The 142,451-nt window shown below is 49.8% G+C and overlaps 4 protein-coding genes and 1 long non-coding RNA gene across 6 annotated transcripts in view; 2 read left to right on the forward strand and 3 right to left on the reverse strand.

The window, feature by feature from the left end:
- The first annotated feature begins 28,047 nt into the window (after positions 1–28,047).
- On the forward strand, positions 28,048–80,505 carry col4a6 (collagen, type IV, alpha 6). The gene is made up of 45 exons (XM_042340839.1): positions 28,048–28,059; positions 29,104–29,187; positions 45,948–46,082; positions 46,202–46,246; positions 47,262–47,375; positions 47,734–47,802; positions 48,300–48,335; positions 48,670–48,732; positions 48,870–48,905; positions 49,357–49,398; positions 49,674–49,775; positions 50,284–50,337; positions 51,084–51,146; positions 51,694–51,738; positions 51,898–51,951; positions 52,421–52,490; positions 53,292–53,402; positions 53,960–54,109; positions 54,215–54,316; positions 55,064–55,224; positions 56,786–56,858; positions 58,399–58,505; positions 58,825–59,008; positions 59,379–59,450; positions 60,201–60,308; positions 60,773–60,994; positions 61,515–61,676; positions 67,447–67,617; positions 68,002–68,145; positions 68,523–68,645; positions 69,152–69,333; positions 69,522–69,585; positions 70,098–70,172; positions 70,592–70,699; positions 71,749–71,856; positions 71,971–72,042; positions 72,674–72,799; positions 73,503–73,619; positions 73,917–74,078; positions 74,475–74,573; positions 75,602–75,748; positions 76,285–76,401; positions 76,621–76,812; positions 78,016–78,302; positions 78,593–80,505. The coding sequence occupies exons 1-45, from the start codon at positions 28,048–28,050 to the stop codon at positions 78,851–78,853; spliced, it is 5,031 nt and encodes a 1,676-aa protein (XP_042196773.1). The 3' UTR covers positions 78,854–80,505.
- An 8,206-nt stretch (positions 80,506–88,711) lies between these two features.
- eda (ectodysplasin A) lies at positions 88,712–120,731 on the reverse strand. Of its 2 annotated transcripts, none has more exons than XM_042340629.1 (9): positions 120,693–120,731; positions 103,510–103,678; positions 95,985–96,008; positions 95,098–95,121; positions 94,487–94,663; positions 93,871–93,905; positions 92,647–92,698; positions 91,588–91,718; positions 88,712–89,004 (listed from the first exon to the last, which is right to left on the reverse strand). In XM_042340629.1, the coding sequence occupies exons 2-9, from the start codon at positions 103,598–103,600 to the stop codon at positions 88,759–88,761; spliced, it is 780 nt and encodes a 259-aa protein (XP_042196563.1). In that variant the 5' UTR covers positions 103,601–103,678; positions 120,693–120,731; the 3' UTR covers positions 88,712–88,758. The 2 variants fall into 2 exon arrangements, with proteins under 2 accessions (XP_042196563.1, XP_042196564.1); XM_042340630.1 differs by having other exon boundaries at positions 91,588–91,709; positions 92,647–92,701.
- A 3,094-nt stretch (positions 120,732–123,825) lies between these two features.
- On the reverse strand, positions 123,826–133,495 carry LOC103179108 (arrestin 3). The gene is made up of 17 exons (XM_007894212.2): positions 133,475–133,495; positions 131,986–132,023; positions 131,514–131,544; positions 130,997–131,057; positions 130,454–130,498; positions 130,104–130,300; positions 129,583–129,642; positions 128,991–129,058; positions 128,514–128,649; positions 127,480–127,564; positions 127,182–127,254; positions 126,627–126,764; positions 125,565–125,648; positions 125,252–125,275; positions 125,075–125,127; positions 124,357–124,363; positions 123,826–124,106 (listed from the first exon to the last, which is right to left on the reverse strand). The coding sequence occupies exons 2-17, from the start codon at positions 132,003–132,005 to the stop codon at positions 124,007–124,009; spliced, it is 1,182 nt and encodes a 393-aa protein (XP_007892403.1). The 5' UTR covers positions 132,006–132,023; positions 133,475–133,495; the 3' UTR covers positions 123,826–124,006.
- A 2,043-nt stretch (positions 133,496–135,538) lies between these two features.
- Positions 135,539–142,451, forward strand: part of inppl1a (inositol polyphosphate phosphatase-like 1a) — a 20,343-nt gene continuing 13,430 nt past the window's right edge. The window contains exons 1-4 of the mRNA XM_007894199.2: positions 135,539–135,618; positions 137,437–137,625; positions 140,554–140,617; positions 142,378–142,451. The exon at positions 142,378–142,451 is cut by the window's right edge and continues 71 nt beyond it. Of these exons, the coding sequence (XP_007892390.1) occupies positions 137,483–137,625; positions 140,554–140,617; positions 142,378–142,451 (281 nt within the window). The 5' untranslated portion in view covers positions 135,539–135,618; positions 137,437–137,482. The remainder of the gene's footprint in view (positions 135,619–137,436; positions 137,626–140,553; positions 140,618–142,377) is intronic.
- On the reverse strand, positions 139,585–140,641 carry LOC121850200. The gene is made up of 2 exons (XR_006085498.1): positions 140,579–140,641; positions 139,585–139,625 (listed from the first exon to the last, which is right to left on the reverse strand). It is a non-coding gene; the product is annotated as an uncharacterized LOC121850200 (long non-coding RNA).

The following is a 142,451-nucleotide window of genomic DNA, read 5'->3' on the forward strand; positions in this document are numbered from 1 at the left end:
GCTGTTGCAGACTGGGGTCATGTAGTTTATATAGTCTTCCATGGGTTTATTCCTCACTACCAACCCCCCCAACCCCCCAAAAAAAGAGCCTCCACAACACCTTTCCTCTCCCCCTTCTCAGACCCCCCCCCCACCCCCAGTCCAACAAAACAAAACTTTGGGACAACTTTTAAAAAGTTTCCCACAACGTTTGAAACTTCCAGGTGAGGTTCTCAAGGTCTGGGAGAATGGGTGGGGGGGAGAGGGGGGGAGTGCCTGGACTGGACACCAGTCAAATAACCCCCTCACCCACCCACTCCTCACCCCCTCCCAAATCCAAATGGCTTGTCGGCTTTGCTTGACACCACTCAACACACACACACACATCTGCCCTTCTCCAGTCAGGAGCCACAGATTCATTGAGAATAAGAGGGTGGGGGGGGGGGGGGGTGAGGCTAAGGTGGGGGGGTGAGGGTGGTGGGGTGGGGGTGAGGGGTGTGAGGGTGAGGTGGGGGTGAGGGTGGGGGTGAGGGTGAGGTGAGGTGGGGGTGAGGGTGGGGGTGAGGTGAGGGGGGAGGTGATGGTGGGTTGGGGGTGTGGTGAGGGTGGGGGTGAGGGTGAGGTGGGGGTGAGGGTGGGGTGAGGTGAGGGTGAGGTGGGGGTGAGGTGAGGGTGAGGGTGGGATGGGGTGAGGGTGGGGGTGAGGTGGGGTGAGGGTGGGGTGGGGTGAGGTGGGGGTGAGGTGGGGTGGGGGTGGGGGTGAGGGTGGGATGGGGTGAGGGTGAGGGTGGGGTGGGGTGAGGGTGGGATGGGTGAGGTGGGGGTGAAGGTGGGGTGAGGGGGGGTGAGGGTGGGATGGGGTGAGGGTGAGGGTGGGGTGAGTGGGTGAGGGTGAGGTGAGGGTGGGGTGGGACGGGGTGGGGTGAGGGTGGGGTGGGGTGGGGTGAGGTGGAGGTGAGGGTGGGGTGAGAGTGGGGGTGAGGGTGGGGTGAGGGTGGGATGAGGGTGAGGGTGAGGTGAGGGTGAGGTGAGGGTGGGGGTGAGGGGGGGTGGGGTGGGGTGGGATGGGTGGGGGTGAGGGTGGGGTGAGGTGAGGTGGGGGTGAGAGTGGGGTGGGGGTGAGAGTGGGGTGGGGGTGAGAGTGGGTGGGGGTGAGGGTGGGGTGGGTGAGGTGAGGGGGGGGGTGGGGTGAGGTGGGGTGAGGGTGGGTGGGGGTGAGGTGAGGGTGGGGTGAGGGTGGGGTGAGAGTGGGTGGGGGTGAGGGGGGTGGGGTGAGGGTGGGGTGGGGGTGAGGGTGGGTGGGGTGAGGTGGGGGTGAGGTGAGGGTGGGGGTGAGAGTGGGGTGGGGTGAGGGTGGGGGGTGAGAGTGGGGTGGGGGTGAGAGTGGGGTGGGGGTGAGAGTGGGGTGGGGGTGAGGGGGGGGTGGGGGTGAGAGTGGGGTGAGGGTGGGGTGAGGATGAGTGAGGGTGGGATGGGGTGAGAGTGGGTGGGGGTGGGAGGGGGTGGGGTGAGGTGGGGTGGTGGTAGGGTGGGGGTAAGGGTGGGGTGAGGGTGGGGTGAGGGTGGGGTGGGGATGAGGTGAGGGTGGGGGTGAGGTGGGATGGTGGGGTGAGGGGTGGGTGGGTGAGGTGGGACCCCCCCAACCCAACACCCCCCCACCCAACACCACCACCAGCCAACACCCCCCCACCAGCCCAACACCCCCAACCCAACACCCCCCCAACACCCCCCCCACACACCCCACACCCCCCCATCAGCCCAACCCCCCCAACCCAACACCACCCCCCAACCCACACCCCCCCCCCACCAGCCAACACCCCCACCAGCCAACACCCCCACCAGCCAACACCCCCACCAGCCAACACCCCCCCAACCCCCAACACCCCCCCCACCAGCCCAACCCCCCCAACACCCCCCACCAGCCCAACACCCCCCCACCCCAGCCCAACACCCCCACCCCCAGCCCAACACCCCACACCCCCCCCAACACCCCCCACCAGCCCAACACCCCCCAACCCCCCACCCCAGCCCAACACCCCCACCCCCAGCCCAACACCCAAAGCCCCCCTCCCTCACCCCGGGATGGTTCAGGTTAAAGTCACAGCCAATACGTTTGATGTGAAGTTTTGGTTCGGTGAGAGATGAGCAGTGGCTGTGAGACACACACACAGAGTTGGATCTGATTACAATCGATAATAGATCTGAGATAGACAGTAAGTGCAGACTGGTTGGAGCTGATAAGGGGAACACTGGGGAGGAGGTGGGTGTTTAGAACCACTTCAGAATTGGCACCTGCAGGGATCAGTGAGAGGCAGTCATGATAAAGTGTGTTTTTTATACATAAACCCTAATATAAACTTCTTATATTGAACTGGGAGATGGAGCCGTGTGTTGAGAGGGATCTTATTTATTATTATTTTTATTTATTAGTATTATTTAATATTATCTTTTATTATTTCAATTTTAAATGTTAATTTATATTATTTATGTAATGATTATTATTTATTATTATTATTTTCATATCATTATTGTTATTATCGTGTGTCAGTGCTGACCCCTTATGGCAACAGGCCACGTCCAGAAACAGAGATTGTATTGAAATATATTTATTTGCTTTGATGGTCCTAATTATTGGGCAAGAGAGGCCAAAAGTTCACAACTAGCCTAGAGCAAGCCAAGCACGATTGGGTGAAATGTTCTGAGCTCGTATATGTGGATATATACAGCAGATATACACATATACATATAATAATAATCCTTGCATTTGATATAGCGCCTTATCACGTCATTGAGACGTCTCAAAGTGCTTCACAGATAATATATGTATTATATGTCTCATATAACTATAACCTCCACTCCCCCCCCCTCCCAAGACCAGTGGTCTGTGCTTCCTGTGAGTGACCACTGCATCTCTCTTTACCACAGGTTCTCATGACAAAACTTACACCCTTCCTGTAGAATATGATCTGCCAGTGCTTCACAGCGACAGGGATGGACATGGGGGTGTGGGGGGGGGGGGTGACCATAGGCCATAGGTCATAGTGAAGAGGTTGTCATTCGGGCGGGATTTGAGCGATGATAAGAGATGGTGGGTTGGAGACCTGAGAGATAATGAGGCGCAGGCGTTAATGAGGGGCAATGTCACCGGCAGTGAGCGTGTGTGTCTGTGTGAGGGGGGGGGGGGGGAAATACACATTGAGCTGTGTAAAACCTGGAACAAGATCTGTCAGATCCAAGTTATCCCTGCTGGTGGGAGTGACTGTAAGTGATGGGTTCAAGTGTGGCACTAAACTGAGCCATATTATACTTTGCCCAGAACACACGGCCTTAAAATGCTATTTCTAACTCAATGTATTGATAACAATTGTAATCTTTGCACTTGATTCCACGCCTTATTATGTTGTCGAGACGTCTCAAAGCGCTTCACAGAATAGACTTTGAAGTGAATTGACTGTATATTTTGGTGGCAGAAATGCTGGTCTCTTAATTTCTTTTGAACTTATTCCTTGATCTCCACAGGGTTATATGGTGAGCTTGTGGAACTGTGTGTGTTTGTATGTGGGGCTGAAGGGGAAGGCTTACCCTGTCTCTATCATTTTATCCATTTCCAGTCACCTGTTGTGTTGTGTAAAGAAGATGATATACCAACCTGTGGGCTGCCAACCTTTCTTGCGAGACCTCCGAGCTCTTCATATATCACAAGGATTATCTCGCTATTTCAGTAATGTGACTTACACCAACCATGGATAAACAGACTGTTTTCTGAGATAATCAAGATAGAAGGAAGGTGTTTACTTAATTATAGATTGCAAACAGATACAGTATTGTCCTGCTATACCTTGTACAGTGCTTTGTAATCACTGTACTCCAACTGCAAACATGACGGTCACAGGTTTGTAGTGTAATTGTAATGTGTATATGCGTGTGTGTGTGTATGCGTGTGTGTGTATGCATGTGTATATGTGTGCGCATTATGTGTGTGTGCACTTGTGTTGTGTGTGTGTGTGTGAAAGAAGGGAATGTTTTCGTTTGGTGTCAGTAACTAAAGTAGCTTTGCCTTATCGTATTCAAGTCTAGTTTTCAATGAAGGCTTGATGACTGGATTTCTGATGCTTTTCTGGTCTGAGTGAGAGCCCCCACATGTGTAGCCGCCCAGCGGAGAGGGTCCCGGGAGCCCTGAGCTGAGCTCTCCTCCCATCTGGGGAATTTCCCAATCTGTATTTTTTTTGTTTAAAAAAAGAAACGTGGAATGATTTTTTTCAGGGCAGTAATTTGATCTACAAAGCTCAGATGACAGTCCCAACTCATTCTTGTCAAATGAACCCTTTGATTGGATTCCAGCCTGTAACTCACTCCGGAAACCATAACTCTATATATAAATCCCCTCCCACCAGCCCCCCCCTGGCTCCCTTCACCCTCCCACACACACTTCAAATAGATAGATTAGCAGCCTATATCTCCCTCCTGAGGATGCACCATTCTGTATACCGAGACCTTAATAATAATAATAATAAAATCCTTGCATTTGATCTGGTGCTTTTCACATCTTTGAGACGTCTCAAAGCGCTTTACAGAATATACTGTAAAGTGAATTGACTGTATTTTGTTTGTGGGCGAAACTTGGCAGTCAATTGCACACAGCACTATGTGTATTGAGGTGACCAAACTATTATAGTTTTTTTTTCTTGACGGATTACTAACAGGTGTGTGTGTGGAATAAGGAAACCTGCCCAAGGTTTCGCCCTGCCGGGAATCGAACCCGGGTCTCTCACTTGCGAGGCGAGTGCTCTAACCACTGTATTTCGTACCAGTAGGCACAACATGCAGGAAGTGATGTCACGACACTGTGAGCAAGGCAGCGTTATACCACGGGCATTGTAATGGGGTTCCCTTGTATATGGGCTTTCAAATCCCCCACCCACCCCTTTAGATTGTAGCTTGTAACTCACTCACTCCCTGTGGTGCGTTATTCTGCATATAAGGAGTCCTGTAGCTCAGTGGTTAGAGCACTCGCTTTGCAAGTGAGAGACCTGAGTTCAATTCCAGGCAGAGGGCGAAACCTTGGGCAAGTTTCCTTACTCCACACAGAGCCTAATAATAATCCCTCCAAAACCAAAAACAATAATAAATTGGTCATTTTCAATCCACGACTGTTTGTGGGACATTGCTGTGCGCAATTGGCTGCCGCGTTCGCCCACAAATATACAGTCAATTCACTTTACAGTGTGTTCTGTGAAGCGCTTTGGGACGTCCTCCCGACGTGAAAAGCGCTATATCAAATGCAAGGATTATTATTATTATTATATAAACCCCGGGATTAAATTCCACCCTGTGATAACAACAATAATCCTTACATTTGGTACCACACCTTTTGTGTCGGCAATAATGTCTCAAAGCGATTCACAGGATATACAATACTCTCCAGTAGACTGGAGAGAATGTGTGTTTATGGGCAAACACGGCAGCCAGTTTGCACACAGCAACATCCCACAAATAACCCTGATGTGAGTGACCAATTTTATTTGGGGGATTGTCGACCAGGACACTGGGAGAGAGAAACTCCCTTCTCTTTTTGAACAGTGCTGTGGGATCTTTGTCATCACCTCTACAGGCAGACGGGGCCTCGGTTTAACATCTCATCCAAAGGACCTCCAATAATGTAGCACACCCCCAGCACTGCACTGGAGGGTCATCCTAGACTATGGTTTTCTCTGACTGGTTAACCCTACCCTACTCTGTCTCTCCCTCCATCCGAGTCGTTCAACCTAATACCTCACAAAGTTCCTCCTGAGTTTATAGTCCATCTGCCTCTGAGTATGGAGAATGGTGGTCTATTGAGCACATGCTCTCTATGCCACATCGATTCATCCTGATTGTCATCTCACCATCCCCCGCCTGAGCTCGAGCCCCCTCCCTCATGGTTAGAGCTTGTGTCTGTGTTATAAGGGTCCAGTTTAGAATCTTGAAGACCTCAGTAAGATCTCCCCCAAGCCGGGTCCTCCTCTCTAGTGTGACCTTCCCATCTCCGCAGCCTCTCCTCAAGATTCAGTCAGTGCCTGATTCCAGCCATCAATCTGGGTATTCTTCACTGACCCCTCCTTCCCACCCTTCCCCCTCCCCCCTTTCCACCCCGCCCACCCCCCCCCCCCCCATTCAAATACGTCCTCACTGTAACACACCGACACCAGCACTGCGGGCAGTTCTTTAGGTGGGCCAGTCTGATGCCTTATGCAAGCTCAGTGTTGGTCATGTCAATACAAGAATAAATAATCCTTGACCTCGCTGCGGCCTATAAAATGCCTCAAAATCTCTCGAAGGTAAAATTGCTGCCAAATGCAGTGATGGCGTATTTGTAGGCACTGGTGGCAGCGACATCTCACCCAATATCTGTGTGTCTGTGTGGGTGTGTGGATCTGTGTGGGCGTGTGTCTGTGGGGGTGTGGGTATGTGCCTGTGTGGGTGTGTGAGGGGGGGTTGTTAGCCAGGACACCAAAGAAATTCTGTTCTCTTTACTAATAGTCACGGAAATTTTTAATATGCACCTGAACAAGTAGACAGGATCTCGCTTTCAGGCATTTCATCCTCAAGATGGTTTCTCGGTTAATGAGTGCTAGAGAAGCAATCTGGATAGTGAGCTCAAAGGTCCCAATACAGGGCTTAAACCCTAACTTTCTAACCATTGCAGAAGAGACCCAGTCCTGACAGCTACCCACTGACTCACTCCCAGGTCTTTCTGCTCCCACCTGAGCCAGATGACAACAACAGCTCAGGACCTCTCCACAATGCAACCTGATGCTTTAGGGAAGGGGAGAGGAGGGGAAGGGGAGTGAGGGAGAGAGAATAGGAAAACAAATCTGGATATTAATTAGAAGATGAAAACGTTGCCAGAACATATCCGGACAAGTGAGGAGATGATTTCACCACCGGCGTGTGGTAGCCTGCAGTCTCTCTCGCTCCCTCTCCCTTCCTCTCTCTCTCTCTCTCTCTCTCTCTCCCTCCCTCCCTCTCCCTTCCACCCTCTCTCTCTCACCACCCCAGTTCAGTTGCTGCCATGAGACAATCCCACGCAATGTGTCCTCAGTGTCTGGTCCAGGTTACGTTGACACAAGTGTTGTTCAGCATTGTCAGGATATCAACACCGCATGGGGATACAGGGACTCCGACCCTCGCGACTTGCATGTAATGGACAGCTGTTGAGTCGGGCTGAGTGTAACTGTACACAGCTCTCAGGGTCAGGGAGTGAGGAGTGGGAGAGGAGGAGTGAGGGGAGAGTGGGGGGATGGGTGCGGGAGGTGCTGGAATGCCCAGAGCCTAGGGAGAAATTGAAAAACTATGTGTCACGCAAACTGATCTGCTGACATGAGGACATGTGGCCTTTGGACTTGGTGTTTGAGAAGGTTTAATTAGAAAGCAGCGACTTACACACTTGCCCGGCCAGGGCTCAGTGTTCCTGTGAAGCTATGGCTGGGAGGCAGAGGGCTGTGGTTTTAGGGGAGAAGCCAACACACACAGTGTTGTTTCAAGTGTGGCAGGTGCTGTGGCCGGGCTGTGACTGGGCTGTGCTGGGCTGCGCTTGAGAAGCAATGTGTGAAAGGAACGCAGCTTGTCTCTATGCACCTCTCCATCACCGTGAAATATCTTGATGCGCCTCACAGTAATTTCTGTAAGGTGTAGTGATTGTGGATTGTCTAGGCTCGCTTGATGCCATGTTTGCACATGGTATCATCAAACAAACGATATGAAGCGAACAAGCAATTTTATCTGGGAGATTTGTTGGCCAGAACCTTGTGGAGAAACTCCCTTCTCTTTTTGAATCGTGGGAATCTTTAACGTCCATCTGAACAGAGCACAGACGGCACTTTGCTTCAATGTCTCACCAGCACCGCTCCCCCCAGGGGAGACTAGACAGTGAGCTCAAGGCCTGACAGGAAGTGAGAACGTGTGTGACTGAGCCAGGTCGATACGGAAGAGTAATGAATAATAATAATAATCCTTGTGTTTGCCTTATCACGTTTTCTGGACGTCTCAAAGCGCTTCACAGCATACACTGTAAAGTGAATTGACTGTATATTTTGTGGGCGAAACGCGGCAGCCAATTGCGCACAGCAGCGTCCCCACAAACAGCCGTGGATTGAGTGACAAATTTGGGGTCAATCACAAAAAAAATATTTTTGATTGATTTTTGGGGGGGATTGATTGAAGTGAAGAGATACGGTGTCAAGTCAGTTCCACTGCTTGAGCCTGTCTGCCTCCAACATCTCAGGGCTCTTACTAGGGTCAAATTCACAAAACAGTAGCTCTCTGGTATCCTTCATAGTCCATGTAAGCTGTTTTATCAGCTGCTGTATCTCTTCTCATGGGCTTCTGCTTTCTCATGTTTTCTCTTGTCTCTGTCTATGACTCTATGTCTCCCCTCCCATCTTCCTCTCTAGCCTGTGCTGGTCCTCTCTGTTCCAGGTCTCCTTTGATCGCTCACCTGACTCTCTGTCCCGTCTGTTCTTGTTCCTTGACGTGTGGATCCAAGACTCCAGGGTGTTGCCTTGATTCCCTCCCTGATAGAACGTTCACTAAACTGAGGGATTGAGGAGGATAGATGTTTGTTAGGTTAGGGCGTCAAGGGATATGGAGCAAATGTGGGTAAATGGAGTTAAAGCGGACGTTAAATATCCGTGAAGTTATTCTCAAAGGGAAGGGAGATGCTCCTGTCCACTCACCGCCTGCCTCCCTGTGTCAGCCCGGCTCAGTCGGCAGCATTATTGCCTCCTGATCAGAAGGTTGTGGGTTCGAACCCCCCACCCCCCATCTCAGCTCAGCACTTGGGAAGCACTATGTTGTCTTTCAGACAGGGTTTATTCATTTTAAAAACTCCTCACCTTCCATACAGCGCATTAGCATCTCCTCGAAATGTCTCAAAGCGCTTCACAGGATTTACTGTAACGTGTAGTGACTTGTGTGAATTTTGTAGGTGAATGTGGCAGCCATTGTGCGCAGCGATGTTCCACAAGCAGCTACAAAGCATTTAAATCTGAGGCCTCAGCTAGCTGCCAGGCGGACGTTAAATATCCCGTGAAGTTATTCTCAAAGGAAAGGGAGTTTCTCCCGGTGTCCTGACCAACAATTGTCCAGATGGATTGGTCATTCACTCTGTGGCTGTGCGTGTGTGTGTGTGTGACCCTCACTGAGAGCAAAACTCACTGCTTTCAAATACTATCCTTGACAGCAATATCCTGTGAAGAGCTTTGAGGTGTTTTGATGTTGCAAGCGCTGGATTAAATGCAGGCGACATTACTATAGATGTTGCTATAATTATAATTGTTATTAGTATTGTTATTATACAACTTTTTTTCATGTATGAATGAATGGCCCACAAATCACAAAGGATAAAGCGTTGGAGAAATTGCTGGTGACGTGATCGAAACTGGGTGTTTCCTCTGAGAATCTGGGAACATTTCTCTTAAGGATACATCCAGACATTGACCAACAGAAAGGAATCCAGCTATAAAAAATTCTCATTGTTTCAGCCTTAACACCCTTCCCCTAAGATGCAAGAATGTGCAGAGGTATTGGAAAATACTTAAACCCACTCTATATTTGGGGGTTAATTAAGCATGTTCTGAAAAATTACGAATTTTCTGGTTTCCACAGGGCTGTCTTCAGAAATAAGACTGAACGTTTACGCCCACAAAATATACACAGTCACGACACTTTACAGCATATCCTGTGAAGCGCTTCGAGAAGTCTCGAAGATGTGATAAGGCACTGCATCAATTGCGAGGATTATTGTTATTATTTATTATGTAAGAGTTTCAGAACATTCTGCCAAACTCTGCACAATGGCCCCCGAGGCTAAGAGGGTGAGGAATTTTGAGCCTTAGGTCTGGACAATGAAAGGGGATGATTCAATCTGCTGGATGAGATGGGCGTGTGAGATAGTCACTGTTGGAGCAGTTTTGGGGCTATGACTAACCTTGGGCGCCCACATCAAAGTGATGGGGCTCGGAGTACAAAGCTAGTGATGGGGACGAATGCTTTAATAATAATAATATAATAATAATTTTATGAACCAGTGTGGTGAAGTAGATCAGTTGGTCCATTGGGTTAATGGAGTAAAGTTTGCGACATTCCTTAACTCGTTTCCACGTGTTAAATAGCACAGGGAATGCTGTTAGTATGTGCCTCGGTTTACATTAGAATTCACCCGTGTGATCAGCTGCGGGAGATCCTGTGCCTAGCGCTCGTGTACAACAACAACTACTTGCATTTACACAGCACCTTTCAGGTGGGGCAGGGTCTCGGAGCGCTTAACGGTGGCGGAGGCTGACACCGAGCCGGGGGAGGGAGAAGGTGATCGTAAGCGCTGTCTGCAGGAACATCAGCAATGCTTCTGGCGAAGGGCAGGAAGTGACGGAGGCGGATGGTGGAGTTTTTTTAAACCAAGTTTATGGCCACAGACAGTGTTAGAATGGTGATCAATGAATGCCCTGTATTCCTGCCTGAGCCATCATTCCCTGAGTGCATGTCCTGTCAGTGATTTTTGTCTCTACGCCTAATTGCTGCCAGAAACTTGTACAGACAGAGAAGGAGTGAGAGTAAGTGAAAGTTTATTGCCCTTAAAAAGATCTTGTGGTTGCAAGGCACACGCTCGACACTCACAATCTTGGCTTACCTGCCCGTCCAGGGCTCACTGTATGTCCAGGTGCTCTGGCTTCTCACCTCTCATAGTAAACTGGGCTTGAGTCTGGCTTGGCTCCTGTACTCCAGGAGTAGTCGTCAACTGGCTGTTAATCTATAAGCATGTGTCTTTGTGGAGTCCTGTAGGGTAGTGGTTAGCAAGAGGACCCAGGGTGGGGTGAAACCTTAAGCATGTTTCCTTATTCCCCACACCTCTGTTTACCTCGCAGTAAGTAGGGACCCGGTGGTTAATCGATTGGTCATTGGATGTTAAGGATCCCATGGCGCTATTCGAAAAGAGAAGGGAGTTTCTCTCTCTCCTGATGTCCTGGCCAACAATCCCCCACATAAAATTGGTCACTCAATCCATTGCTGTTTGTGGGGCACGGCGCAAATTGGCAGCTGCATTTTGCTCTCCAAATTATCCGGTCATTACACTTTACAGTATATCATGTGAAGCACTTTGAGACGTCTCAATGACGTGAAAGGCGCTCTATCAAATCAAGGATTATTGTTATTGTCGAGATCCTGTGGGATGTTTTCCCATCTGATCAATGTGCCGGTTCTGAGCCCGACAGGAAACCTCAAATTAGCCATGTCCTGTGGCTTCCTGTTGTCCTCAGGGAACCAGGAATGGGAGCCAGTGTCTTGTTTAGGAAGTGCTCATGTACAGCAGGCTAGGGGGCCGCTGAGCGAGCTGTGTTCCCCTGAGTGTGGGTGGGCCGAGTGACGAGATGAGGCGGGGGCTCGCCACATCAGGACCATTGGTCAGTTCTGTCAGAGGAGGGAAAGTCGGGGCGATCCAGTTGAACTCAGTGCCCTGGACTAGGGAGATGTAATGTCAGGCAGTTCCCGGTAGCTATGGAGTAACCCCGCCCCCTTCCTCCCATTTAAAATGTTCATGTTCTTCAAAGAATTCTTCACAAATAATTGAATCTTTCTGTCTTCTTTCTCTCGCGCTCTCTCTCTCTCTTTCTCTTTCTCCCTTTCTCTGTTTGTGTCTCTTGGAGGTGAATAGCCAGAGGGAAAGGGACTGAGGGCATAAAACACCGAAGCTTTCCCTGGTCCATTCTCCCCCCCCCCCCCCCCCCCCACCCCACTCCCGAGAGCTAATTGAGTGAAAGCTATAACATGTCATCAATCAAGCCAAGCTTGGCCCTTCACGTGAGCCAACGACAGGTTGCATTCCACACATGACATTTGAGCCATGTTGACAGGATGGTGGGTTAGCTCTGAGAGTTTAATCAGCTCTGTCCTTGCCTCCCCCCACACCCCCAGTGGAGGCCCGAAACTCCCACCGCAACTTGAGGATGTGAAAACAGCCCCCGCCTCGTGCCCCTCACACAGTAAACTGTACAGAAGGTTGGACTTGATCCCCGTGTTATACAGGAGTCTGCGTTATAAACGATCAGCTGCTTTAGCAAGAAGCTGTATGACAGGTCGCCCTGTGGCACAGACAGGGAGTGTCGGGGTGGGAGATGGGGGCTCCTTCTTGGGCTGAAAGTTGCTCTTTGTTGAAAGTCCGCGTCAGGTCAGCGACGAAAGTGTCTGCGAGAGCGAGGTGGACGGTGATCTCTGGGTTCCTAACATGTTCCCAGCATTGCCTAATAGCCAGGAACGCCTTCCCACACGTGGTGCTGCGGTTAGCACACACACGCACGCTTGCCTCGAACGAGACTGTGATCTCAGTCAGGGAGAGTCCCTGGGACACAGATAGACAGACAGACAGACAGACAGACAGAGGGGCAGGCGGGCAGGTAGACAGGCAGACATCTGTTTTCTTTTCTTCACTGACTGGGGAGTGGCACTCTCTGTGGTTAGCCCACACACCCCCACCCTCCCCACGAGACGGTGCCATGTCCAGACAAGGATGGAAGGTCGGCCCACTTCTGGCTGGTGGCACACTGCGAGGCGGGGAGCGTATGCACGCTCAGGGATCTCGCTGGCTGCCTTTGATATTCCTTCCGGAACCAAACCTGTCGGGAAGTGAGCACCTGGGGCTGACACACTTGGCTCCTGTCCTCAGTCACCACATTAACACTCCACATGATACCTGTTCTGCAAGCGAGTCGGTGCCCAAAGGACGGAGACTGTAGCAATAGACGCACTATTACAGTGAGCGAGTGGTAAATAATAACAATAATAATAATCCTTACATTTGATATAGCGTCTTATCACGTCCTCGAGACGTCTCAAAGAGCGAAGGGAGAGCTTTGGACAATTTATTTTGCGCCCAGAGAGTGAATGTCCTGCCAAGTGAGGTGATAGAATGAGAGTCTGTTGTGAGTTTCTCAGAGGGAAGGAGACCGGGTAATGAAGGATAGAGCAACAAGGAGACGAAGTGAAACTTCTGTTCGTACAGTTGGCTGCTTCAGGGCTGCTGCGTTCGCGGGGGCTTTGTGGTGATGTTGGAGCGGGCAGGGCTGGGCCGGGTCTTTTATCTGCTGCCTTCACACGAACCAGTCAAGGTTTGCACGGGTTTGGCAGGAGGGTCGGGCTGTGGGCCTGAAGCCAGGAACCTCTCATTGTCGAGCATTGTCGAGAGAGAGAGAGAGAGAGGAGAGAAGAGAGAGAGAGTGGTTAGAGAGAACTTCCATTTCTATAGTGCCTCTCACATCTAAAATAACTTCCCCCGTCACTGTTGGTAGCGTGGTGGACGGCTGTGTTTAGAGGCAAACCCAGCAGCTATTTTTTGTGCCATGAGTTTCCCTACTCCTGGTCTCACCAGTCCACACACACACCTCTGTTTACCCAGCTGTTAGTGGGAACCTGGTTACTGCTCATTTGGCTTTCTGGGGAAAAAAATTTTGGTCACTCAATCCACGACTGTCTGTGGAGAAGCTGCTGTGCGCAATTGGCTGCTGTGTTTCACCCACAAATATACAGTCACTACACCTTACAGTATATCCTGTGAAGCGCTTTGAGCCGGCTTGGGGACGCTGTGTAAAATATACGGCTGATGATTATCACCGTCACTGAGCTCACTCGGGACTGGCGACACCAATCACTTGTTTCCCGTCACCGCACGGGAAGGTTTCTGCTGCGACTGTGATCTCCGCTGGTGAAGGTTAGAGGCTTAGCTGAAGCCATCAAAGCCACTTGGAGCATCAACAGTGAGTGTCTTGGAGCCAGATTAAGTATTAAGATTAAGCAGCGGAGGGGACAAGCTAATAGCAACATTCCCTCGCTTGTGGATGAGATTAACAGGAGGCCCATTAGGCTCACCCTCCAGCTCCACTGAGAGTGGTTTGGGGTTGGGTGTCACCTTCCTCGTCTTGTCATATTTGACCTTATTTGTGGCTGAATCCAATGTGCATGTGCGAGTGTGTATGTGCATGTGCGGCACCTCCCTCCACAAGCTGCAGGTCATTCAGAACTCTGCAGCTCGTGTACTGTCCCGCACCAGGCTTCGCGCCCACATCACTCCCACCTTCGCCCTCGGCCTCACCCTCGCCCTCCACTGGCTCCCCATCCCCCAGAGGATCGATTTCAAGATCCTCATCCTCACCTACAAGGCCATTCACGGCCTCGCTCCCTCCTACCTTTCCGACCTACTATCCCCCTACCTACCTGCCCGTACCCTCCGTTCCTCTGGCTCCGGTCTGCTCCACGTCCCCCGCCCCAACCGCCCGACCATCGGTGGCCTTCAGCCTCTCAGCCCCTCGGCTCTGGAACTCTATCCCCCAGTGCCTTCGCCGCTTCCTCCCTTTCCTCCTTCAAGGCCGGTCTCATGGCCTTTCTCTTTGACCTTCAGCCTTCAGCTCCCCTCTCGACTCTCTACCTCTCCTCGCTCCTTCCCTTCCCTCACCCTGACCATTTCCCCCCAAGGCTTGGGTCCTGACCCAACTGTACAGCGCCTTGGGACGTCCTCCCGACGTGAAAGGCGCTCTACAAATGGAATCTTGTTGTTGTTGTTGTGTGTATGCATACGTATGTGTGCGTGCGTGCGTGCGCGTGTGTGTATGTGTTTTTCAGCAAGTCGCCTTCTGTAAGGAATTCACTTTTGCCGCTGGTCACTGCCTGCCCAGGTGAGTGGCTGGCTGGACGAGGCGGGCATTTGCACACACCTGCTGGGGAAGGGAAGAATCCTGGCCCCGAAGGGTTAAGCATCTGGCAACAATAACTCACGGCGCAGGTTTAAATCACTGGGCTGGACGACCTCGGCAAGTGGATGTGTCAAAACTTGCTCATTGAGTAGGAGATTTCGAGTTGGACATGTATTTTGTTACATCCATACCTGGTGCCTAACCACTGACTGAGAGAATGTGCTGCCCTCTGTGCCCACACCGGCTGCCCTCTGTGCCCACAATGGCTGCCCTCTGTGCCCACACCGGCTGCCCTCTGTGCCCACACCGGCTGCCCATCTGTGCCCACACCGGCTGGTCTCTGTGCCCACACCGGCTGGTCTCTGTGCCCACACCGGCTGGTCTCTGTGCCCACACCGGCTGGTCTCTGTGCCCACACCGGCTGCCCTCTGTGCCCACACCGGCTGGTCTCTGTGCCCACACCGGCTGCCCCTCTGTGCCCACACCGGCTGCCCTCTGTGCCCACACCGGCTGCCCTCTGTGCCCACACCGGCTGCCCTCTGTGCCCACTGTCTGGCCTGGGCACAGGGGCCAACCGCTCGCCTCTCAACAAAATCCATCTTCTTTCTTTTCGGCAGTGAGCTGATGCATTGAGCCTCAGCGTTCCATTCCTCTCCTCCCAGTGACCTGACCCATTGGTTTAAATCCAATCAGCAGACATACCCGTTTAACCCTTTCCCCGTCTGAATAATCACTCCAAATAAATAATAATAATTTGGTCACTCAATCCGCGGCTGTTTGTGGGACACTGCCGTGCACAATTGGCTGCCGTGTTTCACCCACAAATATACAGTCAATTCACTTTACATCCCAGTGTATCCTGTGAAGCGCTTTGAGACGTCTCAATGACATGATAAGGCACTGTATCAAATGCAGGGATTATTATTCTTATTATAAACACACTATACACACCCAGCCTCGTTGCACTTTCACTGTGCTGTGTGCTGTGTGATCTGTCCGCTGCTTCCCCACCCCCATCCCCATTCCAACCCTCACCCCCACCGCTCCACACCCACCGTGGTTCTGCTGGGACCCGGCAATGTTGGTAACGAGTCAAAAAGTCAGCACAGAGCGAGCCCCGCCAGCGGCAATGGGGCGTTTGTGTGGGGAGGGCTCGGTGACCTGAGAGTAAAGGAAGATCAGACATTCTGTACATTATTTAGCCACTTAAACTCATTACTTCTGGCTGGTGAGAAATTCCACACTGGGGGAATGTGCGAGGCTTTGAACCAGGAGCCTGATTAACAGGGACCGTGTTTGTAGCCACTTATTCATCCTGTGTGTAAGCGTTTACTAGTTTTCTTTGGTGGGGGGAGAGGGGATTACAATGGTCCCCTTCATTGTAATGCCCATAACAGAGTATCCAAATCAGACTGACAGTTCCATAGAAGTGTGTCACCTACACATGGAAATTTCCGTATCTGGAATGGAATGCACACTCTCGCTTTCTCCCTGGATGAACCCAGCCCGCTTGCCTAATTCCAGGGAGTATTAGGCGCAGGTTGACAGGAGACAAGCTTTTAGGGGGGGGTTTAAGTGCTTTGGGAGTAACTGCTGAAGTTTAACCAGCTGAAAGCTTGCCAGTGAGAGCATAGTTGGGTAAGGTTTCCCGATGCTTGTCCAGCTAGGACCATCCTACCTGCTAGGCCTTTGGCTTGCAGGGTTAATGGGAGCCGAGTGGGAAGAATCTCTGCTCCCGGGTGAATTCCTGGATGGTTGTAATTGTTTCAGTGTAAAGAAAGCCCGTTGTCTTGTGTTTGGTGGCCTACTGGTCAAGTGGTACCCACAGAGTACTGCTGATGTGACTCGGATGGAATCTAGCCTGGAGCTGGCTGTGTTTGCTGGATATCCACCTCTGGTTTACATTGTCCATATGTTCAGCCGCAGACAGAGAGCGAGAGAGACATCCCTTTAAAGAATGCTTGTTGCGTGAGTTTTAAACAAGAGTTAATGTCATCTGGCGTAATGTATATAGTGTGAGCAACCCAATGGGGCCCACCTGCACATCTCTGTTTGTTTTCTGGGTGGTCCGTCTCGTACACACACTCAGGAATCACTAACATCCTCTCGAAGCAGCTGGGTCACTGAGCCCCGTCTCCGTGCATTTCATGTCTTCCTGCGTTTCTCTTTTTATTTACAGCTGACTCCAGCGTAACGCAGGGCGGGGCGGGGGGGTGTGTGTGTGGGGTGGGCACCGTCCTTCCGATATAATAATAATAATCCTTGGATGCAGCGCCTTATCACGTCGTTGAGACGTCCCAAAGCACTTCACAGACTATACTATAAAGTGTAATGACTGTGTAGTTTGTGGGCGAAACACGGCAGTCGATTGCGCACAGCAGCGTCCCCACAAACAGTGGTGAAGTGAGTGATCAAGTTTAATCTGGGGGATTATCAGCCAGGACACCAGGAGAGAGAGAGAGAGAGACTCCCTTCTCTTCACCAATAGCGCCGCGGGATCTTTAACGTCTCTCTAAAGAGGGCACAGTTGGGACCTCAGTTTATTGGCTCATCCGAAGGACGGCACCTCCGACAATGCAGTGCTCCACCTCCACCCCCAGCGATGTATTGGAACGTCAGCCTGGACTGTGATCTTAAAGCTTCAACCCACAACCGTTTAGAATAAGAGGCAGGAGCACTACCACCGAGCCAGGCTGATACCTTGTTTTCACTCTTTCTCCCTCTGTCTCTCTCTCACACACCGTCTTACTCTCTTTCACATTCCCTCCCCCCCTCTCTCTCTCTCTCTCTCGTTTTGATTCACTCTCTCTTTCGCTCTCTGTATCTCCTGCTCTCTCTTTCATCTCAAACACCATCTCTCTTTCTCTCTGTGCCTCTCTTTCTCTTTTTGTGTGTCTATCTCTGACACACACACTCTCTCTCTCTCTCTCTCTTACTCCCTGTTTCTCTCTCTGTCTCTCTTGCTCTCGTACACACTCTCCCTCTCTTTCACGAACGCCCTTTTTTTAATAAAAAAACTGAACCAGAGAAATGATCGTTTCCCAGTGAGTACCCCCACTGTAAAGTGACCTTTGATGCTGTGATGGGGGTACTCTCACCTGAACAGGTCCTGCAGTAATGGGCGAGTTTGCAGGGAGCTGGATTAGTACTGAGATCCAGCCATTAACCACAGTCTCTTCCCCGTCAAGGTGGGGGGGGCGGGCAAGTGGGGTGCGGGGATAGTGGAGAGAGAGGAGGGGGATGGAGAGGGGGGTATGTGGGGAGAAAGAAGGGGAGGGTGGAGAGAGAGGGTGAGGGGGCGGAGAGAGAGAGTGGTGGGGGAGTGGAAAGAGAGGGTGGGGTGGTGGAGGGAGAGGGTGGGGGGGCGGTGGAGGGAGCGGGTGCTGAATTCAGCTCCAGCGCTCCGATCGGCTCACAACTGCTCTTGCCCGAAGCTCAATGATATCATCACTGAGGAGTTTGAGTATAAAGAGTGTAGCTGAAGCCAGCAATTAGAAACGGAGCCATTTCACATTCACAGCTCGTGGAGTCTGCTCACTGCTCCCTGCATTACCAACTGCATTATTAACCCCCAAATCCGTGCGCAATTTTGGAAGCTGGTTTTCCCAGCTTCTTTGTAGGATTTCTGGAAAACCAGCTTCTAAACCCGAGAACGAGTTTAAAACCTATTTTGCTTCTTGAGATCCTGAAGCTTTAAGAAAATGGTCTCAAGGCTAAGCACCTGAGGACAGAGAGGAATTTTTTGGGCTTCGGGAGATTGGCACCAAATCTGGGAATAATGTGGGAATTTCATACCTGTTGTCGGCAATTAACCGGCTTTAAGTTTATTTCCTGTGGAATTCAGTCAATCTTTTACTACGCACATCTCTTTCTATTCCCTCCTCCTTCCTCTCCTGACTCTCTGAAGTAATAGCTGTATAACTAATGGCTGTTAGTTGATTGGCAGTTCACTTTCCGGGGGTAATAATCCCTCCAAAAAAAATAAAAACTTGTCACTCAACCCACGACTCTTTGTGGGACGCTGGTGTGCACAATTGTCTGCTGCGTTTCGCCCACAAAATATACAGTCAATTCACTTTATTGTATATTCTGTGAAGCGCTTTGAGACATCTTGAAGACGCGATAAATTGCTGCGTGAAATGCGAGGATTATTATTAATATTATTGAGAGGGAGGGTGGGGGTTTGGAGAATACCGAGGCTGGGACTCATTATTATGAGAAGGAATCTCTTATTATTAATAATAAGAGACGTCTGTGTGAGGACTTTACAGAGGTGTATGAGATGCTCGACGAGCCAGAGAAAGTAAAGCCAAGGACAATACTTTCTGATACCAGCCCTCAGGGCAGAGGGAAGGGTTCAAGGCTGGAATTTGGCAGCAGTTTAGGAGCCGAGCTGACAAGGGGACCTGTGCTGTCTAACTGGGTGGAAATCCAGCTGGTGTGTGCTCCGGATCCAAACATCCTCGGGACTCGATTAAAGTAAGATCCCGATCGATTCCTGGATCCTGGGAATCTTCCAACGCACTCCCATCCCATCAGTCTGAGCTGGATCTGATCCCACAGCTCTGTAGGGCAAAATATGGTACACTGGGCCAATAACTCCCCCTCCCCCCACCCCCACCCCCCTCCACACACCCACCACACTCAAAATAATTTCTGCCCACAAGGCCAGGTAAATTGTAGGGCATTTGTTGAGCAGGTCATAGTTCACCCATGACTCCATCCCGGCAGATGTTCAAATTCCTGCAAATTCCTGTCATTTTTGCTTTTGGCTTAAGTCAAGGGGGGTGTGTGGGGGGTGGGGGAGTGAGAGAAAGGGGGATTGAGAGAGGGGTGGGAGGAGAGAGGGAGCGGGCGAGAGGGATGGGGGCAGAGTGAGGGAGTGAGAGAGAGTGGGGTGGGGAGAGAGAGGGAGTGGGGTGGAAGGCGGGAAGATAAGAAGGGATGAGACTGAAAATGAAAGAGCGTCTTCTTATTTTTGGCTGGAGGAGAGGCCAAGAGAATGATAAGGCAACACAGCTGGGGAGCTGCTGTATGGTGGTTCTGAGGGCAATAACATGAAGATCATGTCTAGGGACACGGTACTGTGTATAGTCTGGGACACAACATGACAAGCAACTGCCAGGATGGTGGAAGGCGAACTGGATGGACCTTGGTCTTCTTTCGTCCAGCAAATTCTTATGTTCTTATGAAACTTTGTGTTGTGCTGGCTGGATTTGGAGAGAGGGGGAGAGAGAGGGGGAAGGTGGGGGGGAAGCAGGGACGGGGAAATAACCACGGCTTTCAGATCATCTGAAAGGAGTGGGCCGAGTTTGGGACAGCTGTAAAAGGCTCAATAATTCAGAGACGGAGACTGTTGGCAGCTGTCTGTGTGCTCCTGGCTTGGGGTTACCAGGTGTGCACTGACTGCCCGGCATGGTGGGAGCCAGGAAGCCGCTCCTGCCTGTTGCCGCCGATGCCTTTCATCTGCCCCCTTTGTCATCTTGCTTCCTGGCGAATGCGGGCAGCAGGAATTTGGAAAATAACTACTTTGCAAAGGGCAGGTCTCTGCTCTCTCTGTGCTACCTGTCGGCTCGGGGGCTGATTTGTGGCCCCGAAACACATGGTGTGTGATTTAATGGTGCGGTTTGATGAGCAGTGAAAAATGTCAGTGTTAGAACCATAGGCAACACGCGTTGGGCTGGGCTGGGGGGAAGGTGTCTGGTGGATAATAATAATAATCCTTGATATCGCGCCTTATCACGTCGTTGAGACGTCTCAAATCTCTTCACAGGATGTACTGTAAAGTGAAGTGATTGTGTATTTTGTGGGCGAAACACGGCAGCTAATTGCCCACAGCAGCGTCCCCACAAACAGTCGCGGATTGAGTGAGCAAATTGTTTTTTTAGGGGTGGTGGTGGGGTAGGGAAGAAGGAGAGTTGTACTGAAGCAGGAGGAAAGTTTAAGTTTAATTTAAGAGATAAATCTTGATAAATTTATTTACAGTCTGCATTTTCCGTGGTTATAGACCGATAAACATTTACAGCCCTGAATGAGTTTTTGGCGATGGCTGAGATTCTGTGCAGGTCTTTTTATCCCCTTTCATTGTGTGCTTCCTTCGCCCCCCCCCCCCACTCACACACACATACATGCAACACTTATTCACACACATACCTATATTAGCTGTAAGATTCTGCACAACAGATACAAATATCCCAATTGTCAAGCTAAACAATTGTATCTTATATTGATTATCATTAATTTCCTGCTGCAAAATGGAGATCTGTAAAATATCTCTACGTTCCCGACGTGTGGAGGGCGGGGGGGGGGGGGCACTCAAACCCAGAGCCTTGTGACTTAGAGGCGAGAGCTATGGGCTTGAGATCTAAGATGAAGGAGAGCAAGAGATTGTGTACAGAGATGTGATTACAACTTTCAAAGCCTGAGTTTTCTGAGGCATGTTTCTCAGGGGCGAGGCTCTGATCCAATCACCAAACGTGACCTGTATTGTTTAGTGGAGAGGTCTCAGCCAAAACCACGATATTATATCCACAGTTTAACAATTGGAACTGATTTGGTTGCAAAGAGTTGAAGTACATTGATTTAGGAGTCCTGTAGGTAGTGGTTAGAGCACTTGCCTCGCGAGCACGGGGACTTGTGTTTGATTCCTGGGCGGGGCGAAACCTTAGGCAAGTTTCCTTACTCCGCCCGCCTCTGTTTACTTTGCAGTGAATGGGAACCCAGTTGTTAGTCGACTGGGGGATCGCTTTCTAGGGGTAATAAATCCCTTAAAAAAAATGTGGTAACCCAATCCACGACTGTGTGTGGGACGCTGCTGTGTGCAATTGGCTGCCGCGTTTCGCCCACAAAATACACAGTCACTACAATTGACAGTATATCCTGTGAAGCGCTTAGAGTCGTCTCGATGACGTGATGAGGTGCTGTATCGAATGCAAGGATTATTATTATTTTATTATTTCCTCTCTGGCGCTGTGTTGAAGCCGGTAACTATAGTGACTGGCTGCCAGTGAGTCTGTAATGCCACAGTGACCTTGGCATAGGGACAGGCGAGGCCAAGAGGCTGTGCCGGGAGCTAAAGGGGGAAAACTCTTCAAAGCCCCCGGCTTCACGTTCTGTTTTTTTTTTAAAAAAGGAGCCATTGTCCCAGCGCGGGGCTTGTTAAATAAAATATGGGACATCGTCACGGAAACGCGGATGCTTCTCCTACGGATTGCGCCGCTCGCTAGTTTGATAAAAGTTTCTCGGGAGAATCTGGCCTCAGCACTGGAGGAGGGGTTAGCAGCAGTACCACTACCCTACCCCCCACCCCACACACACACAAAGTCGCCCGTCAGCAAAAACAAACCTGTACTGGCTCGGGAAAGGGAGCCGGGGGTTGGGGGAGGTGGTGGTGGTGGGGGGAGGGAGGGTGCGGTGGGGGTGGGGGCCGGGGGTGGGGTATAGTGATATCAATTTGGACGTGTGTCTGGGAAACCAGAACACAAGCCTTGACCCCCTCCCCGTGACCGTTGCAATGACCTGACCTCCTGCCCTGCAGCCCAGCCACTGGGCCCTTCCGCTCTCACCCCAATTCCCCGCTGCGTCTCTATAGCTTATTCGCAGCCTGGAGGCTGAGCGGTGTACAAACAGCCAGCCAGCTCGCTCCGCTGCTGAGATAACGGTGCCCTTTACAGATAGGGTGGGGAGGGGGTGAGTGAGGTGGGGGAGGGAGATGGGGGAGGTGTATAGACTTTCCCAAAACAACAGTGGATGTAATGAGATTGTGCTAACTTTCCCACGCTGTGTGCTCAGGGCTGGGCACGCTGTCCTCGTCCTGCTGAGTACCGAGCCTCCACCTTTCAATCACTTCCGCCCAGTCTCCATGTTGCTTGTCTATCCTCTCTACCCCTCTCCCTCCCTCCCTCCCTCCCTCGGCTCGCTCAGAAATATGCTGCGTATCTATTGACCTTGACCAGATGCTTTTCTTTCTCGAAAGAATTTATTGCGGTGTCAGCTTGTGGCTCAGTCGCTCACGCTCTTGCTTCTGAGGGTTGTGCGTTCAATTCTCCCCCCACCCCCCCCCATGTCAGGGACTTTGAGCTCACTGTCCAGGCTGATGCTCTGGCTCAGTGATGGGGAGAGCACTGCATTAGCCCAAGGTGCCATCCCTCATATACCACGGTCCAGTCTATGTGTGCGTGTGTGTGTGTGTGTGTTGGGTGTATGTTATATAAAGCTCTGGGGCACTATCCTGTGCGAGAAGTGCTACACAAATTCATGTTGTTGTTGTGTGCGTGGGTGGGGGGGGAGTGTGTGTGAGGGGAGAAACATCACTGAATCCAAATTGACTGTTACATTGACAAGTACACAGTCATTACATTTGATGGTAACTTGGGATTTTTAGCATTACCGGCGCTCTATCTAAAGCGAAGATTATTATTTCACACAACAGCCCGGAGTCGATATCTGTAGAAAAATATGTTGGGCGTGGTGGGGGGACTGTGGGGTGGGGGGCTGGTGAGGAGCTGGGAAATGAGTGTGAGATCTTAAGGAGATTATCATACCTTCAAAAGAGCGAATTAGTGAAAGAAGCTTTCAAGGAATGAAAGGTACAGCAGAGGCCTCCAGGGGTGGAAAACAGCCTCTGATCTAACCAGTGCAAGCATGTTGTGTGTTCAATGGAGGATTTGATGAACCACTCCCTCAATAAAGCATATTTACCGAAAACTGTGAACAGAGGGATCAGAGGGAAAGGTCAGCGCGGAGTTGGGTAAGAGGCGGGGGGTGGGGGTGGGGAGTGGAGAGGAAATTAAAAGGAAATCAAATTTTAAAAAAAACACCACATACGGTTCAGAGGTTTTAATCTCTTAGTCTAAAAGCAGAAAGGTACGGTTTAACCTGCTTCTGGCTTCTGACAGGTATTGGTTTGCAACTCGACACAAGAGATGTCCGTCCGGCTGAGCTAAGCGCTCTGGGACACTGCCCTGCGTGAGGGGCGCTATATAAATGCAAGTTGTTGTTGTTAATCGCTTCAGGAGAGGCACAGGTTGGGAATGAGCAGGGAGTGAAGAGAGAGAGAGAGAGAGGGGTGGGGGTGGCATAATGTAGGCTGATCTAGTGACCCCCACTCTCCTCCCACCTCCTCCCCCCTCCCCGAAAATGCTGCATGTTCCTAAATCCACTCCTGCGCCCCCCCCACCCCCCCCCCCCCCCACATTGGTGGCCGTAGTTTCAGTCACTAAGGTTCTGCAGTTCCTGTCTCTAGCCCTCTGCCTCACCCACCCCACCGCTCCCCACCCGCCCACCCATCTATCTTTAAATTACACTTTAAAACCACACTACCCACCCTGTGTGAAGGCCACTGTATAAATGCAAGTTGTTGTTGTATGTGAGAACTTTACAAAGTCCTATGTAATGTGTGTGTGTTTGACGCACGTGTGTGTGTGTGTGTGTGTGTGTGTGATGTGTGTTTGACGCACGTGTGTGTGTGTGTGTGTGTGTGTGTGTGTGTGTGATGTGTGCTTGACGTGTGTGCACACATGTGTGAATCTTCAGTAATTAGCGCTCGGTGCGATGTGAAACGCAATGTCAATCAGCAAAGCTCCCCCCCGTCAATCAGGTCTCACATTCCACCCTCTCCCATACCCGCCCCGTGCCCCCACCCAGTGGGCCCAGGAGTGGGTGGGTGAGCGGAGGGGGTGGGTGGAGAGTGGGGGGGGGGTGCCGGTCGATGGGGGTGAGGTCGGTGGGTGGGGGCGAGGTCGGTGGGTGGGGGGAGGTCGGTGGGGGGGGTCTCCCTAACCGTGCAGCAAACAAGAGAGGAGAATGTTGAGTATTGAGTAAGTAACAGGTAGGAGCAGCAGCAGTGAGGGTAGCCTGGGGCCCTGGATTCCTCACCCAACACTAAAAAGCAGCTCTCAATTGGTGACGTGCGCCTTCACCCGCTGCGAACATTCCTTTGCTCTTGTCTCCTGACGCCTGACACCACAAGGGTTACACCGGGCGGGGAATTCACGCTTTGCATGCCTCTGTCTCTCGTAGGAACAGGAGGAGGCCATTCAGCCCCTCGAGCCTGTTCTGCTATTCTATCAGATCGTGGCTGATCTGTACCTCGACTCCCAATTGCCTGCCCTTGCCCGGTAACCCTGGCTTCCTCGATCGAGAGGCGGGAGAGGACACGGGGAGCGGAGGCGATCTCCATACCTGCTAAGAGTCCTGAGCTCCCCCAACTCACACCCTCTCCCACACACACACACACACTCCCACACACACGCTCCCACATACCCTCCCACACACACACACTCACCCTCCAACATGCACTCCCACACACCCTCCCACATACACACCCTCCCACATACGCTCCCACACCCACACACACAGCACCCAGGAACTTGCCTTTTCATAACGCCTGTAATGCCAAGTGTCTCGGAGTATTTCCCAGTAATCGCTGTCACACTCACTGTACGGGTGCAAGGAGGGGGGGGAGAAGGTGTGGAACAGGGATTGTGGATACCTGTAATGTGGTTAGAGAGCTCGCCTCGCTAGCGAGAGGACCCGGGTTCAATCCCTGGCAGGACAGGACACAACCTTAGGCAAGTTTCCTTACTGCACACACACACGCCTCTGTTTCCCGAGCAGTAAGTGGGAACTCAGACTTGTATCCCTATGGATAGTATGCGGTGAGCTCTGTGTGGGTTTCCTGTCATTTTCACCTCTCTAATTGGTTGCCAAGTGCCAGACTCAGTCAGGCGCGGCCGGTTATTACAGCCGGGTCTCAGAGGAAACGCTGGGCAATGCTGTGTGTGGCCGGCAGCCGAACAGATGCCTTGTCGCAACCAGCAGGATTCTTAGCAACATGAGCCCTGAGCGCTGGCTGCTTCTAACTAAAGCTCACGGCCAGTCTCAGCCTCAGTCCCAGCCTCAGCTCACACTCACTGTACCATGGAGCTCACTTTGTGCATCTCACAATCAGTGGTCACCATGGCTCTGTAATGTCAACGGGCCTCCAAGCCGCTTGCTCTCAAGTGGAGTGACTGTGCATTTGTTGGTGCTTGTTTTAAGCGCTACAAGACAGAGTCCTGTAGCTCAGTGGTTAGAGCACTCGCCTCACAAGCGAGAGACCTGGGTTCCATTCCCGGCAGGGGGCGAAACCTTGGGCAAGTTTCCCTACTCCACACACAGCCTGATAATAATCCCTCAAGAAAAAACCCAACAATAATAATTTGGGGAGGATTGTCAGCCAGAGCCCCGGGAGAAATGTTACAATAACATCTTGATAGTTAGGAGGGGAGAACAACAACAACAATGATTTATATTTGTGCAGCGTCTTTCATGTCGGGAGGGCGTCCTGAGGCCCTGCACCAACAACTTGCATTTATATCGCGGGAGATACTGTCTCGGAGCCTTCATCAGAAATAATTAGCAGATAGTATGAAAGAGTCCCATTAGCTTTAACTAAAAAGGTTTAAACAGCAGCTTGGGACGCCCTCCCAATGTGAAAGATGCTTTACAAATGTAATTATGCTGTTGTTGTTGTTGTTGTTAATTATCGCTATGTGTTTGTGTGGTTTGACTCTCAGAGGGCCAGAGGCCTGTGATTTCAGCCCTGCCTTCCTCCCTCTCTCTCTCCCTCTCCTGCCCACCTGAACTCAATCACTCACTCTCACAATCTCACAGTCTCTCTCGTGCTCTCTCCGCCATAATAATTCCACGGGGAGGGATAAGGGGAGAGTGAGGGAGCCAAGAAGGAATGGAAGATAAAAAGCTTGGTTTGTTCCAAGCTTTGGTGGAACATGCACCCGGTTGGACCTGGTACTAAATGTTGGGCACTTTTATCTCTACCAAACTCTGGCCATCCGCCCACCCACTCCTCTCTTATCATTATCATCACATTCCTCAGCAAATGGCTTCTCTCCCAAAACCCTCCCAGCTAATGTGTGTGTGTGTGTGTGTGTATATGTGTGTGTTTGTGTGTGTGTGTATGTATGTGTGTTTGTGTGTGCACGTTGGTTTGGAATCTCACCTGCCAGTGTTGTGTGGTAGACCTGAAGGCCTGTAGCTATGTCTGACCACCAAACTCATTCTCTAGCCCGGCTACAGTGATGTCCAGTGGAGTGAGCTGCCTCCCAATACTGGGGTTCACCCTCCACCACTTTTTTTTCTTTCTCAGTTTGACCAGTCCAGGCAAGAGGACATGGGTTTAGAGTTGTAAACGGGGCAATTTCTGGACAGATACCTGGAAAGTCTTCTTTACCCAGAGGGTAATTAACAACTGTAATAGGGGGTGGTTGAGGCCAGGTCACTGGGTCTGATTTAAAAACCACAGCTCAACGATGTGATAGTCGGACGGTTGTATGTTCTGGAGGTGATGAGATCAGAAGGGACTTCTTCATCCGATATGATCTTGTGAACGTTCCTGACATTCCACCTGTTCCCAACCCATGAGGGCGTTTTGTCTTAATATTGAGAATTGTAGGATATGAGGAAATCCAGCCTCAATTTTGGGGGCTGTTTTCCTGCAGCTCTTTAAAAAAAACACTTCCAAATCAGGAGGGAACTGTGACAGGGAGGAGGGCTTCCCTGCCAACCAAGGTCTCTGCTGGTCATGAGCGCAAGGAGACTGTGTGACCAAGTCCCTGTGCTATGTGTGTCTGTGTGTTTTTCTCTCTCTCTCTCTCGCTTATTTGTTAGGTATGGATAATATTTGTTAGGTCAGGGTATCAAGGGATATGGGGCAAGGGCGGGTAATTAAGTTGAGGTACAGCTCAGCCATAATCTTATAGAATGGGAGAACAGGCTCGAGGGGCTGATTGGCCTCCTCCTGCTTCTGTTCCCCTATCTACACCAAGTGGGTGTAAATAGTCACATTCTGCTTTTGGATGCCAGTGTCACAGCCAGTTGGAATGGAAGAACTTCCTCAGCTTCTGGGAATCGAGCAGTCAGGCAACCCTCGGCCTTTATTTTTAGGCCACATGTCTCACTAACCTCCTCCCCCCACTCCTCTCCACCACCCCCCCCCNACCCGCCACCCTCATCACCCTTAAACCCTAATTATAGATCGTTCCACGGCAATGAAATAAATGTCTGAAAGGAGAGCTGCTTGTTGTAAAAATATAAAGTTGATGGGAGGGGGCTTTGTTTATATCTGTTGAGAACTGAGCTGCTCATCAGTCACGTGTCCTGGCAGTGAGTCGTTCACATACAGTCTAACAATACAGCACCACATTTACATTGACCCAGAGCCTTGCACATTGGGAGGATGCCTCAAAGCCCTTGACATCTCTAGCTGAGCACCTGAGCTCGGGGGTGGGCTGGGGGTGAGGGTGGAGCCTTAGTGGGGAGGGGGCTTGGGAGGGGAGAGATAACTGTAAGGATGGTCAGAGAGGTATGTGGGGTAACTTGCCCACAGACTCCTCCAAAACTCTGTCCCAGGATTTATAATGAAGTGTATTGTAAAGTGAATGATTTTATCTGGAGGGATTGTTGATCCGGACACCAGGAGAGAGAGAGAGAGAAACTCCCATCTCTTTTCAAATAGATCTCGTGGCGGGATCTGTGTCCAACCTTTAGATAGAGCACAGGCACACGGAATAGGAGGGGGTCTGAAAGGGTTAAAAATGATGGCAGCTTTAGCTCAGACCGCGTCCCCACCAGGGCCGAGAAGTCTTGTCTCGCCATCTCTGTTGTGACTGAAGCAGACGATGGCCGCGCTCTGAGTTGGATGTGTTAAACACAACACTGCCGACAAATGGGCTGTATCCTCTTCCTCCGGATCACATTTCCTCAGCATAACCAGCCGGCAGCTAGGAATAGGCCGAGGGGCTCCGAGCTGGGGTCTGGGAGCCGGCATTGATTAATCAGCCTGAGTTCACCCAGTAACATCCCAGATCAATAATATTGTTATTAATAATAATTATTGATAATAATTGTAACAACAACAATATGGACCTTCGTTACCTGACTGTGATTTGGACTCGATCCCTCCTCCTCGCCTCCTCTCAATCCCCATCGTCAAATCACTCATGTGAAAGCTTTCCTCTTCGATCAGGTCTTCCCTCACCTCCCTGTTCTGTCCACTTGGCTTCGCACTCCGCCATTGTCCAGCGCTCTGACACGTGTAAATGCAGGCTGCTGTTGCTGTTGTTGTTGTTTTGAGACCCTGCCCCCACTCTCTGGAACTCCCCCAATCCCTCCGCCTCACCCCCTTCTTCAGCTCCTTCAAGGCCCGACTCAAGAACCGCATCTTCAGTCGCCCTCCTATTCCCCCCCCCAACCCCCCCCTTTGCCCTGTAGCTCGGGTGCAAACCCTTCACTGTCCAGTGCCTTGGGATGACCTCCCGAGGTGAAAGGGTCAATATCGATGTCATTGGGTGTTGTTGTTGTTGTTGGGAGCGCGGCCTTGACCTTGTCTGTTGGTTTGTTTTTGCAGGGCTTTAAGAAGAGTTACGATGGCTTGTGTGACGGTCGGGACTGCAGCCGCGGGTGCCAGTGTTTCCCGGAGAAAGGCTCGCGGGTGAGTGAGCGACGCTTGGCTGCCTCATCACCTCTTGTTCCTCTCGAGTGGGTGAGGGGCTGGGTGGGGGCCGGGGTGGGGGCCAGGGTGGGGGTCGGGGGTGGGTGAGGGGTGCGGAGTGGATGTGATTCCAGTTTGTGTCTTGATTTCAGCTGAGAAACAGTTGAAATTGTGTGATAATCGGGTGGGGGGGGGGAGCCTGGCTCTGACCCATTCCATGTGATAATATCTCACCCAATGCATGTGCTTCACACTCACTCACACACATACTCACGCACGCACACACATACTCACGCACGCACACACATACTCACGCACGGACACACATACTCACACACGCACACACATATTCACGCATGCACACACATACGCACGCACACACATGCACGCACACACGTACTCACACTCATGCACGCACACCATACTCACATGCATGCACCCACACATACATGCATGTACGCACACATACTCACACTCACACACACACATATTCACACTCACGCATGCGCACACATACTCACACGCATGCATGCGCACACCTACTCGCATGCACACACACACACATATTCACGCACACACACACACCTCACACATACACTCACACACACACACACACACTCACTCACATGCACACTCAGACTCACGCACGCACACACTCACACACACACACTTGGTCTTGTGGTTTGGAGACTCTCGACGTGTAGTGACAGGTTTCCACGGCCGGTCACACTGATGGGTGTCTGAGTTGCCCTCCTCCAGACCCGATGAGCAAAGCTGAGCTAACAGAGAGAACAAGAGAGAGAGCGACAGTGAATGACGAAGGAGCCTGAGATGGTCCCAGAGTGTAGCTCTGAGAGATGCAGTGGTTTTGCTCACACAGAGGCTTTGAGTGAGGCGGGTGGTGAGGTTCACAGTTGCTGAGCGCTGGAGCTAACTGAGCAGCTGAAATCACAGGCCTCGACAGTGCCCCAGCTATCGCTCCCGTCAGAGAGAGAGGGGGGGACAGATACACCAGGTGGGATAAATAGCCTCGCCAACATAGGAATTGGGAGAGACGGACTTCCTGAGGGAATATGGATATACACAGGGCATTGCCCAGTTTCCGACTGTAGCAAGCGGGCAGGCAGACAGGCGGGCAGGCAGACAGGCGGGCAGGCAGACAGGCGGGCAGGCAGGGTAAGGGTGAGGGGGCTGTGGGTGGGGTGAAGCTACGTGCTGAGGTTGTGTCCTGGCTTTTGTTTTGGCCGAGGGCCTTGTGTTCTCTCCCAGTCAGTGGCTCCGCTCACAGGCCCTTGTTGTTGTTGTTGTTGTTGTTGTTGTTGTTGTTGTTGCTGTTGCTGTTGTCACGCTGCAGGATTTGTATTATTATTATTGTTATTATTATTATCAGTCCTTGCTTTAGCGTTTGCTGCAGACAGATTGGGACGGGGGTGGGTTGGGTGCGTGTGTGCCTGACGGTGCCTCTGAGCACAGGAATGTCGCTGTTAGTCACGGACCAGGGATTAATAATGGAAGAGAAGTCACCACCTGGTCTCAGCCCTCCCGGCTCCCCTCACAGTTACCGGGGATAAAGAGGGGAACTCTGTCCGTGTATTAATTTAATCGATCGGTAATATACATCACCACTCCCCCCCACCGCCATTAATTCTAGGATGGAGTTAGACCTGGCCAGAGAGAGAGAGAGAGAGAGAGAGAGAGACGTCCTGAATGGAGGGAGTGGTGAGCTAAACACAGGATTCAACACATCCTCTCAGACAATGGCTGTAGCTGTGTGCAGGCCAGTGCTGCTGTTGCATTGTGTTTGGTCAAATTCAGCCCCGCCAGCTCAATGTTACCTTTGCTCCCGTTGTCCCCGAGACCATTGATCGATTGACCGGTCGGTGGGAATGGGGGCGATGGAGGTGCGGTGTGGGGGTGGGGAGAGAGAGAGAGAGAGAGACTTCTGATGACAGCACCACTGCCTTTCATTTCCATCCTAACCTCCTCCAGCTCCACAATATCCACAATAATGATCCTTGCGTTCGACTTTGCGCCTATAAGTGGAGTCCTGTAGCTCAGTGGTTAGAGCACTCGCTTTGCAAGTGAGAGACCTGCGTTCAATTCCAGGCAGAGGGCGAAACCTTGGGCAAGTTTCCTTACTCCACACAGAGCCTAATAACAATCCCTCCAAAACCAAAAACAATAATAAATTGGTCATTTTCAATCTACGACTGTTTGTGGGACATTGCTGTGCGCAATTGGCTGCCGCGTTCGCCCACAAATATACAGTCAATTCACTTTACAGTGTGTTCTGTGAAGCGCTTTGGGACGTCCTCCCGACGTGAAAAGCGCTATATCAAATGCAAGGATTATTAATATTATTATTATTATAATGTTCGGGACGTTCTGCATCACGTTTTCTCTGCAGTGGAGCCACTTTGTACCTCGTAGGCGATCACGGCAGCCGACAGAGCGATGTCCCACAAACAACTATGAAGTGAGCGACTGATTTTAACCTGGGAGATTGTTGGCCAGGACACTGGGAGAGAGAGAGAGAGAGAGCGAATGAGAGAAATTCCCTTCTGTTTTCCAATAGGGCCACAAGGCCACTTTACATCCACCTGAACAGGGCACAGACGCACAGCTCACTTTAACACTGTGGGACATCACCTCCGACAATGCAGCCGATTCTCATTAGCTCAGTCTGCGCACTTACAGTAAAGTCCTGCGAAGCACTTGGAAATGTCCTCCTGACGTGATGAGGGGCTGCGTAAAATATGAATACAGTGGTTGTGTTATTAGCCACGAATGGCAAGCAGTGGGAGGCCAGCGAGACAACAGCAACAACAACAACAAAAACAAGTTGAATTTATACAGCGCCCTTCACACGGGGCAGTGTCAAAAGGTTTGTTGTGTAGCAGGAGGTGTGTGTGTGTGTGTGGGGGGGGGGTGCGGGGGTTGTGAGACTGGGGGCAGGGCAGAGCGCTAACCTGCTGGGGCACAGGCAGAGCTGTGAGCAGGTACATTCCTGGCTTAACACATCCAGCTGCCGTGCTTGACATTGCCTGCGGCTGTTTGCGAGATGAAAAGCATCTCATAAAAAGCCCAGTCTGAAGCCGAACATAACAAATTGTGGAACCGGCATTGTAAATATTTGCGCAAAAGAATTATGAAGGGAAATGGCCTTAGACAGCTATTTAACCCCATTCAGGGCCTCAACCACTTTCACCTCGGGGGTCAGAAAGTTGTGGCTTAGTGTCAGGACATTTTAGGGTCTAACGCTTGTGGTATTCCCTGAGGGGATTTTTATAGATTCCCTTCTCGCAAACTAAAGACCTTCATGTGCCTGTGTGGTAGAGGAACGTGATAATAATAATAATAATCCCTACACTTGACACAGTGCCTTTCATGTTGGGAGGACGACTCAAAGTGCTTTGCAGGATTTACTGTAAAGTGTAGTGACTGTGTGTTTTCACGTCGGGAGGACGTCTCAAAGCACTTCACAGGGTTTATTATAAAATGTAGTGACTGTGTGTTTTGAAGGCGAACCTGGCAGCCAATTTTGCACACAGCAACTTACCGCAAACGACCACGAACACAAAGTGAGCGAGAGATTTTATCTGGGAGATTATCGTACAGGACACGGGAAGAGTGCTTTGACCCCCTCCTTACCTGCCACCCACCCACCCCCCCAGCACTGTACTGGAGCGTCAGCCTAGACTACGAGCGTAAAGTCCCCAATGTGGGGCTTCAACCCACAATGTTCTGACTCACGGGGTGTGAGTGTTACTGACTGAGCCGGGCTGACATCCCTATGCTTCGCCAGTGTACTCGTGATACCAAATCTCAGGTTTATTGTTTGACAATGTGGAGCGCCCTTATGTTGGCACAGATAGTCACAGTCTAGGTGCTGGGCATAAACACTGGCTCAGTCCTCGCTGGGCTCCCTGATGTGCAATGGAACACGTCATGCAAGCCTCTGCAGCACCAGAGGGCTGAGGGATTTGAAAGATGTACTTAACCTTTACACACCTTGAGTTGATATCTATGTTATCAAGCTTATGCATGTTTAATTCCTTTCCCGGAGGAGATTCTATTCACGTCTTGTGACAGCGTTTTCCTAACCGTACACGATGTACCTTTACCTTTGTGCCAATTAGCTGAAGGCAACTTCTCTCAAAAGGGCTGCAATCCAACATAAGTCTGGACTTGTGTAGGGAGACGCGGAGACTGTGTTCATACCAGAGGGAGGCCAAGGGTTTGGCAACGTACACTGGGGGTGTGGGTGAGACAAAAGCCATGTTTGATATCACAAAACCCACCCTTTTGTTGCAATACAGGAATGGGGATAGGTGGTGGAGCCAGGCTCATAATAATATATAATAATCCTTGCATTTGATACAGCACCTTATCACGTCATTGAGACATCTCAAAGCGCTTCACAGACTATATTGTAGAGTGGAGTGACTATGTATTTCGTGGGTGAAACGCGGCAGTGAGTTGCGCACAGCAGCGTCCCGCAAGCAGTCGTGGATTGAGTGACCACAAGCGTGTGTGTGGAGTAAAGAAACCTGACTAAGAGCCAAGGTCAGCACGAATTTGTGATTCACCAGCGAGGGTTGGTCTTCTAACCTCGCACTGATCGGCAAGTTTGCAAGACATATTTGTTTGGTTTATAAAGTGTTCATGTGCTATGGTTCCTCCAGCCCCACCTCACCCCCGCCCCCTCCCCGCCTGTCGCTGCATCACACAGTGAATTCCACGCTTAAGAATATAAGGTGCAATAGAAATGCATAACCCTCGCATTCTCCCATTTGATACAATGCCTTATCACCCTGGGAGGACGTCTCAAAGCAGCAGGATTTTTACTGTAAGGTGTAGTGACTGTGTTTTGTAGACGAACACGACAGCCAATTTGGCACAGTGACATCCCGGCAAACAGCAGTGCAGTGAGCGAGCGATTTTCTTGGGTGGGGAGGGGGTGATTATCAGCCATGACATCGGGGGAGACAGAAACTTGCTTCTCTTTTCCAGTCACAACCTCCGATCTTTAATGTCCACCTGATCAGGGAAGGTAGGCCCTCGGGTTAACGTTTCCTATGAACATTCACTTTGCCAGTAACTCGGGGGAAGTTGAGAGGGAAGGGGAGGCAGGGAGGAATCCTTCACTAAGTTCACGGTCAAGGTCGGCAGTTTGTACTCCAGTGGCTTTCAGTAAGAAAATCCTTCCTTTTGTGTCGATCAGGAGTTTGTTTTTGCTCCGAGCATGAGAAATCAATCAGTTTTATTTGAGGGAATGCAACTGTGAGTGAGTGTGTGTTCTCTTTGTTGATGTGTGAGTGTGTATGTGAGAGTGCGAGTGTGTACGTGTGAGTGTGTATGTGAGAGTGTGCGTGTGAGTGTGTATGTGAGAGTGTGCGTGTGAGTGTGTATGTGAGAGTGTGCGTGTGAGTGTGTATGTGAGAGTGTGCGTGTGAGTGTGTATGTGAGAGTGTGCGTGTGAGTGTGTATGTGAGAGTGTGCGTGTGAGTGTGTATGTGAGAGTGTGCGTGTGAATGTGTGAGTGTGTATGTGAGAGTGTGCGTGTGAGTGTGTATGTGAGAGTGTGAGTGTGTATGTGAGCGTGTGCGTGTGAATGTGTGAGTGTGTATGTGAGAGTGTGCGTGTGAGTGTGTATGTGAGAGTGTGAGTGTGTATGTGAGAGTGTGCGTGTGAGTGTGTATGTGAGAGTGTGCGTGTGAGTGTGTATGTGAGAGTGTGCGTGTGAGTGTGTATGTGAGAGTGTGCGTGTGAGTGTGTATGTGAGAGTGTGCGTGTGAGTGTGTATGTGAGCGTGTGCGTGTGAATGTGTGAGTGTGTATGTGAGAGTGTGCGTGTGAGTGTGTATGTGAGAGTGTGAGTGTGTGCGTGTGAGTGTGTGTGCGTGTGTGTAGCTGGCTTGACAAACACAGTGGTAAGCACTTGGCTCAGTGTTGGCAGGACAGTGAGGTGCGGAATGAAACAGTGATGGTGGTGTCTCAGTCCAGGCTTGCTACAACAAGTGTTAATTGCTCAACACTAGAGGGTCCTTTAAAATTGCTGAACTATTTTTTGGACAAAATATCTTCATAGCAAACTTCTTTCGACTCAGAGAAAACAAGTGAGAAAAGTGCAGAACACTCGAGAGGGGTGTGGGGGACGGGGTGTATTAACCATTCAATCATTTTACACTTACAAAGCACCTTTCACGTCAGGAGGACGTCTCAAAGTGCTTCACGGGATTTTACTGCGTGTTATGTAGAAGGCCGAATTTGCACACAGTGACATCCCCGCAAACAGCAATTACTTTTACTTGAAGATAAATTATTTTAACTGGTTCCTAATTGTAAATGAGGGTTCAGGAAATTGCTCAGTTGTGCCAACTTACATTTGTAGACAATATTGTTAACTAAAACTCGGCGCAATGTGTCAGTGCTGGTTGATGCCCCCATTAAATGCATCAAGTAATTTACTGCCAATTTGTGCCAACGTACAACAAACAACATTACATTTACACAGCGCTTTTCAGGTTCGGAGGATGTAAGGGGTTGTTTTAGGGGTCCTGTACCCGGAACGCTGAGCTGGATCGGGAATGCCATGTCTCCTCTTGCTCCCTGTTTGGTGATTCCTGAGGTTATTTCAGGTTTTTTTTTTGTCTTGGTTTAGAATCTATTCTCAGAACCAATTGCTGTTGGCAACTTTCACCTGGCACTGCCTGGCTGGCTGGCTGGCTGGCTGGCTGGCCCATTGCCAGCTGCTTCTCGGGGCGAGGGTTAGGCCAACTTGGTTTTACCACAGATAATATAACAATAATAATCCTTGCATTTGATACAGAGCCTGATCATGTCTTCGATACATCTCAAAAGCGCTTCACAGGATATACTGTAAAGTGAATTGACTGTATATTTTGTGGGCAAACACGGAAGCCAATTGCGCACAGCAGCGTCCCCACAAACAGTTGTGGATTGAAATGATCAGATTATTATTATTATTTTTTGAAGGGATTGTTACCCCCGGAAAAGCGACCCACCGATCGACTAACATCGGGACCTTTAACCTCCACCTGAACAGGGTACAGCTCGACAATTAGTTCCTACTTACTACTGGTAAACAGAGTGGGGGGAGTAAGGAAACTTGCCCAAGATCTCTCCCTGCCCTGGAATTGAACCCGGAACCTCTGACTTGCGAGGCGAGCGCTCTAACCACTGAGCTACAGGAGATGTGGGGTGTCAGCCTGGCTCAGGGGCAGCACCTCGCCTCAGGGTCCGACAGTTGGATGTTCGAGCCCCAAGTCGGGCACACTGAGCTCACAGTCTAGACCGACCGAGCGCGGTGCTGGGCGGAGGCAAGTGCTGTTTTGTCGAAGGCGTCATTGTCGGAAATGATGTTCTTCAGACCAGACGCTGAAAGCGAGATCCCATCTGTGCCACTTCAGCTGTTATAGATGTTAAAGATCACATGGTGATGTTGGAAAAGAGAAGGGAGTTTCTTCTTGTGACCTGGCCAACAATCCTCTGGGATTAATCACCGCTCACTCCCCGGCTGCTCGTGGGACCTTACAAGCTCGGTGCAAATTGGCTACAGCCTTGTGGAGTTGGGAACGCCGGGAGAAACTCACTTCTCTTTCCCGAGACATTGAGGGGGTGTACGGCATCCCATTCTCCCCCCCCACCCCCACCCCCACTGGCCTACCCCCGCCCCCGCGCTCCCCCTCCCCTCCCGAGCAGGCATGGATTGACGGGGGATTTTAGTTTGACATCTCACTTGAAGTTCAGGAAGGCTTTAGAATTCCAAGAGAGCCAGACACCTGGTGAAGTTATTTCCTCCCCAGCCACCAGTGGCACTGCCGCATCCAAACCCCCACTGCCCACCCCCACCTCCCCCCCACCCACACCCACACCCACACAGCACAGGACTGGCCCAGCCCTGTCACGACTGGAATGCGATCCCACTGATAGAGAATAGAGCCAGGAAGGAGCGAGCGGAGGGACAGGCAGGTAATGAGCAGCGAACATTCCTACCCAATGAAGTCATGTTTGGAACGTACAACTTCTAAGAATCTGCATTTCTGTGCTAAAGGTTAGCTGTCCGTCACAACCTGAGGAGATTTCCATTGAGCCACACCTCGCTCTAAGTTTTCACACGCTTGGGATGTTTTGGGCCCCTCTGCTTTTCAGTGGAGGTGGGGGTGTACGTTGTGTGTGCGTATTGGCTTCAGACCCACCAAACGCTTTGCTCTTTGAGACGTGCTCCTGGCACGAAAGGCGCTGTGTCTGTTAAACCTTTACCAACGTGTCTGCTCCCTCTGCTCGGTGTGCACCGGTCTGCTCCATATCCCCCGCTCTGCTCACTTCCCCATCGACGATCAGGCCCTCCTCAGTCTCTTGGCCCCACCCTCTGGAACTCCTTCCCAGAGCCCCTCCACCTCCACCCCTCCCTTGCCTCCTTCAAGACCCGTCTCAAGACCCTCTTTTTCGACCGTGTCTTCCTCCCCTACATACCCTCCACCCCTCCTGATCCCAACCCCCAGCTTAGGGGAAAAACCTTCATTGCCCAGTGCCTTGGCATGTTCCCCCTGACGTGAAAGGCGCTGTGTAAATGCAATTTGTTGCTGTTGTTGTTGTCGTATTAAGCACAAGGATGACCTTATACTGTCAGATTGACGGGAGGTTAAGGAGAGTAAGCACCTCTCGGGCTGGTTTCTCGTGCCTCCAGCTCACTGGGGAGGAGGTTGAGCTGTCAGCTCGGCTCAGCCTGAATCCCAAGGAGAGACAGTGAGGGAGCAGAAGAGACAAATACAGAGATGGTTAGACAGACACACACATGCACACACATCCCCTATTAATGTGGCTGTGTGCTGTGTTGTGCTCTCTGTCTCAGTGAGGTGGGGGTGATTGGTGGGAGGTCCGCTGCCATCAACCCTGACCTGCCCTGCCCTGACCTGACCTGACCTTGTGCTGGAGTGAGGAGGGAGTGTGCGGGGGGATTGTAGAGCTGTCAGCAGAACATTTAGGGGTAAGAGACGCAAAGCAGGCATGTCTAAGGTCCAGGGAAAACCTGGCACTATGTTAAATTACAGGAAACCATCAGGCAGATAATTGTTATGCAGTGAGAGACGAGGAGATGTGAAGGGAAACTGATGTTAAGTGTCGGAGAAGATGGATTGGGTGTCAGAATTCAGCATACACTGAGTCCTCTGAGCTCGGAATAAACACAGCCACTTAACTTACACTCTACCTTGCCCCATGGGCACAATCCAGGGGGATAATAATAGCCAAACAATTAATCCTTCAATTTGGCATAGCGCCTTATAATAATAATAATAATTCTTGCATTTGATATAGCACCTTATCATGTCATTGAGACATCTCAAAGCACTTCACAGGATATACTCTGTCCGTCCAGCGCCTTGGGACGTCCTCCCGATGTGAAAGGCGCTATACAAATGTAATTTTGTTGTTGTTGTTGTTGTATACTGTAAAGTGCAGTGACTGTGTTTTATGAATGAAATATGGCAACCAAATGGGCCCACAGCGTCCCACAAACAGTCGTGGATTGACTGACCGCATTTTTTTAAAGGGATTATTACCTCTGGAAAGCGATCCACCAATTGACTAACAACCGGGTTCCTACTTACTGCTGTGTAAACAGAGGCGTGTGCGTGGAGTAATTAAACTTGCCTAAGGATTCCCTGCCTGGGAATCCAGGTCTTCTCACTTGCGAGACGAGGGCTCTGACCACTAAGATACAGGATTCCACATGTAAAAGGTGTGATTGTATTGCAAACATCACTTGAACACAAAGCAACGTATTACTGCAGTTTACGGGCAGCAAGTGTTCCTCGTGTACGCTGGGACCTGGGGAGGGTCAGACAGTGAGCAGTGTGCGTTACAGCGACTGCACAGAGGCAGGAGAAACACTCTCATCAGTTCAGATCAGAAACCCAAATCGGAGAACTTCTTTAAAAAAGTCGGAAGCCTCTGGACACAGCGATCTATATCCAGGAGCTTTGAAATCCGGCATTGCATAATGTCACCCGGAATACCAGATGGGAATCGCACTCCAGTCGGTTTGACCAAAATGACCAAGGAACACTCGCCAGGATGTTTTCTGTCACAAAATTCCAGTCCTGGCGTGTTGTGGCCTGAGAAATTCTTCTACAATCTTCTGTTAGTCTGTCTGTCTGTCCATGAAAGCTCAGGTACAGCCGGGCTCTCTCTCTCTCTCTCACTCACCTCTGGGTCAGGAGCTTGTGGGGGGGTGAGATGGTATGAGGCAGCGGAAAGGAACCGGGTGAGATAGAGGCAGTTGTCCAATTTGAGTTTTGGATCTCAGTTTGTGGGAAGGAGAATTCAGGTCCGTTCCCCTCCCCTCGCCCCCCACTTGCTCCCCACCTCGCCTCCGCTATCTGATCCTTTTATGTAGCAAGATAAACAAACCCAGAGGTCATTAAGGAACGATTGAGAGAGCCACCCACTTAGGCATGAGTGTGTTTGTGTCTGTGTTTGTGTCTGGGTGGGTGTGTGGGTGTGTATACACACTGTCCAGGAACATTTAGTTGGTGCCTGTGGATTCCCCACAACGTCTCCCAGTGTGACTGACCACTGAGTGTTATGTGGCACACTGGGTGACGCTGGCAGTCGTAGGAATGACCAGCACAAAGCCCAACTGTTCAACAAAGGCTGAGAGAGACAGCGAGAGACAGACTCACACACATACACTGACTTTTGGCACTTTGGGTATTGATTTTGTGCTTTTGTGCATGTTTACAATAAGATTAGAACTCAGGGTGAGAGATCTCTTATCGTGCGTTAACTGTTCAGTCGCTGTGCATGCCAGCCCAGTGCCATGTTTACGATGCGATGCCAAAGAGCTGAGGGGATGCCAGCAGGAGGTTTATTTATTGGGTGTTGGGTGGTGGGGGGGTGGGGGTGGCGGGCGAGACTGAACGCTGGAAGTTGGCATCTGAAACCATCGCCTGCCATGTGTATAAAGTCTCCATCTGACCAACACAGAGATGCCAACAGAGAGAGTGTTTGGATGCCGTAACCTTGCTGGCACAGGTCATGCAGTTGGTCCGTGTTGCGGTGAACATGGCAGCCATTTGGCACACAGCCACATCCCCATAAACCACCATGAAGTGAGCGATCAAATTTATCAGCCAGGACCCTGGGAGAGAGAGAGAGAGAGAAACTCCTTGTGCCTCATCATTGCCTACAGATGTCCAAGGGCTCTGGGATGCTAACCTCTGGGAGGGGCGCTATGTAACTGCAAGTTGTTGTTGTTGTTGTTACAGATAAGCAGGTCCCTTGCTCTGCAACACTTTTTTTTGCGTTTGGGGGACGGAGACTGGGGCAAGGTGAAGTGAGGGCGGGGAGGGGAAGGAGGTGAGGACACTGCTGTGTGCAATTTGCTGCCGTGTTTCGCCCACCAAATATTCAGTCAATTCGCTTTACAGTGTATCCTGTGAAGCGCTTTGAGACGTCTTGACGACGTGATCAGACTCTATATCAAATGTCAGGATTATTACTATTATTAAAAGTGAAAGAGAGAGAGAGAGGCTGGAGACACACGGAAACTGCCCCTGGGTGTGGGAGAACGTCATTGGTTTGGGAAAGGACTCAGTGGCTTGATCCTTGCCCCGTGAGGAACTCCCCATGAACACGACAGGACTTGTGTCAGATTCAATTCAATTGAAGTCAAACCCAGCTGGTTTCCGAGTGCAGCCTAAACAGTGAGTAACCTCAAATAAATATTGTCTGAAAGGAAACATTTTATTACATGTCGTGTACGTTAACAAGGAGAAATGAATCACTTTGGGCATGTTCCTTTCTCTGCCCCCACCGCTTGGACCTGTAGGGTAGGGTTGCAGAGGGGAGGGGGGTGGGTGGGGTTGTTGAGGCTTTTTGGCGAGTGGAACCACAACTTGATCGTCTGCAAAAGAAAGGAATCGCTTACAACACAACAGGCCAGAGGGATGTGATACACTTCTTGGCTTTGTTTATTTGTGGCGGGGAGGGCGAATTATTAATTATTATTAATAATTTTCACCTGCCGCACAGGATGCCCTCACCCGGACTGATCTTGTGATCTCTCGGGGGGCAACGGAACCTTCGCTTGTTTCCCTGAGGTTTGACGAGCTGTCGTAACCCTTCCCCCACCTGCCCCCCCACCCCCCTCTCCCCCCCCACCCCTCTCTCCCCCCCTCCACCCCCTTGACTTGCCTCTTGACTCAATTCAGTGGATCTCAACATGTCTCCAAGCACTTTGTGGGGAATCAATGTGAAGTGTAGTGACTGTGTGTGTTGTTGGTGAACGCAAGGCTGACTTGGCTTTCAAAACCCATCAAAAAAGGGGCCATAGCAACAACTGGAGCCACCCATATCTATGTGACTGCTGTGTTAGCTGATTGTCTGTAAGCAGACCAGACTGGAAGAGTATTGGGCAACTGAGCACCCCCCACCCACCCCACTCCCCACCATCGCCCCCCCTCACCCCGCCCTCGGCCTCTGGCATGTTGTTGTTACCGGCTGGCAGAGTCGGCAGATATAAAGGGAAAGGCTTTAGCTCGTTGTGTCCGCACGGCTGAGCCTCAGAACCTGTCCGTCTCCCGATCACCATCAGCCCCGCGATGAGCACCGCGTGTGACAGGCACAGTCTCCCCCTCGGAGCCCAGTCGCACGCGGACAAAGGACTGCAGGAAATGGCCGGCCCGAGGCTAATCTGGAATGTGCGGGCTCAGGACATTCTGCGCTCGGCAGCCAGGAAGCTGAGCGGCGTTCCGGGGAAAACACGGGCCTTCTGAAGCCCGATGACCTCCTCCCCATTGTACAGGGGATTTAGGTGACAAAAGGAGTTTGTCTGCGAGCAAGCAGACTGGAAGAGGATTGCAGACGGAGAATTAAATACATCGGGCCTTGTTAACATTAATCCAATAGTTCAATGCATCCACTCAACACAACTCAACGCAACACAACTCAACACAACACAGCTCAACACAACACAACTCAACACAACGTAGCTCAACACAACGCAACACAACTCAACACAACACAGCTCAACACAACTCAACACAGCTCAACACAACACAACTCAGCACAACACAACTCAATACAACTTAACACAACTCAACACAACTCAATAGAACACAACTCAATTATAACACAACTCAATACAACTCAACACAACACAACTCAACACAACACAGCTCAACACAACTCAACACAACTCAACACAACACAACTCAGCACAACACAACTCAATACAACACAACACAACTCAATACAACTTAACACAACTCAACACAACTCAATAGAACACAACTCAATTATAACACAACTCAATACAACTCAACACAACACAACTCAATACAACACAACTCAATACAGCTCAACACAACTCAACACAACACAACTCAATACAACACAATACAACTCAATACAACTTAACTCAACACAACACAACACAACTCAATTCAACACAACTCAACACAACACAGCTCAACACAACTCAATACAACAAACAACACAGTTCAACACAAGACAACTCAACACAACACAACTCAACTCAGCTCAACATAACTCAATGCAACACAACTCAAACAACATAGCTCAACGCAACATAACACAATACAACATAACACAACTCAATACAACACAACACAGCTCAACACAACACAGCTCAACACAACTCAACACAATTCAAACAACACAGCTCAACACAACACAGCTCAACATAACACAACGCAACATAACACAACTCAATACAACACAACACAGCTCAACACAACACAAGTCAGCACAACTCAATACAATACAACACAACACTGCTGGCTAGAGACCAGCTGAGCTATTTTCCCACTTGCAAACAAAACAACAACTTGCATTTATATAGCGTTCCTCACTCAGGGAACCATCCCAGAGTGCTTAAGGCAGGAAAATAAGACACAAGTGCCACATATGTACATGTGGAACAGGCTCCCTCGGGAGAGAGACGGTGGAAGCAGAAAGTGTTGATTCTTTCAAGAACAAATGAAATAGATTTCTGTTGGGAAATAATATCTGGGGCTAATACAGAGTATAGTCTGGGACCCGACATGTCAAGCGACTGCCAGGATAGTGGCAGGTGAACTGGATGACCTTGGTCTTCTTTTGTCTAGCAAATTCTCATATTCTTACGCTGATGGGGGTGGGGGTGGTTTGGGGGGAGGCAGATTGTGCCTAGAAACTCCCAAGGGAATGGGAACAGGAATTGAGAGGAAATCCATGGGACTGGGAGGGAGAGACGGCGGGACTGCCAGGACATGGTTTATTTATTATTTACACATCTATGTTCCTCTCCATCACATTCCTGCATTCCTCGCTGCTGTCTCACCTCTGGCCCAGAGTCAGGGCAGCCTTTGGGTTGTTGGGAGGGTTGGGGTATATGTTGAGCACCTTCCTCCGCTCTTGTCCTGTGAGGTTGGTGGGGAAGGGGCTCTGCTAACAACCATCTCCAACTTGAAGCCCAAATGGTCTTCATTGTCAGACGAGGTGGTATCTCAAGTGCCACAGAGGGAATGTTTGCTCCAAGCAGCACCACCACCCCCACCCCAGTGCCCCCTCCCTCGCTCGCCTAACTTTACTGCACCTTCCAATTGGGCTCTTCACAATCTGGGGGGGGTGGGTGGTGGAAATGAGGGGGCCAGGGGTAGAGGACAATCCACTGTATTTTGGATTCAAGGTTCCCAAACCTTTCCACGGAGTTGTAACCTAATCCGGACAGAATTAATTGCTATCAACATCTCCATTCTTGTAGTGTGTGACAACCAGGATGGTAGAAGGCTAATTAGTTGAACTTTAGTCTTTTTTGGTCTAGCAATGTTCCTGTGTGTCTGGGCTGGGCCGGGCCGGGCTGTGGCCTTGCTCCAGCTGCTTTACTGTAAAGCTGGTTGGCCTCACTTTAGTTGCGGTTGGTGGGTTTATACAGGAACAAACAGCGGTGAAGGTAAACAGCTCACACACACTGCCTAGACATGTAATTCTGTCCATCTCTCTCCATCATTCCTGCCTGGGAGATCGCTCCCAATATCCTCATAAGGCAACGCAGGAGATGGTGGGAAAGCAAAATGCCAGAGAGTGAGGTAAACTCTCCCAACCAATATTTACATTTCTCCTTTTGTCGCTTGCCAATAATTTCTCTCTCTCTCTTTCTCTCCCTCATTACCTCCTCCCCCGATGGTGGGGAGGAGGAGGGGTGGGGGGGGGGGGGGTTGTGGTCACTGGAGGCAATTACCCCCTATGCCAGAGTGATCAGGTGACTGGCCCAGAGTTGGATTGAGTATCTCTGACCTGCCTGGCTCTGAGTGGCTCAGATCCACTCTGGATTCAGTGCGGACACTATTCCCCTGAGCAGTGGAGCAGACTGGTTTATTTCAGGAGTGAATCTCTCTATATTTACACCGTTATCCGGAGTAAACTGAGCTGGGAGTCTGGCTCTGGGCTCCATTGAGTCATTGCAGCTATAAAGATGTCCTCTATTTATAATGAATTGACACAAGAGATGTGTGTGGGGTGGGGGGGGTTTCTTTGCCGAGGGATTTTGTGGTACAAATTGCACATGGTCACATGTTCACTAATAATAATAATAATGAATAGACAGGGAGACAGCCCCCCCGCTATAACAAGCTCCTGTGGGTACCATATCTCAGAGGAGGCTCGAAAAATGGCTGACTTGCGGGTTCTCTGACATCTGTTCCTGTGCGCTGCCTATTCTTGAACCAGGTCTTGATTTTGAAGTAGTTTTTCCGGTGGTTTGAGAGGAATTTGAGGGCAATGTGTCATAGTTTTCCTGCGTGTGACAGTGTGACCCACATCTTGTCACACAGTTGTGTTGAAGATAAACGTTGATTACATCCTCGTCAGAGGCTTTCAAGTTCAGAGACATCTTATCTTACTCTCTCCCCCATCCCCCACCACCCCCATTGAAGACAGGAACAAGAGAAGGCCAGTCAGTCCATCCAGCCTGTTCCACCAATTTATTAGATCTTGTCAGATATTTTAAACTGGTGCAGAATGTGTGGAAAATTAAATCCAGATTAATTCTGAAGACGGTGTTCCACGTTTCTTCTGGTTTCCGAATAAAACCTGGACATTAAGGATTTTACACAACTTGTCTCCATGTTACACCTGAAGATGGAGATTGTCCGACAGCCTGAGACTGAACCTGTGGCAGCTGTTCCCAGTGATGTTAGTGTTCGTGTGGATGTTAGTGTGGGTGTGTGTTAGTGTGTGGGTGTGTGTTAGTGTGTGGGTGTATGTGTGGGTGTCAGTGTAGGTATGTGTGTGTGTGTTGATGTGTGTGGGTGTGGGTGTGCACTGCCCCCTCGTGGCTCTCTTTGAGATATTCTTCACAAGTTGCTGATTCACAAGATTGGTTTGGATGAAAATCCTTTACACAACACGATACAGTTTAGATTTACACACCGCCTTCTACATCGGGAGCACAAGGGTGGGATTTTTTGGTACTTGGGGAATTTGACACACGTGGAAACCCTTAAAAGCCTCCAAACCAGACCGAGAATTCCATGTAAATCACCAACACATTCAAATTCCCGAGTCTGGGTTGAGCTGTCTGTCTTTTGGGGATTGATATTCTTGATTTTGGGGTATTTGTTGGGTTCACGTTATCACGGTCATGTGTGTGTGACTATGTGTGTGTATATGTGTATGTATAGTGCCGTGTCTCTGCTGTCCTCACTCCTTGTGTATGTTCTCTGTGTGCAGGGACAGCCCGGAGCGGTTGGGAAGCAGGGAAGGAGTGGATCCCCCGGCTTTCCCGGGCCCCAGGGGCCCCTGGGCTCCAAGGGTGAGAAAGGCAGCCCCGGGATGGCAGGTACCTCCGGTATCAAAGGGGAGAAGGTGAGGCGCAGCCCACATGGGAACACTCATACCTGCGCTGCTTACACACTCAGTGTTACACACTCACACAGTTGTATTCTGTGACTTTCCCGCTTTGACCAATGTGTCCGTTGTTTCAGGGCCCAATCGGTGTGCCAGGATTTGTTGGTCTGAATGGCATTCCAGTAAGTAAACTGCTACATTCACACTCTCGCACACTCACAGCCTCATACTCCTGCACACTTACACACACTCACAGCCTCATACTCCTGCACACTTACACACACTCACAGCCTCATACTCCTGCACACTTACACACACTCACAGCCTCATACTCCTGCACACTTACACACACTCACAGCCTCATACTCCTGCACACTTACACACACTCACAGCCTCATACTCCTGCACACTTACACACACTCACAGTCTTCTGCACACTCACACATTCCCACTGTGAATTTCTGATCACATTGGATCGAGGTCTGGGGCTGAGTGCAGTGGCAGGTAATGAGCAGAAGGTGGCGCTGCAGTACTGAGTAAAGCAGACGAATGCGGTGCATTGGGCGCCCTCCGGTGGCTATAACAGGTATTGCAGTCACCAATGTAACCTTTGCTTTCATCACATGGGATAATAATAATAATTCCTGACATTTGATAAAGTGCTTCACAGAATATACTGTAAAGTGTAAAGTGTAGTGACTGTATATTTTGTGGGTAAAACATGGCAGCCAAATGCGCACAGCAATGTCCCACAAACAGCCGTGGATTCAGTGACAAATTATTATTTAAAGGATTATAATAACAATCCTGACATTTGATTTGGGTAAAACATGGCAGCCAAATGCGCACAGCAATGTCCCACAAACAGCCGTGGATTCAGGGACAAATTATTATTTAAAGGATTATAATAACAATCCTGACATTTGATTTGGTGCCTTTCACATCGGGATGGCGGGAGGTGCGGGGGTGCGGGGGGGGCGGGGGGGGGGGGGGAGGTGGGGGAGGGGAACGGGTGGGAAGGAAACGGGGGGAGGGGAACGGGGGGGGAATGTCTCAAATCACTTCACAGGATTTTTTATTGTAAAGTGGAGTAACCAGTGGTCAATGCGGAGATGAACCCCATCGTAACCACATACCCTCCGAGCTACACAAGCGAGTCAGTCCGGGCTCCGCTGACCCGCATCTCTTTTATTTCAGGGGCACCCGGGTGGTCAGGGCCCTCGAGGTCGCCCAGGTCTGGACGGCTGTAATGGCACGAGGGGAGAGCCTGGTTTCCCCTCCACGGGACGACCCGGGAACCCCGGATTCCAAGTACGGAGAGTGGATTTTGTTTGTTCGGGGATTTAGTGTTAATGGGAGGATGTCGGGCTATTGTAATTCTTGCAATTGATAATAATAATCCTGGCATTTGATACAGCGCCTTATCATGTCTTCGAGACGTCTCAAAGCGCTTCACAGAATATACTGTAAAGTGTAGTGACTGTGTATTTTGGGGAGCGAAACGCGGCAGCCAATTGGGCACATTATGGGGTATTGTGAGGGTGTTCTGGATGTTAGGGGTTTTGTTTGGGGGGAAGTTATTCAGAGCTCTCAGTGTTAATGATCTTCCTCGTTCTCTGTCCCCCTCCCACCCCCCAACCCCCCACCCCCACCCCCCACATACATGCAGGGGCTTCCCGGCCTGAAAGGTGCTAAAGGAGAACCCTCCTTGGTGTCTGGAGGGCAAGGGGGCTACAGGGTGAGAATCCAGGATGTCTGAGCTGTGTCTGGGGTGGGTGGGTGTCTGTCTGTCTGTGTGTGTCTGTCTGTCTGTGTGTGTGTGTGTCTGTCTGTGTGTGTGTGTCTGTGTGTCTGTCTGTGTGTGTCTGTGTGTGTGTGTCTGTGTGTGTGTGTGTCTGTGTGTGTGTGTGTCTGTGTGTCTGTGTGTTGTCTGTCTGTGTGTGTGTGTCTGTGTGTGTGTGGTCTGTGTGTGTGTGTGTCTGTGTGTGTGTGTGTGTGTCTGTGTGTGTGTGTGTGTCTGTCTGTGTGTGTGTGTGTGTCTGTGTGTGTGTGTGTGTCTGTCTGTGTGTGTGTGTCTGTGTGTGTGTGTGTGTCTGTGTGTGTGTGTGTGTCTGTGTGTGTGTGTGTGTCTGTGTGTGTGTGTGTGTGTGTCTGTGTGTCTGTGTGTGTGTGTGTGTCTGTGTGTGTGTGTGTCTGTGTGTGTGTTCCTGTCTGATGTGAGTTGTTGTTTTGCAGGGTGAGCCCGGCTTGCCCGGCCTGGATGGAATTCCTGTGAGTATTATGATGATGATGATGATGATGATGATGATTCTTGGTTTTGATATAGCGCCTTATCGCGGTTTTCATAATGTCTCAAAGTATCTCAGCCAATCAGAGACCCCCGGACCCCAGACTCGGAGAGAGTTTTGTGAATGTTTAAACAGTGTTTGACACTTAGTGTAAACCCTCGTTTTTATACCCAGTTTACACGGAGTGTAGACCCGGTTTATACCTATTTTTGCTTACGACCCAGTTTGTAACCGGTTAATACTCGGTTTCCCTGGTGTTTAATACCCTGTTTATACCCGGTTTTGCGGTGTTTATATCTGGTGTTGTTACTCTCCAGGGTTCCAGAGGTTATGGCGGTTCCCGAGGGCCGATGGGCCCCAGAGGTTTGCCCGGGTTCAGTGTGAGTTTCTATCCCATTGTTGCCATTTCCCTTTCGGTGCCGTAGACAACCAGCGGCGGTGGTGGGGGGTGGGGGGGGGACACGGGTGACACATTACTAGCAAGGCCGGATCCTAACCTGCTCGTTTCCCTCTCCAGGGCCCGCCCGGACCTCCCGGACCCCCAGGGCTGAAGGTAAGTCACGTCCCTCTGGTCAGTGGGTCAGTCAGGAGCAGAGGGATGAGCCCAGGGGCCACTCTGGCTGTTCAGCTCTGCGCGTGGGATTAAGCAGTCAGGAGAGCCTCAGCCTGACTCAGCCACTCGCGCTCTCCCCTCTGCATCACAAGATTGTGGGCTTGAGCCCCACGGTGGGGGTTTTGAGCTCGCAGTCTAGGCTGGCACTCTAGCACAGCGCTGGGGGAGGGGGGAGCGTGGCATTGTGGTGCTGCCAATGTTCAGGTGATACATGACTGGTGTACATCAACAGTCACTACACTTTGAAGTCAGTAACTCATCGTAGGAAGTTCTTTGAGAGACTTTGAGGTGACAGACACAAGGGGTGTTAGTGAGTGTTGGATGCCCAGTGAGAGACTGGGTCGTGGTGTTTGGTTTCGCTGTAACTGAATGTTCCTTAAACTGTTTGTAGGGCAACAGGGGATTGGGCTTCCAAGGAGAGAAAGGAGAAAAGGTAAGAATGAGAGCGAGTGAGTGAGCGAGTGAGTGAGCGAGTGACCACCCAGCACCTCGTCAATAACTTTAGTCTCACGGGATAGACCGATACGGAGGCAAAGATCCCAATTGGAATGGAAATCCCTGGAAGAAATGGGTCGGATTCCAGGGGGGGCGAGGAAGGGAGGCTGCTGTCTGTGTCTGCTGCGGTGGGGGTGGGGGGTGGGGGTGGGAGGGTGGTGGTGACTTGAGATGCTGACAGTTGGCCTCTGTGACCTGTGATGTTGTCCTCAGGGAGAAGTGGGTCAGCCCGGCCCCCCAGGCCCACCCCCGGCCTCTGGCACCCAGGAGTTAATGCAACCGTCTCAATACCCCAAGGGCGAGCGCGGAGAGAAGGTTTGTGGCCAAATTAACGAGAGGCGTTTCCGTGGCGATTCATACATACAGGAATAATAATCCTTACATTTGATACAGTGCCTCATCACGTCTCCGAGACGTCTCAAAGCGCTTCACAAAATATACTGTAAAGTGCAGTGACTGTATATTTTGTGGGCGAAACGCAGCAGCCAATGGCGCACAGCAGTGTCCCCACAAACAGTCGTGGATTGAGTGACCACATTTTTTTTTGGAGGGATTATTACCCCCGGAAAGCGATCCGCCAATCGACTAACAACCGGGTTCCTACTCACTGCCGGTAAACATGTGTGTGGAGTAAGGAACTTGTGGGAATCTAGCCTGGATCCTCTCGCTTGGATTCAAAGTCCTCAAGTGAGGACATTCGCCTGCAAAACACACAGTCACTACACTTTACAGTAAATCCCGTGAAGCAATAGGAGTGGCGGCTCATTAAACACTTGGCTTATTGTGCTCAATGATGTGACCTGTTTGTCTGTTCTCTCCTCAGGGTGACCGAGGGTACGCTGGTACCCGAGGGGTGGACGGACTGCCCGGCTCCCCGGTAATGTTCCCCCCGCCCCCGCTCGCTCTCCCCATGTTTGTCCCCTGTGCCGAATAACCGTCCTGCGTCCGGTTGGCAAAGACGGGAAGTTGGTGGCATTGACCAACGGAATTCTTCTTCAACATTTCGGGGGGGTGGGGGAGCACACACACCCCCCATACACACAGACACACACACGCTCCACACGCGCACACCCCCCACACAAACTCCACACACACACAAACACACTCCACACACACGCCCCACACACACACTCCACACGCACACCCCCCCCACACACACACACGCTCCACACACACCCCACACACACACACACTCCACACACACCCCCCACACACACACACACACACTCCACACACACACCCCCCACACACAGACACACCCCCCACACCCCCCCCACACACAGACACACACACTCCACACACACCCCACATGCACACACACACACACCCCACACACAGACACACACACACTCCACACACACACACCCCACACACACACCCCCCATACATAGACACACACACGCACACCCCCCACACACAGACACACACACACTCCACATGCACACCCCCCACACACAGACACACACGCTCCACACACACCCCCCCCACGCACAAACGCACTCCACACACACACCTCAGTGTGGGCTGATCTCTCACTTGGACACTGGGTTATTGACGTGGGGCTGTCAGCTGTGGATGAGGACGAGTGGTGCAATATTATTAACCTTTCCTCTCCTCTCTCAGGGCCGTACAATTAGAAAGGGTGAGCTGGGAGAGAAAGGCATCCCTGGGATGCCGGGGCCTCGGGTAAGAAACGGGCTTCATAGACACGGGGTTTACTGTGCGATCGATGGGCGTGGGAATCAGATTCCAGGGAAACTCGCCCCCACTTCTATATAATAATATATAATAATCCTCGCATTTGACTCAGCCCCTCATCATGTCTTTGACACGTCTCAAAGCGCTTCACAGAATATACTGTAAAGTGTAGTGACTGTGTATTTTATGGGCGAAACGCAGCAGCCAATTGCGCACAGCAGCGTCCCCACAAACAGCTGTGGATTGAGTGGCCACATTATTTTTGGGGGGAGGGATTATTACCCCCGGAAAGCGATCCGCCGATCGACTAACAACTGGGTTCCTACTTCCTGCTGGGTAAACGGGTGTGTGGAGTGAGGAAACTCGCCCCGCCCGGGAATCGAACCCGGGTCCTCTCGCTTGCGAGGCGAGCGCGCTCACCACTACGCTACAGGACTCCTCTTTGTACGACCTGGAGACTCGGCTGTGTGTGGTTTGTCTGACGTGTGGTGGGTTCCGTTGCAGTGTCTGATTCGCTCCTTATTCTGTGTCACAGGGATATCCTGGACTGGATGGATCGCCCGGGATTCCTGGACAAAAGGTAAAATCCTCTGGAGAGACCTGTAACTCCTGGGGCTGTGTGTGAAAAGCTCATTGTGTGTGTGAGATGGTCACATCCTCAGACGAGGACAGTTGGGAGTAGGTTTGCTAAGACACTGTTTTACCAACCAAATTGTTTTCTTGTGTGAACGTTTTGAAGGGCATGAAGGGGTTTCCTGGGCCAAGTGGACGTTATGGGAACGTGGGAATGAAGGTAGGTCTCGCCTCGTGTTCCCTTTGTTGATTGGGTATTTGGTCAGAGAAGCAGAATGTCTGTGTGTAGACGTTTTTCCCCTCTCTCTGAAAAAAAACCTTTAAGAATATAATAACAATAATAATAACCCTCTCATTTGAAAAAGCGCCTTTGATGTTGAGTTGGACGTCGCATAGCGCTTCCCATGATTTTGCTGTAAAGTATAGTGACTGTGTTTTGTAGGCTTCACAATCCACGCCATGTTTAAGTGCTTACCAAGTTCTGCACAGTCTGAAATGCCACCTAAATAGGCTGAACCAGGTGGGATTTCTCCCCAATAATGCGGTTAATGGTGAGTCCAGTGGAATCCCCCTGTTATATGGACGCGGGGTAATGGATGGGATCTCAGTGGGGGGGATTGTGGTGGGGGGGAGAGTGAGAGAGAAGGAAGGTTTGGTGGGTTGACGTGAGGTGTTGTATTGTGTTTCAGGGTGACTCTGGGGATGTTGGTCTCCCTGGACCCCCCTCTTATGTAGATGAAGGCGGTGCTGTTCTTAAAGGTACAGACCAGCTAAGTGACGCACATTTGTATTCCTGTGTTGGAGTGAAGCTTATAGAAACTTGCTCATGAAAATTGTGTGTGTGTCCTGTTACCCCATGTTTGTTTTTCTGCAGCGCACTGTACAACACCTGAAACATGTGGAAGAATTATGATGATTGTATTTAGAAGTTAGAAGTTACTTCATTGTATTCAGTACAAGTGTTTGACTGTATTTAGACGTCCAGAGAATGGGTGTGTGTGAGTGAGTGAGTGTGTGTGTGAGTGAGTGTGTGTGTGTTAGTGAGTGTGAGTGTGTGTGTGTGTGTTAATGAGTATGTGTGTTAATGAGTATGTGTGTTAGTGAGTGTGTGGGTGTCTGAGTGTGTGTGAGTGTATGTGTGTGACAGTGTGTGTATGTGAGTGTGTGTGAGAGTGTGTGTGTGTGTTAGTGAGTGTGTGTGTTAGTGAGTGTGTATGTGAGTGAGTGTGTGTGTGTGAGTGTGTGCGTGTTAGTGAGTGAGTGTGCGTGAATGAGTGTGTATGAGTGAGTGAGTGCGCCTGAGTGAGTGTGTGTGTGTGAGTGAGTGTGTGTGTGTGTGAATGAGTGCCAACATTTCCATGGCAGATAATGATTCATCGCCATGATTGGAGTGACATCTTCCATAACTTGGGATGGGGGTGAGTGGGGGGATAACAGGACTGTGTGAACACCCTTTAGGTGACCTGGGGAGGGGGCTGGGATTCAGTAGTTGTGGCTACAACAGGAAACAGCTGTCAGGAAATGAGCTTTGAACCTTGACTTTTTTTTCTTTGGGGGCAGGTCCTCCAGGTTTTCCGGGCCCCCCAGGGTCTCAGGGTTTCCCAGGACCCCGAGGATCCCCAGGAGTGCCAGGGCGAACGGGATCCCCTGGCATCCCAGCCCAAATCGGAGGTAAAGTGTGTGGGTCTACGTGAGTGTGCGGGGGGGGCGGGAAATAATAGGAGCACAAGTGAGCAATCAATGGATGTCCACTTTGGGGCAAAGTGCATTGTTGTCCTTCCCTCTCAGGCCCTGGTATTAATGTGATTGATGGAGTTAGTGTGTCAGCCCGGCTCAGGCACCTCGTGGGTTCAAGCCCCCGCATCAGGATGTTGAACTCATGTAGCCTCGGCTGGGGTGGGGGGAGCTCTCCATTGCTGGAGTTGCCGTCCTTCGGATGAAGCATAAACTGAGGTCCCGTCTGTGCCTGTTCAGGTGGATCTCGCGGTGCGATTGGGAAAGAGAAGGGAGTTTCTCTCCCATTGGGTCAGGTCAGTGAACGCTCGCTGACCCGGACGTGCTGACCGGCCGTTGCCCTTTAACCCGGCCCATCATAACATGGAGTCTGATTTCATGGCAGTAACTCAGGGCTTTATTACTGTGTCTGATGTGTATGGACTTCATGAGTCCAGCGCTTGGCTGAAAAGGCAGCACCAGTTAATGTTTTGCTGGTGTCTCTCATTGGTCAGGTATGAAGGGCTTACCTGGATTCCCAGGTGTGGGAGGCCCCAAGGGTGAAAGGGGGTCTCCAGGAGGAATGGGATTCGGACAGCAAGGCCAGCCAGGATATCCAGGCTTACCGGGCCCACGGGGACCAGCAGGCCCACCGGGTTATTCAAGTAGGTACCAAATCCTGAGTGAACTGCGTGGTACTGTGTCCTTCATGTTGGGGGCTCGTTCTCAGATGGTTTGCCAATCGATGCTGCTTTTGTTTTGAATCTCAGACCAACGGCTAGATCGTTTAGGACAACCTGGGAGAGCTGGAGAACCTGGTCGCCTGGGACCCCCGGGACCCCCAGGGTTGCGAGGACCTAAAGGATTTAAAGGTGAGAGTCTAAAGGTTAAGAGGTTTTCAGTTGGATGGTTGCTTGCTTGGTTGATGGATGTATAATGAATAGAATTATACAGCACAGGAGGAGGCCATTCAGCCCATCGTGTCTGTACTGGCTCTTTGAAAAGAGTTTCCAAATCAACCCCACTCCTCCGCTCTCTCCCCATAGCCCTGCAAACTGTTCTGGGTTGTTCTGCGTTGGTTGTTTGTTGATTGGTTTGGTTAGATGGACAGTGGTGGGATGGTCAGTTTAGTTGTTGGTTGGTTGGTTAGATGGATGGTTAGTTAAGTTGTTGTGTGGTGGTTGATTGGTTGGTTGACAGATCTATTTGTGGTTTGCCACTTCCCCAACTTATTTTTCCCCAACATTTCACGTAATTCAATTCAATTCTGAGATACCAAGATGCGTAAACTGTCTCCTAAACTGAAACCAGTAGATCCCACACTTGCCAGGTCCACTCACTGGTTTGTGTGAGTCTCGTGTGAGATGTTGTCTTTGTTCCCATCTAAATGAATCCTTCCTGACTTGCATCAATAGTCAAGTCAATATTCAAGTCTAATTATTTTTGTTGGTTATTTTCTGATTGTATCACCTGAAGTTTGGTCGAGACGTCACCAGTGTAGAGGCCAAGATCCATGTTCTCTAGTTTAATCTGGTTTAAGCAGTGTGCTTTACTGGTCAGCATTCAGTTTGAAGGACAAGCTTTGTTTAATGCTGATCTGTTGCTGATTGCTTTCCTAGGTGACCCTGGTGACTGTGCATGTGGTGGGAACGTTACAGACAGAGGGAATCCAGGTATTCCTGGGAGACCGGGTATAGCAGGAAATCCTGGAATCACTGGTGCTAAAGGAAACTGTGGCGAGCCGGGTTCAGCAGGGCCTGCAGGAGTGCCAGGTCCTTCAGTGAGTGATCAGTCCTTTATAGTTGAGAATGTCTGTATCTCTTCCCTTTGCTTAGTGTGAGCGTCAGAGGGTATGGATCTCTGGCTCTCAGGCTCCAAAGACAAGTGGACCATGAGCTGTGGTTGGGCCACGGAGATCAGGAAAGTCCCAGGTTGGATCCTGGTCCATCTTAGTAGTATTGAGGGACTACTACTGTGTCTGTGCCCTCCTGGTCCTATATATTAATAATAATCTCTGCATTTGATACACACCTCATCACATCATTGAGACGTCTCAAAGCACTTCACAGAATATACTGTAAAGTGAATCGACTGTATTTTGTGGGCGAAACGTAGCAGTCAATTGCACACAGCAGTGTCCCACAAACAGTCGTGGATTGAGTGACCAAATTTTATTTAATTATTGAGGGATTATTACCCCAGAAAGCGATCCTCCAATTGATTAACAACCGGGTTCCTACTTACTGCTAGATAAACAAACACGTGTGGAGTAGGGAAACTTGCCCGGGAATTGAGCACACTAACCACTACACTACGGGACTCAACACAGAGAGAGCGAGAAATCATGTGGAGTCCTGTAGCTCAGTGGTTAGAGCACTCACTTTGCAAGCGAGAGACCCGAGTTCAATTCCAGGCAGAGGGTGAAACCTTGGGCAAGTTTCCTTACTCCACACAGAGCCTAATAATAATCCTCCAAATCCCAAAACAATAATAAATTGGTCATTTTCAATCTACGACTGTTTGTGGGACATTGCTGTGCGCAATTGGCTGCCGCGTTCGCCCACAAATATACAGTCAATTCACTTTACAGTGTGTTCTGTGAAGCGCTTTGGGACGTCCTCCCGACGTGAAAAGCGCTATATCAAATGCAAGGATTATTATTATTATCACAGGCACCTGCTCCCTTTACTCACTGGTCCATCAAGACAATCAGTAATCCAGGCAGAGAAGGAGGCACCTGGCCATTGATGATATGGGGCACAGGATAAACCAAACAAGAGGTAGAATAGGAACATATTTCTTCAAGAGCCACCCGACCCATTAGGACTTTGATTTCCAGGGTTAATAGGAGCTGAGTGAGAAGAAGCCATGTTGCCAGAGACTGCTCTGCCTTTCCAAGTCCTGTTGGCTGGTCCATCGTCATTGGTGCCTTGGAGTCTGGTAAAGCTGCCTGGCTTAGGATCCAGACTGTCAAGACTGTCACAGAGCTCAGATTCAGGATCCCATTGCCAGGCGTCTCACCTTGGAGCCAGCTCAGCCGCCAGGAGACTTCCCCTTGCCTTTCTTTCAAGGAGGACTACAGGCAGCTGTGAACGGTTGCCATAACTCTGGTGTTTTGCTGACAGGCAGTCAGAACATCTCAACTTCCAGGTTAATGGCTCGGGGTTGAGCACTGAGCCAATTGGAGCTTCCAGACTAATGGGGCCTTAGGGAGAAATATACCTGATGGCTCACAGGCCTGCAGTGAGTTAAGGCAGCACTTCCGACCGACCGCTGAAGAGCACAATGAGTAGATGCAGGTCAAAACTATTAATGCTTCACTGTTTCTTCCCATGTTCTAGGGACGCCCAGGCCAGCCAGGTGGATTAGGACCAAAAGGACAGAAGGGAGACTCCTTTGGCAGCTCAGCTAAAGGTAATAAAGCCTCGAGATTTACAGCACAGAAGAGAGGCCATTCACCCATTGTGCCTGTGTGGCTCTTTTAAAAGCAACCCTTTCAGTCCCATTTATCTGCCATCTCCCCTCCCTGTACTCCTATAGTTTTACTCTGTTTTAGGTATTCAGCTTGTTCCCTGATGCCACAATCAATACCACGGTCCTCCAGTCAGATCCAGATCAGGGCAAAAGGCAATTGGGAACTTGAGAGGTTAACCATAGAGTCACATTAGGAAACTATTCAGCACGTTGTTGGAGCTAAGATCTCCCATTGGATTTATCTGCACAAATCTTATTCCCTATTATCTTTTTAAAATTATTTTTCCTTTCATCCGATTCCCTTTAAAATGTCTGGCTTCAACCACCATTTCCGGTAAATCACCATTTGTGGTAAATTCCACAGTCTTAACAAGGCCCCCGGGCAAAACAAAAATATTTGTTCCAACCTCCCTCTTTGTTTCTTTGTTCACGTCTGCCCAAGTAACCATAGCCTCTCGTTAGCTCTGATGTCCTTCCTTGGAATTTCTCTATAAATCTTACAATCATAGAATCCTACAGCACAGAAGGAGGCCATTCGGTCCATCTCTTTGAAAGAGCTATCCATTATTCCCTCACCCCGCTCTTTCCCCATCGTACCTATCCAATTCCCTTTTGAAAGTTATTATTGAATCTGCTTCCATCACCTTTTTCGGGGCAATGGGTAATCAGTAAGCAGTGAAAAAAATCACTCTATTTAGAAGATTATTTTGAGATTGAGTTAAGGAGCTGCCAGAGACCACATTCATTCTGCCTGTCAATTAAGGGCAGATTTGCAATGTTTCGATAGAAGTCAATAAAAGACTGAATAATGAGAGAATATAATGTTATTTTTGGACAGTCAGACACACGCAGTATCCAAACCAGACTGAGAGTCCCACATACGCATGCCACCTACGCGTCGACATTGTCCTGTGTTTGGACTAGAAATGCACACTTTCTCTGTCCCTGGGGGGATGCACCCTGTTTGCCTAATTCCAGGGAGTATTAGACACAGGTTACCGAGAAACTTGGGTGTACCTGCTGGAGTTTAAACCACACAGCTTGGCCACTGAGAACACTGTCTGGCAAGCTTTCCTGCTGCTTGTCCAGCTATGACCACTCTACCTGTTAGGGCTTTGGCTGCAGGGTTAACAGGAGCTGAGGGGGAGGATTCCCTGACCCCAGTGACTGGTCAGCCCTTCCAGGTCCTGCTGATGAGCCCGGCCGGGCTGTGCTGTCATCAGTAGTGAGTGCCCTGGGATACTGCAGACCTGCCTGGCTCAGGAACTGGACTAGAGACTGTGACAGGGGGGCGGGGGGGCTTGACTCTGATGTTCTGTTGCCAAACATGTCACCGTGGGGCATCCTTACTCCCCTCAGCCCCCCCATCATAAAGAAGCTGAAGTCCCAAGCTTCGGCGACTGAAATAACAAACCGTGTTACTCTCAACACCCAACTGGTGCTAATCATGTTGCTGATATGTCCTGTTTTCGTTTTGAAGGCAGTAAAGGGGACCGCGGCAATCCAGGGGCGAGAGGCCCTTCAGGAATTCCAGGAAAGCTGCGTAGAGATGGTTTACCAGGTCCACCTGGGCGGCCAGGGTTGCCTGTAAGTATTGCCCGGATCTAGGCTGAGCGATGCCTGCAATGGAAAAGGGCTGGGACATGGGCAACACTCTTTCTCTCCTTACAGAACCCTCTCTTTATAACGTTTTACATCTCAAAGAGCTTCAAAGGTAATTACTGGCAAGTGTAGTGACTTTGTTTTTGTAGGCAGTGGTGGCAGGCGGTTTACACCCAGTCAAAGGTCCCAGCTTTGCCTGGGATTTGAGAAGATCTTGGAGCGGGATGAAGAGCAAGGGGTGGTTGTGAGGGAGGGGGTGTGGGGGAGGGGGTGTCCGACTGATGGCTGATTTTGTGATCCTCAGGGTGACAATGGCAGGGGTTTCCCGGGTGATGAAGGATTCCCGGGGGCACCTGGACCAAAGGGAAGCCGAGGTGGGGTGGGCTCTCCAGGGGCCGTGTTCCCACAGCTTGTAGGTATCCGAGGACCTCCCGGCGATCCAGGATTCGACGGAATTCCAGGGAAACCAGGATTACCTGGCACACCAGGTACAATGCACAGTGTGTGTACACATGATGTACATATTCCATCAGCTCATAACCATCTAATGACAGTGCCCACCTTTGCCTCCACTCTCTGCTCAGAGGCCAGTTTGATTGGAGGTGTTTTGGTGCTTGTGTTTATAACGAAGCTTTGCAATGAGGGTAAAATAAAAATGTTGGTGTCTCTCCTGAGATCCGTACAGCGCCATAACCCCACCATTGTGCACAATCAGAAGCCACGGTTGTGAAAGGAGTAGTGAGCGGGCTTTCCTACACCATTCAAGGTGACAGAATCTGTGTGTGTGTGTGTGTGTGTGGTCTTTCTATCTGTTAATTTCAGTATCAATGAAGCTATCTTTCCGGGTGATTTTTGCAGGTATCACACTGCCCTGTGTCATCCAGGAACCTGGGGGTTTACCAGGGTCCCCTGGCTTCCCAGGGCCACGAGGTAAGTTATTTATCTCAGTATGTGGAAGTGCTCGGATCACAGCGACCGTCAGCGATAATCCTTACGTTTGATGTGATTTTGAAACGTCTCAATAACAATTGCTATTCAGTGTAGTGACTGTGCATATCGGAGGCAAATGCAACGGCCAGTTAGCACGTCGCGATTTTTTTTATACCTGGGGGGGATTGTTGGCCAGGACACCGGAGGAGAGAGAGAGAGAAAACTCTCTTCTCTTTTCGAATAGTCCCGCGGGATCTGAACAGGACACAGACGAGTTCTCAATCATTCCCCTCCCCCACTCTGCCCGCCCGCCAAGTGCTGTGCTACAGTGTTGGCCCGACTCTGAGCTCAAGTCACGGTGTTGGGTTTGATCCACAACCTTGTGCCATCGAGGTGAGAGTCCTACCCACTGAGCCAAGCTGAATGCTCGGCACACAAATACAAGTCAGCGCAAAAGCAGAAGTGTGAACCACAGTGGCTTGAGTTACACTGCAGCGTCCAACACAAGTGCAAATAAGCACAGAATTTTGCAGTCTCCCTTCCAACACTGGCAAGCCCAGCTTCGGTGTTTCGGGGGGGGGTCACCATTTTGCGAGCTAATGATCGCTTGACTGTTATTGATTAGGGACGATTTCATCAAATCACAGATAATTTACTCTGTTGCTATGCCGAGCAAACCTCTAATTTGCATTACCCCCCCACCTCTCCTTCACTCCCCCACCTCCGCTGCCACCCTTCCCACCCCCACAGGTGAAAAAGGTCGGCCCGGCTTTCCAGGGAATCCAGGACTCCCAGGATTTGATGGACAAAAAGGACCGCGGGGATCTCCAGGCTTGTTGGGAGAATCGGGATTTCCAGGCAGGTGTTGGGAATTTGGGGAAATTCCTGCTTTGGAATCGCATGTTAACAACCTGTCAACACTGGAAACTGGCCATCAGTGGTCAGGCCTTCAGCCTCTTTGCCCCCACCCTTTGGAACTCCATCCCACCATCCCCTTGCCTCTCCCCTTGCCTCTCCCCTTGCTTGCCTCCTTCAAGGCCCATCTCAAGACCCTCCTTTTCGACCATTCCTTCGGTCACCACTCCTGCCTCTGCTCTCCCTGCCCTCCACCCCTTCCAATCCCAACCCCGTGTTTGGGTCTAAATCCCTGATAGTCCAGTGCCTTGGGACATCCTCCCAACGTGAAAGGCACCGTGTAAATTTAATTTGTTGTTTCATTCGCATTTTTCTCAGACTTGAACCGATAGCATTTGTTTTAGTATTTTGACTCAGGGCCAGAGATTATTTTTGACACGCCAATGTCCTCGTTGAAACGTCCTCAGGGTTTACTGGGCCTCCTGGTGATGTGGGGTCACCGGGTCTCCCTGGGCTGGATGGGAATGAAGGCATCCCAGGGAAAATGGGCAGTCCAGGTTATCCGGGCGAGAAAGGACCCACGGGAGAGGTGGCTGGTGCAGTACCTGGGTTTCCCGGTCAACCGGGCATCCCTGGAAGACCAGGATTGAAAGGCGCCCCAGGGGATTCTGGATATCCGGGAAATACAGGTAACAATAATCCATGACTTTTATTTTCTTCTGCGGGATTTGGAGTGACATTGGAATGACAAATGGGCCATCCTAGGGCGTAAGCGCAACTCCCCTGGTCTCAACTTCTTGTGCCCTCACCCCCTTCACCCCTCCCATCACAGAGTAGCTCCTTGTGCTGGTAGTGAGTTTCACTTTGTCGGTACACCCCAAATCTGTCAGTAACGCTCAACCAACTGATGGACGGACTGATCTTGAGGGAGAAACAGTCGGGGAGATGGGGCCAAGGAATGGGGGAGGGGTGGTGGGCTGGTCCCAAACTTGTCACCAAGATAAAGTTTCCCATTGACGAAGTGTTCCCTAAGGATCCCTGGAGGTGGTGAAGGAGCGGGATTCGAAACACTGTGGCTTTAGGAACATAGGAACAGGAGTAGGCCATTCAGCCCTTCTAGCCTGTTCCACCATTCTATTAGATCATAGTTAATATGTACCTCAACTCCAACCTCAACTTTGACCCCTTAAATGTTCCTGTTCCTTGTAGGATTTGACGGGCGGCCGGGATTCCCGGGTATAAAAGGAGAGAGGGGAATCCCGGGCTTCCCTGGCCTGCAAGGCTTGCGAGGCCCCCCGGGGGCCAGCGGGCCATTTGGTGTGCGAGGTTTCCCCGGCAACGTCGGAAGACCTGGCCAACCTGGACAACGAGGTAAGGCGTCCAACCATTTGCCTGAAGCCGAACAAGGCCCAGTTTGGGTTCAGGCTGATCTTATTACCAATCTGCTCTTGGAGGGGGGGATTTCAGGAATTCCCTGTATATGGCAGGGAACCAAGGTAGCCTTGAACAAGGGCATCTCAATAGTCAACAAATATAAATAGTTCACCTTTCATCTCTTGGGTTACTGCTCGATGGAGGATAAGATATGTTCTATGCACCATTTGAGCTGTAAATGTCAAGATGTATCATAATTTTATTGAAAATAATGAACAATGTTGAATCCAAACCATCTGTTTCTTGTCAAGTGTTACTCTGTGGGCTTTGTGAAAGAATGAGCTCACTGAGAGATCTCTAAACCGTGCTGCCCGTTCAGTTATCGTCATGTTTTAGCACTGAGTACCTACCCCAGACCTCTATCTAATGGAGTTTTTAAATATCACAGTCTTGACCGCACACAGAAGGAGGCTGATTTGGCCCATGGTGTCCATGTTGGTGCCAGCTCCCCCTCTGGAGCTATTCACTCTAATACCATGTCACCCTCCCTGCTATTAACACCCCCTTTAAATCTTGTTCCTCTTTAAAGTGGTTATCCAGTTCCCTTTGACATGTTGTTGCGGATTTGGCCATTTGTGATACAAGATTCCAGGAATAGCTTTCAAATGGATATTAAGATCCTGACCTTGTTGTGTTCCCTTGGAATTTTCTTCCCCTATTTATCCCCTGTTGTAAGACTCCTTGTTAGGATGCATTAGTTCCTCAGTAAGAGACAGACTGAGCAAGCCGAGGAGAGCTATAAATACAGCTCTGAGACACTGGGCTTCATGTGAGGCGAGCAGCGAGGATGCTAGTCTTTCAGCAGCTGTTTGGGAAGAAGTCTGGCACTCACACAGTTGAGATGAATGACAGAAAATGGAGAGCCATCTCACAGGTAGCGGAGGAGCTCTGCTAAATGACCTTCAGCCTAGAAACACTTTGACCCCGGCTGGAATGAATCCCTTGCCGTTTGGCTCTGAAGCTTTGGTTAACTTAAAGGTTCCTCTGTTTCCTCTTGTCCCAACCTTGGGAGCCAAGGACCAGGTCATGTTGATAGGAAAGTCAGGCCAACCTGTAAAATCAAACCTAACATCAACCCAACCCAAAAACATACTCCAAAGTATTTGGTTTGATAGCAAGTGGCATTAAAGAAACAACTCAATCCTTCCCAAAGTTCCAGAGTTTTCCAATGTTTCTATCAATGTCTTATTTTCACTTTATATTTCAGATTTTTTTTTCTTTCAGGACTGCTTTTCTCCCTTATCTCTCTTCCCTCATAAGCTACTCTGTGTCCACCATCCAGCCTCTTGCCATTGGGAAGAAAGGATAGACCACTCATTGAGATGATGAATCCTGCATCTCCACAGATTGGTTTTGACCAAATGTCTCCATACAAATCCCTCTTCCCCGAGGACTTCTGTTACCATGCAGTGTCACAATGACATGCACCTCCGATCTCCCATTCTGGGTAGCAGGAGCAGGCAAGCTCTCCAGACCAGTTTTCTCCACCAAACGTAACCCAACATAGCAACAAGCGATCCAGACCATCCTACAGTGTCAATCACTCTTCTTCTATCCTTCTCCTCCTCCAGGGATAGGCAGCCTTCCAGGGCTGTCTCGATCGCAGTCTTCCTGACACCTGGCAATAACAGTTCACTCGCATCCATTTTTTTTTTGGATGGAAGGTGTTTGCAATTTCTCATGTATATTTGTGGAGGGAGAGTGATGATGTTGGGGGGATGGGGAAGAGACGCGATTCTTCCATTTTTGTCTGACCTGTTCTGTTCATCTATTCACACATGTATTCTTCCATGCTTCTCTTCTATTCATCACCCACCAACTTTCCATTTCTGGTCTCAATCAACCTGGGTGCGGTTTACTGCATGCACACAGGCTGTGAAGGTGAGCGGGAGTTGTCTGTAGTGCGAAGCAAAGCAAAACCTGGCCTAACACTCCTGCTTTTTAAAGCTCTGGTCGTTGCAATACTTATCCCGCACTCTAGAGTGGAGCCTGCTTGTAAACCCTACCCCCAAACATTGCCACTTTGTGATTTGTGTTGTTTCATTATTGGTAGTTTTTGCCTTAAGCTCTCACATGTGACTGGTACCGTCTCTGTAATACACTGGAGCGGTTTGAAGACTTCAAGTGTGGCAACTCCTGAGGCTGGCAATACAGTAGAACCCAAATAGTCAAGGACAACTGAGGGAGAGAGTCTGACAGATTATAACAATCTCATCTCAGCTGTGGAATAACATGAATGAATCACCTTGCACAAGAGAAAGCTGGGAAGCCATTGATGGGGAAGAAACAGAGTGGAGAACTAGTTAGATTGTGTACAAGGTAAAAGCTCAGTGGGAAAGAACCTTCAGACCACACAGTTCTGGGATTGTGTTGGTTTCGGGGGATTGGGGTTGGTGGTGAGATAAGCAGGGTCTTCACTTTTGATAGAATCGGATGAAGTGTACAACTCACAGAGTTGAATGCACAGCAGATTATGTTGAGCAGGTACAGTGTTGGACATTTCAATGGGTGTCGACCTGTCTACAGAAATAACAGTGAAGAGACTGAATTCAATTACCAGAATATCAGTGAACAGTGAGCATTGTACGTGTTTGGGGAGTTCATGAACCTTCTTGGAGACTCAGGTATTGGATTGGCTCATTCATGGAGATCCGTCCGCCTGTGGATGCCGATTTGCATGACTTATAAAGGAGGTTACTACAAGTGCTGCTAGTGACATCTAGTGGCAGCGCCAACCTTTTCTCCCACTGGGTGGAATGGGAGTCCAGCGTGGATCCTTTCAGTAGCCTGGGTTGGGACGTTTCACACCTAGATTTAACAGTTGATGTGATGTATAACCAACAGTCAGTCTGAGGCAGGTTACTGGTCTGTGGAAGGTGCTGGACCTTCGTAATGACGATGGACCTTTACCGTGGGTGATGGTGGCTGTAGACAGGGTTCACTGTACAGTCATACCTTCTTACAACAAATGGTTAGCGTAAACCTCCTCAGAGTTCCTGATAAACATGTCTTCCGTTCTCCGGTCCGAACTGAAACTCCAGTCAAATCATAAGAGGAGTTGAGCCTTTGCCAAGATGAGCTGGTTGCCCTCCCCTCCTCCCCCCCAATTAAGAACTGCTACTTTGCTTCTCCTCCGAGTTTGTGATAACAGGGTTTGACTGTAGCTCGTTAGTTTGATTGTACATATTAACCAGCGCTTCTGTCAAAGCTCTTTTTTTCTTGTTGGTTTTGACATTTCTGGGCTACTGGAATCCACTCGTCCAAAAGTGTTCAGAGTTCTGTGAAATGGATCCAGGCAACATTTGGCCATTTGCTCAGGCCAGCCGACTGCTGTGAAAGAGCGAGTGAGACACCAGGTTGGGGACTACATCAGAGTAATATTGGCTTTGACTCCCGTTGCTAGAGGTAGTGGGGGAGTGGGGAAGGGAGGGGAAAATCACCCTATGTTGTTGCTTTAAAGATTACCACTGACCACTGCTGGGAAGTGCCTACTGAACTGGGCTGCTGGCTGCTTTTAACAAGCACTGCATCTGTGCATTAGCATTGTGTCTGAGGCACTGATGTTGACTGGAGACTGGAGAGGATCCCTCCAAAAACAATAATAAATTGGTCATTTTCAATCTACGACTGTTTGTGGGACATTGCTGTGCGCAATTGGCTGCCGCGTTCGCCCACAAATATACAGTCAATTCACTTTACAGTATATTCTGTGAAGCGCTTTGGGACGTCCTCCCGACGTGAAAAGCACTATATCAAATGCAAGGATTATTATTATTATTATTACGTGTAGTGCTGGTGAAGATTGCACTGGCTGGCTTTTCTGGCATTGTGAGGCTGTTAAAGCCTTTGCTCTCCCCCCTCCTCCCCAAACACCCTGACAGGTCTGACTCAATCAAAGGTCAAGAGATGACAGCCAAAAGAGTCATGAATTCTGGCTTGTTTATCTGACGCTCCAGCTGGCAGGAGATGAGGACACATCTGGACACCTCCTCTTGGACATGTCCCCAGCTTCCGCAGAGGGCTCTGTGATAGAGGGGGCCAACCCTACTCTACACTGCCCTTCCTTCCCCCCTCAAAATATCACCTCATAGAGGACAGAGTACAGCACAGTGTGCACAAGTGGAGTCCTGTAGCTCACGTGGAGTCCTGTAGCTCAGTGGTTAGAGGACTCGCTTTGCAAGTGAGAGACCTGAGTTCAATTCCAGGCAGAGGGCGAAACCTTGGGCAAGTTTCCTTACTCCACACAGAGCCTAATAATAATCCCTCCAAAACCAAAAACAATGATAAATTGGTCATTTTCAATCCACGACTGTTTGTGGGACATTGCTGTGCGCAATTGGCTGCCGCGTTCGCCCACAAATACAGTCAATTCACTTTACAGTGTGTTCTGTGAAGCGCTTTGGGACGTCCTCCCGACGTGAAAAGCGCTATATCAAATGCAAGGATTATTATTACCCTTCCGTCCGCTCCATATTCCCCACAGTAGGACTGCTGAGCAGAATCCAGGCAGGGCTCAGAACAGAACCTGGGGTGTGTTGACTTTAACCAGTGGCTTTGCTGAAATCAATAATTAAACAAGCTAAAGGGCTCTTCATTCAGTCTTGAGAGAAAACGACTCTCAAGGAGCCTCATGGAGGTGTGTAATGTTTAAATGGGATTGAAAAGTAAAGCCAGAACAATATTTAAGATGCACTGGGACAGAAGAACAAGAGGACCTGGGTTTAGAATTGTAAAGAGCAATTTCAGGAAGTTTTTCTTTACTCACAGGGTAATTAATGACTGTAAAGAATTGACAGGAAGGGTGGTTGAGGCCTTGAGTTAGGACTCAATTGAAAAGCAGCTTGATGCTATTACAGGGGGATGGTAGGGTGGGTTTTCTGGAGGGGATGAGATCAGATGGGCCGAAGGACCTTCTTCATCCAAACCGGCCTTGTGATCTTGTTGGAATCTTGTTAGAAATTATATCTTGGGAGGAACACTTTGACCCAAAGATCTTATACTGATGCTGTCTACTCTAATCCAAATTCCCCGCTGTTTCTCCGAACCTTTAATATTTTTTTTAAGTTGTGGTATAGAGATTGATAATGTGTGTCTTTGATTTATCATTTGACAAATCTTTTAAGGGGAAATAACAGCAAGTGCGGATAAAGAGGAGCACAGAATGCATGTTTGTTTGTTTGCACACAGTCACTTCACTCCACAAAGCACTTTGAGATGACTCAATGATGTGATAAGGCACTATATTAAATGCAAGAATTATTATTAGATAGACATATAATAGAATGATTTACAAGGGTTTGGGGAGGGGGTTAGAGGCAGGTAAATGGAACTGAATAGATTGCTTGTTCAAAGAGCACAGATATGGTGGGTTGAATGATTTTCCTCTGCGCTGTATATTTCTGTGGTTCTACTAATGACATTGGGCCTAAATGTCGATTGAGGGTTTGTCCGAGTCAAGTCCTCTTTTATCCCTGTATCCTTATGGTCGTTAAAGAACATGAGTCAAACCACAGTTGTGGCGATCAATATAGAGGCGGTGGATTTCCTCACCCTCTCATCAAAGATCATCCAGTTAAACCAACAACAAAAAAAGCATTTGTTCAAACCCTAGTTGCTTATTTTGCTTCACAGTAGTTGAACACGTATATGCCGCTTCTTGCTCTCCTCTAAGGTCCTAAGGCTGAAGAGCTGTTGTTCGATGTTGCAGGTTTCCCAGGACCGAAAGGCCGTGTTGGAGATCCAGGTCCATACGGTCCAGCTGGGACGAAGGGGATTCCAGGAATATTGGGAAACCCAGGTTTTCCTGGTTCGCCAGGAATCTCAGGCCCTTCGGGACTTCCCGGTCGCGATGGTCTGGGTTCTCAATCCGGACAGAAAGGTACACATGGTTTCCTTGAGTTCACCGTGTCGGCCATTGTTTAATAGGCGCTGGTACATGCTGCTGTTTCATGGTCAAATTAACAACATGGTGAAAAGCCATCTTCTTCCCAATGCCTCAACCGGTGGAGTGTGGAGATAGGCCAAACAGACAAGCCAAGGTCAATCTCCCATCTGTGCTCACTTGGCTCCTTCCCACCAGAGAGGTTGTTGTAGAGCTAGACTTAGCTTTGTATCCCTGCACCAAGGAGATGAGGTCTTGGTCATCCTGTATTATATTTATTTTAAGCGAGAGGTAGAAGTGGCTTTCTTTCTTTCCCTGGTATAACTGTGACCATTCTCTGACAATCACACCCGTGTCTTTCACTTCTTGACTTTGCTACAGGAGAGAAGGGCTCCGTGGGAGTTATTGGCTTCCCTGGGATGCCTGGGCCCTCAGGCCAGCCTGGCTTTGATGGACGTAAAGGAGAGCCAGGCTCCCCGGGCAGACCAGGAAGCCCAGGTTCAAGTGGCAGGAGTGGACTAAAAGGTAAGACTTGGATTAAAATCTTTGACTGCTTTCCTTCTCTCCCGTTTTCAAACCATCTTGAGCAAACTCTCTCGTTGATCGTGCCTTTGCTTCCTAAAATTCTCTGTCCCTCCTCTCCTCCCTGCTCCCTGTCGCCTCTATGATGCACTATGAGATGTTTGTAAAAGGCACCAAATAAGCGAATGTCTCAATGGCTTGGGGGAGACTGGGGTCAAAGTGAACAACAAACAGTTTGGTGAGGGTTCAAGGTGCTTATTATCTGTGACTTAACAAGTTATTTTGGACTGATCTGTTCACCATCCAAAACTTTTCCAGTCGCCCGTTGTCCAGCTCATTCTCTATCTCCCCAGTGGGTTTAACTCTCTCCTCTCCCCCAGGTGACAGAGGCGAGAACGGTCGTCCTGGTCTTTCGCCCACCCCCATCCCTCCGAACTTGTTAGGAAAGGGACAGAGAGGCCTCCCTGGCCCATCTGGGCTGAAGGGCTTTCCTGGATCTCGAGGTATTTCTCTTTTCCTACTATTCCCCGTTGGTTTCTGGCGCCTACTGCTACTGAGTTATGTTATTACCGTGAAGTCCTGTAGTTTAGTGGTTATCACGCTAGCCTCGCAAGCGAGAGGACCTGGGTTCAATTCCCGGGCGGTCCAAAACCTGAGGCAAGTTTCCTGACTCTACATGCCTGTGTTTCCCTCACATTAAGTAGAAACCCAGTTGTTAGTCGATTGGCGGATTGTTTTCAGGTTCTGGGGGGTAATAATCCCTCAAAAAAGTAATAATAATAATGATAATGTGGTATATTGTAATCCAGACACTACTGTGTGCAATTGGCTGTCGCTTTTTGCCCACAAAATATACAGTCAATTCACTTTACAGTCTATCCTGTGAAGCGCTTTGAGACAACTCAAGGACGTGATAAGGCGCTGTATCAATGCAAGGATTGTTATTGACGGCTTGGCCTGTCACATGTGAAGAATATGCTCATTCTCTGTGTGTTTCTGTGTATATTAGGTGATGTAGGTTTTCCAGGACGGCCCGGTGGCCCCGGCTTGCCAGGGCTGCCAGGACTCCCAGGACGTGGTAAAGGACTCCCAGGCAGTGGAGGGCGACCAGGCTCACCTGGAATTCCGGGATCGCCCGGACCAAAAGGCTTTCTCGGTATTCCTGGTTTCCCTGGAATGGCGGGAGCAAAGGTAGGTTCCTGTACGCTTCAAAATTCATTACTCTCCTTGATCACCCTCAGCACCTGTCAGCATCCGCGCTGGTGTCAGCCTGTTTTGGGGGAGAGAAGTAAAAACACACTGTGTCCTCGATTTGAATTTGTGTCCCGTGTCCAGGTCGCGGCTTCTCCAGAGTTAATACTGTAGCTTTTGTCTCACAGGGCAGTGATGGGTATCCAGGAAATCCCGGGACATCGGGAGAGCCCGGCCTCGCTGGCCTGAAAGGTAAAGTGCCACAGGAGAGAGACTGCTCCCCTGCCCAGACCCCCTCTCTACACCTCACTGAGCACTCACAGCACTTCAAGCCTTCTCATCTGTCCGGTTTCTTCTAATTCTGGCATTTATGGGGAATGTTTTTACTTAAACTGACTGTGTGAGGGAGCCGGAGTGACATCAGAAGAGACACGGGGAGTGACTGAGCCTGACAGTGTGATCTAATAGGGGTGAGAGCGCGCATTCCATTCCAGACAAAGGTGTGGAACTCTTCGGCTGCTTTGGACGCTGCAAACCCCAGTGATGGGTTTCCACGTGTGTCAGGCACACTGAGTCACCAAAACAAATCACTGATAGGACGAGGGGAAGGTACACTGAGACACTCCTGGTTGCTTCTGCCTTTCGTGGTGTATTTTCTGTGTCTGATCTTCACTGAAGGACAGAGTTCAGAAACCGTGCTGGACATCTCAACAACAACAGGTCTCTCCTGCTCTCCTGACCATCTATTAAATGCCTTGTTTCAGGTGATCGAGGGGATTCGAGCAGTGCTCCTGGTGCCCCAGGAGCAAAGGGAGAACCTGGGCAGCCAGGGTACCCAGGTAAGAGCTGCTAATTACAGCTTGTTCTCATTCCTGAAGTTTACACACGGCCTTGTTTTGCTTCTTGATGATTGCTTGTTTGTGTGTTTCTTCCTCCCGTGGGGGAACGTTGACCAGGACATTGGGAGAAACTCCCTTCTCTTTTCGAGTTGGTTTTAACGTGTCAGTGTTTTGCTCAGCACTGCACTACAGTGACAGCCAAGACTGTTTGCCCCTGAACCTGGGAGCTTGAACCCACTGGACTCTGACACAGAGCGAGAGCGCTACCAACTGAGCCAATGGTGGGTCCGGCTGACAATGTATACGTTTTCAGGAGGAGTATAGCAGTGGGAAGCATTGTATCACGAGGTTCCCAGCCCAGGTACAGTGTAACCCACTCCGCACCTGGTGATGCTAATCTGTGGTTGTTTTAATTGCAGGTGAGAAAGGACGCGATAGTTTTTCAGGTGACCCCGGCATCTCTGGGAGTCCCGGCATCAGTGGACTGAAAGGATTACCTGGAGATCCAGGGAGACCCGGACCACCAGGTGAGAATCCATGACACATCACTTGTAAATATACACCTGTGCGTGCACCCGCACATGTGGGTGTGTTTGTGTGCGCGTGTGTGTGTACATGCATGGTGTGCGTATGTGGTCTGTTGTATGGTGTGTGTGGGTTGGGGTGTGTGTGTGTGGGTGGGGGTGTGTGTGTGTGGGTGGGGCTGTGTGTGTGTGGGTGGGGGTGTGTGGGTGTGGGTGGGGGTGTGTGTGTGTGGGTGGGGGTGTGTGTGTGGGTGGGGGTGGGGTGTGTGGGTGGGGGTGTGTGTGGTGGGTGGGGGTGTGTGTGTGTGGGTGGGGTGGGTGGGGGTGGTGGGGGGGGTGGGGGTGTGTGTGGGTGGGTGGGGGTGTGTGTGGGTGGGTGGGGGTGTGTGTGGGTGGGTGGGGGTGTGTGTGGGTGGGTGGGGGTGTGTGTGTGTGGGTGGGTGGGGTGTGTGTGTGTGGGTGGGTGGGGGTGTGTGTGTGTGGGTGGGTGGGGGTGTGTGTGTGTGGGTGGGTGGGGTGTGTGTGTGTGGGTGCGTGGGGTGTGTGTGTGTGTGCGCGTGGGGTGTGTGTGTGTGGGTGGGTTGGGGTGTGGGTGGGTGGGTGGGTTGGGGTGTGGGTGGGTGGGTGGGTTGGGGTGTGGGTGGGTGGGTGGGTTGGGGTGTGTGTGTGGGTGGGTGGGTTGGGGTGTGTGTGTGGGTGGGTGGGTTGGGGTGTGTGTGTGTGTGTGGGTGGGTGTGGGGGTGTGTGTGTGTGTGGGTGGGTTGGGGGGTGTGTGTGTGTGGGTGGGTTGGGGGTGTGTGTGTGTGGGGGGTTGGGGGTGTGTGTGTGTGGGTGGGTTGGGGGTGTGGGTGGGTTGGGGTGTGTGGGTGGGGTGGGTTGGGGTGTGTGGGTGGGTGTGGGGGTTGGGGTGTGGGTGGGTGTGGGGGTTGGGGGGTGTGTGTAGGGGGTGGGTTGGGGCGTGTATGTGGGGCTCTCTTCCCTATTGCATCATCACAAAATCTTCAGCAAGCTCCTGTGTGACCGTCTGGTCAATGTCTTCTTGATGTCCACAGGTGGCTCTGGACGACAAGGTGAAAGTGGCAGCCCAGGTTCCCCGGGACCTGATGGACGTCCAGGGCCCCCTGGACGCACGTCTCAGTTCAGTCTCCCAGGCCCGAAAGGTAGCGACCACGTCACTCCGGCGTCTGCTTGCGATTGTCTCCCGTGGTTGTCAGGGAGAGGGTTATCCTGTGAAGCGATGCTCGGGCAGTAACAGGCACTTCTTCCTTCACTAGGTTTCTCGGGCTCGCCGGGACTGGACGGTTTGAATGGTTTACCTGGACCAAGGGGGCCACCGGGAACACCAGGTACGTGATCTCAGCGTTTCTCCATCCGCGATGACTTTACCTTGGTTAGAGGCTCTGTTTCAGGGACACGGCGCGGAGCTGCCCGGTTGTGCCGAGGGGCTCGTTTCTGTGTTTCCGTGGCATCCTGTGTTCTCAGTGTGAATTCCACAGCGTGTGTGATGGACTGGCAGATTCTCCCGGTCCCGACTTATATTAAACACAAAGCTTGTGGAAATCACGGATCCCCGTAGTGCAGGGGTTAGTGGCTCACCTGGCAAGCGAGAGACGGGGGCTAGTATGATTATTATTATAAATCATTGAGTTGGGTGTGACGGAGGGCAACACAAACACACGGGCAAATAATCCCAACAACAGATAGGACTCTGAAGATGGGCTTTGCTCCCTGGCTGGCTGGTCTTTGCTCACTAAAGGGATTTGCTCACTAAACTAAACCCCACCTTTGTTTTTTCAGGGGGACAGGGGGTGGGGGTTGTGGGGGAAGGGGATGATTTTGCCAACCTGAGATTTGTGAATCTCGCCTTGAAAATCGAAAATCGCAAATTGATTAACGTGGCGAAACCCGTTTGCCAAACAGCGTCCATGTTTGCGAGTTGAATGGCTGTTCCTCAGTGTGGTGTTTATGACTCTTTAGGCCCAGGTGAGGTCGGACGCCCGGCATCCCCAGGTACTCCAGGGCTCAAGGGTGAGCGAGGAACACCTGGCACAGGGATCGGAACACCGGGATATCCTGGAACAAAAGGACTTCGCGGAGATCCAGGTAATTTAGAGGCTTGGCCGTGAAGTCTTTAAAAAACGGTACATTGGAAACGTCCAACTGAAGAGGCATAGACAAGACCTTATAATAATAATAATCCTTGCATTTGATATAGCGCTTTTCACGTCGGGAGGATGTCCCAAAGCGCTTCACAGAACACACTGTAAAGTGAATTGACTGTATATTTGTGGGCGAACGCGGCAGCCAATTGCACACAGCAATGTCCCACAAACAGTCGTAGATTGAAAATGACCAATTTATTATTGTTTTTGGTTTTGGAGGGATTATTATTAGGCTCTGTGTGGAGTAAGGAAACTTGCCCAAGGTTTCGCCCTCTGCCTGGAATTAAACTCAGGTCAGTCGCTTGCAAAGCGAGTGCTCTAACCACTGAGCTGCAGGACTCCACCTTGGTTTAAACGTCTCCCCTGAAGGCACTGTGTTGGAGTGTCAGCTTAGGCAGTGAGCTCAAAGTCCTAACGTGAGGTTCGATCCCATAACCTTCTGTCAAAGAGGCCAACATCTGAACCAGGTGGACATCTAAAGTCTTATAAAGTTAGGGATCTGCTGATCCCCATCAGAACATGAAACTTATTGATTTAACTTGTCTGTCGAAAAGATGCACAGTTCTGAACTCTTCAGTGAAAATAAGATCGCACTTCATAGTCTCAGATCCAATGGCTGACTTTATCTCTGTTGGTCCCATCAGGTTCCTCGGGAGGATTGGGTATCCCAGGAACACCAGGGCCCCCGGGGAGCTACACAGTTTCCAATATTCCCGGGAAGTCAGGAGATGCTGGGCGACCCGGCTATGATGGTGAATTGGGTAAGATATTGGTTTCATTCCAAACATGGGCTCATTAAACAACACAGCTCAGTGGGTGTGTGGGTTGGTGCTGTGTTGGAGGATTGTGCTGATGGGGGTGGAGGGATCAGATCAGCTGAAGGAGACTGAGGGAAACGGCGTAATGTCTGTGCTGTGCCGGTGCAATGTGAGGGAGGCTTGGCGTTGGCTGGTCTAAGACGCCTGGTCTTCTCAGTGGTTTCCATTGAGCTTTAATGAATGCTCTACTCTTTGCTGTGTGGTTTACATTAACCCATCGTTGTCCTTTACCTCTTCCAGGTCTCAGAGGGCCACCAGGTCCCCCTGGGCTGCCAGGCCTGGGCACCGAGAAGGGTGATCCTGGCTCCAATGGGCTGCCTGGTGCCCCAGGATTAATAGGCGGGCGTGGGAACCCCGGACTGCAGGGTCGTCAGGGAATCCCTGGAGCTCCTGGGCTGAAGGGTGAGTGGTCAAGTGTTGGCTTTGGGCACATCCTTGCTTTATCCTTCCTGGTGAAAAGAGCCGTTTGCTCATTAGTTATTGAAGAAAAGAATTTATTTTTATTTTTCTGCTGTCCATCTCGGGGTCTCCGTGTGTGAGGTCGCAATCCACTTGTGTTTCAATCCAATTCGGAGTGAAAGTAACGGAAGTTTCCCACTCATATCTGCCCAAGTCCCATTGATCTCGTACTTTGCAAAAATCATATTCAATGTGTGGTCCCAACTGATACGACTCATGTGAGGTTTACTGTATCCCAAAGTGAGGTTTAAGTAATCCTCAATCTGGTTCTGTCTGTCTTCACCGTGCAGTGGGAGTGAGCTGCCAGGTATTAAGAGTTGTCTCTGTTGCTTTCTTCAGGTCAAGTTGGAGATTCAAACATCAGGGGATTTCCAGGCACAGATGGACCTGTTGGTGAACAAGGTTATCCAGGCTCCAAAGGCGAGCCTGGCGCCCAAGGTATGTAACGTGTTATGACAATACACGCCTTATACAAATGTAATTTATTGTTGTTATAACCACTACACTGTGGGACTGGTAGTGGTTAGCGCTTGGCTCACCTCTCGTCTCCGAGAGGACCTAGATTTGATTCTCGGGCAGGGTGAAACTTCAGACAAGTTTCCCTACTCCCCTCACTTTTTATCCAGCAGTAAGTAGGAACCCGGTTGTTAGTCGATTGGCAGAGAGCTTTCTGGGGATAAAAATCCTTTCCCCCCAAAATAATAATTTGGTCACTCAATCCACGACTGTTTATGGGACACTGCTGTACGCAATTGGCTGCCGCGTTTCGCCCACAAAGTACACAATCAATTCACTTTATAATATCCTGTGGAGTCCTGTAGCTCAGTGGTTAGAGCACTCGCTTTGCAAGTGAGAGACCTGAGTTCAATTCCAGGCAGAGGGCGAAACCTTGGGCAAGTTTCTTTACTCCACACAGAGCCTAATAATAATCCCTTCAAAAACTAAAAACAATAATTAATTGGTCATTTTCAATCTACGACTGTTTGTGGGACATTGCTGTGCGCCATTGGCTGCCGCGTTCGCCCACAAATATACAGTCAATTCACTTTGCAGTATGTTCTGTGAAGCGCTTTGGGACGTCCTCCCGACGTGAAAAGCGCTATATCAAATGCAAGGATTATTATTATTATTATTATTATAACAACAACAAGATTCCTTTATTGAGCGCCTTTCACGTCGGGAGGACGTCCCAAGGCGCTGTACAGTTGGGTCAGGACCCGAGCAGGGGGGAAATGGTCAGGGTGAGGGGAGGGGAGGGAGCGAGGAGGGGGGAAATGGTCAGGGTGAGGGGAGGGAAGGGAGGGAGCGAGGAGGGTGTAGAGAGTCGAGAGGGGCATCTCAACAATATGATAAAGCGCTGTATCAAATATAAGAATTATTATTATTATATTGTATTTTGTGTGCGGATTGATGTTGGATTGTGTATGAGCTCCTGTATAACCTGTGAACCTTTACACTTCACTCAGGCTTCCCTGGATCTCCAGGTCTCCCTGGAAAACCAGCAGATGTGTTAATACTCACCCCACCATTAGGTCTTCTTGGACCACCAGGCTTCGATGGCTCCCCAGGGGAAATCGGAGAGTCAGGGCGACCTGGAAGCCCTGGACTCCCAGGTGAGTAAACTGGGACATTTGGTCATCATTGTCGGAAAATATGGTTCGGTAGATTTTAACCGAATGGCCAAACATGGAACCAATCCAAAGTGTCAGCCAATTAGGCATTGGATTGAGTTTCACGTTTACCACAGAACTGGGGAAGCCACGAAAAGGGATAAGACAACCTCCGTTTAAGATGCTTTCCACTCTATAACGGACCTTTCTGAGATATTGCTGAGGAGGCTCCCATGCCCTGTGCTGTAGTGAAGCCTGATATCCCACAACCAGAGCAGCTGGGATATCCTTGACCTTCTGGCCAATAATCTTAGCAACGGGAATAAACACGCAAAGCCAACTGCCTGATTCACAGAACCGTAGACATTTAAGCGCAGAAGGAGGCCATTCGGTCCTGAAAGTCCACATCGACTCTCAGAGCAAGCTGTCCTCTCAAGCCCACACCCTATCCTCATATACCTTCAAACCTCTCACTTACATATTCCGCTGAATCCGCCACTAATAGTGTTAGTTTGTCTCTTTTTTTCTTGTGGTTCAAGGCATCAAAGGCCAACCAGGAAGACCTGGCAATGTGGGCAGCAATGGTTTTCCTGGTCCTGTGGGTGTTCGAGGAGATCCAGGTCCAAAGGGCTATCCTGGAGCCAATGGCTTTGAAGGTGAGGGGAATTTGCCAATCCTTTCTTCCTGTTGGTAACACGTCATGACTGTGCAACTTTATTATAAAGCTCTCTCTGCTCTCCCACTCCTGTCTCCTCTCCTCTCTCCTCTTCCCGCTCTCCTCTCTACTCTCCGCTTTTAATCCACTGCTCGTTCACCAAGGTTCCAAGAGACTCCCTGGGATGTTTGTAACCTCGTTATTCCATTCCTCTCCTCAGGGAACCGTGGAAACTCAGGCTCCCCAGGAATGCCGGGAATACCAGCTCGCAGTGTGAGTGTTGGCTACACACTAGTGAAGCACAGCCAATCCGAACAAGTGCCGATCTGCCCACAGGGAATGAACAGATTGTGGGAAGGCTTCAGCTTGCTGTTTGTGGAGGGACAGGAGAAGGCACACAACCAGGATCTAGGTGACTGTCACCACATCTGCCATTCAGCTCAGAGAGATCTTATAGAGAGTCAATAATAAATAATAATAATAATTCTTGCATTTGATAAAACGCCTTATCACATCTTCTAGATGTCTCAAAGCGCTTCACAGAATATACTGTAAAGTGAATTGACTGTATACTTGTGGGTGAAACACGGCAGCCAATTGCGCACAGCAGCGGCCCACAAACAGTCGTGGATTGAGTGATCAAATTATTACTATTTTCTTGAGGGATTATTATCTCCGGAAAAGTGATCCACCAATCGACTAACAACTGGGTTCCTACTTACTGCTAGGTAACAGAGCCGTGTGGAGTAAGGAAACTTGCCTGAGGTTTCACTCCGCCCAGGAATCAAACCCAGGTCCTCTTGCTTGCGAGGCGAGCGCTCTAACCACTAATCTACAGGACTCCATGTGCCAGCCCCGACCTCCGTTAATAATTTCCATTTCCCACAAACGGTTCCCTCTACGTATCTCTGAGGCAGATTGCCAATGTGTGGCCAAATTGGAGGTGTGGGTCTGATGTCACCAAGAGCGAGAGTATGACTGTTTCCTCACCCCCAGCAGAGGGAGAGGGGGAAGAGAGAGAGAAAGAGAGACTTTCATCCCATTAGGTCGTCCTGGGCTCAGAAAGGTCCCAGTTCCCCAGAGGTGAAAGAACAGTAGTACTAATCAATTCCACAAGCTCTTCCCTCCCTAAGTGTAGCTCGCAAGTATTTTGAAGTGGACGGCGGAACCAATTCCAAATTCCCAACGTCAAACTTTATTTTTCACTCGCCTGAAATGTGCCAAGTATCGTGTGTGTGTGTGGGTGAGAGGTCACAGCTGTTAGCTGCCCTGAGTGACAGAATTGCCTAGAGATGTAATTGGCTCCAAAGGCTTCCTGCATTTCTTATCTTCTCTTTTTTCCCCCCCTCCACCATAAAAGCTTTTCATATCACAAAACTGCCCAAATCGTCAATGTGACAACCAAGGCGCTGGGTCAATGAGGATCAATGATCAATATGGAAGAGTAAAGATGAAGGTTTGGGGTAGAGTTTGGAGCTGTTAGTTTGAGGAGCTTCAGTTGTTTCCCCCCTCTCCACCCCTCAGTCCTATCTGTTCAGTATTGCTCTGGCAACCACGCTCCCCATTCCCCCAGTGCCTGTAATAACCTCTGGTCTCTGTCTTCCCACCACCACAGGAATGGCTGGCTCCTGCCTGCCCCGCTTCACCACCATGCCGTTCCTCTACTGCAACATCAACGAGCTGTGCTACTACGCGAGCAGGAACGACAAGTCCTATTGGCTTTCAACCACGGCGCCCATCCCCATGATGCCGGTGTCCAACATCCAGATCAGACCGTACATCAGCCGCTGCTCAGTGTGTGAGGCCCCATCACAAGCTGTGGCTGTGCACAGCCAGGACATCACCATCCCACAATGCCCTAATGGCTGGCGGAGTCTCTGGATAGGTTACTCCTTCCTCATGGTAAGCCACAGTATCACCAGAGGGTGGTGGGATTGGTGGGGGCTGGGGTTGGCTTGTGTCTGCTCAGATCTTTCCCCCCCTCCCAATTTTCTCTCCTGGAACCAAGTGTTGACTTGATAGAGGAGTTCTTGTAGAGGGTGTCACAGGTGGGGCTGAGGCCCTCCCACACTCATGCCCTTGCCCGACTCTCGGACATGAGCTAGTGATCGGCCGCCTGTGTGTGGACGATGGTTGCAGACAGGATCAGGCTGCTTGTAATGCCTCTTGTCCTCTGTTCCTCTGTGTTACAGCACACGGCGGCGGGTCCCGAGGGGGGAGGACAGTCGCTGGTGTCGCCGGGATCGTGTCTGGAGGATTTCCGGGCCACGCCCTTCATCGAGTGCAACGGCCCCCGGGGAACCTGCCACTTCTTTGCCAACAAGTACAGCTTCTGGCTGACCATCGTGGAGTACAACCAGCAGTTCGCACAGTCTCCCCCCTCGGAGACCCTGAAAGCAGGACAGCTCCGCACTCGGGTTAGCCGTTGCCAAGTGTGTATGAAGAACTTGTAGCCCAAACCCTGTTTCCCCGGCACCTTCACACGTGACTTTTTTTTTTACCCCCCCCGCCCCCCTCGTTCACCTCTTTCCCCAGATGTATTAGGCAGTGAAGCAGGTGGTAAAACCACAGTGTTGTGTTGCATGGTCTCTGGCTTAACAAACTTTGTATATTAGGAGAAAATGTTTCTTTTGTTTTAAAAGATTGTATAAAATTGCTAGGATGCCGTTCTCACAGTTATATTGAAGCCGTGTTTTTATCCTGCGTAAGTAGTATATATACAATCAGCTGGGGACCAGGCGGGGCGCAGTATTTGCTGGGCCTTGTCCTGTCCACTTTGGTACAGTTTGTTTTCAGGAGCACTTTAACACTGCTCACTGGTTTGGTGCTATGCCCTAGCGAGAGAGCGAGCGGGTAGAAAGGTGCACAGTCTGTGTCTGGAGGCAGCTGTCTGTGATATAACAGGGGGCAATGGTTAAGGTGCTGTAGAGCTGAAGATTTCTGGTTACCCCAGATCTGATGCCTTCCTCTCCCCCGCCCCCCTCCCACCTCCCCTCTCCCGTTCACATCCCTTCTCTCCCCCCTTCTCCCTCCCTCACTCATTCACTCACTGCATTAAGGTGTAATTTTCATTCACTGATGGACATTTGAGAGTCTATTGATTGATGTTTTGTTCTAAGTCCACTATTGCAGTCGCGTTGACCTCAGCCTCTTTTGATAGCTTTGTGGCCAACTTCTTGTGTTGAGTTGAGAGAGAGAGAGAGAGAGAGAGAGAAAACGTATCGAACATTAACTCAGGCAATATCTTCGAAAGTCGCTGTTGCCTTCTAAGGATACATCTCCTCAAATCATTGATGTTGACTTCACTCTATTTTGGCAATCTCCAAGGGAAAGGTGACTTTTTTTCTCCATATCGATGTATATCTCTTAACTTCTCACGAGGTGAAGGGATCGGTTTGGATAAAGTGGGAATTTCGGCCCACCTGATATCATTCCTCCTTTTTAGCGGTGCAAGAGAGCTTGACAAAATAGCCTGTCCCGAGCCCTTTCACGCGCTCTCTCTCTCTCTCTCTCTAGTTTGTAAGTCAGAGCTGAGAACGAGGATAGGGGATGGTGCGTGTGTGTGCGTACATGGTCATTAGGAAGAACATTCCAGAATCGACGCCCCCATTGTTCATCAAAGGTGCTTTTTTTTTCCCCCTTTAAAATCACGGCTACCTCAAAAAGTGGAGTCATTGCCCTACATTTATTTCAGTTTCAGAGCCAGTCAAAGTTATCCTAAAGGTCCCTAAACTTGGGTTGCAATTCACTAGGAAGCTACAATCCCTAGTCGTGTGGGATATCTATCGCCCGTGTGTGTGTCTGAGTGTGAAAAGGAAATAGTTGTGAAACACTGTGACACTTCCCACACACATTTGTGTTTTCAATTGGTGCTATTTTGTCCTCGTTCACCTGCATGGTTAGGGGTTCGTAACCTCCCGTGGATTTGAACCCAATCTTTCTTTTATCCTGAACTTTTTTGGGGATGGAGTTTGGCTTCTAGAACAGCACGGAACTGCGCACTTTTCCATTTCCCCGTGTTCGAAACCCTTCCCTCAGCAACTCAGCGTGATGTTACAGGAACATAGGAACAGGAGGAGGCCATTCAGTCCCTTGAGCCTGTTCTGCCATTCTGTTAAGACCATGGCTGATCTGTACCTCAAATCCAATTACCTGCAATTGCCCCATATCCTTTGATACCCTGACCTAACAAATATCTATCCACCTCTGCCTCGGGGGTGTGGGGAGGACGGGATTATTTACATGTATGTTTCCTTATTCCTTGCTTATTGATTGCTTTTGAATGCACCCATTGTCGTGTGTGTATCTGGGATTTCTCTCCTGCTCTACAATAGTAAATACTGCAATTCCAAATCTGTATTCTCGTGTGAAATCCATTAATGGGCAGCAACATACATCTGGGCAGTCAGGTTAGCACGAGGGGCGGTGTTGAATGATTTCAGGAACAACCTGGTGCTATGAGGATCGATGGGATGGTGGGTATTCTGGAAGGATTGAGATCAAAGAGTTTCTTCTTTCAGTCTTGTGAAACTTGATTGAGTGCCTACAATAGTACAAATCTTAGAACCAGCACAAACCACTGTAGCTGGTAAACTGGTAAACCCACTTTACTGAGCAGTAAAATATCAGTAGAGTTATTCTCATAAAATTTTAACCAGATTGAATGGTGTCAGCTTTGTAGTTAAACTGTGTTTGGTACGACTGATATTTCACATGTTGAGAAATTGCAAACTGTGTAAATTGAAACAAAGAACTACTGAGGGGGGGGTGGGGGGGTGAGTGGGGGGGTTGGGGGTGAGTGGGGATGGGGAAGGCCAGTTGAGTTGTTTTGTTTTATGTTTAAAGAGATGTAATGTTTTCAGAGGCATTGGTGGTGCAAAATATATAGAGTGACGAGGAGTAAATGAAGTGTCGCGTTAAAACAGTTCTATTATTTTGCTGGATATAAAATTGTTATTTGCAAGAATAAGTCACACTAAGGACCCATGTGGGTTAATAACAAGCTGTGGGGTTGTCACCAAGAGGCTGAAAGAACAACGACGACAACTTGCATTTACATAGCGCCCTTCATGTGGGGTAGCGGCTGTTCGCCCACAAAACACACAGTCACTACACTTTACAGGATATTCTGTGAAGCACTTTAAGACGTCTCGAAGACGTGATCAGGCGCTGTATCAACCGCAAGGATTATTTTGCAGAGTACAAGATACTTTGATAATCAAAGACTGTTCCCTCGTCAGGTTAAACAGACGTTTGTTAAAATCCTCCCACTCCCAATCTCTGATCTGAGCAGCTGATAGTTCCTGTCACCGCAGGGTAAGGGGCAGTGAGAGTGAGACCTGGTGCCGATACAGGGACTGTGCTTCTGTGTTATCAATTTCTATGGTTTCCGTGCGGGCAAAATAACTGAGGCAGACAGCGACATAGGGGTACGACTCCACTCGTTCATTTCTGACAGTATTGATGACTCCTTTGGTAGCTAATGTCCTGTTGTAGATAAATATAAATACCTCTGTGTTTGTCATTGGGGTGAAATAGAGCCCGGATTCTTAACCATCTTCACCCATGTGTATTTTTGGGGATGGGCCGGTTTTAAAGGTGGGGGAAGGCTGAGAGGTGGTGGGAGGGGGAAGCAGTAGGGAAACTCTTTTCCATTTGTATGTCACAAATGTTGGATGTATATCGCTGTGATGTTTGGTTTGGGTGCACACAGTGCCTTCCCCCAATATGATGACACACTCCTTTTCTATCGATCTGCATTTCTCTTAGTTAATAAGCAAAAGCTGTAGAGTCTGGGTCATTATCCCACCTACCCACCCTCTCCCCACCCCCCCCACCTCCCCACCCATCCCCCACTCCCTCTGCCATGCTGGGGAGTGTACGTGGTAGGACAGGCCATTGCTCTGATCTGAAGCCCCCCGTGCCTGTCTGCCTCACTGTCCTGGCTCACTCTTTACCCGAGTGGGAGCCAGTCAGTCTCCATGGAACCATAGGCCATAGTGTACTGTATTTCGTCCGAGGAGAAAGAGAGAGAGAAAAAAATAAGGTTGTGTCTTGCGTGTTGCACTGAAAGTGTATTTTACACATCTATGTTACAAGACTTAGTCAGTGTGGCCCTCTGTGAAAAACAGTGATCCATTTTATTCAATTGTATGAACTAATCACTGTGTTTCCCTCCAGTGTAGTGACTGTGAGGAGAACTGAATAACCTGTCTGTATTAGGTTTGAAAAATCTAACTTGAAAAATAAATAATTCAACATGTTTGTGGCTTGAATCATTCTCTTCATAATAATAAATTTTATCAAAAACCTTTGCATTTGATAAAACGCCTTTTGCCTCCAAAGCACAACTCAAAGTGCTTCACGGTATTTTGCTGTGAAGTGTAATGACTGTGTGTTTTGTGGGCAAACTGGCAGTTGGCTTGCCCTGTAGCTGGGAACGGAATCCGACAGAATGCAGAAAGCAGAAAACAACTTGCATTTATACAGCGGTCCTCACAAGGGGCACTTAACAGTCTGATGCTGAGCTAAGCCAGGGGGAGAGGTGACCACAAGCACGGTTGAAGAGGAAGGTCTTTGTGATCAAAGAGGGAAACCCCAAAAGAAAACCAAAAGAAGCAGATCTATGGCAATGAGAGAGGCAATGCCCTGAACCAAACCCAGTCCCCAATAGCAAGAACATTAAACAAATGTTCTGGTGGTTGACTACAATTGGTCGATGCCAAGAACATAAATGCCAATTTCTTGTCTTGCCTTGTCCAGCCAGCCTTGCTCGTGATCACTTTGGGATATCACTGAAATGCACTGCTTTACATTTGTGCCAGTAACTAAACTGCCACAAATGTAAAGCAGATTGGAATAATGTCCAGGTTTGTTGACATTAGGCGTTCAGAGGAAATAGATGCACTTCAATCCTCGGTCCTTTACAGAGTCTGTTTGCAATGTCAGCGTGGCTCACGTCAATTCATGGCAAAGCTCTGGATCTCAGTGAATTCTACCTTTAAGATCATTGTAAAATGAACATTGAGTGAGCATTGTAATAATAATCTTTGTATTTGATACAGCACCTTATCACGGCTGCGAGACATCTCAAAGCACTTCACAGGATATACTGTCAAATGAATTGCCTGTATATTTTGTGGGCAAAACATGGCAGCCAATTGTGTCCCACAAACAGTGTGGAGTAAAGAAACTTGCCTAAAGTTTTGCCCCGCCCAGGAATCGAAACCAGGGCCTCTCACTTGCGAGGCGAATGCTCTAACCACTACATTACGGGACTACACCCGAGATTCATTTTAGATCTTCGGAACTGTTTCACGTTGAAAGCTGATCTGGATCCTGTCTCGAACACCTCACCCAACAGGGCATTCCACGTCCCAACCACTCGCTGTCTCACAAGAGTGCGGTACCAACATGGAAACAATTTCAGTCCTGCTTTCAACTTGAAGGAAAGAAAATTCTCCGCTGTTTCCTCAGGAACATACCGTGCCCAGCTATCAAGCTTTCCAAAGCCCATCCGCGCCCTCCTCATAACCTCTGTTTATTTTCCAGTGGTTGGAGCACTTAGTGTTGGAAGCAAAGTGTTCCAGATGGCTGACATTTTAACATCTGAACATCTGTCCATGAATTGGCGTTGGAGTGAGTACAAGTCACAACAGCATGTGGCCAGGCCAGATTCACTGCAGAACGAGGGTGAAGATCACTTTTCTTATTCAAGAGAGGCCGGCTGAAACTCTAGCATCTACATCTAATCTGGGACAAGGTCCCTTGCCAACTGGGAGATGGTGTAACCGCAAATGTATCCTAAAGGCTAACACAAACTTACAACTAAAGAGCTGGGAGCAAGTAAGTGAGTCGCTCAATTTCAACTTACAGTCTCTTTTGTCTGTGTTTTTCGAGGGTATTTGTGACTTTCCCCCGAGGAACACCATGTGGAGGCCAAACAGTCTTTATTGGATGTTTGGAAGCTGCTTGGTTGCTCAGCTGACCAGCCAAAGCCAAAGGGACCTTTTCTTTGTTCACAAACTCAAATCCCGCTTTGCGACACTCAGTCAGCCCGGCTTTGCTCGTCTGGTTTTGTGAAAGCCACAATTCTATCAGTTTGAAAGGCGGTTTGCTGGGAATCGCCAGGGAGACTGTTTCGACTTCATTGGTATCTGGCGTAGATATCCTGAGGACAGGCTAACCCTTTGGCACCCCTATAAACGCTGGAGTACCTCTAGTTCTCTAAATACCTCTAGTTCTCTAAATCAGAATTTTGCACGGTTTAAGATGTAACTGGAAGAAATGCTAAAAAGATGCCCTTGGAGGTATTGCCCTCAGCAAATAACTGCAGCTACTTACAGAGGGTTACATGGTTAGACCCTATGTGGATTGTAATAATTGGTTCTCTACCTGAGAAAGGGTTCCTTTAATGTACCCCTGACCCTCTCCCCCTCCCTCTAAGACCAACGGAGGTTAGAATCTGAGATGGAAAACAGTTTTGGAGGCCTAAAATGAATTGTGCAAACTTACTTCTAGAAAAACTCTTAAAGCCAGATGGATTTCTAAAGTTTCCATGTGGTTTTGAGCCAAAAAATAATGGACCTAAGGGGCAACCGGCAAAAACTGAAAGTTTGCTTACTCCACATGCCTCTGTTTACACAGCAGTAAATAGGAACCCAGTTATTAGTCGATTGGCAGACCGCTTTCTGGGGGTTCCTACTTACTGCTGGGAAAACAGGCCAGATTCACTGGCTTGCGAGGCGAGCACACTAACCATTACTCTACAGGACTCCAGATTGCCATCTCTGGAGGATAACCAACCAGGATTGAACACAGGGTTCGATTCGAACCGCAGAGTATTTTGTTTTCCCACTATCTTTCTCTCCTCCTCACACTCTTCTGACGGAGACTGGGACGAGCAGGGCTACTCAGCAGATTCTTTGTTTCAGACGAGAGAGAAATACAGCCACTTGGCACTGATGGTATGGACACAGAGGTGTTGGGTAAGGATGATCACCAGAGTAGGAGGAGGATTTGGTTGGGGGGAGGGAATAATGAGGTTTTGATGAGGTCCTGTCAGATTTACAGCCTATAAACAATGGGCCAAATGCTGTAAAAGCTTTACAATGCTTCATTACCTAATGTCAGCTTTCGAACTCTATACATGACCCCAGCACACAGCTATTTAAGGTGGAATCCTGTAGCTCTATGGTTAGAGCACTCACCTTTTAAATTAAAAAAAATAATAATTTGGTCACTTAACCCACGATTGTTTGTGGGACGCTGCTGTGTGCAACTGGCTGCTGCCTTTCGTCCACAAAATATACATTCAATTCACTTTAAAGTATATTCTTTGAAGAGCTTTGAGACGTCTCGAAGAAGTGGTAAGGCGCTGTATCAAATGCAAGGATTATTATTAATATTAAGTGATGAAATAAAATAATAATCTTTGAAAATGACCCATGGCTGTGGTCAACAGAAGCGAAAATAGAGAGAAAAATAATGCTGAGTGTCAGTAACACTTGGAGAAGTGGAATGGATGGGGCTGCATTTACAGCTCTGTACAGCTCAGTTTGACAGTGTGATGAAGTCTCGGGCCAACAACAATCTAGAGATCCAGAGTTATGAGAGTAAACTGACCCTCCTGGCAAAGGGTCTGACCTGGAGGAACTGGACGGCCAAGAAAATAGGAACTTTTATTGATTTCTTCTCACATAAAAGATACATAAAAATCCCCGGGAGGAAGAGAGAGAAAAGCTGACCTGCAGCACGAGAGGAAGGGAAACGGTGGGCAGGTGTCTGGGTTGGAGGTTAGTTATAGACCTCTCTCGGGGAGAGAGAGGGAGACATCCCCTTCTGGTTTTGAAGTGAGAGATTTTGTTGGTGCAGTAAGGGTGCTGGACTGATGTCACTTACCCGCTACAAATAGCACAGTCATTGCACTTTAGAGGAAAATCCTGCAAAGCGCTTTGAGATGTTTTGCCGATGTGGTAAGGCATTGTATCAAATACACGATTATTATTATTGATCGCTCACTAAATACACAGTCAATTCACTTTGCAGTATATTCTGTGAAGCGCTTTGAGACAGCTCAACGACGAGATGAAGAGCTGTAACAAAATACAGGCATTATTATTATTATAGCCCGTCTTTAGCGCAAACCATTCTGAGCAAATCAATCCCAAACACCTGATTCCTGAAATCGGGAAGTTTGCTGCAAGAATTGAGAGCCAGAGTCCCAATAGAAGACGTTTAAAGGTTTAATAATCATGATTGATGCATCCATCTCCTGAACCACAGCTTGTAATAACTCAGTGGGCAAACATCGAAACAGTCGTGCATTTAAAAAATATATATACAGTAGAAATAAATTACATCACAAGATTATAGAGTGTAACCGAGGACTTGACACCCTCGCACTGGCTCGTTCCCTTGACTAACAAAATCTTGACTAACATGTTTGCTCCAACAGTTACCATCAATATTCACTCGTGGCTCCACAAGGATTAACTGAAATCAGTATCAGAATAAAAATTACTGGAAATGATATATTTACAATACAGTAGACACTACAATTCACTACAATACACAAGTCAAAATGAAATGGGAGCCACAAGGGACAAGTGTGTCACTATCTGTGCCCCAATCCATTGCAAACTCCCCTTTGTATTGGCCGAATTTATCACTATTAAGTCTATAACCTTGTGATTTCCCACCCCCCAGCCCTCCTCTCCCCACTCACCACTCACCGTGCATATGGAACTCTCTCTCAGTCTGGGCTGAAGACTCTTAAGCAAGTCGATGAGATCCCGTATATGTCAGACACCAGGACTCTCACACACGCAAACACACATACACGCAATCACACACACAAACAAACATGCGCAAACACAGACCCGCGCTCTCACACACACGCACTTAAAACACACGCAAACATAGACACGTGCTCGGACGGCTCCACAGACGGGCGGATTCATTGATCTACGCAGTCAGGATACTCCAAGAGATTCCAATCTGATGGCTTACTTTCTCCCCTGGGACCTGCCAGCCCTGCGACTCAAGCCCATGATATACTTGTAGGCAGCAATTCTTAAACATGTCACGAGATGGCAGGAGGGAGTCTTACTCCTATTTGTTTCCACAATTTGCCATTTGAGCCTTGAACATCATCAGATTAAACCCAATACTTTGTCTGGTGCCCAACACATTAACCAGGTCAGCTGGAGAAAGCTGTTGGGGGGGTGGAGAACGGGAGGGGAAAGCCGTTCACCTACAAAAACACAGTCACTACACTTTACAGTGGATCCTGTGATGCGCTTTGAGATATCCTCCTGTCCCGTTCTCCCCATTCCCCTGTGCAATGTAAAAGAGCTAAATAAAACATAATAACAATGCTGGCATTTGATGCAGCGCCTTATCATGTCTTCAAGAAGTCTCAAAGCGCTTCCCAGGGTACACTGTAAAGTGAATTGACTGCAGATTTTGTGGGCGAAACGCGGCAGCCAATTGCACACAGCAGCGTCCCGCAAACAGTCGTAGATTGAGTGGCCAAATTATTATTTTTACCCCGAGGGATTATTACCCCAGGAAAACAATCCGCTAATCGACTAAGAACCAGGCTCCTATTTATTGCTAGGTAAACAGAGGTGTGTGGAGTAAGGGAACTTGCTTACGGTTTTGTCCTGCCCGAGGCGAGTGCTCTAACAACTAAACTAAAGGACACGTAATAGGTCCTGTTACTATATGTGAGAACTTCTAAAGTGAGTGTTAAATTTGAACCATATTCCCTTTGGACATCTCAGCTATATAAATGCTCTCTTTGAAGCACACACATATAAACATCACCTCCACCTCCACCCACACCCCCCACACCCTCCCCCCAACACACACAGACACACATGGACATACACATACACACACACACACACACACAGATAGACACACTTAACAATTCTTTCACTTACATCCTCACAATCCTCACACACACACACACACTCACAATGAGGCAATGTCCTGGATCAGATTAACATGGGGCCACTGTAACATGTAACAGAAGGACTGGCAGGTCTGCCATTGGTGACACACACAGTGGAGCCGGGAAGAGATTGAGCTGAACAGAACAGGGGGAATGCGGAACCCATTTACAGCACATTTTAATTCAATGCCATTCAAAGTGACTGCGAGTGAGAGTTTACTCAACTCAGCTAAAGTAAGGGAAGAAATGGCGCCCTTCTCGGTGTTTACCATCTCCAGTGTTTACCGTTCTGGCACACAGGGCACCTCACCTCGCTTAAGACACCCTCCTCCTTCCCCTCCCTCTCTCCCTCCCTCGTGGACACTTCCTCCCAGTGCTGTGCCGTCCTGAGCAACGTGCCTACAGTGACTCGTTCAGCCTCACCGCTCCGAAGAAGGTGGTGTGTCTGCTCATGTTTACCACGGTGTCCTCGTACGTCATCTTGACGGTGATCTTCTGCCTGGCCTTGAGTGGACACACCCCGGCCGTGTAGCAGGTGTTGAACTTGGACTTGCGGTTCTCCACACTGCGTGTGCACTGCAGGAACGGAGTGCGGTCAATCAGCACCTCATGGCTGGCAAAGTCAGTGAAGTTAATGTAGTAAACCTGAGCACGTCCAGTGGTGGAGGGGAGCGAGAGAGAGAGAGAGGGGATGGGGGGGACATGTCATTAGTAAAAAAAAAACATTTCAATACGGCTTTCCTTCCCTGTTCCTCTATTTTCTCCTCTTTTACAGAGGAACCAATCGTACAATCACTGCATTTGAGACAGCGCCTTATCACGCCGTTGAGACGTCTCAAAGCGCTTCACAGAGTATACTGTAAAGCGCAGTGACTGTGTATTTTGCGGGCAAAACGTGGCAGCCGATTTCACACAGCGGTGTCCCACACATAGCCGTGGAGTGAGTGGCCACATTTTGTTTTTGAGGGATTATTACTCCCAGAAAGCGATTCAATAAATCGACTAACAAGCGGGTTCCTCCTTACCACTGGTAAACAAAGGTGTGTGTGTGTGTGGAGTAAGGGAACTTGTCTAAGGTTTCGCCCCACCCGGGAATCGAACCCAAGTCCTGTCACTTGAGAGGCAGCAAATCTGTCAGTTTTTAGGTGGAGTTTCACTTAGTGAAATCTGACCTGCTGAAATCTGGGAATTGTTCATGAAAATTGACGAAAGAGAAAAAAAGTTTACTGTTTGAAGCAAATGCAATTTGTAACGTGTTGTGTGTGCTGTTGGCTTAACCTGGAGCCCTGGCTAGGTGTCTCCGGCCTAGATTTACTGACTGCTTGCCTGAACGTGGGTTGCAGCCAGCAATGGAGAGTCAACCTTCCTCTCATTCTGTAGCCAGCAACGCTATATACCTGGGGCTTTTATTGGAACCCTTAAATGAGGTGAAAATATCATATTCCATTAAAGTTGTGGAGTACAGTTTCTGGGACATCGACAGCCTGCCCCTGAAAAGCCCTTGACCTCCTGGCTCTATCGGCCACGCTCTGGCATGGATTTGCTCGCAAAATACACAGTCGCCCCCACATTTGGCCCATCACGTTGGGAAGGGGGTCTCAAAGCATTTCACATGCTCTCAGTGCAGAGTGTAGTGACTTGTGTTTTGTTGACAAACGAGGCAGCCAATACGAGTACAAGGTGCAGGCTTTGGGTGAAGAGATGAAATGCTCTGATGGACTCCACACACCGTGGATTAACAACTACATAATGTATCCTCTCTCCCTGTAATGCACTGTTGAGGCTAAGTCACAAGTCCGCATAATAGGTGGCTAGGTGTCTCTGGCCTAGACCTACTGACTGCTTGCCTGGTTGCAGCCAGCAATGGACACCTCACAGAGCACACCCTACAGATAGTTACTAATACTAACACTTTCCACATTTACCCGCCAATATAGGGACTGTAATCAGTCTGCTGTAAACCATGGCTACACACTGCAGCCTCTCCGTGGCCAGAGAGGAACCACTGCAATGTGTCAAATTAGGAATTTATTGAGCAATTCAAACTTTAATAGGAACAAGAAAACTCAACTAATTCCAATGGCCATAGATACTAAAATTCTCCTTTGTGTGAACTGGGAGTCACTGCAGAGCACACAGTTTTCTGTGACAAATTAGCTGAGCACTCACTGCAGTTTGGTCTCAGTGCCCTTCTCCGGGGCTGTGGTGGGGGGGAAAAAAAATACAGCTAATGTTCCCCAACTCTTGCTCACGGGATGGGATAAGGACAAAGCCTGCACACGTGTAAATTACATTTCTAAACCAGGGATGATTTTTTTTATAAAGCAATTATGCTTCTGAAATGTGCTGTGATCCCCAAATCACATCTGGCAGTGGCTCTGGCTGCTGTATAATTGCTGCTGTGGGCATTTCAGGAGCTAAGTAACTGTTTTCCATTTGGATCATGAATGCTATGCAACGGGAACGGATTTAATCCACTGTGGTTTTATACAAATTAGGAAAAGGACAGTAAAGGCTTGGGAGATTTTTTTGGGGGGGGGAATTTCACACAATAGGAGCAAGTGGGAAGGAGTGTGTCTGGTGCCCCTGTTTTGTTGTGTAATTATGTCCCAGTGTGGAATGAATGGAAAAGAGCTTTGGCCCTTCAGAATCCACAGTGAAGCAATGGGGTGAGGGCTGTCCACAGGCATCCGTTCCCATGGGATGTGACTGAATGGTGAACGAGTTAGTTAGTTTGGGCACATTGGCATTCTACACAAAGAGCATTCAATCACACCGCTATAACAACAATAATATATTTAATCTACGTCATTAGATTAAATAATAATATAATAATCCTTACATTTGATACAGCGCCTTATCACGTCTTCAAGACTTTCCAAAGCGCTTCACGGAATATACTGTACAATTAATTGACTGCGTATTTTGTGGGCGAAACGCAGCAGCCAATTGCACACAGCAGCGTCCCACAAACAGCTGTGGTTGACTGACTAATTATTTTATTCTTTTTTTGAAGGGATTATTACCCCCAGAAAAGCGATCGACCGTTTCTGCGCCTTCTGCACATTCTTTGTCAATCCTTGAGGGCGCAATGTGTTGCTACGTGCAGAGATGGATTCCCATCTGAACCTCTTACCAAACTGTTGGGTCATTAACACCCTGACAGACAACTCGGGTACCACATCCCCAGTAGTTAGTTTAGTCTTTACATCAAAGACCCGTACTCACTTCTACCTGACTATAGATGAAGTAGGTGCCGTCCATCAGGACCTCCAGCTCCCCGCTCCGACTGTGTAACCGGAAAACCTTGTGGTTGAGTGAAGATCGGACCCAGTCAGCCAGAACGCCACCTATGAGATCTCAGCGTGAGAAGGGCAGTCACTCAATACATGGGAAAATACTCAGCAGGTCTCTGTAACTAAAACAACATGCCACTCAAACAGTTAATGCAGCTCCGCAGGGCATTCATACGTTAAGCAACATGTCGATGGGAGCTTTACCGAACAGCATAAACCGCTGCATTTAACAAATATACACCTCCCGTCCTCCCCTTCCCTCTCCTGCCCTCCCCTCTCCTGCCCTCCCCTCTCCTGCCCTCCCCTCTCCTGCCCTCCCCTCTCCTGCCCTCCCCTCTCCTGCCCTCCCTCCACAACTGGCTTCTCTCAACAACAACAACTTGCATTTAGACAGCGCCTTTCATGCGAGGTAGAACCTTGGAGCTCTTAAACCGGAGATCTCCACACAAAGCCCTCCTCAAAGTTACCTGACCGGCCCCCTATCACAGCATCAAACTGTTTTTTAAACAAGGCCCAGTGTCCTGGCCTTAAGCGATTCCAGTTGTCAATCACCCTCTGGGTAAAGAAAACCTTCCTGGTGTCTGTCCTGAAATTGCCTCTTTGCAACTCAAAAGCCGTATCCTCTCGTTCTACAGTCTCGGGGCATCTGCCAGTAATTGTTCTGGGTTTACTTTTCCAATCCCACTTAAAATTTCATACCTTAATAAGATCCCCCTCTGAGACGTCCCCTCTCAAGACTGAAGGGCCTGACTTTGTCTAATGTTCCACAGCTCTAAACTGCGGTAATTGATGGCGTTGTGACAGGGAGTCAGTGAGAAACCTAGGCTGTAAACAGCGAAGCCAAGCTGACTGAACTCTGATGGCTCACCATAACCACCCCAAGCTTACTGGTGACTCCCTCCCTCGCTCACTCCCTCACTCGCCTGTGTGTGCCTTTACTCCAGCAATCTAATCCTGCGCAATTTGTAACTTTCTTCAATTTAACCCTTACCTTGTTTGACTTGAATGACGGAGTCGTGTCCCTGGAGGTGAACCACTGCCATCTGCTGAAAACAACCACACTTTAGACAAACTGGCAAGCGGGGAGGTGAGGAGACTCTCTTACACACAGGATATGGAATGCCCTGCCAGGAGACAGAATCCCGTCGCCTTTTCAAAAGGGAACTAGACAAACTTCTAAACAAAAATCCTGGCGGAAAGGGCAGGTAAATGGGACGGAAAGGATCGCTCTTCAAAAGAGCCAGCGCAGACACGATGGGCCGTACGGCCTCCTTCTGTACTGGATATTTCTATGGTTCTGAAGAGTGACCCGACAAACCGAGAGGTAAAATAATAATCCTGGCATTTGATACAGCGCCTTATCAGGTCTTCGAGACGTCTCAAGAGCGCTTCACGGGATATACTGTCAAATAACTTAACAGTGTAGTTTGTGAGCAAAACGCAGCAGCCAATTGTGCAAAGATCCAAAGCCTTTCCCCAAAGCTCCACCTTACATAAGATTACATGGCCTAGACAACACGGAAACAGCTGGTCTCCAGACTCTACTTACTGCTTCCCAGATCTTCCATTGCCTTCTCCCCCATATGTATGTCTAGCTGCCTCATAAATGGATCCACACTACTGTAACATCAGCCCAACTCTGAGAGGAATGATGCTTGTTCTGTTTGAACAGGAAGGTTTTTTGGGATGATCCTGGGCAAAACGCTAACAAATCCCTGACATCTGTTCCTGCACGGATCAACCATTACTCCGGTTGTTCTGCATTCTATGAATTGGATTTCTCCAGGCTGGGATTTTGTTAGCTAATCTCACCTGGCACAGCTACAGACATGTAAATCTGGGACATTTAGCATCATCAACAGACCGGCCACTAATCTACCCTGCTACTAACCAAGATAATGCTTCACCTGGGCCAAAGGCATTCCTCCTTTCAATGGCTCCCCCTTCCCGAAGCTGCTCTCAATACACCCCCTCCCCTTCCCCCCCCCCTTCATTCTCTGATGCTCTTGTCCATAGTTTCTTCTCTCCCCTCTGACATTGAAAACAACTGTCGGCAACAAAAAAAAAGGCTAACTTCCCGTGTCATTGGTTGTCACTTCCGGTGAGCAGAGCGGCCAAAAAACACAACAGCTGACGAATCCCAATTACTGATTTTTTTTTGTTAAAATATTTGTGAAGAAAAGGGCCGGACATGAGTCACTGAGCCCTCACTTACCGGGGTACGGTTGCCTCCAGCCTTCTCTGAAACACCTGCAAACAAACATTGGTTCCACAGTGAGCAAACAAGACAGAACTCGGCTGAATTACAACACATAAGAACATAAGAGTTTGCTGGCGAAAGAAGACCAAGGTCCATCTAGTTCGCCTTCCACCATCCTGGCTGTCCCCCTGACATGTCGTGTCTCACATTATATAGTGTGTTGTATCCTCCAGATATTATTTCCTAACAGAAATCTATCTCATTTGTTCTTGAAAGGATCAACACCTTCTGCTCCCACCACTCACTGAAGAATTGTTCCCCCAGATTTGTTCTGATTTTACCCCCTTTCAATCGCGGGCCGTGTCCTCTGGTTCTATAGTTCAGTACAAGATGAAACAGTTTATCATGATCTATATATCTATATCTATATTAATTAACACACAGCAACACCAACAAGTGAATTCTGAGCACCGTGATCAGCCGGGTTCCAAAGCAGACGTCCATACGTCCGTCACTCACTCACTCACGCACGCACTCACTCAACCACTCAGTCACTCAACCACAGGTAAGAAGATCAGTGCTCTCATAAATCACTTCCATTTAAAGTTGACTGTAAGTAATGGTCACTGACCTGGTGGCCCTGGTTGGCCCGGAGGTCCTGGCTGGCCGGGAGGACCTGGAGGACCAGGTGTGAACGCCGGAGTTCCTGGGATCCCGGGGATGCCGGGGATGCCTGGTGGTCCCTGAGGTCCTTGTGGGCCTGGAGGCCCCTGTGGCCCTCGTGGACCAGGAGACCCCAACCGTTTACCTGCGAAGATCAATCCAGTCCAGGTTATACAAGGTCCAACTGTCTACAGAAGAGGTCGCAGGTCACCAATGGACTTCCTCAATGACTGATGGACAAAAACATCCCCCGAAGCAGCCCCAAGCCATGGAAACTACAAGACCACGTTACTGGTCTGCAGCTAATGAATGATTTTATCTGGAGGTTTGTCGGCCCATCTCAGAATCACTCCGGCTCTCTCCCTCCCTTCCTCTTTCAAGGTCCGAATCAAGACCCACCTCTTTGATCCCACCTCTTTAGCTCATCCTCCCCTCTCCCCTCCCCACGACCCCCCAACTCCCCGGGTGCCCAGCCAGGCTTGTTCAGCAACTTGGGACCTGCTCCTGACTTGATCTGCTCCTGACCTGATGTGACAGACGTTGTGTAAATGTAAACCTTGCTTTGTGCTGTCAACTTACCCTTTCCTTTAGCTTTTCCTTTACCTGGAAAAGAAAGAGACATTTGAGGCTGCCTCAAAGTGCTTCACAGAACTTTACTGAAAAGTGTAGTGACTGTGTTGTGCAAGTGAATGCAGCAGTCAATTTGTGCACTGCGACATCCCACAAACAGCCATGAAGTGGGTGAGTGGTTTTGCAGTTGATAAATGAAAAGATATCAGAGCATTACTGGTGCCTGTTGGATCCTATGAGCCGGTGGGGGGGATGGGTTGAGTGGTGGGAGATATGTAAAATTTACTGCAATTGTTTCCAAAGGTTCTGGAGTTAATCAGATGTTGAGTGAAACATGATTAACATTCAGCACCGAACAGCAGAAGAGTCAGATAAATCAATCCTTACTGTTCTGTCCTGTTGCCAAGGCTGGAGCTGAGGAGGATGGCAGTGGTGCAGACTGAGTGAAGGCCAAGAACAACACAGCAAGTCATCATTGCTCTTGTACTTTGGCCCACAAAACATACCATCAATTCACTTTACAGCATATCCTGTGAAGCACTTTGAGGCGTCTCGAAGACGTGATAAGGCGCTACATCAAAAGCAAGGATTATTATTATTATTACTTGAGTGAACTGATTTGGGATTGGAGGGAGGGTGGGGTGGGGGGGAGGAATAACAAAAAGTAACAACTGTTCTATCTGTCGGCACTTGTGAGTCCCAGATTATTGTGATATTACCTTTTAATGTCCCTTTTGTTGGTTGATGTTCACACCAGTTGATCTTTACGTCAATACCACAGTGTTTACACATTGTCTGGTGGGTATATGCACCTACACTGCTCTGTCAGTTAGTATTATTATTATAATAATTATCCTATCTTTTTATTATCCAAAGTTAACTTGAGCATTACTCACCAATCTTCTTCCTGTTGGCTCCCACTGCAAAAGAAGTGTAAAGGTGTGAGAGGTTAGCCCAGGCTGGGTGATGAGTTGCCGTGAAGTATCAGGTGAATGTGTATTCATATCAGATCACAGGAATTGAGCCCATTTTATATCTAGGTCAGGCTGGTGTCCTGACACTCGCGGAAACCCATCACGTTGCTTAAGAGCAGCCGAACCAGACCCGAGAGCTCTGCGCATGTCATCCACACAGCGAGAATCCCGTGTCTGGGATCAAGGGTTGGAAGGGGTGGTGGGGGGGGCAGAGTGTGTGTTGTGGTCTGTGTGTGCAGGTAGCGAGGGTTGGGGCTGCTTGGGGGGATGAGGCTGTGACCTCCATATGGCTCAGGCTCGCTCCCAGCTCCCTTTAAAGATATAGCCTATGGCTACAAGCCAGACTCGAAGCGGCAGCAGCGACAGACTGACAGTGTCTGTGGACTCAACGACCTGAGTGGAAATCACCAATTGCTCTCCATCAGGCACTGAGCCCCAGGGATTAGTAATAATAACAATAATCCTCGCATTTGATACAGCGCCTCATCACGTCGTCGAGACGTCTCAAAGCGCTTCACAGGATACACTGTAAAGTGGAGTGACTGTGTATTTTGTGGGCGAAACGTGGCAGGTAATTGCGCACAGTATTGTCCCACAAATAGTCGTGGATTAAGTGACCCAAACTTTTTTTGAAGGGATCATTAACCCCAGAAAGTGATCCGCCAATCGACCAACAACTGGGTTCCTATTGACTGCCAGGTAAACAGAGTGTGGAGTAAGGAAACTCGCCTAAGGTTTTTTGCCCCAGCTGAGAATCAAACCCAGATCTCACGCTTGCGAGGCGAGCGTTAACCACTGAGCTACAGGACTCCCGAGAAGAAGAGCGAGTCCCACTAACAGTGACGGAGAGGATGGTGGGCCAGGGTCACGGGGCTGCCTGGAGATCAGCAGCAGAAAATTGCCGTTCCATTGGCCAACTTCACTCTTTATATGGCCAAAAACAGGGCACATCTGCCAGGCATTTGCTTCTAAATTGATCTGTTGCAAACATTGCTGTCGCACTTTGATCCTTGCAAAGTCTGCAATCTGTAAAGGTATTTAGCAAAATCTGGATGGAATACAGGTTCCTCCCCAATTTGTATTAGCAACTCAACACCACCACGGAAGTGAAACAGATAGTTTTCCGATGGAAACCAGATGCGTAATTTAGAAGCTATTGGTAAAAACACACCCATAAAGGGACGGTGTCTAATGGGGACATATTACACCTGGGTCTAGGTTTGCTCCATTAACCTGGTATTTTTACAGAGCCTGCGATCTGCCGAGTGCTTCAATAAGTAGCTTAATTTTCAAGCCAGGTTCAAGCCCCCCACAACGGGAATTGGAATCACATCGTCTAAGCTGACGCTCCAATGCAGTGTTGGGGTGTGTTGCATTGTCGGCGGTGCTGCCCTTCTGATGAGACGTTAAACCAAGGTCCCATCTGCCTGTTCAGGTGGATGTTAAAGATCTTATGGCACCTTTGCCTCAGTACTTTTAAAAGGGAATCAGATAGATAATAATATACTAATAATCCTTGCATTTGATACAACGCCTTATTACGCCGTTGAGACGTCTCAAAGCGCTTCACAGAATCTACTGTAAACTGTAGTGACTGTGTATTTTGTGTAAAAGAGCGTTGAAGCATTCTGAGATGTAGCCTATGTGAAGAGCACTATATAAATGTACGTTGTCGTTGTTGTTGATGCGTCTCCAACGGGGTCCTCACTTGCCTCCCAATCCCACCCATCCCACAACCCCCCCCCACACACACACACCCTGTCCCCCCACCCCACACACCCTGCGCCACCCACCCCCACCCACAAACACCCCACCCCCACCCACACAGGCTGAGCTGCTCACTTTGTGGAAATCTCTGATCTGTTGAGTTACATTCCTGTCAATCTGCAAACTGCCTTTAGTGACATTAGCAGTGAATTTACAAATGAAAGAGATTTCAGGGGAAAGAGAACGCAGGCGTCTTCAAAGAGCTCACCCACCCCTTCGATTGAAGCCACATGCACTGCTCAATCTTCACCAGACATGCAAGGGGATATCATGCACGGCACATTATTTGGAAACTCTACTTGATTCTAATTCAAAACACTGCTCCTGACATAAATAAACACCAGAACAACCAGACTCTGCCAGCGTGTGGTGGTGGTGGGAAGGAGGAGGGTTGTGGTTCCTGTGTACGATTCAGAATTGTGAAGATTCGCTGCACGAACAGCCCTGGCCGAGTGCTCGGTGATTGATTTGGAGAGTTCAGCCACTTTCTGCAGTCAAATAGACCTTGTGTGTCTTATTGCCCCCGATCAAATCACCGGAATGTCCCAAAGCACATCGTGGGATTTCAGTGTGAAGCGTAGTGACTGTGTGTTCTGTTGGCAGAACACGGCATCCGACTTTTACGCACAGCAACATCCCTTCAAACGGGCGTGAAGCAAGTGACCGATTCTATTTGGGGGATTGCCGGCCAGGACACCGGGAGAGAGAAAGAAAGAGAGAGACTCCCTTCTCTTTTCAAGTAGAGTGACTGAGGGGATCTTTAACGTCCATCTGACAAGGGCACAGACAGGGAGCTGCACTCAGCCTCTGATCTGAGGGACGTGAAGTAATTAGCGGTGGTGGATAGATCCATTAGTATTACACTGCGGCCATCAGCTTGCATTAAACACTATTGGAACACACAGTTTAAGACAGGGCAGCTGATACACAATCATCTCCAGATGGTTCTAAATTTCTGCCTTGTTCTCCACTGCAAAGCGGGGATATTGTTACCAATATTGTTTTGTGTGGGGCCTCCCTCCCTCCCTCCCTCCCTCTCTCCCTCCCTCCTTGCCTGCATCACTCAATCAAATTCAAACAAAAACGGCTAATTTAAACTGATAAAACAGCGCTCTGGCCGCAGCTACAGAGTGAACGAGAGCCAGGCCAGCCTCCACAGTGTCGGGAACAGGTCACCGCACACAGGCTGTGAGGTGAGTAATAATGAGAATAACCCTTGCGTTTGCTATGGTGCCTCATCAAGTCATCAAGACATCTCCAAACACTTTGCAGGGTTCACTGTAAAGTGTAGCAACTGTATGTTTTGTAGGTGAAACACAGCAGCCAATTTGCACACAGCGACGTCCCCCAAACAGCTTGGCTTTTTTGAATCTCCCCGCGAGTGAACAGGTACAGAGAAGGACCTCGGTTTAATATATATTTATATATATATAAAAAATTTTAAAAAAATAGTCACTCAATCCACGGCTGTTTGTGTGCAATTGGCTGCCGTGTTTCGCCCACAGAATATACAGTCAATCCAAGTTACCATATGTGAAGGGTTTGATATAGAGCCTTCTGTGAAAGCTCCTGGGAATGCTCTATATCAACTGCAAGGATTATTATTATAATTAATATCTCATGCAGCGCTCTCCTTCAGCACTGCCCTGGAGCATCAGCCTAAACAAGGTGAGTTCCAGGCCCTGATGTTGGGGGGAGGCTTTAACCCTCCCATCTTCTAACTCGGGAGGTGAGAGCGCTACCAACTGAGCCAATCTAGAGCCTTTTAATAACTATCAAAAGATATTTCAATAGCCCAAAGCCATGCTGTGTTTATTCCAATGTCGGCTGTATCCGGTAGTAAAACCAGCAGGAATATTCTTTATTAAACAGTCAGTTTGGTTCCTAACATTGGTCTTGTTGATTGATGGCATTTCCCCTTCACCCCTCCCCAGCCCCCTCGCCAAGTCCCTTACCCCCAAGTTTCCCTTTCTGTCACACTCTCCAATTCACCCACAATATCGAACCACTGGCTCCATTGAGGAGCTGAGCCCCAGTGGTTCTCTAGTTACACACTGTCCTCTCCTCCTCACACCAGCACTACATGATACCGGGAACCACATGGGGATGAGAGAGAGAGGGAGGGAGAGAGAAAGAGAGAGGGTGGGAGATGATGAGATAAAGATGGGGGAAGAGAGAAAAAGAGAGGGGGTGGGAGTAGGTGAGAGAAAGAGATGCAGGACGGGGAGAAAAAGTGGGAAAGAGAGAGATGGTGGGAGAGGGAAAGTGAGAGATGGGGGAAGGAAGGGAAGGAGAGAGAGAGCGAGAGGAGGAGAGAAGAGAGAGTTGCCAGACGCCATGTGAACAAACATGTTGCGCATTAGGACAAAGATTTGTAATTAAAGAAAGGGGGACTTGAACATGAGAGAAAGAAAAGCACAAGACACCACAACACGCATCTGATTCAAGTCAGAAACCAACCACATTAATCCCATCTACCGGCTCTGCTAATCAGCCAGAATATCTGTTCCCTTTTTCTTCTTTGAAAGAGCCCAAGAAGTGATATCTATTTATATTAATCACAGCTTCGCTGCTTCTGGTGTCCGGCCAGGTCGTGAGCTCGACATCTAATCTCTATAATCCTCCCTTTCTCAGCAGTTTGTTTGATAGAAAGCCACACTTGGTTCCCGCGAGAGAGAGAGAGAGAGAGAGAGAGTGTGTGGGAGGGAGAGAGTGCGCACACTGGTATTTTCCACGGTACAACCAAGAACATCTATTTTGTTGTCCAACAAAAAGACTGTCCATTAACTGGCCTGGACCGTGAGCTCGAAGCCCTCAATGTGGGTCTTGAGGTTTCTTTGTGTGGAGTCCTGTAACATAGCGGTTAGAGAGCTTGCCTTGCATGCGAGAGGACCCAGGTTTGATTCCCGGGTATGGCAAAACCTTAGGCAAGTTCCTTTACTTCACACACACACACCGACACACACACCCGCCTCTGTTCACCTCTTGGTAAATAGGAACCTGGTTGGCGGATCGCTTTCCGGGAGCAATAATTCCTTCAAAAAATATTGAGGGTGCGAGAGGCTCAGGACATTGTCCTGACGAGTTTCTAAGAATCACAGACTGGGGATGGGCCTGGTTCAGTTCCCCAGCCTGTGCTCAGTGAGCCCGAGCAGCGGCACTTTAAGCCCTTTGACCTGTTCACTTGGAGCAGAGTCAAGTGTCTCGAGAATGCAGTAATGCCGATGGGTTGAATTTGCACTGACACACAGCCCAGCGCAAGCTAACAACTGATCTCAGCCAAGATAATGGGTAGGGCAGTTCTGCTGGAATGTGAAACTCTCTCTGTCGAGAGCCATTGTTAAAAGCTCACACTAATGAGCTTCAACTCCTCAAAGTCCATCAATCTTTTCTTGATGGAGAGTCGTGAAATCATACAGCGCAGAAGATTATTTGTTGGCTCTTTGAAAGAGCTACCAACTCATCCCACTCCCCCACTCCGACCCCATAGCCCTGCAAATGATTCGGACAGAAATGTGATAAACGGAAGTCTTAAAGTGGGAGGTAGTGAGTGAGGCGGATGGAGTTCCCTTGAGCAGGGCCAAAATGGTGGGGTGGTGGGGCAGATCGAGAGGAACGACAACACATACGCTTAATCGAACGCCTTCACTGCTTCTCTCCAGTGTCCACCTTGCTGTGGACGTGGGTCTCAATCAAACTCATTTCTTTCCAGTCTTTCACGACCTCCCCTTGTGCCTAACTAGCTGTGAAAACTGGTCTCTCTACCAGCACCTCCAATATGTATGTCTATAACTGCTTGGCAATGAATCCCATCTGCTCTGCTCTGTCTTGGGTACGTTCCAAGTGCTGTGTGATGACCGTCTCCTCTCTAACCTGCATGTTCTCTGGGAAAGAATGCCAGGAAACAGGACTCACTCACAAGAAAGAAAACATCACATTCTGCACAAAGTAACTCTCATAAGTGTTGTCTCAGCTCCTGTCTCACGGCTCCTGCCTTGAAGGGGCCCCATATGTTTTGCAACATTCAGTCTGTAACAAACATGCCTGAAGACATCCCGTGATCAGACATGCCGCGATCATTTTCCCACTCACTATCCATAACCCCGCAGCCCATATCCTCTCCCACACCAGCCCATCACTCCCCGACCTCGCTCGTCTCCCATTGGCGGATCGAGTTCAAGGTCCTCGTACTCAACCTAATGGGCTTTATCTGATCCCTGTAACATTCTGGGGTTATGTTGGCTGGGACTGTCAAACAAAGCACAGGGTATGTGGGTCTTTCATAGGAGGTACAATGTGCTCAATCCACCGACTCTCAATGGACAGAGATGGAAAGAGAGGAACAAGTGTCGGGGAAACAGCTGCTGTGTGGATGTGAGCGTGCGGTTCGGAGGAACGACTGAAAGATCGACAATAAAAGGAAAGAAACGACAAGTGTAACAAAGATTGTTCTCCAAAGACCTGCGGGCTCAACGTTCCTCTGGTGCCTGAGGTGGAGTGACTGTCACAGCATGCGCTTACAGTGCGTTCACACCTCGTGGTGACCGGAAGCTCATGCCCTCCACAAAGGACCAATTAGTTGTCCCGACCTTGACCTGCACCATGTCAGTCAAAACGTAGAGCTTGCACATCACCAAGTTATACATTTACTGACAAAAGTCAGAGGAGAAGTGAACAATCATAGAAACAACCCTCTCCCTCCCACCCCGTCCTTCTCCATGTCCCACCACCACAACCTCAGAGCTTGGCTGGATTGTGCCAAACTGCCCTTCACACACAGAGCCAGAATGCTGCCAATGGCGGACACTGCGATGAACGAGAGCCAGCGAGTGAGCCAGGCTGAATGGAACCGGACTCGGCTGGCGAGCCTAGCTCAGCAAGTCTCAGTGCTCCAACAAGAGAGCTCAGGGTAACGGCCCTTTCACACCAGCTACGTGTCTCATCACCACGTGGAGGCAATATGTCCTTTTCACTCTCCCAGCAAAACCAAGGACCCATTCACATGGCAGCTCTAACGACCAGGCAACTTGGGCAGGACAACTATTCAAAATAAATCCTCAGCTGAACGACGACGCTCTTAAAATTCCTGGTGCCCCCAAATGGACCGTTCACACACCCCACAATCTGCTCACTGACTGGGGGCCAGTGCCAAGGCTGGGTAAACCACTCGCCTTTTTTCCCATCAGCCGATCAATCCACTTGGTCAGGTCTTAGACCATGGGCAGCCTGTCCTTGACGTCCTTGGGTCAGTTCATTAAAAAGCAAAAGAAGCAGTTAACAAGCCAGCCAGTCGAGGGGGAGGGGCATCTGGCTCCTGGCGTCATTCGCACAATAACATTTTAATAAGCCTCCCTCCTTTAATAATAATAATCCTTGCATTTGATTTAGCGCTTTTCACGTCGGGAGGACGTCCCAAAGCGCTTCACAGAACACACTGCAAAGTGAATTGACTGTATATTTGTGGGCGAACGCGGCAGCCAATTGCGCACAGCAATGTCCCACAAACAGTCGTAGATTGAAAATGACCAATTTATTACTGTTTTTGGTTTTTTGGAGGGATTATTATTAGGCTCTGTGTGGAGTAAGGAAACTTTCCCCCCCTCTCATTGATGGAATTTTAAGAGTTTGTCCTCAGTGAATGTTGTTTGGTGTTTTAGTTTCAAACAAAATCCACCCGTACCTGTGCTCTTGCCTCGAGCCCTCTCCCCCCGAGCCCCCTTGTCTCTTTGTTCACCTCTTCCTCCTGGTTCCTCGTTTGGGCTCCTCTTCATCCGATGAATGGCCCCAGCTGGGTCCTCACTGGAGAGGACCCGAATATTGTCCTCGGTGAAGTAAGGGAACCCTGGAGCCTGAGGAAGAGAGTCAGAAGATCAGCTGAAGATGAGCTATGGTTGAGAATATGGAGTCCATTCCTGGGCACCCCATCACACAACAAACATTCGAGACGTGGGGAGTGAACAGCATCAGTTAACATAGATATTAATAATAGTAATAATACTTGCATTTGATATAGCGCCTTATCATGTCATTGAGAGCAAAGCTCTTCACATTACTGACTGTGAAGTGCGGTGACTGTGAATTTTGTGCCAATTTGTGCAAAGCAACGTCCCCACAAACAGCCATGAAGCTGATGACCCATTTTTCTTCTCTCTGGGGGATTGTCAGCTGGGGCACTGGGAGAGAGAGAGAAACTCTTTATAAATAGCGCATCAATAGGAGAAAAGTAGAGAGAAAGAGAACGAGAGAGAGAGAGAGATGGGGTTCGGGGGGAAATACTTTTGATCGTTCAAACCAGTTTGAACGAATGTGACTTCAGAGGATTATATGATCTCAGCATTTCAGAAAGTATTCTGATCTTAATCCAATCTGGAGCAACTGTAACATAAACACAGCAGATTCACTGAGTAAACACTGAGACAGAAACGCAGCTCGTGCTGGAGATGGCATTTGTTTGCATTCTCGGTGCCTTGATACCAAAACAAAGCTTAACATCCCACAGCTTCTCACGGCCAGGATCCTGAGTTACCACACGAGAGCCAAGAGCAGAGCGTGAGGGGTGGGGGAAAAGCAGCAGAGAGACACTGACCTCCCTCCCGGCTGCTCTGTCTCCTCCACCGCAAAGCCCCACCCTCCCACCCGTCTCACCCTGGCCATTCTGCTCTTCCTGGGCCTTTGGAGATGGGGGGGGCTCGAACCCTCAAGCAGCGAACCCTAGATTGCTCCATGTCCCCCATCCTGCCCGCACCACCATTGGCCTTCAATCTCTCTTCCCCCACCCTTTGGAATTACAGTCCCTTTGCCTCGCTCCCTCCCTCGTCTCCTTCAAGGCCCATCTCAAGACCCTCCTCTTCGACCGCTCCTTTGGTCACCCTCCTACCACCACCCTCCCTCCCCTCCACCCTGCCTGATCACAGCTCAGGTCCAAATTCCTGATGTGCAGTGCCTTGGGACGTCCTCTCGCCATAAAAGGCCCCGTGTAAATGTCATTTGTTGCTGCTGTTATTGTGAGAGCAACCGACTGAGCCAGGCTGACATCTATTGAGGCGGCTAGTGCCGAACTGGTTAATTTATTTTTCTGAGTCTATTATACATCTCCTGCGGGGAGGGGAGAGAGAGAAAAACATTCCTTGCGTACTTTAGCCTGGAGCTGGGTAATTTTGTCTTCATGTCCTTCAATTAGTTTCGTGCTCATAATCTAAGTTTAGTGGTTTGGAAGGGAACCAGCAATCACACTGTAAGTCTACAACAAATTCGCACGGTTTGTGAGAACCGAGGAGAGGGAACTGCAAAACCTACTCTGTGTGCTACAACAACAACTTGGATTTATATAGCGCCCTCCACACCCGGTGTCTCAGAGCGCTTCACAGTAACGGATCCCGGGGCTGAGCCAGGGGGAGGGTGGGGGGAAGGTAACCAAAGGTGCGGTCGAAAAGAAAGGTCTTCAGCAGAGACCTGAAAGTAGGAAGAGAGGGGGCGAGGCAAAGGGAGTGAGGAAGGGAGTTCCAGAGTCTCGGGGCGTAGTGGCTGAAGGCACGGCCACCGAGGGTGCAGCGGAGGACTCGGGGGACAAGGAGGAGGCCAGACCTGGAGGAATGAAGGCAATGGGCACTGTTGTGAGGAGAGAGAAGGTCAGAGAGGTTGGGGGGTGCAGAGGAGTGGAGGGATTTGCAGACAAGGGGGAGGATCTTGAAGTGGATCCTCTCTGGGACAGGAGCCAGTGCAGTCTGGCCAGGACTGGGGGGATCGGGGAGCGAAATTTGGTGTGGGTGAGAATGCGGACGGCAGAATTCTGGATGACCTGAATTTTATGGATGGTAGTAGAGGGGAGGCCGGCGAGGAGGGCGTTAGAGTTGTCCAGCCGAGAGGTGACAAAGGCATGGACCAGGGTTTCAGCGGCTTTCGGAGAGAGGTATTGGCGGAGATGGGCGATGCGTCGGAGGTGGAAGAAAGCAGTGCTGGTGAGGGACCGGATGTGGGGGAGGAAGGATAATTGGGGGTCGAACCTGACGCCTAGGGTGCTACTCCAATCATGGAGACTTGTAGCTCAATGGTTAGAGCAGTCGCCTCGCAAACGAGCGGAACCGGGTGCAATTCCCGCGCAGAGCAAAACCATACTTTCCTTACTCCACACACGCACCCACACACGCACCCACACACGCACCCACACACCCGCCTGTTTACCAGCAGTGAGTAGCAACCCAGTTTTCAGTCAACTGGGATTGCCTTTCTGGGGGTAATAATCCCTCTGACATTATTACCCCGGGTAAGGCAATTGCACTAACCACTACATTACGAGTCTATATGAGCTCCAAATCCTGACGTGGGGCTTCTGCCTCCGAGACGAGAGAGTGAGCGACAGAGTCAGGCTGTCGACAGCTTGTGTCCAGTTGTGGGGGTTGTGCTGGAGACGCGATGCTCTCATCCCCACCGCTCTCTCTGTGGGCGCGATGCCAGCCTGTCTGGCCTGCACAGTGTCTGGCAACACAACACTGAGCCGGAGGCTCGGGAGAGATGTGTGAAATTAACAGAATGTGCAGCACACGAGAGGAACGCAGGCGGGCAGATGGATTTTGCAGAGTCAGGTACACTATTAAAATCTCTGGCAAAAAAAACCTGAAGATTTTATACTCGAGAAGGATGTCCTGTTATTGGTCTCTGACCTCGGGAACGTGCTCCACACTGTGTGAGTGGGATCTCTCCCTCTGATCAGCATCAGACTTGCTCAACACTAGTCAGCACGCATTGCTGAGTGTGTACTGCCCCGCGGCTTGCCCGCCCGCCCGCCTGCCTGCCCTCAGGCCCTCGCTAGTCTGACTCGCTATCTACACAACAGAGGAACAATTCAGTTCTATCTCTTAAAACACAAGAATGTTCTGCCTCCCGTTTACCCCCTGGTTTGGGGGTAGTTGTCAGATCACTTATTTAATGTGTGGAAGTGTTAGTGGGTGGAATGGGAGGGGGGAAGACAAAGGAAAAATCCCCGGGGGGTGGGGGAGGAGGAAGAATGACTGTAAGTTAAAACTGAATGTCCAAAACTGTCGTCACACCCAAAGACCGGGTGCAGTTTTGGGCTGTGGACGGAAGCTGCTGAACTGAGAACATGCCACTGACGCGCACCATCGGAAGATAATAATCATTGATTTGACACAGCGCCTTATCCTGTCGTGGAGACGCCTCAAAGCACTTCACAGAATATTCTACCATGTGAATTGACTGCATGTTTTGTGGTCAAAACGCGGCAGCCAATTGCGCACAGCAGCAACCTACAAACAGTTGTGGATTGAGTGATCGAATTTTTTTGGTAGGAGGGATTATTAACCTGGGAAAGTGATTCACCAATCATCCAACAACCGGGTGCCTACTTACTCCGAGGTGTGTGGAGTAAGGAAACTTGCCTAAGGTTTCACTCCACCCGGAAATGGAACCCAGGTCCTTTCGCTTGCGAGGCGAGTGCTCTAACCACTGAGCTACAGGGCTCTGCGGGTGGCTTAGATGATGCATCAAAGACAAATAGCCTGAAGTGATTCTGAAGCTTGGAGCAGCACATGTGGAATAAAGTAATTCAACTTCCATCTGGCGGTCGAAAGTAGCCAAAAAAAAGCCCTGGGTTTTAGAATGCTCTGAGTTTCACCTCTGGCACCTGGGATTTAATCCAGACCAGAATCAGTGCAATCCAATCTCTACTTTCAGCTCTATTGGGGGAGATGAGGGGGAGAGAGCTCCTCCAACACTAAGTCTTGTGACATCTCCTTAGGCAGAGTGCCGGGAACGTCAAAGTGCATCTGGTCTGTATTTTGCTGGGCGGGGGTCAGGTTGGGGGAGTGCTCATAGCGGGCACTGGGGTGGGGGTGGGCGGGGGGGAGCAGAATGAGAATCCTTGCTTATATGAGCGCCAACAGTCGCTGGAAATCCATTCCAAATCAAAGCCAAAGAACATCCGGATTCCCTACAACAACACAAAATTATATTTGTATGGCGACTTTCACGTCAGGAGACAGTCCTATGTGGATAACATTTTATTTTGTGACCAGCCAGATGTCTGACACACACGGAAACCCGTCACCGTGACCACATTACAAACACCACCACAATTCAGGTGTCCGTTACCTTCCTTCGCATTAACCGCATTACACCACTGCACAGCAGATCCTGCAAATCAGGCGCTGTATCACCCGCACGGATTATGAACTCCGAATGCCGGGCGCTACAGGAGCCATGGAATGAATAGACCAGTGACTAAATACCATTTTGTCTTTTATGAGGTTGCTGCTGGCTGGCGCGAGGCACAGATGGCAGTGGGGTTGATGGATGTTCCACATAGGATTGGCAGCCTCGCCTCATCTCTTATCAGGGAAAGACTAGACGTCAGCCTGGCTCAGTTGACGATCGAGGTTTTGTCTGTGCCTGGTCAGGTAAACGTTAAGGATTCCTGCGCCGTTGTTGGAAGAGAAGGGAGTTTCTCTCTTCCCCCCACCCCCCCGCCCCCACCTGGTGTCCTGCCCAACAATCCCACTGATAAAAATCATTCACTTCACCGCTGTTTGTGAGGATGTTGCTGAGCGCGAATTGGCTGCCGCGTTCACCCACACAATTCCCGGTCACTGCACTTTATAGTGAAACCCTTGTGAAGTGCTTTCAGATGTTTGACAACGTGATAAAGCGCGGTATCAATTGCAGGGATTTTTATTATTTCTATCAAACAATAACTCAAAAGTACCAGAAAACAGATACACGTAGTTTAGAAATAAAATCAGTTTCCAACTTCAGCGGCTGCTCTCCCTCCACAGTGCAGTGTTGCACCCCACAAATAAAGGGCTGTCAAACACACTCTTTATTAGGATGAAAATCTGAATACCCTCGAGTCACCTGTCCAAAGTTTCTCGGTAGCACAGAAACCAAGGTCAGCTGAGCCAATGTCAAACAAACATCACGAGTCTCTTCACAATGTTTGGACCTGTCAAACTACAACTTGCAGTGACATCTCTTCCCGTTCCATATGAAAGCAGAGTCTCCGAGAGCCTCACGCAGTGAAAGTTATCTTGAATGTTGCCAGCACCTACACTGAGAATGATTACAGAGCTGATCTCAGCATTGCTCACCCTCACTGAGGGATCCTGTAGTGCACTGATTAGAGCGCTTGCCTCACAAGCGAGAGGACCCGGGTTGATTCCCGGGAGGGGCGAAACCTTAGGCAACCTTCCTTACTCCACACACCTCTGTTTACCTAGGAGTAAGTAGGAACCCAGTTGTTAGTCGATTGACGGTTCGCTTTCCAGGGGTAATAATCCCTCAAAAAAAANTATGATCGCTCAATCCACGGCTGTTTGTGGGCCACTTCTGTGCGCAATTGGCTGTCGCGTTTGTCCACAAAATACAGTCACTATACTTTACATTACATTCACTAAGCTACCAGAGAAGATTGAAGTGAGAATGTGGAGTTCCCTTGAGATGATAGCGAGTGGCTGGCTGAAACCCTCTCCAGTGGTGATTTGTTGGACATAAACAGTAAATTCATCAGGGAGGGAATCCCGTGACCAATCCAGAGATGGTTTTGATCGTCTTCAGGATCCAACTGTGCACATCAGAGAGAAACCAGCCCAGATCAGCCACAGATACTGGGCAGACAGCTCCAAAGTGCATTGGTTCCACAGCATCACAAAGGGATGTCAAAGCAGCTCGGCTTTAACTAAAAACACTTGCTACAGTTAAACCCAAATGCATCTGGAACTGTGTAGAGCCATTTAATGAAGGAAGCTGGGTTGTAAGGGCTTTGGTTTTATTACTAAAATACATGTCTGTGCGTGTTTGCAGCCAAATACATATGTTTGTAATGTACCAATGTAAAGCCCCATTAAAAGGTGGTGCCCTGCTCAAATAAGTGTTGAGAAGGACTGACCCTGTCCCCAGTCAGAATATTGACCATCAAGACTGCATATAGGGAATGCAGAAGCCAGTTGTACACCACAGTATCCCACAAACGGCCATAAGAATATATTGGGGGGGGATGGGGGGATTGTTGGCTAGGACACCAGGGAAGAGAAACTCCCTTCTCTTTTCCATGATGAAGAGATTACATAGTACAGTTCACAGGAACTCTATATGTCACACAGAATGGGACTCGGATTATAACCTACCTTCTTTAGTCAGTGGGTCAGTGGATAATGATCCTAGGAGACACACCAATACTTTGTCAAAGGCCGAGAGGGAATATCACACTTCACAAGATCGGTTTGGATGCGGAAGTCCCTTCGGCCCATCTGATCTGATCACCTCCAGACCCCCACCTGCCCGACTGTCCCCCCGCCCGATCACATCATTGGGCTGCTTTTAAAACGAGTCCCAGGGCCCTGGCCTCAACAGGTTGAACTCCCTTCGTCAAACAAAGCAATGCGAATTGACATTGATAGAGTGCCTTGCATGCTGAGAGGATGTGAATTATTATTATTAATAAAAACAAGCTGTCAACAGGCACCTGGGATCCCATCCCTGCCAGCATCAGCAGTGCGGGACCTCAGCTCCATGTGGACTGTCCTCTTGGCAGGAACGTTGCGAGATTCTGTGTTACACAGTAAGGTTGGGAATAGCAATCAGGGAATCTCTTGTTATTAATAAATGCTTGTTAGGGCAGGTGGCTTTTCATCAAAGCAATAAATCTGCTAGCAATCAGCCAATTGTGCACAGCAGCGTCCCACAAACAGTTGTGGATTGAGTGATCAAATTTTGGGGTGGGGCAATTATTACCCCCAGAAAGCGATCCGCCAATTGACTAACAACCAGGTTCCTACTTATTGCTGGATAAACAAGAGGCGAGGAGAGTAAGGAAACTTGCCTAACTTTTTGTCTTGCCTGGAAATTGAACCCAGGTCCTCTTGCTTGCGAGGCGAGTGCTCTAACCGATGAGCTGCAGGGCTCCACGTCTCCACCTGTTTTACTGAGCGACACTGAAAGCAGATGTTGAACGCTCCCATCAAGCAAGCAAGTGGAGTTTGCCAGGGCTTTGCACTCCTACAAACACGGTTGGATCCAGATGTCAAGACTAACCAAAAGCCTTTCTACACTTCATTTTAACATGCAACTCACTGGAGCCAACGAAGATTAATGCTGAGTTTTCAGAGAGAAAATCCTCAGTGATCGACGTCTCAGGTAAACTGAGAGGACAACATCACATGTCACGCACTGAAATGATCCCATTTCCAATGATGAAGTAAGACAGTTAATCACTGGGGCCTGAACAGAGGCACACAGCCGGCTCGGGCTGAGGCTACATTCCTCCAATGATTGCAGGAGACGGAAGGCAGGAGGGCTTCAAGGAAATTGTAAATGATTGGGATTCAGGGATGAACTCCAGCGCCAATCAAGGATTTGGTTGTCAGAGGCAACAGAGATGTAATGTCTCACAGTGTGAGACCTAACTTACGTCTTCTCCCAGCGAGATTATGTTTTGCCAAGACTGAAGGAAGTTCGCCTCCACTGGCTCCCCATCCCCCAGAGGATTGATTTCAAGATCCTCATCCTCACCTACAAGGCCATTCACGGCCTTGCTCCCTCCTACCTCTCTGACCTACTATCCCCCTACCTACCTGCCCGTACCCTCCGTTCCTCTGGCTCCGGTCGGCTCCACATCCCCCGCCCCAACCGCCCTACCATCGGTGGCCTTCAGCCTCTCAGCCCCGAGGCTCTGGAACTCTATCCCCCAGTGCCTTCGCCGCTTCCTCCCTCTCCTCCTTCAAGGCCGGTCTCAAAACCTTTCTCTTTGACCGAGCCTTCAGCTCCCCTCTCGACTCTCTTCCCCCTCCTCGCTCCCTCCCTTCCCTCCCCTCACCCTGACCATTTCCCCCCTCCTCGCTCCCTCCCTTCCCTCCCCTCACCCTGACCATTTCCCCCCTCCTCGCTCCCTCCCTCCCTTCCCTCCCCTCACCCTGACCATTTCCCCCCTCCTCGCACCCTCCCTTCCCTCCCCTCACCCTGACCATTTCCCCCCCAATGCTCGGGTCATGACCCAACTGTCCAGCGCCTTGGAACGTCCTCCTGACGTGAAAGGCGCTTTATAAATGGAATCTTGTTGTTGTTGTTGTTGACGTTACCGTGTCCAGAGGCTTCAGTGAAAGATTGTGACTTGTGTTTAACTCGCAACGTTAATAGCCACTTAACCTGCATCAGTTACCGTAAGCAGACAGAACCGTGAATATAAATACAGTTATGCTCGATGGACCCGCATCTTAGTAACCTATAAATCAGAGCGATTAGACCAAGTTAGAGCTCCTTTCTCTGGGGCTCGAGAGGGGACCTGAGTGAGCTGTTTAACATTATGAAGGATTCACCAAAGTGGACATTAATAGTCAGAACTGGCGAAAGGTCATCGACCTGAAACACTGACTCACTTTCCTCTCTCCATAGATGCTGCCTGACCTGCTGCGTGTTGCCAGCAGCCTCAGTTTCTATTTCACTTTGCAGTAGATTGTGTGAAGCGCTTTGAGACGACATGATAAGGCGCTCTATCAAATGTGAGGAATATTATTAGTAATATTATTATTAAAAGCAGCTCACGGGATAGAGAGAGGCAATTGTTAGACGCTCAACTGCCTCCCATGTAACAAACAATTCCTCCCGTTCCTTGCCATCACCGAGCAGCCCACTGGCTGAGCGCTGGTGGCAAGTCACCTCCCCTCCCTCTTTATTAGATAACAGCACGGTGGGTTTAACAATCCAAGGAAAAGTTGTAATAAATCCGAAGAAGGAACAGAGACAATTTACTTTAAAAAAAACTCACACCCAGGCTGATGGACTGGTTCCTGAATGTGCCGAGCAATGGGAGGTCAGGGGGGAAAGTGGAGTCGAAGGCATTTAAACAACAGATGTCTGGCACAGACCTGATCTGATAGAGCTCCCTCTCCAGATGTGTTTGCCTTAAACTAAGTCAATCTGCGTGGATGTACGAAGATAATCAGAGTGCTCGTGAGGGCAGGCAGCCACACCAAGCCGAATAAAATTCAAGCCATCCTGCGGTGCAGAGCAGAAACATCACAACTGGGAAGATTCCAGCCCAGGTTCAGACCTGATCCGTCTGGAGGTCTTGCCTCTAAACAGGTTGGGTTACATGCAGACATGTCTCTTCAGTCCAAACGTCACGGTAGGGAGATGGGCGAGGATTTCCCAGGGATTGGTAAATGGCACAATGCAAAGTTACCGTCAAAGTAAGAGAATTCCCAAAATAATTGGGAGTGATAAATACAAAGGAAAGAACAGCCGAGTCGACAGGCAGACACAGACACAAACACAGACAGACACACAGTGTGACTGGTCGGCCCTTTCAGGTCCTGTCGATGAGCCAGGCCGGGCTGTGCTGTCATCACTAGTGAGTTCCCTGGAACACTGCGGATCCCCCGGCTCAGGAACCGGAGTAGAGTAGCGTCCCCGAGCGCTTAACAACGGCAGGGCCCGATGCTGAACCAGGGGGAGGGGGAAGGTGACTTTAGGCACCGTCGAAGAGAAAGGTCTTCAGATGCAACCTGAAAATGGGGATGGATGGGGCAAGGCAAATGGATTGAGCGAGGGATTTCCATAGTTTCAGGGTGAAGTGACTGAAGGAACAGCTGCCGATGGTGGAGTGGAGGATTCGAGGGACAAGGAGGAGGCGGGAGCCAGTAGAGCGGAGGATTCAGGGCCCAAGCTCTGAACAAGCCAACGACAGAACAGCTAAACCAACACCATAACCCTGGGCGGTGAAGGTAGGAAGGACACGATGGACATTATTCATGACACAGAGAGCAGCTGTGATCCTGAGGACAGCTATTGGATGTGCTTTGGGGAGGTGTGTAAAACCAGAGGTCACTGCAGTCCTGGCCCATCCCATATCAAACAACAGCAACAAATGACATTTATACAGTGCCTTTCGTGACAGGAGGACGAGTTACCCCCATCTCACTCTATCCCATGTACCACCTGAGCCCAGGCCCACATCCCCTTGGTGTCCAACCCGGGGCAGCTGGGCAGATCCCCTTTTTACCCACCATCCCTTTCCCAGGCACCTCACAGTGATGTCTCACCAGAGTTTGGCATGAAACCAGGAAACAGAACAACCACAATTGGCTTGTCCGACATGAGTGATGGGGAACCAAGGGTGTAATTTGAGTTGTGAACCAGACAAACCCGAGTGATGTGGGAATACAAAGGATAAAGAAAACACACACACTGACAGCACATTAAATCAACCCTCACTAAAATTCTGGATCACTTTCCCTCTATCGCTCCGCCTGCCCCTTCCTCCCCCATCTTCAGGTCATGCCTAAAGATCTTGGTGTTCCACCGTGCCAACAGCTACCTCCCCGGGGCTCAGCCTGGTGCTCCGCCTCTATCAAACTCTCTGGGACATTACCCTGCGTGAGGGGCGCGGTGTAAATGCAAGTTCTTGTGGTTGCAAGTGGGGTTTTTGATTAAAAATAAACTGAATAAAAATAAAATAAAGTTTTCTTATTGAAGAGGAACCTTGATGTGTACGTGACGGAGAGGGGGACAGAGGGGTACACAAGAGAGGGGAGCCTCCCGGGGAGTATAAACACCGGCACGGACTGGTTGGGTTGAGCGACTGCAATGTTCTGTGTAATTTGATGTAACGCAAGACACGGAGAGATGGCAAGGAACGTGAATCAGTCAAATGACTGCATTTAGGAAATACTTTTGGTTTCGGAGCATCTCTAGATCTTTGTGCCTCTCATTCCTCTGGCTCGCATTTACCTTGATGTGGGATTCAGCGCAGGGAGAGCTAGTGAGTCAGTAAGTGATGGAGGGAGCACAGATTTTCTTTGCTTTTCGCCATGTATGGAAAGGCACCTGCCAACAATGACGTAATCCACCTGTAGCTCTCTTTCTCTCCTCCTCCTCCTCCCCCGCCTCCACCCCCCGGCTTGCTCTCTCTCTCTCCCTCTCTCGTTCTTATTTAACAAATGACACACAGCTTTAGGCTGGATGTTCAAGCTTTGTGGCTATGTGAGCCCTTCAATCTGAGTTAGCCACAAACCACATTAAACAGCGCCCCCACCAGCTGCAGCCGATTAGGGGCAGAGGAGCAGCCAGCGATTTACCCCAACTCAGCACAAAATCTCACACTTGGAAACGGCTTTGGAAAGAGCCTGACAAAAGCCGTGTACCAGCCTGCAAACAGGGCTACTGGCTCTTTGTACTCTCACCATAGCCAGCGTTCCTTACAAATGAGGAGCTCCGAGAGGGGGGCGGAAGGTGAAGCGTGAAACATTAACTGTGAAGTGTAGTGACTGTGTTTTTTGTAGGCGAACACGGCAGCCGGTGGTCCCAGTTCATTTCAGTCACGTGCACCCACAAAATACAGTCACTACACTTGACAGTATATCCTGTGAAGCGCTTTGAGACATCTCGAAGACGTGATATGGCGCTGTATCAAATGCAAGAATTACTATTATTATTCTGTGCAGAATCCGTGGGTCAGATAGAAACAGCACAGGTGGGATCCTACAAATGTAAACACTTTATTAAAACTTAAACAATTGGAAACTGGGAGCAAGAATCATGTTATGAGGCAGGTTCATGTCACGGCTCATTAGGGTTGAGACACCTGGAAAATTAAGCTGCATGTCCTGGGGGGGGGGGGAGGCGGGGAGGAGACGGAGCGCTGACAGGAACTTGGGAGCATTTGGCTAAATGTGGAAAGGTTAACAGGGAAAGTAAACACACACACACACGAACTGGCGTGGAAGGTTTAGCTCCTGCAATTGGTATGTTTGGAGCAATTACCTTACAGCAAATTGATCCCATCTGTCGCACAACCTCCAAAGCTGTGAAGGACTCTTTCTCTGTCTCTCTCTCTGTGTCTCTCTGCCTTTGTCATATTCAATACGCTCAAAGTAAACAGTCAATTCACTTTACAGTATATCCTGTGAAGTGTTTTGAGGCGTCTCAACGACGTGACAAGGTGCTATAAGAATTGCTGTCAGCGGAAGAAATCGCCTAATATAACTGAAGTGCAGGTCAGGGACGAGATAATAAACACATGGGGGGGGTGGTCTGTGACGGGACATGTGTAAAGCACGAGTAAACAGTTGTATCGTGCACCTCGTGTACAGAAGTTACAGCTGCCGTTCATTACATAATCAAGTAATTGTAAATGTAATTAACCACTAATCCTGTTTGCCGGTGGTTTTTACAATGTAATTCCTCTGTAATATGAGGCGTGTGAAACAGCTGTTTTTACACGTGGTTTGCGCATGGCACATTATACACCCCATTGTGTGCAAGAATGCGGGATCAGAAAGGCCGTTACTGATGTAGCACATGAAACACTTAGTGCTGTAGCAACTCTTCCCTCCGTGCTGGCAGCTTCATTCACTCCATCCAGTCTATTCCAACACCGGATCCCACCTAAACCAATCCTCATGTGGGGAGAGTCTGACAGTCAGATCACTTGGCACCAAGTCAACACATTCAGCAGGTTGATCTGTGTCCAGGCTGGTGGGGGGGAGGAGATGAGGGGTTGGGGGAGAAGCCTCTCATGCTGCCCGATTCCAAAGGTGAGAGTTATGGAGCCCTGGGAAGGGTATCAGCCAGACCCCGGCGACGGGACAGGATAGGACAGGACCGCCCTGAAGTGGGAACAATGAGATGAGTCTCTCCTGGAAAGCTGAGTCAGAAAGCCGTCGTTAATCACAGACGTAACCTCATCTGTAGCCAGATAGCGATCAGCAAGATCAGCCACTCCAGGTGCGCTTCACATACTCTGGGCTCGCTGGGTGAGAGCCGAGAGAGCGAGAGAGAGAGTGAGAGACAGATACCTGGGGAAACCTAGCCTAACATTTTGAAGCCCCAGCCCCCAAACGTGGGGAAGTGCCATCAACTCTCCCAATCTGGTGTTGTTCACTTCACGGCTGTTTGTGGGACGTCGCTGTGCATAAACTGCTGCATTCGCCCATAACTGCCTTTCCTGTTTCTACTCAGTTTTACCTGTTAACCCTGCACCCCAACTCCCCAACGTGGAGGGTGATCCTGGCTGGACAAGCAGCAGGAAAACTTGCTAAAGAATGTTCTCCATGGCAAGCTGTGTGGTTTTAGATGGTTAGACTCCAACAATTCCCCCATTACACACTCTGGGGTTCCCCCAAGTATTGGCTCTCACCAACCTGTGCCTAATGCTCTCTCATTTCCATCTGAAGCTGTGGTTTGCTTCAGATACTCAACCACAGCAACGGGGTTTGGTGCGTATCAGACGCCCACCCGGCTGCTCATCAGAAAAACATTGCTGTAAGTGTCGTGACTGTCTACTTGTTTGTTTGAAAACACAGCGGTCACTTTGCGCACACCAATGTCCCACAGACAATCAGAGAGATACAGAGGGAGACAGAGGAGACAGACAGACAGGGAGAGAGACACAGACACACAGACAGGTTCATGCCAACAACAAATTATTAACAATAAAGGTTGAGTGGTGACCAGTTCACCTGATGTTAGTTGCTGAGGTTAACTGGCTCTACACTGTGCAATGTGTGCTCTAGACAGACCCATAGACACAGACAGACAGACAGACAGACATGTGGTCTTGATCAATCCATCACTTCTCATCTTTATCATCAAGTTCTGTTCCATCTGCGGCCTCTCTCTCTCTCGTGTCCCGTGGTTTCAGTGGACTCTCCCCAGCAGCCGGCCGGCTGGCACACGGTGTCTGTGCCGATCATCAAACAGACACTCGGGGAAGGGGGGGCTTTTAGTCCAATCTATACCTGATGGACGGATAAACCACAAGAACGAAGCTCTGAGGCGGAACAGTCCGTTCTCTCACGCACACCACCTTTCTCAGAAATTCATCCAAACTCCTGCTTAAAATTAAGAGGTCGCGCTCTCTCATGCCTCCCTCCCAGCTTGGTTATTGACCTGACTCAGCTCCGCATCCACCGGCCAGGAGACCCTCTGTATGCAGGTCTGGCTCCGCTGCTCTCGGTCTCGCTTGCAGGCCAAAATGTGGTGGGATCAAGCCCTGTGCCCAAGGCCATTGAGCTCACAGTCTGGGCTGATGCTCCAGTGCAGTGTTGGGGGGTGGAGTGGGAGTGGGGGGGGTAATAGGGGGAGAATGGTCTGCATTGCTCAAGATGTTTCAATTAAACCGAGACCCTGTTGGCAACTGTGGAGCGGACGGTGGGGACAAGGAACTTGCAGCAAAAACGATTGGTGATCGTTTTCCGGGAGCGATAATCCCTCCCCAAGAAAAAACATTTGATCACTCAATCCACCACTGTTTGTGGGACGCTGCTGTGCGCAATCGGCTGCCGCATTTCACCCACAAAATACACAGTCACTGCACTTTACAGTATATCCCGTGAAGCGCTTTGTGACGTCTCAAAGACGTGATGAGGCGCTGGATCAATTGCAAGGATTATTATTAATGTCATTTCCCTGCTCACTTTGACAAGCAAAACTCCCATTCACAATTCCACAGCCAAAAACTCTTGTCACCAAACTGGGCTCCGATGATTAGATTACGGCACATCCGGCCCTCAAACCGGGCTGTGTTACACGGAACAAATGAGTTTGGGCGCGCCTCAAGGTTCAGGTAACAACCCTGAGCTGCTGTGAGAGTTCAGGGCAGCTCAGAGCCCGCAGGGCACATTCACTTTGTCACTCACTCCTCAACATCCATTAGTCTACACTTAATGTCACATTAATACTTCAATCACCGCGCAGCACCAGCACAGACACCATGGGGACAGGGGGAGCAGCAGGTTTCCTTTGTTCTATTAACGTTTGAGTATTTCATTTATTTCCCCAAACTGGTCTCTGTGCACCATCTGCTGTCAAGATATAATGTTGCCTGCGTGAGGCCCTCTTACTGGATTATAATACAATATTTCACATGCAAACGCCTGGTAACTATTGTGCGCTTTGAGCTGCGAATAACGTACAGTTTCATAATTCCTGACCTTACGACCGTCCAAACACAGTGTGTGGGACCATACAGAGAAGTACTGTCGGTCACAAACCACACTGGACGGTTTGTGATGGTTCTGGTAAAGTGATGGATTACGAGACCTTTACAATTGTACTGAAATCTATTAACAATCACCTTTATACAGAATGTCAATCAGAGCCTTTCACATCGGGAGAGCATCTCAAAGTGCTTCACAGGATGTACTGTAAAGCGCAGTGACTGTTTTGCAAGCAGACGCAGCAGCCAACTTGCACACAGCGACGTCCCCACAAACAGCCGGGAAGTGATTTTTATTATCTGAGGGATTGTCGGCCAGGACACCGGGAGTGAGAAACTCCCTTCTTTTTTCCAATAGTTTCCCGGGACCATTAACATTCACCTGCACAGGGCACGGACACACATGGAAAGCTCGATTTAGTGTCTCATCCGAAGGACGGCTGTCACAGCTATGAGCTTGTGTCCTGCTGCTCACTCAGTAAATAGGCAGTGGATCTGTTCCAATGGTTTAAAGAGGAAGGTTCCTGCTACATCACAACAGACGGATGTTTCCGTAGAGCAGCTTCAACAAGGAAGTATGGACTTCTCTTAACAATACGTTGTCTGTCCCCACAGGAAACGTACTGATCAAGTTATTCAGCTAACAATCTCCAGTTAACAAAGATCACACACCCACAGCTGATCACGGTGATGGGTTTCCCCCAGTTTCAAACCCTATTCCCGCTCCCTCGCTTGTGTACCCCTTAATCCCCCCACCCCCTCAAGTGCACATCACTACGTCATTTCTCTTCCTCCTCAGAAACTTAACCCTATAAAGCCCAACACCTGCTCCAGATCTGGTCTGGCTCCCGAGTCATTCCCACAGCCCCCACCATCCCCACACCAGCCCCCCCACCTCACACCAGCCCCCAGCCCCCCAACACCAGCCTCCAGCAGCCCCCCTCCCCGCCATTAGAGCTCCAGTTGCCAATATAGTTGCTGTTTTACAGTAAATCCTGTGAAGTGCTTTGAGGTGTCCTAACAGCAACGACAAGTTGCAGTTGTGTAGCGCCTTTCACATCAGGAGGACGTCCCAAGTCAGCTTGAGGCATCCGGTGCAACGCGCAGAGTTAAAGGATTATGACTGGGGTTTGATCACAATCATTATTAATATTAATGCCCAGTGTCACAGCGCTGCCTGTGCACAGAGCTCTCCAGTCAATGCAATGAAGAGCGCAAGAAGCAAGTGGGTCTCCATCTCTCAAAGGCTTGAGGGCTGAGGTCACCTGTGCCACCACCAAGAACTGGCCAGATCACATTCGGTCCTAGAACCTCAAGCCTGCAGATCTCCTCACCCTCCCTCCCTCCCTCCCTCCACAAGCTCCTGATAGCCCCAAGCCTTGACCCCAGCTCAGCTCATCCATCACTAGTGTAAAAGCAATTGGTTGTCCCTTGCCTTAGCCCTGACGGGAGCTTACACACCCTCCCCCCACCCAGGCTCTCAATTTAGAACAAAACACACCATCAACCCAATAAAGGCATCACATTTCAGCAATGTGCCCACCCCCCAAAACACACACACACACAATACAGCCCATCCCAGGGCACTGGCCCCAAACACACAGCATCTCCAGCACCGAGTGCCGGAGGGAAAGGGGAGAGATCTTTTGTTGTTGTTGTTTGTGATGTTGAGAAGGAAAAGTTTTTTCTTGGGGGGAGAGGAGAAAGTTGCAAACTATTTGCAAACATGTGAGAGAGAGACAGAGTGTGTGTTTGGGAAGAGTGTGAAAGGGGGGAGAGAAGTTTGGGGAGAGGAGATGGGGGAGAGGGAGGGAGAGGGGGAGATGGGGTGGGATAAGAGAATGAGAGAGGGAAGGAAGAGGGAGAGGAGAGAGAGTTTGGGGGAGAGGGAGAAGGGGATGAGTTCTCACTCACTCACTCACCTCGCTGCCGGATGAAGCAGATGATGGTGTGGGCAGCCCAGGCTGGGGGGGGTGGGGGAGCTGGGGAGTGGAGGCTGTGGGTGCTGGAGAGGGTGCTGGGGGTGGGGGGGTGCTGGGGAGGGTGCTGGGGAGGGGGGGTGCTGGGGGGGGTGGGGAGGGTGCTGGGGGGGTGCTGTGGGGGGTGGGGGTGCTGGGGAGGTGCTGGGGGGGGGGGCTTGGGAGGGTGCTGGGGAGGGTGCTGGTGGGGGTGCTGGGGAGGGTGCTGGGGGTGCTGGGGGTGCTGGTGGGGGTGCTGGGGAGGGTGCTGGGGGGGTGGGGGTGCTGGGGGGGTGGGGGTGCTGGTGGGGTGCTGGGGGGGTGGGGGTGCTGGGGAGGGTGGGGGTGTTGGGGAGGGTGCTGTGGGGGGTGGGGTGCTGGAGATGGTGCTGGGGGGGGGGGTGCTGGTGGGGGTGCTGGGGGGGTGCTGGGGGTGTGGGGGCTGTGGGGGGGGCTCTCTCCTGCTCTGCAGCTGTAGTTCGTGTTTGAGCTCTGACCGCAGGTCCCAGTAGCAGAGGAGAGTGAGCAGATGCAGACACAGGGACAGCGAGAAGAACCCCAGGAACACGCCACAGTTACTACACTGCTTCCTGCAGCTGCAGGTGGGTGGCACCTCCTTGTCGAAGGTGGGAAACTTCCCCAACAAACTTTTAGTGGCCATTCCTTTCCCCCCTCCCCCTTCAAACCAGGGAAAGGGGGTTGGAGCCGTGAGTGGGGGTGTGGGGGTGTGGGGAAGGTTTTCAGACCAAGTCAGGAAACCTGTTGTTGCTGTTGTTGTTGTTGTTGTTGTTTAAAGGAGAGTGTCGGGGCGCGAGTTCAGAGGGTCCGACTGGGGCTTCGCTGCTGTTGTTGTTGTTGTTGTTGGTGGTGGTCACTGCCCTTTCCTGGACAGTGCTTTGCTCCTCCGCTCAGTGTTTCTGTGCTGTATTTTCCTCTGTGAGAGAGAGAGAGAGAGACACAGCGGCGCTCACACTGTGGACCTCTCTCACCGACTGTTCGCATTGACTCAGTCGAAGTGATTAGGATTCCGGGTTCCTGTCAGTCAGAGGGTCCATCGTCCCGCCCCACCCCACAGCCATCTCCCCATTGGTCAGGAGGCACGTCAATCATCCACATCTGGCTGGAGACCCCGCCCCCGCCCCCCCCCTCTGATCACAGCACCGAGACTCCTCACAGCACATTCCTGTAAAGTGCAGTGACTGTGTGTTTTGTAGGCGAGTGCGGCCGCCCATTTGCGCGCAGGAAAGTCCCGGCAAACCACGGGACGTGAGCGAGCGGTGTTGTCTGGACATCAGGCGGCTCTCTCGTGGCCAATCAGACTGGAAAGTGATGAGCGAGAGCGAGCACAGCCAGTCAGACTGTAGTCAGCCTCGCCGTCTGGCACCGCCATATCTTTGCCAACAGAAAGAGACTTGTCTCCCGTCAGTCGGCATTTGATTCCCACACAACCTCCGCACATAATAGTGGTGCTATCTGATCGTCAGTAACCACCACCCGATCCTCCGGGAACACCCTTTCCCTCATTCGTACTCTCTGGTTTTGTCTCCTTGTGTACGGTGGAGTGCCTCATTCACTGCGTCCTCCTGGGGATACACAGACATCGTGTGTCCCCGGTGTGACTCACCGCTCTCACTCCGCTGCCTCCTCTTCACACGGTCACTTTACCCTGGATTTCTCACCCCGAGACCCCGTCACCTCCTCCTGGCGGATATCTACCATTCTGTCGCTCTGTCCAGTCCAGTCTGTACAAATTGCTTGCGTATTTTGTGTGCGTGCGCGTGTCTCCCTCCCTCCATCTCTCCCTTCCTGCTTCTTTCTCTCCTTACCGCCATCTCTCCACCCCCCATCCCTTCTTCCTGCGTATCTCTCTCTCTCTCTCCCACAAAAATATACATGCAATTCACTTCACAGTGTATCCTGTGTGTCAAATGCCAGGATTATTACTATTATTTATAACAGGTCTGTGGGGGCTTTAACAGCTGAGGCCAATGTCAAATGTGGGGCTTGAAGCAAGAGGCACAAAATCACCAACCGAGCCACCATGGGGGGGGAAGGTGGGGGGGGAAGGTGGGGGGGGGGGAAGGTGGGGGGGGGGGAAGGTGGAGGGGGGGGAAGGTGGGGGGGGGGGAGAGAGGAGTGATTGCCACTTTGCACATTGATCAGATTGTCTGACTTGAGACATGAGCTTGTGAATAAAGGATGATTCCCTGCCGCACCTTGGGCTCAGCCTCGCAAGCCTACCCCAGACACCATCCCCCCCACCCTCACCCCCCCCACCCCACCCAGAGTAAGCAGTGAAAGGGAATCTGCTCCATGTGTAGCTGTGCTCCGCACAGTGGACAGCAATGTGAACTGCAGCCGTGGCTCGGCCCCATTTATCCTTTTCCGCACAAAGTGTCCCCAACATTTCAAACCAGTGACGCTGAAGGCAGACAGAGTCCCTGAGTCTGGCATTGAGTTACCCCCCCAACCCCCCCCCCCCCCTCTCTCACACAAGGGGGGGAGGCTTCCCTCTCGCAGGCTTGAAAATTCCACTTAATCACAATAATGTAATCTTTAGTAATTCTGATGTTTGGCCGAGGGGCTTTTATGAAAGGGCTTCCCAGGATTAACTTGAAGTGTAGTGACTGTGTTTTTGTAGGCAAACGCGGCAGCCAATTTGCACACAACGACGTTTAATTGTTTCCTGGCAACATTTGTCATAAATCCCTTTTGGGTCTAGACGTCTACACAGCACAACCTAACACACGCGCACACACACACACACGCACGCACGCACACTCACCCAAACGTACACATGCACACACGTACAAACGCACGCACATAAACACACGCACACACACACACACACACACACTCACTCACTCGCATAGAGAGTCAGCATCAATCCATCCCAGGAAAATGGGAGTCAGAAACAAGATCCGCTATCTCGGCACTGACTAAGCACTGGAACAACAGCTTGGCTCGGGGGGTGGGCGTGGGGATTATGGGGGGGTATGGGGGGAGAGGAGAGGAAGGGGTGGAGGGAGCAACTAAATAAAGTACTGAATAAATGAGGCTCGGTGACACCCAGACCGCGCAGTGCGTTGCCGTGATGAGATGTGTTCACTACACACAGAGTATTTTTACACACTGACAGTTAATTGATCTGACACGAGATATTCAACCACTCGTTACCCTCTCCCTCCTCCCCTGTGGGTGACGGTACCGCTGGTCACATCCCGTGTTGGCGGTGCAGGCTTGTGCTGAACACGCTAACGGTTGATGTGTCGGTGTCTCTAGCTTTCCTGCCCGGCGGCCGCTTCCTCCTCTTCGTCGTCGTCCTTCTCACCCTTAATCTTGTGCCGACTGAACTCCTCGATCACAATGTCCTCCATACTGCAAAGGGCGACAGTGAGAGAGACCGGAGTCACAGCGAGAAACCACCAACAACAACAACGACGTGCATTTATACGGCGCCCCCACCACCCCCCAAGGACTTAACAGTGGCCGAGTCTGACACAAATGATCAATGCCGTGTAGCTTCCCACATGCAGTTCTCCCGAGTGAGGCATTCCCGTGTGCGGCGTTCCCGTGTGCGGTGTTCCCGAGTCTGCCTGTACAGTGGGTGATGATGCTGGAACCTTACCTGGTAACTTCTCGTCAGAAGCAGGTGGGACACAGAGCGGAGAATCATGGTTAGTGGTTAGTTCCCAACAAACCGTCAGTGACGGGATGACCAGGTGGTGCAGGGAAGTGTCAAACACAAAGGGTTATTATCATCATCATATTGTTACTATCATTAGATCCTAATATCCAAATTATTATATTGTTAATATTGTATTTTTATTATTATATTAGATTGTTATTATATTAGATTGTTATATTGTCATTATTAAAGGGTGAGATCTGCTGAGATGTAAATAAACAATGGAAGAACCTGTGACCTCCTGCTTTCCTGTCAGGAATTTGACGGACTTTTGGATGTGATAACAACACCAACAATTTGGATTTATATAGCGCCCTCCACGCTGGGCGGCGTCTCAGAGCGCTTCACGTGCACTTGATGGGATGTGTTTTGGGATGGGAGGCTGGGGGTCTGGGCTGGGTCTGGGGTGCTGGGGCACTGGGGGCTGGGGGTCTGGGCTGCGGCTGGGTCTGGGGTGCTGGGGGGCTGGGGCTGGGGGTTGGGGCACTGGGCTGCGGCTGGGTCTGGGGTGCTGAGGCTGGGGGGCTGGGGTGCTGAGGCTGGGGGGCTGGGTGCTGAGGCTGGGGGGGCTGGGGTGCTGAGGCTGGGGGTGCTGAGGCTGGGGGTTGGGGCGCTGGACTTGGCTTCAGGAGGTGAACACGACACAAGCAACACTCACGTTCAGAGGGTTTGGAGTGCATCAAACTGATCGGAATGTCCACCATTACATCACTGAAAGCAGAAGAGAAGGAGTGAGAGAGAGGAAGAGAGAGAGAGAGAGAGAGAGAGAATGAGTGAAACAGAGTGAGAGAGTGAGAGAAGTGGCGGCAATGAGGGGAGTGAGTAAAACAATCACCTGGCGGTCAGGTCTCCCAGGATCCTGGGGAAGGAAATCCGGGGACAGAGAGAGCAAAAACACAAGGAGAAAGACGATGTGTTATTGCAGATTAACTTCAACTCTCAGATACATAGATTGTTACAGCACAGACAGGGCCCCGAGTCACTGGTTATCCTCTACACAGCTTTCCTCCCGCACTGACTCCCTCCCACACTCCCTGTTCCCCTCTCCCTTGGGGTTAGAGTAGAGAGCTGCAGTGGGGGAGTGAGCCCCAGCACCGACACGATGGGGGGAAGAGAAGGGGGGATACTGTGATGGTTGAGAACCTTACCCTCCTCGTGACACTGTGACCTTCACTTTCAGACAGTAAGAAACCAGGATTCCGAGCACATCCTTATCCAGTTCTGGTCGGAGCCTGAGGACAGTCAGAGATCAATCAGGAGAGTAGAGTGGGGTTAGGGTCTGAATAACAGCCGCCCCCACACCCCCAGCCCCCACACCCCCACACCCCCAGCCCCCACACCCCCAGCCCACAGAGCCAATGTTCCCAACGCTGCTTGTGGTGTTACCATCCAGGGGGGATGTGCAGCCGAGGATTCTTCCTGAACTCTCTATCCCTGTTTCCAGCCGTGTTGAAAGTTTTTTTTATTTTATGAATAAAGATAAGTAATCGTTACTTTTGATACAGGGTCTCAAACCGTGGCAGTGTAGAGCAGGGCAGGGCTGGCAGGTACAGGGTGGGGCAGTCAGGCTGTGTGGCAGTACAGACGAGGGCGAGCAGGGCGGGCAGGAGATGTGCCAGTATAGGGCAGGGAAGGTAGGAGATGTGGCAGTATAGAGCAGGGCAGGGCAGGAGATGTGGAGTCCTGTAGCTCAGTGGTTAGAGCACTCGCTTTGCAAGTGAGCGACCTGAGTCCAATCCCCGGGGGGTCAGGGCGAAACCTTGGGCAAGTTTCCTTACTCCACACAGAGCCTAATAATAATCCCTCCAAAAACCAAAAACAATCATAAATTGGTCATTTTCAATCCACGACTGTTTGTGGGACATTGCTGTGCGCAATTGGCTGCCGCGTTCGCCCACAAATATACAGTCAATTCACTTTACAGTGTATTCTGTGAAGCGCTTTGGGACGTCCTCCCGACGTGAAAAGCGCTATATCAAATGCAAGGATTATTATTATTATTATTATAGGGCAGGCAGGAGATGTGCCAGTATAGGGCAGGGAAGGCAGGAGATGTGGCAGTATAGGGAAGGCAGGAGATGTGGCAGTATAGGGCAGAGAAGGCAGGAGATGTGGCAGTATAGAGCAGGGCAGGCAGGCCAGTTTGGTGCTGTGGCAGCGGAGAGTAGGGCAGACATGGCAGACAGTGTGGTGTGGTGTGGGGTAGTTACATGGTGCTGGACGCCAGGTTGGTGTCTTGGTGCTTGAGTTTGCCGTCCAGAGCCAGGCCTCGCTTCTGCCGGTTGGATTCCAGGATCGGGGTGAGCGAGTAAACCTTGGTGAAGGTGGAATTAACAGCCACAGTGTCGCTGCAGTGAGGAGAGAGTGACAGTCACTCCCAGAGTCACACAGACAGTCACTCCCAGAGTCACACAGACAGTCACTCCCAGAGTCACACAGACAGTCACTCCCAGAGTCACACAGACAGTCACTCCCAGAGTCACACAGATAGTCACTCCCAGAGTCACACAGACAGTCACTCCCAGAGTCACACAGACAGTCACTCCCAGATTCACTCCGTGATAATAACAGAGATTCACACTGAGATTTTCACAGCTGCAGCGTTTCAGATATTTATAAATTGGCAACAGCAAAAATTGACCCTGATGTTAACACAGAACATTAACACACACACACGGACATACACGTGCACACTTGCGCATACACACATGTACTCACACACTCGGGCACAAATGCACAACACACACAGTGTACTGGTTACTCACTCCGTCTCCTCGGAGCTGACGACCTTTGCATATTTGTCGAGTTGGTAAAGGACCACTTCCGTGATCTGCTCAACTGATGGGATAAGAGAAGAATGTTGGTCACACAGAGACACACAGACACAAAGAGACACAAAGAGACACAGTCACACAGGGACACACAGAGACACACACAGTGAGACAGAGTCACACAGAGACACCGTGACTCACTATATCTCATTGCTCCAGATCCACTCTCCCAGTCCCCTCTCTTTGCCCCCTCACACGGGAAACACAATTGAACATTTAACAGAGCTCCTACCCCACAGTTTGATCTTCTTCACCACCTTGTTGGTGGTGTTATTGATGTGGACGGTGATCTTGATGGGCTCCTCATGGTAAAACAGCTGTCAAACAATCACATTCATCATTGGCTGCTGTGTTTCACCCACAAAATAAAGTCCGGTGCACGTGGCAGTACATCCTGCGAAGCGTTTTGAGATGTCTCCTCTTGATGACATGATAAGGTGCTTTCTCAAATACAAGGATTATTATTACTATCGTGTTCATTGCCTGACTCTGACCCTCAGCTCTCCATCCCGTTACTAACCTCTCTCGATCTTCCCTTTGATTCCTCTCCAACCCCCCCAACTCCCTCCCCCCTCCCCATTTCCCCTTTCTCCCCCCCACAGCCACAAAGTGAATGAATGATTCAATGAATGAATGAATGAATGAGGGATTGTCGGGCAGGACACCTAAACACCCACCTGAACAGAGCACAGACGGAACCTTGATTTAAAATCTCAATAGAAAGATGGCACCTCCAACAATGCAGTTCCCCCTCCATCCCCCCAGCGCTCCCACCCTCCCTCCGCTAGTCCCAGCACCGCAACGGAGCACCAGCCTAGACTGTGAGATTAAAGTCCTCGATGTGGGGCTCAAACCCACAATCTTCTGACTCGAGAGGCGAGAGTGCGAGTGACTGAGCCAGAGCCGCCACATTAATGCATCTGAACCATGTCTACATTCTTTCCCATCTTCTGTGGTGTGCCATTGCCCTCTGTGGTGTGCCATTGCCCTCTGTGGTGTGCCATTGCCCTCTGTGGTGTGCCATTGCCCTCTGTGGTGTGCCATTGCCCTCTGTGGTGTGCCATTGCCCTCTGTGGTGTGCCATTGCCCTCTGTGGTGTGCCATTGCCCTCTGTGGTGTGCCATTGCCCTCTGTGGTGTGCCATTGCCCTGCAGGGATGAGATCAATCAGTACGCAGCAGTTATTATAGCTCTGAGACGTGTCCTCTGGTTATCAGTGTAATAGTAACTGTGAGGAGAGGGTGAGGCCCCAGGCTCCAGCACTGACCTCTTTCTCCAGAGAGACCTGCAGGTTCAGGGGCTTGTCTGACATGAGGAACTGCCGGGTGGTCTCCACTTTGGGTTTCACCTTACTTTCCTCCGGCGCAAACTGCACCTTGCGGATAATCAGGCAGACAGAATTCCTGGTGCAGAGAGAGAGACTCGTCAGCCTCCGGGGCAATCCAGTCAGCAAACAACAACAACAACAACCATCGCATCAACAACATCAACAAGACCCACAACATCAACCATATGGACAATAGCAATACCTCCCAACCCCCACCCCAGCACTGCACTGGATTACCAGCCTGGACTGTGAGCTCAAGGAGTGGCTTTAAACCCACACCTTCCTGACCTTCAGGTGTTATTCTGGGCTCTTATGTTCCACTTATCTCCTGCAGGGCAATCGTGAGCTGTGCCTGGTTTGTCGGGAGGTGGATTGGGGAGAGCAGGATGCCGTGTTGTTTACACAAATGTGTTGTACCTTTTGTGGATTTTCTCCTCCAGATTTTCTGCACAGAATCCTTTCACCTCGAAGTCCACACCGCAAGACTGGGGTGGGGTAGGGAGCGAGAGAGACAAACATCAGAGGCAGACAATCACGATGACACAATAATATGGGCTATCCTATTATTATTAATAATAATAATAATGACCCTTGACTTTGATACGGGACCTTATCACACAGTCGAAATGGCTCAAAGCTCTTTGCAGGATTTCACTGTCAAGTGTAGTGACTGTCTCATTTGTAGGCAAACGCGGCAACTAATTTGCGCCATAAACAACCATGAAGTGGTTAAACCACTTCTTGATGATAGTAATAATAATAATCCTTGTAATTGATATAGCATTTATATCATTTTGAGGAAACTACAAAAATATAGATTTTTCTTCACAAAGAGAGAACCATCTTTAACGTCTGCCTGAACCACCAGCAACTGTAAACAGCTCCTTGGTTCAACAGCTCATCCGATGGGACTTCAAACAATTCCGTGCCTCCCCCAGTCCTGCCTCGGAGCATCAGCCTAGGCCTGGAGCTTGGCTGATGTGCACTAGTGTGAGTTGATCACATTTACCTTTCCAATATCATCTTGTCCTGGCTGCAGGGTGACTGAGCAGGGCAGGTTTGTAGGGATCTGGAACAGAAATATACAGCTTCAACACAAATACTGTCATGTAGAGTAGGGTCTGGGAGCCTGTTATGCAAGAGGAACATTCAACAGTGTCAGCTACCCCGATGGCAAAGCCACTGCGTGGTGTGAAAGTGATAACAACAACAACGCATTTATACAGCGCCCGTCACACAGGGCAGCGACTATGAGCACTTGACAGTGGAGGAATTTGACTGTGAACCAACACAGCATCTCACCAGGAATTGACTGGGATTGTCCCAGCTTCCTGCTTCTGCATGAAGACCAGGTCATGTCTCGAACAAATTTTGTTGGGACCTTGGGTTGGGACCTTGGGTTGGGACCTTGGGTTGGGACCTTGGGTTGGGACCTTGGGTTGGGACCTTGGGTTGGGACCTTGGGTTGGGACCTTGGGTTGTGCTCCAGCCTGAAATGCTTACATCAGGAAGATCTAGTGTGAACCTCACCTTGAAGAAGAATGGGTAGCAGTTCTCCCCCAGTTTGTGTATCAGTTTTGTCTGCAGACAGGTCAGCTCCCTCTTGTTCTCCGGCAGTGGTGGGTAGACCTGATATGCGTCAAAATAAATATCCTTTCGAAACGTCAACCCCATAACATCCAAATCATCACGGCCATATCGGAAGGCACACGTCATTGTTACATACACTGTGAGCAAAGGAGAGAGGAGCTGTTAAACAGGGCTGGGACACAAACAGGAACTTGATACACACAATGAGATGGCTCCCAGCAGATCAGTTCAATCCCCTCACCACGAGAAAGTGGTGAGAAACAAGCCATATCCGGGACTCTAGCCCCTACCTTTCCTATCCTTCAGGTACTCGGGATCAATCAGCACAGCTCCATCTGTAAGAGAGAAAGGAGTGGGTCAGATTTAGTCCAAATCCAAGCCTGGTAAAGTCCAGGTTCACTCCGGTTCAAGCATGTAGAGTGAGTCAGGAGGTTATTGGTTCGAGCCCCCACATCTGGGACTTTGAGCTCCCAGTCCAGGCTGAGGCTCCTACACAGCGCTGGGGGGGGGCGGGGGGGGGAGTGGGGGGGGTGGTGGTGAGGAAGCACCACATTTTCAGAGACTCCATCCTTTGGATAAGACGTTAAACTAAACTCCTGCCTATGCCCTATTCAGGCGGATGTTAAAGATCCCGCAGTGCTGTTGGATAAGAGAAGGGAGTGTCTCTTTTTCTCCCCACTCTCGCTCTCTCTCTCCCAGTGTCCCGGCCAACAATCCTCTGGATTGATTGATCACCCGCCTCCTGGCTCTGGTCGGGGTGTTGCTGTGTGTCAAAGTGCTCTAAAGTCGAGTGTAAAGATGCCACAGAAACCAAAGCTGCTCCAGTCACTCACCCACTGGGTCCACACTGTCAATGTGGTCTACAAAGTCCCGCTTCCCCAGGTAAAGGGTGAGCTGTGGGCAGAGAAAACAAAACATTATCTCCATCCAACTGCAATATCCATTGTCCATTCCTTCACCAACTCTCCTCCCGGGAGATTCCCACGTGTAGGTGACATACACACGTGTAACTCTCAGTCTGGTTTGGAGAGTCTTACATGTTGCGACGGGTTTCCCTGTGTGTCAGACACGGATGATACAAACATTGGTTGTATTCCAGGACAATGTTCCTTTGAGTTGTAAGTTCACACTGAATCTGTTTGAAACATTCCCTCCCCACTCCCCACCCCCCCCTCCCCACGCCCCCCACCCCCCACCCACTCCCCACCCTCCCTCCCCATCCCCCACCCCCCACCCACCCACTCCCCACCCTCCTCCCTCCCCACTCCCCCACCCCCACCCTCCCTCCTCCTCACTCCCCCACCCCTCCCCCCACAGGCGGTGAAAGGCGAGATGGCATCCCAGTCCTACCTTGGCATTTTTACTCATCTTCTTGAAAACTCTGTAAATTTGGAGAGTAAAGAGTTAACACCCATGCCGAGCATAGCACTGTGTGACAGTGTGTGACGGTGTGTGTGACGGTGTGTGTGACGGTGTGTGTGAGACAGAGAGAGTTTGTATGACATTGCGTGTGTGCGAGACAGGGAGAGTGTGTGACAGTGTGTGTGCGCGTGTGTGAGTGAGTGTGTGACACAGTGTGTGTGAGACAGAGTGTGACACAGTCTTTGTGTGCGAGACAGGGAGTGGGTGACAGTGTGTGTGTGTGTGTGTGTGTGTGAGTGACATAGTGTGTGTGAGACGGAATGTGACACAGTGTGTGTGTGAGATGGAGAGAGTGTGTGTGTGTGAGATGACACTGTGGGGAGTTGGGGTGATGGAGAGATGAAGTATACTCCTCACATTACTGACCGCGGCACATTGAATGAGGCACTTTTCCACTTACTTTCCAATATTACCAGCCATGATGACTCGCAGATACAGCTGTGTGTGTGGTGATGGTGGGGGGTGGGGGAGAGAGGTGAAGTGGGGGAGAGGGGAGTGGGGGGGGAGAGGGGAGTGGGGGGGGGAGAAGAGAGTGATGAATAGTTTTAATAATCATTCACTTCCAGATATTCAGCTTCACTCAGACGCACACAGTGGTTTATCCTGAAATAATAATTTTTTGATACAGCGCCTTATCACGTTGTTGAGACATCTCAAAGCGCTTCACAAGATATACAGGAAAGTGAATTGACTGCACTTTCCAATTGCGCACAGCAGCGTCCCACAAACACAAACATTCGTGGATTGAGTGACCAAATATATATATATATCTTTCAAGGGATTATTATTCCCAAAAAGCAATGTGCCATTCAGCTAACAGCCGGGTTTGCACTTACCGCTTGGTGAACAGAGGCGTGCGGAGTTAGGAAAGTAAGGTTTCGTCCCGCTCGGGAATCAAACCCGGGTCCTCTCGTTTGCGAGGCGAGTGCGCTAACCACTGAGCTACAGGACTGCAATTTGATATGAACTCTGGGCTCAGAAGGTCTATTACAGCAAAGAGAGCATTACACGGAGTGTGTGTGTGTGTGTGTTGGGGGTGCGGGGGGGGAAGGAGGAAGCGGCAGTTTAAAACCTCTCTCTCTAATCTCGAGGCTCAGGCGACTTGTGTGAGGACTGAAACCTGGGTATTACTGAACAGCTAAAGAAAAAGAGCTTTGGTCAGTGAGCGCGGATTAGGTTCAACTCAAAGCTGTACTTCAGCTTCTAAATAACTTAGATATCTTTACCCAAAGATCTGCTAATTTGCAGATCCCAGTGTAGGGGAGAGCGTGGGGCGGGGAGAGGCACATGGCCCAGTGTGTGACCCCCCACCCCCATGTCTGTGTGAGACCCCCTGTGTGTGTGTGTGTGTGTGACCCCCTGTGTGTGTGTGTGTGTGCAACCCCTTGTGTGTGTGTGTGCGCAACCCCTTGTGTGTGTGTGTGCGCAACCCCTTGTGTGTGTGTGTGTGCGCAACCCCTTGTGTGTGTGTGTGTGCGCAACCCCTTGTGTGTGTGTGTGTGTGTGTGTGTGCGCAACCCCTTGTGTGTGTGTGTGTGTGTGTGCGCAACCCCTTGTGTGTGTGTGTGCGCAACCCCTTGTGTGTGTGCGCAACCCCTTGTGGTGTGTGTGCGCAACCCCTTGTGTGTGTGTGTGTGTGTGCGCAACCCCTTGTGTGTGTGTGTGTGTGTGCGCAACCCTTTGGTGTGTGCACAACCCCTTGTGTGTGTGTGCAACCCCTTTTGTGTGTGTGTGTGTGTGCAACCCCTTGTGTGTGTGTGTGTGTGTGTGTGCGACCCCTTGTGTGTGTGTGTGTGCGACCCCTTGTGTGTGTGTGTGTGTGCGACCCCTTTTGTGTGTGTGTGTGTGCGACCCTTGTGTGACCCACACACTGGGCACAGTTTCGTTACCTGGAGAGTTGGTTCAGGTTCTGCTCCTGGTTCAGGTCCTGGTGTGGGTGGGATCTCTGATGAGTGTAACAATCTTCAAGGCTCGTCTCCAGCTCTCACACCCCAGGACTACACAGCACTCACACCCATTCCTGCTTTATCCCAGTCCTCGCTCCTCCCAGGGCATCCTCCCGGCCACTCAGCACCCACCCCTACCCCCACCCAGCCTCACCTCCACCCATGTTTCCCAGCTGATCCCATTAAACGCTTAACGTGGCTGGAAACAGCGCATTACATAAGGGCTTGCATGCGAGGCTTCAGTGCAGGTAAAGAGGATTGCTTGGGGGGAGATTATAGTTTAGCACTCAGTATGATAAGACGGAGTGTTTGTGGGGGAGGATGGGGGTTTGCTCAGTCAGCCGTGTCCCTTCCAACGATATGATGTTACATCACAAGTTACACAAAGTGTGTGGACGGACAGATTTGGTGCCAGGGGAATGGATTAGCCCTCAGATACGTACAGCCTTTGCTATCTGTGGACCAAGGGCGGCTATATATAAAGCCTCACCTTTATTTAGTGCCTGGTGGACCTCAGCCAGATTAAGGACTTTGGGGAGAATTAGAAACGTCTCAGAACGCTTCACGAATAATTTTTTGGCAAGTTTCGTGGGCGCAACGTGGCAGCTATTTGCAGACAGTAACCTCCTGCCAGCAGCCATGAATGGAATGACCGATTTTCTAGGTGATTGTCGGCCAGGACACCGAGAGAGAGAGCGAGAGAGAGAGAGAAAGAGGGCAAAACTCTCTTCTCTTTTCGAATAGCGACGCAGGACCTGAACAGGCACAGACCAGAGCTCGGTTTAACATCTGACCCAAAAGATGGCACCACTGACAATGCTGCGCTCTGGGATGGAACGTCAGTCAGCCTAGACCGTGAGCTCCAAGCTTCATGTAACTTGTGACGTAACGTCACATTTTTGTTTCTGGCCTCACCTGCGGCCGGGTTCACTGGTCGCATCTCGAGAGCTGACGGCATTTGGTCGATGCCGCAGGAATGCTGAACTGCGGAGACGAGTGATGGTCTGTGACACGTGATCCTATTTTTAACTCCAACCTGAAGCTTGAACAGGACAATCTGCCTTCTGTCAGCTGAAGGAGATAGAGGGACGGACGTGTCCAACAAACCCAGCAACACAGATTAAACTAATGAAACTCAGAGCTGCTCACCGCCCCCTCGCTGGAGCCTTCTAGAGTAGAGATGAGCGCGCTCACCTCACCTCACCAACAATCACGTCGCTGAGACGTCTCAAAACACTTCACAGAATATACTGTAAAGTGGAGCCACTGTGTATTTGTGGGTGAAACACTTGCAAGTTTTGTCCCAATTTCATTTAATTTAATCAGGGCTATTGTGACAGCTATTGTGACCCTCCCTGCCCTCCACCCGCTCGGATCTAATCCCTGATTGTTCAGCGCCTTAGGATGTCCTCCTGACCATGAATAATTTGGGATTGTTTTGGAAGGTGACCCTGAGGAAAGATCAATTCCTCAAAGTGTTCCGACACTCGTAACTTGCTAAGACTCTTGCTTATCACTCTGGAGAAGGACAGATGGAAGGTTTTACGTTCCACGTAATTAACGGCAATGCTTGCTAATCCTCTTATTGCACCCGCTGACTTTTCCCAGTAAGTAGGAACCCAGTTGTTAGTCGATCGGCGGATCGCTTTCTGAGGGTAATGATCCCTTCAAATTTTTTTTTAAAAATATAATAATTTGGTCACTCAAACCACGACTGTTTGTGGGATCTGCTGTGTGCTATTGGCTGCTGCCTTTCACCCGCAAAACACACAATCACTACACTTTACAGTACAGTCTGTGAAGCGCTTTGAGACGTCTCAATGACGTGATAAGGCCCTATATCAAATGCAAGGATTATTATTATTGGTGAGGCTGTCAATGGGATGGAAAGTCCACCAGGGGGTATGTGTAAGTGTGAGACAGCAGAGCATTGGGAGGAGTGTTTCTATGTGTTAAAGAACACAGCCCTTGCGTGTGAGAGTGAGTGAGGGCACAGACGCTGTGTGACTGGCTGTCTGTCTGGCTGGCTGGTAGGAGCAGGGAGAGAAGCTGAGAGCTGTCAGCTTCAGGGTCAGGGGCTGACGAGGGTGAGTGTGTGTTTGCTGAGCTCGAGCTGTCCCTCCGCTTGCCTGTGTGAGGATTAACACACTGTCTCTCTCTGTCTGTGTGGAGTTTTACACTAACAACTAGAGTTCTGGTGAAGGGTCATCGACCTGAAACGTCAACTCACTTTCCTCTCTCCATAGATGCTGCCTGACCCGCTGCGTGTTCCCAGCCACTTCTGGCTTTATTTCAGATTTCTAGCATCTGCAGTATTTTTGCCTTTTGTGGATTTACACCACTCTCTCTCTGCTGTTCCTCTCTCAGTTTCTGATGAAGGCATGTTGAGTGCTGGGGGGGGTGGGGGGGGGGGTTTGTTACAGACACAATGCACCCCTCCCCCCCCCCCCCCATTGCCAACTCGCTGAAGTGGGTGTTGAACGAGACCCTCTGAGTTCCAAAGGGTATTTATTGGCAAGTCTCCAGCAGTGGGCGAGAGGGCAAAGGGTGGGTGGGTGAGTGATGGATTGGGAGGGCAGTGGGTCAATGACAGAGAGCGAGGAGTGGGGGGGATGGTCAGCAGGAGGTCACAGGCATCTGTTGGGTGTGAAGAACCTTGAAAAGCTACCAGATATCTACCCCCCCACCCTCACCCCCACCTCTCGTCCGCCTGTTCCCCATCGCTGCCCCCGCTCGGTGTCTGACGCCTATTGCAGTGTGTGCTGTAAGCTGTAGAGTTACAGTGTGTGGGAGCGAGTGTCGTTAGCGATGAGGATCTGATTAACAAGCGATGAGGGGGCTGCTGCTCCTTAAAGGGGCCACCGCGCTCGCCACTGCGCCTGGGACCCCTTCCTCAGGGAGGAAGAGAGTCGTTCACACCCTGACCTCACAGTGTGTGTCAGTGTCACAGACACATTTACAGTCGCTCATCTCTCCTCTTGTCACGGCCTGTCACACAGTCAGTAGCTCCCTGTCTCTGGAGTCAGGAAGTAGTGGGTTCGAGCCCCCAACCCCCCTCTGCCCCCCACCACCCCAGTCAGGGACCCTGAGCTCACAGTCTGTGCTGACGCTCTAGACTGGTGCTGGGGGGAGCCCCCACACTGTCAGAGGCACAGTCCATCGGATGAGCCGTTAAACCACCCGCACCCCCCACCCCCAGTTCAGACCGAGGTTAAAGATCCCGCCATGTATAATGGAAATACTTTGTCATTCATTTCATGGCTGTTTGCGGGACCTTGCTGTGGGGCAAAATGGCCTCCGTGTATATCTACTTAAACGGTCACTACACCTGATAACAATTACCTGTGAGATGTTACAGGCGCTGTATCAATCACAGGGATTATTACAGCTCAATAAAGAGCTCAATGTTCTGTGTGTATGCGCATGCGTGTGCGTGTGCGTGTCTGTTTCTCTCTCTCTGTCTCTCTCTATGAGTGTGTCTCTCTCTGTCTGAGGGTGTGTGTGTCTCTCTCTGTCAGTGTCAGTGTATATATCTCTCTGCGTGAGTGTGCATATCTCTGTCTCTCTGAGTGTGTCTATGTCTCTCGCTCTCTGTCTATGTGAGTGTGTGTGTTTGTGCATGTGTGTTTCAATGTCTGTGTGTGTATCTCTCTGTGCGTCTATGTCTCTCTATCTCCTTACACGTCTGTGTGTGTGTGTGTCTCTCTGTGAGTGTCTGTGTCTCTGTGTGTGTGTGTGTGTGTGTCTCTCTCTCTGGCTTTCTCTCTATATATGAGTATGTGTGTCTCTCTAGGTATGTGTGTATGAGATCTTGTGGCTGGACGATGGGGTGGGTACGTATACTCAGTGTTTCTTAATATCTCCTTAAACCTGTTAATAAACACAATTTATTTTCTCTCACACAGGCCGGACAGTGAGGAGGGCGGAGGGCAGGGAGCGGGCAGGGAGAGGATGCCTCTGTCCAGGCCACTCTGGCATCACTGGGACATCAGCCGCACCCGAGCCGAGGAGCTGTTGGCCAAAGCTAACAAAGATGGCAGCTTCCTGGTGAGGGACAGTGAATCGGTGGCCGGAGCCTACGCCCTGTGTCTGCTGTAAGTACTTCTCGCGGTCGTTCATACTCAGAAACACCGGGGACGCACACACACATCCCACACAGTTACACACGCTTACACACACTCACACACGCTTATACGCACTTACACACAGTTACACAGGCTTACACATGCTTACACACTCACACACAGCTACGCACGCTTACACACACTCACACACGCTCACAGTTACACACGCTTACACACACTCACACGCTCAGTTACACACGCTTACACACACTTACAAACTCACACTTACTCACTGCTTACTATGCGCCTTACACGCATTTTACATGCAGTTAACACGGGGCAGCCAATTTGCTCACAGCGACATCCCCACAAACAGCCATGAGGTGAGTGAGTGATTTTATCTGGGGATTGTCAGCCAGAACACTGGACACGCGGAACTTACACAGGGCTCACATGTAGCTTACACGTGTACACACATGATGCAGCAAATGGCAGAGAACCCTGATGATGGGGGAAATGGGGGTGGGTGGGTGGGGGGAGAAAGGGGACCGCGTGTTTATGACGGGCGGAAAGTAGAACCGGGCCAGGTACTGTAACTACGGAAACAGTGCAACTGTCTATTGATGTCCTTGGTTCTTCCTCTCACTCTGACTCAAACCCGAAGCCTGACACCCCATCTTAGGCGTGTTTCCTTACTCCACACGCCTGTTTACCCAGCAGTAAGTAGGAACCCGGTTGTCAGTTGATTGGGGGAATCATTTTTCCCGGGTTAATTAATAATCTCTAAAAAAATTGGGTCACTCAATCCACGGCTGTTTGTGGGGACGCTGCTGTGCACAATTGGCTGCCGCGTTTCACCCACAAAATACACAGTCACTTCACAGTGTATATCCTGTGAAGCGCTTTGAGACTTCTCGAAGATGTGATGAGACGCTGTATCGAATGCCAGGATTATTATTATTATTATTACCCCAGGCTGTGTGAAGCGTGGGGGGGGAGGGGGCTAATGGGGATCATCACTGCCCACCACAGCCACACACACTCTCTAAGATGATCAACATTCAGCTCCACAGAAGCCACAAGGGGAAGTCAGCACAGAGTTAGAGCAAGTACTTCTGTGAGGAAGTAACAAGTGACAGCTTTAGATACTCTAACATTAGAACAGCAAGAGCAGAGGAAAGTTAGACCAATCACCCCCCTCGCAGGGGTGGAGGGGTCTCAACCTCTCTCTTTCCCCACCCTCCGCCAGGGGGTCTATTGACAGAATATCCATAGACGTTCAGCCCCTCTCTCTCCCCCTCCTCTCTCCCCCTTCTGCTCCCGTTCGCCCCCTGACTCTCCCCGAAACGTGCCTTTCTATGGTCTGGGTTTTCAGTGAGAAGTGCAAAGCTGAAAAAGGTGCATCTAAACCACCCATGTGGTCTCACATCCGTCTCACAGGAGGCTTAACCATAGTGAGGGGTGAGGCTGGGGGCTGGGGGGGAGGCGAGGGAGCTTGTGACCTACTTTCAGATCCAATGCTGTTCCTGCAAAACACACAGTCACTACACTCTGCGAAGCACTTCAAGACTCGTCGACCATGCGCTGTGACGAATGTGCGGATTATTTATCATTTGATTTTCCTCGTGCCGAGAGATGTTCTCTCGACGTGAAAGGCGCCATGTAAATAATCTGTATTGTGTTGTTTTGCTTCTCCATTTGGCGTTGGGTTCAAACCCATGTCCTCTGGAGATGGGAAGATCTTTGGTTTCTGCCCACTACTACTACTAATAATAATAATCCTTGCATTTGATAAAGCGCCTAATCACGCTGTTGAGACGTCTCAAAGTGCTTTGCAGGCTATACTGTAAAGTTTAGTGCCTCTATATTTTGTGGCAAAGCCGACACTTGTTGCTGTTTGGGGTTGTGCACAGACGAAAGCTGAGAGTCGTTGGATGGAATTGGAGCGGCTGAGTAATAGGGTGACTAGTTTGCTCCGAGTCTCTTTTCTTGTGGTGCGCTGTCTTCTTGCTGATAGCACGGTCTGCAACCTGTGGTGTGACAGAGAGTGGGAGAGAGAGAGAGAGTGCAGTGTGACAGAGGCAGAGAGAGCTGGTGAAAGCGAGAGGTGAAAAATGAGACTTGCAACTGATTCCGATGGGGTTGGGGGCGGTGGGTGAGGAGAGGCAGAAACAACAGGAGAGGATGTAGGGGCGGGGAGGGGGAAATGTGTTATGGGTCGTGAATAAGAGATCAGAGGTCTCCTAAACCAGAGTACATTTGGAGGCCCTTTGAACTACGCACACAAAATATACAATAGCTTTCTAAAATACTTTGTTACATGACTTCACAGTTGCAAACGTGTCAACTCCAGGATCCAAACTGTGTGCAGGTCTCAAATCGTGCTCAACAGACACGACAGTGTGAGTGCATTCACTCCATCCTGGATCAGTGTAGATCTGGGTGAGTTCTTGATGACACTCGTCTTTGAGAGCGAGCGATCACTTTCACGGGCGGTTACTGAGCACGTTAATGAGTTATTCTGTCAGAAGTGTGGAGCTCAGTGACCTGCCTGGGTAGCCGCTGGTTATTTTTGGTCAGCCGGGTGGACGTCTGACACACGTGGAAACCCATCACCGTTGCTTAAGAGTCTCCAAACCAAACTGAGAATTCCCCACATCCCATCCACACCTGGAAATCCCAGAGATAGATTGTTGAAATGGAAAGCGGACGCATCCTACCTACATTGGAGGGGATGGGTGAGGAGGGGATGGACAGAGGATGTGAGAGGAATGCAGGCCATGGGGTGGGGGCAGGGGGTGATGGGGTGGTTGTTGAGTAGCAGTGCTATGATAGGTTTGTGGGATGGAATCATGGGGATACAGGAGCAGAGGGTGCTGCGGGTCTGGCTGGGGGTGAGGTTGGGGGTTGAGCTGTTCCTCGATAATGTGTCTCTCTGTCTCTGTCCCTCCCCGGCAGGTTTCAGAAACAAGTGCATACATACCGTATCCTGCAGGACTCTGATAACTTCCTGGCCGTCCAGGTATGCTTAAGCTCAACACCGTGCAGTCCTGTAGCTCAGTGGTTAGAGCACGCGCCTCGCAAGCCAGAGGATCTGGGTTCGATTCCCGATCAGGGTGAAACCTTAGGCACATTTCCTCACTCCCCTCACGCCTCTTTACCCAACAGTAAGTAGGAACCTGGGCGTTGGTCGATTGGTGGATCGCTTTTCCGGGGTTAAGAATCCCTTCAAAAAATATAAATGAATAATAATAATTTAGTCACTCAATCCACAACTGTGTGTGGGACTCTGCTGTGCACAATCGACTGCTGCGTTTCACCCACAAAATTACTTTACAGTCAACTCACTTTACAGTATATTCTGTGAAGCTCTTTGAGGCACTGTGTCAAATGCAAGGATTATTGTTATTATCTACACAGCGTCACACAGAATGATAGTCAGGCCACACAAGCCTCCGTCCCTCCTATTGCCCTCTGCTGTCCACTTCTCTCTACTCCATCTCTGTTATGCTTTTGCATCAAGTTTCCTCTTCAACACATTGATGCTTTTTTTGCTACACCCACAGCTTCCGGCTGTGAGTTCCACATTTTTACCAACATCTATTTGTGTGAAAATGTTCCTCCAAAACCCCCTGGTAGGATCTACCACAAGTTATCTTATATTGATGCCCTTTAGTTTGGGCCTCACATAAACTAACCACTTCTTTCTTTATTTAGGTCCTCTCCTTCCCATTAGTTTCAGTCTAGTCCCTTGCTATGGAGATCTACCCTTCACAACCTGGACATTCCACATAGATGTATATAAGTTGGTAGATACGGCGCTGGGGTATGTCGCCTTCTAGGGGTAATGATAAGAACTGCAGCCGGTTGAGTTTGTCAAGTCACTCAGACAATAACTATTACAATAAACATCACATGTTGAGGCGACCACATCCTGACTGGTCCTTTGTTACCAGGAAACCTTGTTAATAAGCATATTTGGCAAGTCAGTTACAGCTAAAGGTCTGCGCTTCACTAGTCATGAGGCCGTGTTTCAGACGAGGGGCCCCAGCCAACCAACCGCCTCTGCAAAACATCGCCTTCCTTTCCATTGAGGAGTTATGATAATAATCCCTCCATGGGATACAGCACCTTATCACTCTGGTGAATTGACTGTATGTTTTGTGGCCAAAACACGGTAGCCAATTGAGTACAGCAATGTCCCATAAACCGTCATGGGTTGAGTAACCAAATTATTATAATTTATTTATTTTTGGAAGGGATTATTACCCCCGTAAAAGTTTGTGGAACATTGCTGTGCACAAATTGGCTGCAAAATACACAGTCACTGCACAGTGAGTTATGGCAATTTCTGTGAAGTGCTTGGAGATATCATCAGAACATAAGAATTAGGAGCAGGAGTCGGCCATTCGGCCCTTCGAGCCTGTGCCCCGCCATTCGATAAGATCATGGCTGATCTTCTCACCTAACTCTCATTACCTGTCCTCTCCCCACATCCCCTAATCCCTCTATTTTTTTAAAAATCTATCAGTCTCAGCCTTGAAGGTATTCAAGGACTGACATCTACAGCCTTCTGGGGTAGTGAATTCCATAAATTCTGAGTTTCTATTTTTGCTACCCAGGTGAATACCTTCACACTTCCCCACATTAAATTCCATCTGCCACCTCCTCGCCCACTCCCCCTAACATATCTATATCCCGTTGCAATATTTTTGCATCCTCCCAATGTGAAAGGGCCCGTATCAAATGTAAGGATTATATTGCTTTTATTTTATATTCCAGACATCACAGGGAGTTCAAGTGAAACGTTTCTCCTGTCTGGGTGACCTCATCACAACCTATCAACAGCCCAACCA

Source organism: Callorhinchus milii, unplaced genomic scaffold (assembly GCF_018977255.1).
Source record: "Callorhinchus milii isolate IMCB2004 unplaced genomic scaffold, IMCB_Cmil_1.0 Scaffold15, whole genome shotgun sequence".
Taxonomy (NCBI): Eukaryota; Metazoa; Chordata; class Chondrichthyes; order Chimaeriformes; family Callorhinchidae; genus Callorhinchus; species Callorhinchus milii.

Excerpts from the sequence above, each read along its gene's own strand:
- eda (XM_042340629.1), bottom strand. The coding sequence starts at position 103,600 with ATGAAGAGGAGCCCAAACGAGGAACCAGGAGGAAGAGGTGAACAAAGA. Across the intron at positions 92,699-93,870 it reads CTGGAGGCAACCGTACCCCG|ATGGCAGTGGTTCACCTCCA; the intron begins GTAAGTGAGGGC and ends TGTTTTCAGCAG. Across the intron at positions 89,005-91,587 it reads TCATCTATAGTCAGGTAGAA|GTTTACTACATTAACTTCAC; the intron begins GTGAGTACGGGT and ends GGACGTGCTCAG.
- LOC103179108 (XM_007894212.2), bottom strand. The coding sequence starts at position 132,005 with ATGGCTGGTAATATTGGAAA. Across the intron at positions 131,058-131,513 it reads AGATGAGTAAAAATGCCAAG|CTCACCCTTTACCTGGGGAA; the intron begins GTAGGACTGGGA and ends CTCTGCCCACAG. Across the intron at positions 129,643-130,103 it reads GCTACCCATTCTTCTTCAAG|ATCCCTACAAACCTGCCCTG; the intron begins GTGAGGTTCACA and ends TTTCTGTTCCAG.
- col4a6 (XM_042340839.1), top strand. Across the intron at positions 67,618-68,001 it reads TTCTCAATCCGGACAGAAAG|GAGAGAAGGGCTCCGTGGGA; the intron begins GTACACATGGTT and ends ACTTTGCTACAG. Across the intron at positions 78,303-78,592 it reads TAGGTTACTCCTTCCTCATG|CACACGGCGGCGGGTCCCGA; the intron begins GTAAGCCACAGT and ends TCTGTGTTACAG.